Consider the following 140,569-nt stretch of genomic DNA (forward strand, 5'->3'; position numbering starts at 1 on the left):
CTTCAAGGTCGAGGGAACAAAGAAAGGACAAGTAAATTCTCTTGTCTGTTCCCTTTCTTCATCAGCATCCACAGACCAGGCTGGAGCGGCTGAGTCTGGGAGGAATAAAGATTTGCACAGAAGAAACAAATACTGCAGAAAGGTGGGGGTTGCCTCCCAAGGTTCTGGGGGGCTGCAGCAGGGCCACCTCCATTGCTGTGCCAAGATCCAGGACTTGCCCTGCTGGATGGAGATGCATCTGAGGAATGATTTAGAGTCCTTGAACTACTACTGTCTGGGGACTTGCTTCTCATCTTTACCCACTAACATAACACAGCAGAAAATGATGTGCTGTCATCCAAAGAACACATATGAAGCTGGGGGTGGTGGCCCACACCTGTGATCCCAGCTGCTCAGGAGGCTGAGAGAGGAGGACCACAAGTTCCAGGCCGGCCTGGGAAATTGAGCAAGATCCAGTCTCAAAATAAAATTAAAAAATAAAAAAGGGCAGGTGTGGCAGTTTATAGTCTCTGTGCTCAGCTATTTGGGAGCCTGAGGCAGGAGGACTGCAAGTTTGAGGCCAGCCTCAGCAATTGATTGAGACTTCTTGTCAAAATAAAAAATAAAAAGGGCTGGAGATGTAGGACAGTGGTAGAGCACCTCCCTAGCATGCATGAAGCCCTGTGTATGCCAAGAAAAAAAAAAAAAACAGCAAACAAACACCACCCCAAACTGAACAGAAACGACAGGCTGTGGAGCCCTGGATTCTCAGTTGAAGACTTTTGTCCCTTCCACCCATTACATCCCGGGGCAGCCCAGTCACCCATTGTGGCTCTGCATTCACCTGCTCACCATTTTCTAAGGAATCTTGATTTGGGACCGTCCAGTTACAAGGTGACCCAACCCTGTTTTATTCTCTTTTTATATATTTATTTCCTTAGGTAAGAATTTAAACAATACGCCCTCCCCCAAGAAATCCATGTTCTTGTTGAAAAACTAGGCAATTAGAATACTTGGAAATTGTACCTGGGCATAGTGATCCCACCACCTAGAAATTACCATTCATTTATTTATAATTTGCTTAAAAAAACTATCTATCTATATCTATATCTATATCTATATCTATATCTATATCTATATCTATATATATATATATATATATATATATATATTTTTTTTTTTTTTTTTTTGTACCAGGGATCCAGGGATTGAACACAGGGACACTCAACCACTGAGCATTCCCCAGCCCTAGGGTCTCACTGATTAGCTTAGCTACCTCACTGTTGCTGAGGCTGACTTTGAACTCATGATCCTCCTGCCCCAGCCTCCTGAAAAGCTGGGATTACAGGTGTGTGCCACCATGCTCAGCCTACAACTTTCTTTTCCACATGTATGACACTCAGGGTGGGTGAGACCTAGGACCTTGCACAGGCTAGGCAAGTGCTGTACACTGACTCTATCCACACTCCTCTTTTTTTATTATTTTTATTATTTATTTACTGTGGTTCTGGGGATTGAACCCAGGGGTACTCTACCACTGAGTTATATTCCCAGTTCTTTTTATCTTTTATTTGGAGACATAATCTTGCTAAATTGCTGAGGCTGGCCTTGAATTTATGATCCTCCTGCTTCATGAGTAGCTGGGATTATGCTGCACCTGGCTTCTGCTGTTTCTTTTCTTTCTTTCTTTCTTTTTTTTTGCTACGGGGGATTGAACCCAGAGGCACTTGATCATCTGACCTACATCCCCAGCCCATTTTTATATTTTATGTAGAGACAGGGTCTCGCTAAGTTGCTGAGGCTGGTGTTGAACTAACCATCCTTCTGTTCCAGTCTGCTGAGTTGTTGGGATTACAAGCATGTGCCACCCTGCTTCTTCTGCTGTTTTGAAAACAAATACAAATAAAACATAGAATAAGGATTTGGAATAGGGCTGGGGTTGTATCTCAATGGCAGAGCGCTTGCCCTGCACACATGAGGCTCTGGGTTCAATCCTCAGCACCATATAAAAATAAAGACATTGTGACAATCTACAATTGGAAAAAAAAATTTGGAATAAAAATGAACCAAAGTAACTTACAGCTAAAAATTCAAGCCATTTTAGTGTAGTGTTTGTCCTTGGACAAGCAAGTGTACAGTCAGAGGAACAGCTGGGCATGAACCCTGACGTAGCTGCTAGGGAAGGAATGGGTGTGAAATACGTGGTATATATAAATAAAGTGCCTTCCCTGTGTCCCTGCTTCTGGCTTGAGATTTACTTATTTATTTAATTTGGTATTTTGAACTCAGGGGTGAGTCACATTCCCACTGAGTCACATTCCCAGCCCTTTTTATTTTTTTATTTTGAGACAGGGTCTCACTAGTTTGCTGAGGCTGATCTCAAACTTGCAATCCTCTTGTATCAGCCTCCTTAGTAACTGGGATCATTGGTGTGCGCCACTGCACCTGGCAGTGTATCAGTGTTCATGTAGTGGGGTATACTTCAGTGGTAGAGCATGTACTGAACACTGGGTTCAATCTCTGACATCAGAAACTTTAACTAAAAACACAAAAATAAATATTCTGCTGGGCAAGATAGCACCTGCCTGTAATCCCAGCTGTTCAGGAGGCTGAGGCAGAAGGATTGCAGGTTCAAGGCCAACCCTAGGCAATATGGAGAAACTCTATCTCAAAATAAAAAGTAAAAAGTGCTGGGGACATAGCTCAGTTGGTAGAGAGCCCATGGGTTCAATCCTCAGACTGGAAAACAAACAAACAACAAGAACAACAACAAATATTATTAGTTTTTTTTTTTTTCAGGCATTGCTACAATCAAAGGTGTTTAGAATCTAAGGTCAAGTTTACACTGTGAGCTTGGAACTAGAAAATTTGACAAACGCACATCCATAAACCATTAATCCAAGAATCCTGTCTGAGGCTTGGCTAAAGAAATTAAAAAAAAAATCAAAAATCAAAGTTGCCAAGAGTACATTCTATGAAGACTGACAGGCCTAGCTCCCATCCTAATCCCTGTCTATACCTTTGGAAGTTTCCTGTGACTTCTCTGAGGTTCCCTTTACTTGCTGGTTTATTGAGGGATTGGTGTTCGTCTCTGCAAAACACATAGCACGAAGCCTGGCTGAATCTCATGGTTTACCCAAGACTGTTCCACTTTTTGTTGTTTTTGGGTTTGGGTGGGAGATAGGACTCAGAGCCTGGTGCATGCTAGGCAAGCACTCTGTCACTGAGCCATATCCCAGTCCCCCAAATTGTCCCACTTCTAATATTGAATGTCCTGCATCTCAGTCAGACCCTCAGTCCCAACAAACCCAGATCAACTGAAAATCCTTCCTTCTAAAGTATTTCCTTTGGGGTCAATATTGAAGGAATTATGTTGGCATGACAATTATTATTATTATTTTTTGGTACTGGGATTTGAACCCAGAGGTGCTTAACCACTGAACTACATCCCCAGCCCTTTTAATTTTTCATTTTGAGACAGGGTCTTGCTAAGTTGCCTACAGCTTCTCTAAATTGCTGACAATCATCTTGACCTTATGATCCTCCTGTCTCAGCCTACAGAGTCACTGGGATTATGGACATGCACCACCGCACCCAGCTGTTGACATGATGATTATCAAGAATATACAAAGAGGGAGCATACAGGTACCAAGTGCATACCTGTAATCCCAGGGACTTGGGAGACTGAGGTAGGAGGATTGCAAGTTTGGGTCCAATCATGGCAATTTAGCAAGACCCTGTCTCAAAAACAAACAAACAAACAGGCAGACAAACAAATAAATAAGGGATGTAGCTCAGTGGTAGAGTGTTCCTTGGTTCAATCCCTAATACTGGGGGAACATTTTATATGGGGAACAGTGTGAAAACAACACCCCAAGATTGCTGAGGAAGATGTCTCAGCATGGTGCTTACATTTTAGGTGCTTGATTTCTTCAAGTTCACCTCCTTGCTGTCTCTGTCAGGTACCTATTAGGTACTCAATGAATGGCTGGATTCATGGTGGCTCGTGCTAGGAGGAGTGTCCTCAGTGTTAGGATTTTACCCTTGTAGTGTGATGACTTTTTTTTTTTTTTTTTTTTTTTTTTTGTACCAGGGATTGAACCCAGGGGCCTTTAACCACTGAGCCCCAGCCCCAGCCCTTTTTTATATTTAACTTAGAAGGTCTCACTAAGTTGCTTAGGGCCTTTCTAAATTGCTGACTGGCTTTGAATTTGAGATCCTCCTGCCTCAGTCTCCAGAGCTGCTGGGATTATAAGTGTGCGCCATTGCAACGGGCAGTAATGGCCTCTTGTACCTGCCAGACGGAGGTGAGGATTTGCTAGGAGGGGGCAGGGGTAGACATTCATGCAGAGCAGGAATTTTTAAAAGTCCACCGAAAAGCATGTAGAGCATGCAACCCTGGGTGAGATTCAGGGGGACCCCATGAAATATTTTCCCTTTAAATTTGCTTAAACATTTCAGTTGTGTGGAGATTGAACTCCACCCATTCTACTGCTGAGCTTCACTCCAGCGATGGGTAGAACACAGCAGAAGAGATGGGATGCCTCTTCTGAGACTCAGCTCTAGAAGAAGGTGGCTTCTTTCTAGCTCACAGCTCTCTCTGGCTCTTCCACGCTTGCCGTAATGACGTCAACTGGCCTATGAGGCAGCTCTATGTGGCAATGAGCTGAGGGAAGCTCCTGGCCAGTGGCCACTGGGATCTGAACCCTGTCAGTAATCATGTGAGTGAGCTTAGAAGTGGACGGTATGAGTCAGAGTTCTCAAGAGAAACAGAACTGAAAGAGATTTAACGTAAGCAATTGGCTCCTTTAAATATGGAGGCTGAGAAGAAGAAGGAAAGTGTGGTAGTATTCTAGATTCAATCCAAAGGCCTGAGAAGCAAAGGAGCTGCTGGTGTAAATCCCAGTCCCAGAGCAGACATGTCCTAATTCAAGCAGGTAGACAAGAAGCAAATGGGGTGAATTCTTTCTTCCTTTGCATTTTGTTCTGTTCAGGCCTCCAAAGGATTGGATGATGCCCCACCACATGGGGAGGACCATCCCCAAAGGAGTTGTAATTCACTTGGGTGCACCAATTCCCAAGCTAATCTCATCTAGAAACATCCTCACAGACGCATCAGAAATAATGTGCAATCTGGGTTCCCTGTGGCTCAAAATGACACATCAAATCACCTGGACCTTTCTCTAGTTAAGCTTTTAGCTGGGACCGCATCTAGATGGCAGCCCTGTATGAGATTCTGAAACAGAGGACCCAGGTAGGCTATGCTGATTTTCTGACTCATAAGCACTGTCAAAAGATAAATGCATGTTGTTTAAGAAAGGAAGATACTAGAGTAATAGATAACTAACACACCTAACTAATACAACTTACTTTACACATGCTTATGAGAAAAGTATACATAAGCATGCTGCTTGATGTATTTTTTTAAAAAAATATTTTTTAGTTGTCAATGGACTATTTCATTAATAAATTAATTAATTTATATGTGTTGCTGAAAATCGTACCCAGTGCCTCACACGTACTAGGCAAGTATTCTACCACTGAGCCATAACCTTAGACCCTGATGTACTTTTTTAAACTTTAGTTTTTTTTTTTTTTTTTTTTTTCTGTTCTTGGGACCAAACACAGGGCTTCCTGCATACTAGGTAAGCACTCTACCACTGAGCAACACTCCCCACCCCTTGATTTTTTATTTTATTTTTTATTTTTTTATATTGGGGATTGAACCCAAGTGTGTTTTTTTACCAATGAAGTACATCCTCAGTCCTTTTTATTTTTTATTTGTATTTTTTGAGATACTGGGGATTGATCCCAGGAATACTTTAACACTAAGCTGAGACATCAGTCTTTTTTAAATTTTTACTTTGAGGCAGGCTCTCACTAAATTGCCCAGGCTGGTCTTGAATTTGCAATCTTCTTGTCTCAATCTCTGGAGTTGCTGGGATTACAGGTGTGTGCCACTCTGCCTGGCTTCCTTGATGCATATTTAAAAGCTGGGCATACCTGTGTAACCAGTACTCAGACCAAGAAACAGAAATTATCAGAATCCAGCAAACTCCACTCATATTCCTGTTAGTCACTAACTACTCTGCTCCTACTTACCCCCTGCAGTGAATAACCCTATATCTTGATTTCTGATAGCATCAACTTGAAGACAGGTACATTTATGCAAGCCTGTAATCTCAGCTGCTCTGGAAGTTGGGGCAGGAGGATTGCAAGTTTGAGGCCAGCCTGAGTGAATCTGCAATAAAATAAAACCCAAAGGCCTAGGGATGAAATTGGTCAGTGGCAGAGTACTTGCCTAGTATGCACAAGGTCCTGGGTTCAACTCCCAGTACTATAAAAATACCCCAAGGGGCTGGGTATATACTCAGTTGATAGAATGCTTACCTCACATGCACAAAGTCCTGGGTTCAATCCCCAGCACCACAAACAAAACAAAACAAATACAAAACCCCAAGCCCAGCATCATTTGTTTTGCTTGTTTTTATGAGATCCCACCATATGTACAAAATAACTTTCAGGCTGTTTCTCATAGAGATCCCCTGATACATTGAGAACTATTGAGACATAGTGACAGAGTCAATGATTGACACATTTGTCAGTAGTCATCTATCTCCATCTCAGTCTTGGAGCAGAAGAACTGATTATAGAAGAGAAATATTGGTTACCTACATGGAAATAGACACAGAATTGGAGGAACAACTCATTTAGTCGCTATGGTTTGGCAGTTATGTCCTATTAGAAAATCCATTCCTTTTGTCCTGAATGAGTCTTTACTCCTCATGTTTTCTTCTCGCTATAATTGGACTTCCCACAAAATCCAGGCCCACAAAAATTACCACTAAGCCATATTTAAATATATTTATCCTTCTTCATACATCAACATCCTAGTGTTTCAGTTTTTGCTTAATGATAACAAGTTTGATTATTGGGGGGTCAATACCCTTCATGTACAATAAGACTAAGTTTCTATACCTTGTTGCTAACAGATATTGAGCTACTTTTACTATGATTGAGGGTATATGTTATGCCCTTTTTACTTTAATTAAAAAACAAACCCTATTGGTAAATAGTTATTATTAAGATACAAGTGAGATTAAATAATATGTACAAAATAGCTTATAAATGAGCAAATAGAGGCTAAGCAACTTGCCTAAGATCATTCTTTGTTCATATAGCGAGCCATAAGTCTGACTGGGGAGTCAGACACAGTTTGTTCACATCTACTCGAGTTTTTAGTCACTAAATTATAGTACCCTGCAGAGCTTGAAATCAAAGTCTGTGACAGAGAGGATCTGCTGAAGCAACCAGCTGGATTGCTTATCCCTGCCAATCATCCATCCAACCATCCATCCATCTAGTCAACCATCTGTCCAATCCTCCAACTATCCACCCGGCTCACTATCTAGCTAGCCACACATACCATGTGGATATCCATGACATAAACATCAAGGGTCTCCTATAAGCCAGTTCTATGCCAGAAGGACAGTGACTGCAGAAGTGACCAGGAGACAACAGCAAATGTAAAAACCAGGTTCCCCACTAGATCTGGAGTTCCCTGAGGGCAGAATTCCTTACTTTTATATACTTGACATATGATTTAGGCCTTGTTTTCCTTCCCAACCTCATCTCACCCACTCATCTTGGTGTTCATTCCTCTTCAACCACACTGGAACAAGTCAAGCTCTTTTGCCTCAGAACTTTAAGCAATTGCTGTTATTTTTGACCCCAATGTACACTTGGCAATGTCAATAGCTGGCACTTTCTTTTCCTTTGCATCTTAATGAAAATGTCCTGTCCTTAGAGAGACATTTTCTGCCCACCTTATCTGTCCTTTCTAGAGGAGACACTGTTTTGCCTCTCCCATCTGCTGTCACCTTACCCTGTGTATATCTCTTATAGTATTACTCGCAATCCATCATCATCTTGTTTCTTCATTTAAAATTTTTTTTAGTTGCAATTGGACACAATGCCTTTATTTTATTTATTTTTATGTGGTGCTGAGGATTGAACCCAGTGCCTTGCCAATGCTAGGCGGGCGCTCTACTGCTGAGCCACAACCCCAGCCCCTTGTTTATTCATTTTTTGGATTATTTCTTAGCTTTACTACTAGGAAAAATAAAAAGATTCAGAAAGGCAGTTACTAGATCTTTTGTAACCTTTATGGCATGCCTTCTACCTGCCTATCCCAGTAACTGATGCACAGTTGGCCTTCAATATTTATTTGCTGAATGAATAAATGAAAATGGATGAAGGATGGATGACCAGATATTCCCAGAATTAGAAGGCCTGAGGACTAGTGGAGAATAGATCTTGAAAGGTAGGGTGAGAACAGAGAGGGCCCTGAAAGTAAAGCAGAAGATGGTACACTTGAGGTCAACGTAGCAGGCCAACAGAGACTTGAGTTGCAGAATGAAAATGACAGTTTAGGAGGTGACTTACTATGTCACAATATAAATGTGAAATGTAAATTATTCACTTCAGTATCTTGCAATGAATTGCTATAAGAGGCAATAAGGTCCTAGGACCCAAGTTAGATTTTTTTTCTCCCTGTGGGAGATTACACAATTTGGAAACTCAGGGTCGCAGAATTTCACAGCCTATATGTATGGTTAACTCATTGTGGTGAACTCTAGACAGGGTGTCATGAAGGAAAGCATCTTGCCTGCAAGAGATAACAGACCCGGCCCCCTGCCCCCAACTTCCCTGGGAAAACAGGGCTTCACCCATGCTAGGCAAGTGCAAACTCCTTAACCTAAGACTCCGCTTCCTAATCCCTGCTACAGAATGAACACTAAGTACATTTATTTCCTTCTGTTAGATTCTGAAACTTTCCTGTTTGACATCTCCTACTGGATTTTTCCCAAGAGCCACCTGATGTGAAATAAATAGGACACATAACAATATTTGCTTATTGCCATTTTTGGGCTTTTTAATGCAAAACTGGAATTCTGACTGTGCAGTTTAGCAGGTGAGTGATCTTAGCAGCCTCTTTGTAGTTCAATTTTTAATAAAACAAGTGTAATAATAGTACCTGTAAGTATTAAATGAGAGGTATATTACAGTATACTAGTACCTAGTGCACGATACTCAAAAAATGTTAGCTGCAATTATTCTTTATAATTCCATTTTTATTTCCCTCAACATCGGAAACTTTTCTTCCCTCTGTCCTGTAAGCATACTCACTGCCTACAATCTCTGTTCTTCCATAGAAAAGGACTGACTGAGGCGCAGTCTGAGAGAAACACATTCAGATTCTTCCAGGCATAACAAATCAAGAGACTTAAAATGAAAGTAGAGAAGGAGGTGCATCAGGACACTGAAGAGAGACTTTTAATACCCAAATAGGCCCAAATAGGACAGGTCAGGAAAGAAAGAATGCTTGCCAGGGACCAGGTGTGTCCCATTTTTGGAGAGAATGAGCAATGTCTCAGGATTGCTTTCACTTTGTCTAGTGTGGAAGGTGTCTCTTCTCTTTCATTAGCATTTTCCTTCTTTGAAATTTCTAAATTCCTGGAAAGTGGAGATTCGTTCTTTGTTCCTAAAAAGTGAAGGAAAACACTCCTTGTGTGGAGAATCGAGCGACTGCCTTGAGGTTTTGGGGAATGTATTGTACATCATACTATAGCCATACTAGTAAAGTGATGACCAGAGTAGGGGCTCAAAAAGTGCTTGCAAAATAATTCTCAACTTTAGTTGTTCTTCCCAAAGACGCCTGTCGTACCCACACTCTGCCGCAAGCAGGTCCGCCCCTAGAAATAACATTTATTCTAAGGATCTCTGCGCAGAGATTCTTGGGAAGTGGTTCCCCCTCCCGTATTCTCCCGTTACTCCTCCCCTCCGTCATCTTCGAAAGAACAAGCGCACCACGTGATCTCGTCCTTTCTCCCACCTCCGAAGACCGGGACTGATAATGGGCAGGAGCGTAAGCCAATCATAAAGCTACATTTTCCCTTCAACCAATAGAAAGAGGAGATAAAGCACGGAGCTCGGCTTTTGTGATTTTCCCCGCCCCCTCTGAGACCACCCCGACTCCTCCTCTCAGATTCGACATTTGACAACTCATCTGGCCAATGAGAAGTTCTTATTCTGTGTGGGAGGGATGGACTGACTAGATGAAAGACGTCCTGGCCTGACCAATGGCATAGCACAAGTGCGGGAGGGGTGTAGGATGGAGCCAATGGCGCGGTGCCAATAGCGAGCATGAGGGAAAGGGCGGGACGAAACTGTTCGCGGGAGGGAGGGGAAGGCCTAGGGAACCAAGCAGCGGTGCCGCCGCCGCCGCAGCCGGAGTTGGAGGAGGGAGAAGCCAGGAAGAAAATGGCGGCCGTGGCTGCAGAGGCGGCAGCGACTGCTGCGTCCCCCGGGGAGGGGGGCGCCGGCGAGGCCGAGCCGGAGATGGAGCCCATCCCCGGCAGCGAGGCCGGCACTGATCCCCTCCCGGTCACGGCCACTGAAGCGTCTGTGCCGGACGGCGAGGCCGACGGGCAGCAGTCCGCTCCTCAGGCCGACGAGCCGCCGCTCCCGCCGCCGCCGCCGCCGCCAGGGGAGCTCGCCCGCAGCCCGGAGGCGGCGGGGCCGGAGCTGGAGGCTGAGGAGAAGCTACCCGTCCGGGTGGCGGAGCCGGCGGTTGCCGCGTCTCAAGAAGGGCCGGACCTTCCACCTTCTCCAGCGCCGCTTTGCGAGCAGCCCCCGGCTCCCGAGGAGCGCGAGGACACGCCGCTGCCCCAGCCCACAGCTCCGGCTCTGGTGCCGCCGGCGGGCGGGGACTCCGCGGTGTCGCAATTGATTCCCGGCTCGGAGGTGCGGGTCACTCTGGACCACATCATTGAGGACGCGCTCGTCGTGTCGTTCCGCCTCGGAGAGAAGCTCTTCTCCGGGGTCCTCATGGATCTGTCCAAAAGGTACCGCGCCCGTGCCCCGCTCGCTGCCGCCGGCTCGGTCCCGAGAGAGAGAGTGAGCCCCGGCGGCCCTTCTCCCAGGCTTTTGCCTCCTGTGCTCGGGGCCCCGCCGCCTGCACCGCCCTCCGGTTCTGAGCTGCGCGTGGCGCGCGCTCCGCGTGGGGCAGCGCGCGAGCCTGGGAGAGGGCGGTCCCTGCCCCAGGTGGGCGCCTGCGCGGGCAGGTGTGCCACGGGTCAGGGGGCGCGGGTGCAGATGGAGGGGGTCGTGGATCTCGCCTCCCACTCTCAGCTTCCTGAGACTTGGCCCTGGCTCACCTACCCAGGATCGGGTGGGTTAGTGCAAAATGCAGATGGAGTTTTGCAGGGAACAGGGTACTACAGGGCGGAGAAGATGCAGAGGAGCACTTGTCTGTCCTCAAATTAACCTTTAACTTTAGCAGGGTTGGAGAAAGGGGTGTGTGCAATGGGTTCTTAAAAGGTTACCTGTCACTCCTTACTGGGGAAAGAGCGTTTGTTAAGTTAAACCTTTTACTGTTATTCTTACTACTGTCAGCAGTTCCCCATAGGTAACTATTAAATAGGGAAGAATATTTTGCCAATTTTAACGATAGTTAAAAGAAATATCTAAAGAAGAGATAGGATATATATGTGTATATATGTATATGTATGTATATATGCACACACACATATCCTTTTTAACATAATTTCTAATACTGTAGATGCGATTTAAATTTATATCGCCACCCCACCCCCACCTGGGAGTTGCACTCAGGAGCACTTTGTCATTGAGCTATATCCTCAAGCCTTTTTATTTTTTGAGACAGGTTTTGCTAATTTGTCGAAGCTGGCCTGTAACTTGCTGTTCCTCTGTCTCAACCTCCCCAATATTGGGATTACAGGGGTGGGCCACCATGCCAGAAAATTTGTTTTAAGGACTAGAAGGTAGAGTTCATCTACAAATCTGTCTTAACCATTACATGTTCGTCCTTTTTAAAATTTTTGTACCGGGGATTGAACCCAAGGACACTTAACACTGAGCCACATCTCCAGCCCTTTTTCAAATTTTGAGACAGGGTCTCACTAAGTTGCTTAGAGCCTTGCTAAGTTGCTAAGGCTGACTTTGAGCCTGCCTTCCTTCTGCCTCAGCTTCCCAAGTGGCTGGGATTGCAGGCTTGCACCACTCCCCCAGGCCATCTTTTGATTTAAAATGTTTATGGGTACTGCTTTAAACAAGTAAAAGAGGTAACCTGTTTTAAGTTAGTTAACCTTTTTATTCTCTTCTTTTGCAGATATGAAGTGCAGAGACTCCCATTCACTGCTCTCCATTCTGTTTCCTGCAATAGCACACACTAATGGTGTCTCACCTGTTTGGAAATGACTTATTAGTATGTTTTACTTTTATTTTTTTTATTTTATTTTTTTTTAAATTAATTTATTTATTTTTTAGTTTTCGGCGGACACAACATCTTTGTTTGTATGTGGTGCTGAGGATCGAACCCGGGCCGCACGCATGCCAGGCGGGCGCACTACCGCTTGAGCCACATCCCCAGCCCTATGTTTTACTTTTAATTCCTTGCCCTCCCATCAAGTTTCAGAAATCCTTTTCCATATGGGGAAAAAAAAGAAACATTTAAAATTTATATTGAAGTATGATGTTCTGGGGAAAAGACAGGAGCAGTTACAGTTGCTCTGTATGTTGTTTAATCTTAACTTTTTTGTGGGGAGGTACCAAGGATTGAATTCAGGGGCACTTGACTGAGCCACATCCCCAGCCCTATTGTGTTTTATTTAGAGACAGGGTCTCACTGAGTTGCTTAGTGCCTTGCTTTTGCTGAGGCTGGCTTTGAATCTTCCTGCCTTCTTAGCTGCTGGGATTACAGGCATGCAGTACCATGCCTTGTTTAATTTTTTTTTTTTTTTTTTTTTTTTTTGACGGTGCTGGCAAATGAACCAGGGCTTCATGCATGCGAGGCAAGCACTCTACCACAGTTACACATCTAACCCTTTTTTTGGGGGAGAGGATGTGTAGTGAGGAGTGAACCTATGGGTGCTCTACTAACAAGCTATACACCCAGCCCTTTTTATTTTTAGTTTGAGACAAGATCTTGCTAAGTTGCCCAGGATGGCCTTGAACTTGCCATCCTTCTGCCTCAGCCTTCCAAGTAGCTTGGATTACAGGTGTGCACCACCCTGCTCTGCAATTAAAAAAAAAAAAAAAATTGGGGTTAGGACTTTTGCACTTCTGTTTTCCTAGTTAGAAAGCAGAATAAGACAAGTGTCCTTTCTACTGATGTATTTAATAGCGACAGAGACACTCTAGTGTGTATGCTATTGAATCAAACAGAAGAGGCCAGTGATTGTGAGAGAATCTGAATTTCAAATCTGCAAAAGAAAGGTGCAATAAGGTAAGTTGTTTTTAGAAATGGAATGGATAGTGCTTTCCTGTTTTTTGGTGCTCATTCTGTCAATGTTTTGATTTTTAAAAAATTTTCTTTGGTAGAAAATTGCAATTTTGAATTTGGTCTAGTTTGCTAACAGTGTTTCTTATAAACAGTGATTTCTTCTGTTGGAAGAGCTTTTTTTTTTTAATGAGACAGGGTCTTGCTACGTTGTCCAGGCTGGCCTCCAACTCTGGGGCTAAAGCAATTCTCCTGCTTCAGCTCCTTGAGTAGCAGAGACTATAGTAGCTGGTATTGCAGGTGACACATGCCACTGCATCTGTCCATCTGGCTTGAAAGAGCTATTTTATTTGTTAAAAAAGCCATTAAGGGGACCATCTCAATTTGTTTTTCAGTGTGGGATGGAACCTAGGCCCTTGCATGTATGATAAGCAAACTCTCTACCATTGAGCTCCACCTTCAACCCCATATCAACATTTTAATTCAAGAAAATATTTATTGAGCACTTCGGTATGTAATGTGATGTGGTACCCTCCTAGTTTTGAGTATAGTATGTGATACACAGTCCCTGCCTTCTAAAACCTACGTGGAGAGACCAGTCATGGAAATGGTGAGGAAATAAAACACAGTGACTTTACGGTTTAGCTATTCAAGGAATTATCCTAAGACTGATGATTGAGTAGTTTGAGTTCCTTTTTCATTATAACATGTGGCAACCCCCCAGCCCCCCGCCCGTGTTTTTGTTTTTTTCCCCAGTGCTGGGTATTGAACCAAGGGCTTTGCCACCTAGTGTGCTCTGCCCTGAGCCATGGCCTCAGCCCTGCACTTACCTTCATTGCCTGATTTCATATATAGTTCTGGTGTTAACTGATGGATCTAGAAAATTTTCTTTTCTTTTTTTTTTTTTTTTTTAAAGAGAGAGGTAGAGAGAGAGAGAGAATTTTAATATTTATTTTTTTAGTTATCGGCAGGCACAACATCTTTGTTTATATGTGGTGCTGAGGATCGAACCCGGGCCGCACGCATTCCAGGCGAGCGCGCTACCGCTTGAGCCACATCCCCAGCCCTAGAAAATTTTCTTTCTTTTTTTTTTTTAAATAAATTCTACCAAGGCCATGACTACACTATATTCATTAGTCACTTTTTTTTTTTTAAGAGAGAAAGGTTTTTTAAAAATATTTATTTTTTTTTTAGTTTTCAGCGGACACAACATCTTTGTATGTGGTGCTGAGGATCGAACCCGGGCCGCACGCATGCCTGGCATGCTACTGCTTGAGCCACATCCCCAGCCCTCATTAGTCACTTTTAAAAATAATTTGTATCCCATTTGAATTGGACATAGAATGATACCTCAGGTGAAAATAACAGGAGTTTCCTATTGAGAACCTATTTTACCAGGCATTGTACCACATGCTTTAGTTTTTATAGCTCTGGTAGTATTTTTCATTTATCTAGGAAGAAATTAAGGTTCATTTAATTTGGCCAGTTGCCTTGTAAGTAAAAAAAGGATTCAAACTTAATTCTAAAACCTCTTGTTTTTTTCTACTTTCATATTAAAGAGTCAGTTGGTCTAGCAACTTTTGTTTCAAGCACAAAGTAAAAAAATATGTATTTCTGAAATTCAGTGCTTAATTTTAGTGGCTGTGTGGGATAATGCAAAGAACATGGGTCTTGGAGCCAAGCAAATTTCTTTAATCAGTTAGTAGCCAGGCTTCTGCTCTGGACACTCCCTGTTTCCTTAGCTTGAATATTGGAGGACATAAAGCTCTGAAGCTTTGGTTCCTGTCTGTCTGAGATAATTGGGAAAGAATGAATGTTTGGGACATGTGCCTTTCTTCAGTCTGTAAAAAGTGTTACTGCTTTTGTTTTTATTTATTTATTTATTTTGGTGCTATTTATTAAGCCCAGGACTTCAAGCATGTTAAGTGTGCTTTCTACCATAGCACTGTACTTTCAGCCCCTCTCTATAGTTCTTCTGAGGCTAATTTGTTTGGCTTTGACCAGTTCACTTATATATAAACAAGCAGGCTTAAACTCCAGCTTATACCTATATTTATGTGCGGCATAATGACATTTTAGAAAGGACAGATGATATTCTTGAACCATATTTTTGATAGTAGCCCCATAAGATTATATTACTCAAGGAAGTTATAGCTGTCTTAGTTTTATAAGTATACACTGATATTCTCAGAACATATCCCCACCAGTAAGCAATATATGACTGCACATGTAAGGTGAATACCGTGAAGGGGCCTGCACCATCCTGGTTGAGTGTTATTTCTCCTTTCTTCTAGGTATCTTGTTTGGCTGTAAATGACATGGTCACACTAAATGAGGGTGTTTGAGTATCTGGTTAAAAACATATTTTGTTTAGTGAAATATTTATTTGAAACTGAATGCCGTTAGGTAAAACATGCGTTCTCTAGTTTACACTGGGCTTTTTGCATTTTCTTTTCCTCCTTTGCTACTGGGAATTGAAACCAGGGGCAGTTTTCCACTGAGTGACATCCCCAGCTCTCCACACTCCCTACCTTTTTTAAGAGTAAGGCTGGCTTTGAACTTTTGATCCTTCTGCCTCAGCCTCCCAAGTCCCCTCCCAAGCACCATCATGCCTGGCCTCCTTTTTTTTTTTTTCCTTTCTTTGTTTGCATTGCTAGGTATGGTACCCAGGTTCTGGTGTTTGCTCTAATACTGAGCTACATCTCTAGCTCTCTTAGTTTAAATTTCCTGCCTGTTGTTCAGCTTGTTAGCAATGTGTAATGAAAACAGTTAAATACTAGCTGGTGAGAATAATCAACACTATGAATTCAGTTTGGGTTTTCCTTTTCTTAATGTTATGCTTTTGTAATTTTGATATGTAATAAGTATTCCTTCAAGTTACTTAGTGATTATTAATTATTAATGGTTTAGACAATAAGAAATCAGTGATGAGGTGCTTTTTGTTGAACTCTTATTATTGGAAATGAACCTTCATACATGTATTGTTTAGCTTCAACATTCACTGCTTTTTAGTCAAAATTGTTACAGTTGCCTTCACTGAATTATTTTGAAGCAATTTCCAGGCAGAGCCATAAATATTTCAGTATAGATCTCTAAAAAGATAAATTAAAAAAGACCCCATTCTACCATTCACATTTAAAATAATACCAACAATTCCTTTATATCATTAAACTTCTAGTTAGTGTCAAAATGTCATAAACAGTCTCAAAATGAACATCTCAATTTTTTTTTTTTTTTAGTTGTAGGTGAACACAATACCTTTATTTTATGTGGTGCTGAGGATCAAACCAGTTCCTCATATGTGCTAGGAGAATGTTCTACCACTGAGTCACAACCCCAGCCCCAAGATTGTTTACATTTTGTTCAAATTAGGATCCCAGAAAGTCTTATAGAATTTTCTACATTTTGGATTTTTTGTTTCTTGATTGCATACCCTCAGATGCAAATATCAAATATTCCTTTTTTTTTTTTTTTGTACTAGGGATTGAACCCCCAGGGGTGCTTTACCATTGAGTTAACATCCCCAGCCCTTTTTTATTTATTTAATTTTTTATTTTGAGATGGGGTCTCACTTAGTTACTGTGCTGATCTTTAACTTGCAATCCTCCTGTCTCAACCTCCCAAGTTGCTGGGATTGCAAGTGTGGACCATCCCACCTGGCCTGGTGATGTAAACGTTCTTTTACCACAGTAGCAAACTGAAAGGGCAGCAATCTCAGTCCTCCCATCCCTTTTTTTGAAAGCCTCTGTTCCTTTGTTTTAGGGCAGTAGAAATGATTATGGATATCTTTTATCTGCCTGCAAACTTCTGACTTGTTGCTTAAACACAGCTCTAACTTTAGCAATTCCAAGCATAAAAATATTTAACCAGTCAAGATTATCTGCAAAAGGTAAAAACTTCAGTTCTGGCTTCTGAAAAGGTAGTTTCTCACCTGTTCAATCCATGTCTGAAGGGACATTATTTACTAAGATCAATAGCTTCTCTGTACACATTATTCTGCTTATTAGTCCCATCTTAAATAGTTAAAAAGCAAATTTGAACCCTGAAAAACCTTTCTGAAACTATTTTTTTTTTTTACCTGACATGAATTAAAGAATCATGAAGTACATATTTTGTGTTTAAAAATGCTTGTGCATTTTAATTCTTTGGCCCATGCATATTAAAGGTTATAGCTAGTTGTGTTTCAGAACTGATCATTTTACAAATAACCATATTGACTTTGTGTATGTGTGGGTACCATTTGCATTAAAAAGAACTGAGAAAACTTCAGATTTCACTGTCTAGGTTCTTAAAATTATTTGTAGAAAATTTACTTTTTAAAGGAAATATAAACCAAGACAATGATTTCTTTTCTTTGCAGAGACCATGAACGTATGGTGCAATAGCTCTACTTTTGGTGGGAAAAATATACAGCCATTCTGGTGAAGCAGTGAGTAGTGGTATCAGTAGCTTATACTAAAGTGTCCAGGTTGAGAATTTAGGTCCTCGAGTATATGCTTGAATGATTGTCTTGAGTTGTACATATTTAAAACACTTAAGTATTTTGTGTGTGATTATTCTACTTAAAATCTCAAGATGTCAATAAAGGGCTCCTACAATAAAATAGCAGAGTCAAGTGCCAGTCACTTTCTGATCTAGACAATCTAGGATGGTCCCCTGTGCTGTATCAAGAGAGTTCTTCCATTGCATGTTGCAGTAATCTGATTTTTTTTTTCTTTTGGAAGTGATTAGTCGTTGGGCATAAAAATCTAGTTTAAATCTAAGAGCAGAGATTTCTGGTATTAACAAAAAGTTTTATAAACATATTTATGTGCTAGTTAACTAAATATATCATATACAAACTATGCCAGTCATGTTTTATTGGATCTGATGTTTCTGATGAATTTAATTTTCTGCCTTTTACGTGTAAATAAGACCATACTTTGTACTGTTTTAAAGTAAAGCTCTTGATAACACTGCACGTGATCTTCCTAAGATCAACTTATCTTTGTGTGCTATTAAAAAATTCATATGTGCTTATGTTGACTGTTATGGCTAATTTCCTATTGATAAAAAATGAAAGATATTCTTAGTTATCTGTGCCTATGAAGTACATTATCATTTCTTGTTGGTCCTGTTCTCCCTAAATTCCCCAGTTAATTCAGACACACATTACCCGTAGAACAGAAGCTGGTTGGGCAGATCTTAGAAGAGCATGAGTAGAGGTTAAGTGAATTTTTGGGTAAATTTAGTATAAGATGATTTTGCCAAACACGTTTGGGCAGTTGTCCTCAAAACAAATGTGCATAGATTTCTGAGCTCCATTCTACCAGTTTGCTTTTTTTTTTTTTTTTTTTGATACCTAGTGCACTCACTCTCTGAGCTACATCCCCAGCCCTTTTTATTTTTTATTCTGAGAGGGTCTTGTTAAGTTGCCCAGGCTGACCTGGAACTTGTGATCCTCCTGCCTCACATACCTGAGTAGCTAGGATTATAGGTATATGCCACCACACTTGGTGAAAGATAAATTTCTTTTTTATTTTGTTAAATATTTTTTAAATTGTCGATGGACTTTTACTTTAGTTTATATGTGGTGCTGAGAATCAAACCCAGTGCCTCACACATGTTAGGCAAGTGCTCTATCCTACCACTGAGCCACAACCTCAACCCAAGATACATTTCTTAAACATGTTTTAAGGAGTTACTGGTTAATTTAGAATGGAACATAATCACAAGCCATGCAGTGCATGTGGAAATGTGCAGAGTGGTGGCAGATCCAGGTTCTTATTGTAGACCTGGTTATTAAACTTGCAAATTGTTTTTCAAATTTGGTTGTCCAATGAAAGTTTAAGTAGTCTATATTTTTATCTTTTTCCTTAAACTAATTTATAAAGTTGACTTACTATGACAGTATGTTTTAGCCTTTTAAAACTCATACTTTCTTTATACTCTTACCATCTAAGAAGTTTACCAAGCTTTACTTTTCATATTAAATAGTAGCTACTGTATATTTCTATGTTAGACTCATTTCTATGTTAGACTCTGTGCCAGGTACTTTGTATACATTGTTTCATTTAGCCCTGGAAATTTGAATCAGTAAATTTTTTTAATACCTATATTAATACTCATTTCACAGATAAAGACAGGTTCAGATTAAGTAACTTCCTACAACTGTAAAAGGCAGATATTGATAGGAGTATCCAGAATTCTATCCCCACCCCCCTTTTTTAGTGGTACTGGCATTGAACCAGGCACTCTACCACTGAACTATATCCCCATTACCTCTATATTTTATTTCTTGTTTTGAAACAGGTTCTTGTTAAGTTGCCCAGGCTGGCCTCAAATTTGAAATCCTTCTGCCTCAGACTCCCAACCCAGCCTCCTGAGTAGTTGGGGTTACAGGTGTGTCCCATTGTGCCTGGCCTCATGTCTGACAAGTTTATCTGCAATTCCATAATCCACAAAGCTTTGAAAACTAAACTTTTTGATACTTTTTTTTTTTTTTCTTTTGGTGCCAGGGATTGAACATAGAGGCATTTTGCCACTGAGCCATATCCCTAGCCCTTTTTATTTTTTATTTTGAGATAGGATCTTGCTAAATTGTTAATAGTCTCACTAAGCTGGCCTGAAATTTGTGATCTTCCTGCCTCAGCCTCCCAAGCTGCTGGGATTACAGGCACGTAGCCTGGCCTTGTTTTTACTTTTTTTGGTACCGAGGATTGATCTCAGGCACTTGACCACTGAGCCACATCCCAGCCCTATTTTGTATTTTATTTAGAGGCAGGGTCTCACTGAGTTGCTTTTGCTGAGGCTGACTTTGAATTCGAAGTCCTTCTGCCTCAGCCTCCCAAGCTGTTGGGATTACCTTGTCCAGCTTTTTTGTTACTTTTTGATGGCAAAACCTAACCTGACCTAAGATGATGTGAGGGTTTTTTTTTTTTTTTTTTTAACCCATTTAATCATGCCATTTAGTGTGAACGTGCTTTTATTTTATTTCACTGCTGAAACAGTAATATATTTATGGTGGTGCTTTATTATCTTAAAACATGGCATAGTCTGAGTTCTGAAGCTTGTTTGTCTCCACAGCATTCAGAAAGGAGCATGCAGACCTGTTAGTGCCTCTGCTTCCTTAGTGGAAAAGTGGAGGTGGAGGAGAGAGGCTAAATAACTTGATGAGATGAGAGGCAGTAGTAAAGAACCTGACTTTGGGCCTACTGCCGGAATTCATATCCCAGCTCTACTGTTCACCAGAGGTGTGATCTTGGGAAGATTGTTTACTCTCTCTGCTTTGGTTTTCTCGACTATAAAATGGGGGCAGAAAGCTGGGTATTGTGGGACACCCTGTAGTTCCAGCTATTCCGGAGGCTTAGGCAGGAGGGTTTCTTGAGCCCGGGAGTTTGGGGCCAGTGTGGGCAACATAGCAAGACCCCATCTCTTTTAAAAAAAGGAAAAGGGAAAAAAAAAAAAAAAAGCTGGGGCCTAACTCTGTAGTAGGACTCCTGCTTAGTGTGCATGAGTCTCTGAGTTTAATCCCTAGCACTACACACACACATAAAGTGAGGTTAAGTAGTAATACTTTAGAATGGTGCCTGACATATAGTAACTGCCATATTGTTAACATTGTTACTTTATAAAGTAGGTATTAAGTAGCAGAACTAGGGTGAATGACAAGTCACTTAATAAAGGTTGGCTTGAATGTCCATTCAGCCTAAACCCAGTGATACTGTGGCCTACAGAATAAATCCACATCTTTCAAATACTTTGAAAAGACTTGTAGAAGCTTTGGATAGTATTAGGGTAGCACAACTTTCCTCTTTCAATAAGGAAGGATGTCTCTCTGATATGCCAATGCAAACACACAATAAGGTGGGTAGGGAACAATAGGAGTTAGTTGGATTAGACAAAGAGAATGAAGGGAAGGAAGGGGTATGGGAATAGGAAAGAATAAATTGGATATCATTGTCTATGTCCATTATGAATATATGACCAGAGTAACTCCACATCATGTACAACCACAGAATGGGATCCTAATAAGTTATACTACATGTGTGTGTAGTAGGCAAGTAAACTCTACTATTATGTATATTTAAAAAAAAAGTAATAAATAAATTATTGTCACTATAAAAAAATAAGGAAAGATGACGTGTGTTTTATTAGGGATGAGATAACAGTGGACTTCACAATGGAGGGTGGAAGTGTTTCCCAATCTTTTCTTTCCACTGACACTTTGGGGCAGATGGTTTATGAGGAAATTATAGGCTTTGTCATGAAGAGAAGGTTACAGTCTCATTAGGGAAATTTAGTCCTTCTTATGTACTCTTTAAACTAATTGAAAAAGGCTCACCTTTGAGAAGGATCTATTTCAAAGTGAGGGAAAGCAAGATAGTTTTGAGCACTTTGAGCAGACTAGTGTAGATGAGTTTAAGGTTTTTAACAAAGTGAAATAGACGCTTATGGTCATATTACTATAGAATAGTCAGAAGCCTTCAGTGGCTTCATCTTGTTAAGGGACTAGTGATTTTATTTTTGGGTACTGGGTATTGAACCTAAGGGTGCTTTAACTATTATTGAGCTACATACCTGGCCCTTTATCTTATTTTTTTTTTTTGAGACAGAGTCTTGTCAAGTTGTTTAGGGCCCTACTGAATTGCTGAGGCTGGGCTGTAACTTGTGATCCTCCTGCCTCAGCCTCCTAAGTTGCTGAGATTACAGGCAGAACCCACTGTGCATGGCAAGAGACTAGTTATTATTCTCAATCAACCACACATCTAGCCCCCCTCCTAGAGACACATACTCTAACCAACATCCTCTCCCTCCAGGAGGATTCTCTTAATTGCTTTTTTATGCCTCTGAATCCTTAACCGTCTTAAAAAAAGGGTAAACAGACCACCATTTACCATTCCTTGTTTTCCTTTTTTTTTTGGTTGGGGGGGCATTTAACTCCGTGGGTGCTTAACCATTGAGCCATATCCCTAACTCTTTTATTGTTTTATTTTGATACAGGATCTCACTAAGTTTCTTAGGACTTCTCCAAGTTGCTGAGGCTGGCCTTGAATTTTTGATCCTCTTGGTTTAGCTTCCTTGCTGGGATTACACCCATGTGCCACTATTCCCAGGATGTCTTAATCTGCTTGGGCTCTTTTAGGTCCTTTTGCCTGTTAAATCCATTTTCTAATCATCAATGCAGAGTGATTTCTTTCCCTTTGGTTTGTAACTTAATTTGACAATGACTTACTGCCTCTGGTTTCACCTATTATAAAGCTCGATCCTAGGTCTAGTACTGTTTTATACTATCAGACCAATTCACATACTTTGTTAATTTATTTTGCAGTGCGGGGAATTCAACCTAAGGCCTCAAACATGCTAGGCAAGCTCTCTACCACTGAACTATAACTCCAGCCCCAGCATACCAGTTTTTTAGAATATATATGATTAGTGGTCCATGAGATGAATTTCTGGGCATTTACACTTAAGTAGATTTTTATAGATTTTCTTTGCTTAAAAGTTGGTGGAACTGGCTGGGTGTGGGATTCTTAAAGTACTGTTTTTTTATTTGTTTTGGATGGTGCTGAGGATTGAACTTAGGGCCTCACATATGCTATGAATATGTTCTTATCACCGAGCTACACACTTAAGCTCCTCTAATTAAATTAGGTCATTCTCACAAACATTTCAGTACCAATTTTGTATTTTACAATATAGCTGTCTCAAAATGGTTTCCAAAATCTTGGCAACTTGTTGCCTTAGAGTTATTTGCACATCCATAGTCATAGCATTATTTACGATAGCCAAAAGTAGAAGCAACTTGACTTCTAGATATTCATTAAGTATCTGTTTGACCTACACAAAAGATAAAATACTTAAAAAAATATTTTATAGTTGTTGACCTTTATTTTATTTATTTATATGTGGTGCTGAGAATTGAACCCAGTGCCTCACATGTGCTAGGCAAGCACTCTACCACTGAGCCACAACCCCAGCCCCAAGATAAAATACTTTTAATGGACTTAGGTTCAAGTCTACATATAACTGGCCTCTTATTTTTAATGGAGACCAAAGCTTTTAGGACCTGTTAGTAACCCTCTTCTTTCTGCCACATTGAGAAAATTGGATCATGAAGAACAGGCATAAAGAAACTATGAAATGGGAGTTCATATCCCACTTGAATCAAAGTGTGAAATATGATATATCAAGAACTATGTAATGTTTTGAACAACTAACAATAAAAATTAATTAAAAAAAAGTATGAAATGGTATAGTCATATATTTTCAAATCTATGAAATGCTGGTATATGTAGTTCACCATGTTTATTTCCTCATTTTCTCTAGAAATTAAAGGTTATTTGAGGTTAAAATTAAAATCAACACATAATAAAGTTTAATTTAAAATTAGATACAATAAAGAGACTTCACTATAGTAAAAAATTATTCTGTGAGTTACTGAAATTGGAAAACAATGTGGTATGGGACATACTTCACGTATGTCACCTAAGTGGATTAATATGAGCACAGTGGCCTCAGGGCTTGTCCATTTTTGTAGCATGTGACATGATTTCCCTTTTGAGGATGAAAATAGCACACTATATGTGTGTGTATACATATTCTTATGTATATATATGCATGATATATATATATATATGTATATACATATTTCACATTTTATCTCTTCATTTGCTAGTGGACACTTGGGTTGCTTCTACTTTTGGCTATTGTGAATAATGCTGCTATGACAATGGATATGTAAGTATTTCTTAGAGATGTTCCTTTCAATTGTTATAGATACATATAGCCAGAAATGGGACTGCTGGATTATATAGCAGTTATGTTTTTTATTTCTGAAAGAATAGGTGTGCATTTTGATAAGATTTTATATTGCATTTAGCTGAATATTAATTTCATTTTTTCGGGCTGGGGATGTGGCTCAAGTGGTAGCGCGCTCGCCTGGCATGTGTGCGGCCCTTGTTCGATCCTTAGCACCACATACAAACAAAGATGTTTTGTCTGCCGATAACTAAAAAATAAATATTAAAAGATTAAAAAAATTTTCATTTTTTCTGGATTAAGTTTTGACATAATTTGTCATCACAAAGACATGAAATATGAATCAAAGTAAGCTTACTTCATAGTTTTCCCTTTTTAATGATTTAACCTATTGCTAATTGTAAGGATAGGTAGTTTCTAAAAGCATCTGCTTGAAATCAATCTGCATATTATTTTTTAAGTGGTTAGCTGCATACAGTTTTTTCCTATAGCAGAAAGGATTTCATTTTGTCTCCTGCTAATCTTCTGGGAGGGAGGTCTCGTCTAGCCAGAGCACTAGGGCCTATCACAACTAACCCTCCTGAATTTTTTCCTGAGCCTTTAATTCCTTGGAATTTCTCTTTGCTTGCTTAAAGTTTGTAATACCTTTGCTTTTGTATTTCTTTATTTTTAGTGTGAAATATATTAAAAAGATCCCCTTTTACAGTTGCAGCTTGGCAAAAAGAATTGGAGGGAAGAAAATGAGAATCAGTTGTGCATTCTTAAACTGTTGTAAACAGGAAGGAAAAGAATATAATCCTAGGTCAGAGATGAGTTGATTGAGTTTGCTGTGAAGTTCATGCTGATGAACCCTGATCAGCATTAAAAAAACAAAAACAAACAAAAAAATCTTTCAAAATAAGAGGTAAGAATTATAAATATGTCTGACTAAAATGGGTAGTTTTTGGTAAACGTTTTAGTTATGTTTTAAGTACTCCTTTGAAAAGGGAATTTGGATAATGGTTATGAACTTACCCCAAGAAGCCACACACATATTTAAGTATAAGATTGATTGCTAGGGCTGGGGTTGTGGCTCAGTGGTAGCACGCTTGCCTAGCATGCGTGACGCACTGGGTTTGATTCTCAGCACCACATACAAATAAACAAAATAAAGATCCATCAACAACTCAAAAAAAAAAAAAAAAAAAGATTGATTTGGTAGTCCTAGAAATCTTGAGCAAATACAACTTATATAAAGCTTGTTAGTAGGAGAATAAAGACTGATTCTTTGGTCAAGGCTAAAATAATCACAAAATTCAGACATCTTAGATGGAATACAAATACTAGAAAATATTTTCATATTTCCTATAGTAGTCACATTTTTGGATTTGACCTAAATCCTATACATTTACATCTTCGGTTTTATCATTGCATTAGGCTGAGATTTTTTTTTTTTTTTGTATTGAGGATTGAATTCAGAGGCAGTTTACCACTGAGATCTATCTGAGTCCTTTTTATTTTTTATGTTAAGAGTCTCCCCAAGTTGCCCAGGCTGGCCTCTAACTTGTGATCTATTGCTACAGTTTCCCAGTTGCTGGGATTATAGGCGAATGCCACCCACCACACCTAAGAATCTTTATTAATATATATATATATATATTTAGCTAAGTATTGAACCCAGGGATGATTTACCACTGAGCTACATCTCTAGCCCTTGTTTATTTGTTGTTTTGAGACAGGGGGCCTCAGAATTTCGATCCTCCCAAGTTGCTGGAATTATAGACATGTGTCACTGTACCTGTCACAGCCGAGACTCAAGATGAGATTTAAGATTCATTTCCTTTTTTTTGGTACCTGGTATTAAATCTTTGGGGCACTTAACCAGTAAGCCCCATTCCTAGCCCTTTTTTATTTTTTGAGACAGGGCCTTGCTAAATTGCTTAAATTGCTCGCCTTGCTAATTTGCTAAGGCTGGCCTTGAATTTGCCAGCCTCCTGTTAGTGGTATTATAGGCCATGTGCCACTATGCCTAGCTCTGAAAATACTTTTTTTAAAATTTTTTTATAGTGATATCTCTTGCCCTCACACAGAGTAATTATTAAACCCCAGGATTCTCTTCCCTCAAAATTTTGGCACTCATCACTCTTAATTTATTTGGAAGGTACCTAGTTTTAAAAAAATTTTGTAGGGTGGAGTCTTACTTTGTTACTCAAGATGGTATTAACCTCTTGGGCTTGAGCAGTTCTCCCGCCTTAGTCTCCTGAAAAGCTGGGACTACAGCACAGACCACAGTGGTTGGTAGACCTTTGTACGCATTGGCAAGTGCACTTTCTCTGAGCTATGCCCCCAGTCCTTTTTTGCTTTTCTTTTTGTTTTACTGGGGATTGAAACCAGGGCCCACACCTGTAATCCCAATGATTTGGGAGGCTGAGATTGGAGGATTATAAATTCTAGAGTAGCCTCAGCAACTTTGTGAGACTCTGTCTCAAAATAAAAAGTAAAAATGGTTGGGGATGGGCATGCAGCTTAGTGGTAAAACAATCTCTGGTTAGATTCCAAGTAGCCAAAAACAAAATCAAAAAGAAAAACAAAACAACTTTATTTAAAAGCAATTACAGATTCAAAGAAGTTGTGAAGATAGGGTAGAGAGGTCTCTTGCATCTTCACCTAGTTTTCCCCACAAGTCATTTTAATATTTTTACAGTGCCTGGGATTAAACCCAGGGCCTTACTCACATTATGCAAGTGCTCTGTCACTGAGTGCATCCCAGCCCTTTTTAAAATTTTGGGACAAGGTCTTGCTAAGTTGCTAGGCTGCTCTTGAACTTTCGATCCTCCCTACTTCAGCCCTGCCCCACAGAAGCTGGGATTACCAGCTAGATTTTTTTTGGTATTGGTTCTGGGGATTCAGTGAACCCAGGAGCTTGTATGTGCTAAGTGCATGCCTTACCACTGATTTTTACCCCTGGCCCAGAATTTTGGGGTGGTACTTAAAAAAGTCTGAAAATGGGTAAGGGATAGAATAAGTCACTAAAACATTAGTGTGCTGCTCAATGGAGTAGGGAAGGAAAGTGACACAAATGGTGTCAGTTCTTAAGAAGTTCTTTTAGGAAAAGCTTAAGCAGGTTAAAGGTGGTAGCACACACCTAAAATCCCAGCTACTTGGTAGGCTGAAGCAGGAGGATCATAAGTTGAAGGCCAGCTTGAGCAATTTAGTGAGACCCTGTCTCAAAATAAAAGGGACTGAGGATGTAGTAGTTCAGTGGTGGAGCAATTGCCTATCATGTGTGAGGACCTGGGTTCATCCCCATACTGTAAAATTAAAAAAAAAATTAAAAAATAAAGGGCTAGGGAATGTAGCTCAGTGGTCAAGTGCCTCTGGGTTCAAACCCAGTACCACAGGGGAAAAAAAAGCCCAAGCAAGGGACACCATTCAGCCTTTCAGCTCTCCATTTGCTCAGTAAACATTGACATGGAAAACATTGACATGGGACGTAGATGTCTCTACCTTAGAAAGAGCTCTAAAGCAAGGTACTTGCTAAAAATTTAGATCTTGGGTTCATTGTAGGAGAGTCTTATGTTTTAGTTTAGGAGTCTCCATTTTCAAATATTCCAGGGTATTGTGATGAAGGTTTTCACTGACCTTGAGAAGTAAGTATTTAGAATTTTAAAGAAACAAGTATTGTTGCTAATTTATATTTGTAGGTTAGTGGCTTTTAAACTTTGTGTACAGTAGCCCACATTGAATCCAGGGCCTCATGCATGCTTGGCAAATATTCTATCACTGAGCTTCAGCCCCAGCCTTTTCCATTTCATTTTTATTTTTGAGACAAGTTGTTCAGGCTGGCCTCAAACTTTCTCTTGCCTCAGTCTCCAGAGTAGCTGGGATTATAGGCATGAGCCACTGTGCCCTCTGACTTTCAAACTTTGGAACATAGTGACATAGTGACATCTAGATTCTTACACACACACACACACACACACACACACACGAAAATATTCACTGCAGTTGTGGACATTTACTCTTGCTGTTCTTAAATGCTGGCTTTATTTTTATCATAGCATGACCCTGAATTGATATCACAGCCAATGTCTCAATCCTCAGTTTGATAATGCTGTTCTAGATAGTTAAGTGATGTCCGTGTAAGGTTGGTGGCACAATTACTCATGATTAGTGAGATGGAAAGATGATGTGTGATTCTACCTTTTCCCTTTGTTTTTTTTTTTTGGGGGGGGGAACCTTTTATTATTATTTAAAAATATTTTTCTGCTTTGCTAGTCATTCACTATCCTGAGTTAACCAGTTTGGGTCCTTTTTCTTTTTTTCATTTTAGTAGCCTCTAATTTCCATTCATCATTACATAATTAAGTGCGTCCTCTGTTATTAGAAACACTTTGAGGGCTAAGGGTGTAGCTCAGTGATACAATGCTTATGTGTGAACACCTGGGTTCGATCTCTAGCATGGCATACAAAACCAAACAGAAAACACTTCATGTTTGAGTAGTTTATATGCTTATGGGGGAAAGGCAAAGAGAAAACCAATCCAGGTGAGAACTATTAACGTTCTCATTGAATTCCACAGGATAAATAAATAAAGATTCCACAGCATTTTTTTTTTTGTACCTGGGATTTAACCTAGGGGTGCTTAACCACTGAGCTCTTTTTAATTTTTATTTTGAGACAGGCTCCCACTAAGTTGGTTAGAACTTGCTAAGTTGCTGAGGCTGACTTTGAATTTGTGATCTTCCTGCATCAGCCTCCTGGGTTGTTGGGATTATAGGTGTGCATCACCACGTTCAGCTCACGGCTTTCTTGATATAACCAGCTTTAAAGTAATTAGCTGGGGTCGTGCTCACATTGAGAGTATGTATATATTTCTTTATATATTTTTACTTATTTTTTTGTAGTGCTGGGGATCAGTCACAGGGCCTTGTGCATGCTAGGCAAGAGCTCTACCACTAAGCTTCACCTTCAGCCCCAACATGGGGAATATAAATTCAAGATATGAGGAGGGGGCTGAAAGCAGTGGCATATACTTGTAATCCTGCTGGAGAGACCAAGGCAGAAAGATCCGAATCTTGATGCCAGCCTGGGCAACATGAAACTGTGACTCACAATTAACTAACTAAATAAATTAATTTAAAATAGTAGTGGGGATAAATCTCAGTGGTATAGTGCCCTGGGTTTAATCCTCAGTATGAAGGGGTGGAGGGGCATATGAGGAGATTCCTAAACTCCACTGTTATAAAAATAATATAAAATTAATTTTGGCTAAGAAAAGTGGCTAATGTTTATTGACCTTGAATCCATTTTTTTTGGGGGGGAGGGTACTGGGAATTGAACCAAGAGGTACTAATACCACTGAGCTACATCCCCACTTTTTCTATCTTTTTAATTTTGAAATAGGGTCTTGCTAAGTTGTCCAGGCTGGCTTTGAACTTTCATTCTTCCTGCTTCGGCCTCCTGAATCCCTGGGATTACAGGTTTGCACAGCATACCTGTATCTATATTGTCATTAAAAAAAAAAATATGTAAGAACACCTATATGTAGAAAAGGTTAAATGCTCAATCAATGAGTCAGGAAGCAAGCAGTTATCAGATGCTATGCTAGATTAAAAAGCAATTTTCTACAAAGTCAAATACAGTTGAGGAGAGTGCCTTTCCATTTTGAACTAGCCCAGACCCACACTTGTAATACTGTAGGTGAAAAAAATGATTTTCTTTTCTTTCTTTCTTCCTTTTTTTTTTTTTTTTTTATGGTTTGTAAGTATTTGCTGTTAATTTGTTGGTTTGAGGTAGCCAAGACTCTTTTAAAGACTTTTAAGAAGAAAAATATTAAAATTGGATACCTGCTCTGTGTTGGCTGTTTAAATCCCTGCCCTAGTTGTGTTACTCAGTTTCATGAATTTGTTTTCAACAAAGGAATTCTGAACCTTTTTGGGAGTTTGAGAACATATTTTTAAGACTCTGAGTGCCAGACTTAAAAAAAAACCAAAAAAACAGACCTATATAACATTTGCATCTGATTGGAGGGATTCTGCCTCACTCACTACCTGAAGCCAGTCTAAGAACTGTTGCCTTATAGGACTGGCCTTAGAATCATATTGTTAGGTACTGTTTGATTCAGTCAGTGCTTAAAATCAACATGTTTATATATATGCTAAAATTTTTGGTAGTGTGATTTAAGTTTTATGAGAAGGCAACTGAGTATGGCCAGTTTAAAGGTCAGGTTCTTGATAATTGAGCCCAGGCAAATTAAACCACAGTTATTTCTAGGTCTACGTGAGAAGGAAATTTATTGATCCCAGTTTATTTGAAGCTGGTAATTGTGAAGATTTTGTATTCTGGACCACTGCTTTGAAAATTGAGTGTCTAGGGGTTGGGATTGTTGCTCTGTGTTAGAGCGCTTGGCTAGCATGTGTGAGGCTCTGGGTTTGATCCTTAGCACCTCATAAAAATGAATACATAAAGGTATTGTTCATCTACAGCTAAAAAAAAATAAAAATAAAGGGTCTGGATTAACTAGTATTAATACAAATGAAATAGACAAGAGTAGAAAAAAAGAATAAAGCAAATATATCATTGTGTATCACATAAGGTTCAGTATTTGCTGAAACTTTTACTTAAGTGTGTATATTTATGTATGTATACAATGTACATATGAATGCATGTGTAAATAATTTCTATATTGGGTTACAATCTGAAAATATCTGCTGATGGAGTAAGTATATGATTTTAAAAAAGCTTGAAAGCCACAAGTTGTGTACCTGTCTGCTTTGAAATTCCTTTAAGTATTTTGAGTTCTTGGTAGTTTTGTGTTTGGGAGGTTGGAATTGTAGGCTTAAAAGAGTTAGGAGATAAGAATAAAGGAGCAACTTTTTTGTTTTTTGACCCTTTAATGATTCACCAATAAATTTACCAATTCACCAATGATTCACCAATAGATTTTACTTTTTTAGTATTTTTGAATAGTTAAGAATGGATTTACTTTGTAAATCTTTTGAAAACTGTTAACCAGAGGAAGATATATATTTATGTTACAAAGTCCTATTTGTAAGTAGTTGAAGATGTTGTATGTAGTTCAGTGAATATAACACATGACATTGGATATCAGATTGTTTGATAGTACATCCTTTTTAATTCAACACTGGAAAGGTCCATTTTAAGTGAAGTCAGCTATTCTATTGTTGCTTAGGGCAATCATTTGGAGTATTTCTGTTTATACCTAAAATGTAGGACCAAAGAAATGGAGGTTTTTGCTGGGCGTGGGGGCGCATGCCTGTAATCCCAATGGCTTGGGAGGCTGAGTCAGGAGGATATCAGGTTCAAAACCAGCCTCAGCAAAAGTGAGGTGCTGAGCAACTCCGTGAGACCCTGTCTCTAAATAAAGTACAAAATAGGGCCGAGGATGTGGCTCAGTGGTCAGGTGCCCCTGAGTTTAATCCCCGGTACCCAAAAAAGCAGAAATGGAGGGTGGAAGGGGGTAGTCAGTAGATTTTTGTTTTGTTTTATTTAAATATGAAATAGTTATAAGGAATAGTCATAAATAAACATGAAAGCTGTTTACATTTAAGCATTGAATTGTAAATGTCAACTTACTGGATTCTTTCTTTCTTTCTTTCTTTTCTTTCAAAGGTTTGGGCCCCATGGGATCCCTGTGACAGTATTTCCTAAAAGGGAATATAAGGATAAACCGGAAGCCAGGCAGCTCCAAAGTAATACATTCCAAGAAGGGACAGAAGTCAAGGGTGAAGTGAATGGTGCTGTTCCCAACGATCCTTCTGTCCCACCTCCTGAGCTGAGTTTGGCTGAAAGCCTGTGGACTTCTAAACCACCACCTCTCTTCCATGAAGGAGCACCTTATCCTCCACCTTTGTTTATCAGGGACACATATAACCAATCAATACCTCAGCCTCCTCCTCGGAAAATTAAGCGACCCAAACGAAAAATGTACCGGGAAGAACCCACTTCAATAATGAATGCTATTAAACTACGACCTAGACAAGTCCTCTGCGATAAGTGTAAAAACAGTGTTGTTGCTGAAAAAAAGGAAATTAGAAAAGGTAGTAGTGCAAGTGACTCTTCTAAATATGAAGATAAAAAACGGAGAAATGAAAGTGTAGCTACTGTGAACAAAAAACTGAAAACTGACCATAAAGTGGATGGGAAAAACCAAAATGAAAGCCAGAGAAGAAATGCTGTGGTTAAGGTTTCAAATATTGCTCACAGCAGAGGCAGAGTAGTCAAAGTTTCTGCTCAGGCAAATACGTCAAAAGCTCAGTTAAGTACTAAAAAAGTGCTCCAGAGTAAGAACATGGATCATGCAAAAGCTCGGGAAGTATTGAAAATTGCCAAAGAAAAGGCACAAAAGAAGCAAAGTGAAACCTCTACTTCCAAAAATGCACATTCAAAAGTCCATTTTACTCGTCGATACCAGAATCCTAGCTCAGGTTCCCTTCCACCCCGGGTTCGTTTAAAACCACAGAGGTACAGGAATGAAGAAAATGACTCTTCTCTGAAGACGGGACTCGAGAAAATGCGGAGTGGCAAGATGGCACCCAAGCCCCAGTCTCGCTGCACCTCTACCCGCTCAGCAGGTGAGGCCCCTTCAGAAAATCAGAGTCCCTCAAAAGGCCCTGAAGAGGCCAGCAGTGGGGTTCAGGACACAAGTGAAGTGCCTGTACCTGGTGAGCAGGATGAACCACAGACACTGGGCAAAAAGGGCAGCAAAAGCAATATCTCTGTTTACATGACCCTAAATCACAAGAAATCTGACTCTTCCAGTGCTTCAGTGTGTAGCATTGATAGCACAGATGATTTGAAATCCTCCAACTCTGAGTGTAGCTCTTCTGAAAGCTTTGATTTTCCTCCAGGCAGTATGCATGTACCTTCCACCTCCTCCACTTCCTCCTCTTCAAAGGAAGAGAAAAAGCTCAGTAATTCCTTGAAAATGAAAATCTTTTCCAAAAACGTCTCTAAATGCGTCACACCAGATGGCAGGACCATATGTGTAGGGGACATTGTTTGGGCCAAGATATATGGCTTCCCTTGGTGGCCAGCCCGTATTCTTACTATAACTGTGAGCCGGAAAGATAACGGCCTTTTAGTCCGACAGGAGGCCCGTATTTCGTGGTTTGGGTCTCCAACAACATCTTTCCTTGCTCTTTCGCAACTCTCCCCCTTTTTAGAAAACTTCCAGTCACGCTTTAATAAGAAGAGAAAGGGCCTGTATCGCAAGGCTATCACAGAGGCGGCTAAGGCTGCCAAGCAGCTGACCCCTGAAGTGCGGGCTCTGTTGACACAGTTTGAAACGTGAACATGGACAGTAAGGTAGGCAAGAACCCTTGGAAGGCACCACAGATTTTCTAGTCTAGCTAGGAATAATTTCTACAAAATAGCTTGGCCAAATTGGAGAAAAATTGCACTCAGTTGGCTGACTTTTTATACTTACCTTATAGCCACTTTTAGACTGAGAAGCTTAAACTGAACATGCAATCAAATTTTGTCTTCAGGAAGTAAGATTTTAGCAGTATTTTCCAATTTTGAAATCTAAAAACATCCCAAGGCATAGAAGCCATAGCCTCAACTGAAACTGAATTTTTTCAGGGACTGTTAATTACTATTTGTACTATTGCTGTATATATATCTTCACATATATATAACATTGCCTGTCACTATGTGACATAGGTTTCGTATTTGGGATTTAGTAAGGGCTGGTGACCTGGGGGCACATTGTGAATATTTAATGACTACTTTTTTTTTTTTTTTAAACTAAAGAAAATTAGTCTTTCTATGCTCATAATGGTATAAAAGTTTGATATTTGGGTGTTTGACAAACTGAGATGCTTGCTTTGACAAACTGAATGTTTGCTATTCAGTGACATGCTGGGGAAATAGCCCAGTATTTGGGATTAAAACTGTCAAGACTGGACAGGTTTGAGTCATTGTTCTCCTTTGTGTAGTGGGGATATAACAGACTTTCAAGCTTCTGGTTTGGGAGCTTAGATAGGTTTGGTTTGGGATATGTAAATAGTTGATTGCTAAATTTGGTCAGATTTCTCCTGACTGGCTGTTCCTAAATTCTTAGGATATGTCCCAGTAAATTACACTTTGTGAATTAATTGTCAAATGTGTAATTGTTGCATTTTGGATGTACCTAATTTGATAATTAAAAAAAATTTCCATTTAAGGTATCTGTTTGCAGGTCAGAAAATGAGAAAATGTAATTGTGTAATGCTCTGAAATGTAAAAAAAAAAAAAATACATACAAGAAAACAAAACGAAAAAAAATCTGTAAATAAAATCGACTAAATCCAAATTATTTGTGTGTGTTTCTCAAAAAGCTTTGAAATATTTCAAGATGGTTTGCCCTATCAGGGAATACATTATCTGAGAATAGGTGAAATTCAGATAAGAGATCAATCAGCACACTCTTAATGTGAGGTTTTTTAGTCTGGAGGTCTGATGTGCTTCTAGATTTGATACTCCCCTCCCACCAAGTTCTCAAATGTATAGGTTTTAATATTTTCCTTTTTAGCCGTAATATTTTACTACATGCTTAGTTTCTAAGGAATTAGAACCAGTCTCATTTGGGGATTAGAACCAGTCTCTTTTCTGTTTGATCTTCTGCCTCAGGTGCCACTGCTTTTTGCTGGTAACTTACTTAGCTTGCTATTTTTCTAAATGTTCTATCTGTCCCTGAGATTTGATCTCTTATTTTGCAGTTTTGGCTTTGTACTGTTAGTGAAAAAATATATCTGATTGCCTGTGAAGGCAAGTTTATCCCAACATTTTAAAAGTTGCTTATAAGACTTGCGTATAAATTTTAAGTGTGATATGATTTCAATTCAACACTTTTGGAAACTTGAACCTTTGAAAGGGCAATTTTTCATGGTATTTCTAAATAATCCAGTTTTGAAATGTGTTTGTTACTATGAAATTAATAATGATTAATAGAGATTGGAGATCTATAGTCTCCTGTCAGCTTCCTTAAGGTCATGAACTTCTTTGATTAAGTACCAATTTCTGCAAAAGCAAATAGAATTTTAGTCAATGCTTTTTGATTCTAATAAACACACAATTAAAAAAAAAAAAGATTTCACTTTAAAAACATATTCTTTCCTGCAAACAGAAATAACTACTATAGATTTTTTTTTTATTATAACAGGTTGAAGGAAGTTCACAGTGTTGGAGAGGTTATAAAAATTATCTTTAAATATTTTCTGAGTATCTTTCAGATTATTGAACTTTTTCATTCAGGTATTTTTAAACGTTTGAATATAAAGACAAATTTAAACAAAAGTCACTTAAAATATGTTATCTTAAGGCTTTGTAATGAACTGGGTTTTATCAGAATAGTCATTTTGAAAGTGGATTGCTAATACAGTCAGGTACTTTGACAAATATGCTTTTGTGGCTTAAACCATATTTGGTTTGTTTCAGAAGCCATGGGGAAAAAGAAGAAAAAACTCATGATTGTAGAGTACAAAACTAACATTCACTTTTGTAGTTTATACTATTGAGGAAAAGGCTGAGGCATAATAACAAATGTACATGATCTAGTTATGTCAAATAATCCCTAGATTTAAATTTACAGTCTGGTGTGTTTCACTATACCTCTCAGTAGGGAAGGACAAGTTTTTAGAGAATTCCTGTAATCTTAAAATGCATATTCTAAACACTAATAATCCAATAGCTGATTATTAAAGTGTTGTATTCAAATAGAAATGTCTTAGATGAATCCAACCAGTATCTACTGCAGATGGAGGTAGAGTTGAATTGGATAATTATAGCCATTTTTGCATTTCTGTTAGAAGTGCTAAAGGTGCTTTTTTCATGGAGATAATCCAACTGGATATTTTTTCCCTTTGAACAGAAAAAAAGTAGGGTTACATCAAGTTTCTAGTGGTCTAAGAGAAGTGGCCGAAACAAAGGATAAGCAAAGGGAGAAACACAGTGAAATCAGATCTTTGAAAACTCAGAAATCATCAAAAATTGAAAACATCAGATTTTTCCCCCCTTTTTTTCCTGAAACTTATAGACCAGAAAGCTTCCTGGTCATTTTGAAGGGACATCTGCCCAACTCTCATTTACAGGTGTGGAACCAGAAATGTAAAAGATGGGGAAACTAGGATTCACTAGTCTGTATGTCCTTAAGTGACTTTGATGGAAACAATTTCTAAGTAGTAATTGTAGCTCAGTACTAAGTATATGAATAGACAGGAATTTAGAGCTGATACTTACTGTAGGCAAAGAACATGGGACCATATTAAAATCAACCATATTACATATCTTCATTTGTGGGTTTGGGCTTCTAAATTACAAACTATTAAATTGAATTTCAGCTGGGTGTCATGGTATGTGCTTATTATCCCAGCTACTTGGAAGGGTGAAGCAGGAGGATTGCAAGTTTTGAGGCCAGCCTAGGCACTTTAGTGACACCCTGTTGTGAAAAGGGCTAGAGATGCAGCCCATTGGTAGATCACTTATATAGCATGCGGAAAAAGGTTCTGGGTTCAGTCCCTAGTACTGCAAGAAAAAAGAAAGAGAAACTGAATTTCACCTCTATATAAAGAGGCTGTACCTTTCTGAAATTGATTATGTTGAACATACATATTTAAAAGATTGCAAGGTGGCCAGTTTGCCTTTTTACTGAATAACTGAATTGGGAATTGCAAATAAAAAATCTGTAATTTGGATTTAAAATTAGGTTTTTCTATTTTAAGTTGTGAATGTTCTATGGTTTGTGCTGCATTGGTTCCATTTGTTATTACTTTCAGCAGACTGGCAAATTTCTAGAAAAGTCAATACTATTTTAACTCAAGGATTTATGTCCAGTGATGGCCCCCAATAGGAAATTTGACTGAACGAAGCCCCATTTTCTAAGTTAGGGGAAATCAGGTTTTGCTTTGGGACTGTACTAATTATACCTGTTAAGACAATATCTATTAGAAATGCCTAATACAGGAACTCAGAATTAGGTGGGGCCATCCAACTGCCAGGAGAAGGTAAACAGCTAAGCTGTATTGATTCTACCTTGTTCTAAGTAATGAGGCTCTTCATATTCTGTTTTTGTGTACACTTAATTGTGTTCCTTCTTCAAGCTTGCATTGAATTGAAAAGTGGAAGCATTTGCAGTTTGCATTTCTGTTGTGTTATTCTGAATAAGAAATAGGAAGTTTAAAGTCATAGTGATATAGATGATTTATATTTTAGTTTTGTAAGGTATCTTTATATCATGGATAACTGACACTAAGATTGAAATGACTCTTTGTTTGATCTTCACTGAAGTAAAAAACAATATTTTATCATTTTACTTTTTGCAGTTAAAGGTATGGAACCCAGGTTCTCACCCTGAGCTATTCCCCCAGCCAAGACTTAACATTTATATAGATCCAAACAGATTTTCCTTGTTGGATCAAGTAGAAATAGTGTTTGGTTTTAATAAAGCATTGCAGTTTTTTGGTATTTAAAAAATTGTGCTTAAATAGGCATAATGTAAAATTTACCATTGAACTCAGGAGCACTCAACCACTGAGCCATCCCCAACCCTATTTTGTATTTTATTTACAGTCAGGGTCTCACTGAGTTGCTTCGTGTCTCCCTTTTTGCTGAGGCTGGCTTTGAACTCAGGATCCTCCTGCCTCAGCCTCCTGAGCGACTGGGATTACAGGCATACGCCACCATGCCTGACTCTAAATTTACCAACTTAAAATCAATTTTCATTGTATAGTTTTATGGTATGACACATATTCACATTGTTGTGCAACCATCACAACTATCCATCAGTAATTTTTTTTTTTTTTTTTTTTTGGTACTGGAAATTGAACCCTGGGGACTTTACAATGGAGCAATATCCTTAGCCCTTTTTATTTTTTTATTTTATGACAGGGTTTTCCTGTTCCCTAGGCTGCCCTTGAACTTAATGATCCTTCTGCTTCATCCTCCCAAGTAGCTGGGATCACACACCTGGCTTTTGATAGAATCTTTAAATTTGCAGTAATATGGTTCTAGAGGGTATTGGAAATTAAGTCATAGGACCCACCTGTTTTCTGGGGAGGTCATCGCTGTAATTGGATTAAGCTACTGGTAGTGCCAGCCTTCCAGGATTCATTCCTGGTCCACTTGTAGCCCTGTGCAAGGAAATGTTGCCCCAAGTGCTAATGGTGCCCCACTTTCAAAAACTACATCTTGGTAGAATTTCTAGGTGAATAAATGTGACTGCATCTACCTATCAGGAGTAGGTTTTAATTAAAACGGGCCCCTTCCAGTAATAAGGACAATTATTAGACAATTTTTATGAATGTGTAAATAAGTTACTAGTAATTAGATTACTAGTAAATTAGATTACTAGCCCATCATACTTTAGTCATATTTTCATTATTCATATACTGCTTTCTTTAATTTATTCACTTCCCCCTTTGTATGTGAGTGGTTAATAGAAAACAAATAATGCCTTGCCATACATAACGTTTAACTTTAATAAAGTTCTGTGATCATCTTTTGTACCACAATTTTATAGGAGATACTGAATTAATTTTTATATTGAAATCCAGCTTGGGATGGACTGAATCAAATTTTAGTGATTTTTTTTTTTTTTATCCCTAAAAAATCTAATTGCTGAACCTTGATTTTTTTCATATAGATTTCAGCATTATTCTGTGAGGAGGGGTAAAGAGGAGATATTGTAAACTCAAAAGTCAAAAACTGAATTTCTGAGTCAGTTTCATTTTTCAGTTGAAAAACATAGGTGGCTATAATGGATGTTGTCTGACTTAATGGGCCTTTTTTTTATTGAGTTCACCTTTTCTTTGTAAAACAATTTCATAAAGCTTTGATGTTGAAAACAGGCCATTCTTAAAACTTAGTTTAAACATGAATTAAATATTTTTCTTCAGATTCCCAATTATTTGGTGAGGTCTCTTAAATAAATTGAAAACAAATGTCATTTAAATATAGAACTTTCCTTATACCATAAGAATATGACAGTTGCCACTTTATGTTGCTTAGAAATCTGACTCTTAATCAGAAACCATGATTAAAACTCATGGTCATTCTGTACTGGTGTCGGTATCAAGAAACAAAAACAAGTACTCCTTAGCTGAAGTGTTAGGTTTTTATGATCACACACCACCTCCCTGCCTTTTTTGAAAATTAAAAACTTTGTCTTTATAATAATTCATAGCAAGTTTTAGCAAGAGTGTCTTTTCCTTTTTTTAAAAAAAACTACTTAAAATAGTTTTGTTACACTCAGTGCTTCCTGCTCAGTTCTTTCAGCCCAGAGATTCACTTAAAAGCTGTTGAAAACCCTAGGAGTATAGTTTTTCCCCACAGGTAAAATATATTAGAAGTTTTTGGTTGCCTGAGGAGAGTGTTTTTGTAGAAATATGGGAGTGTCATCTAGGTAATTGTAAAATATACAAGCGGGTCCTTATGAGTATACGACTTGCCAGTGATGCAGGTAAGCTGGAGCATTATCAGTTTTGTATCAGTAGCGTGTGGTAGCAGGCTTTTATTGAACAAAGAATCATCTCTTTCACTTTTTAGGCATGTGGTCGAAAGTACAAGCTTCTGAGCCTGATAGCCTAGATTCACAACTTGACAAGTCAGGCAAGTTACCTCAGTATCATCATCTGTGAAATGGCAGAATAATAGTAACTCTTCTTAAGGTAATGGTGAGAATTTAGATATTTAAAGCACTAGAAAAGTGCCTGGCACAAGACCTACATAAATACTTCTTATCATTAACACCATCTTTATGTAAATGGCAGAGAAATTTCATTCTGATGTTTTTTGATAACTATTTTTTGACATACATTCATTTTAAATGAAAAAATGTTATTTAGATTTCAATAATCAGTGTGATTATTCCAGTCATCATGGTATGATTATTCACAGATTTCTAGAAGTAGCATGAACTCACTGATTTTAACTGGCATTTGAGGAGGGTAGGTAGGTTGGAGGTCACGGGACACCATGATGAAAACTCCTATTTAACTCACATTAGCATATTTTTACTCTTCATGTAACATACTTCACTCACGTATGTAACTCCCATTTCCACTCTGTGGCAGGCACAGGGCGTGGCATGATTAGAAATGATCATCTACTTATGTATGGATAGGATATGTAGTAACAACTGATCACCACCTCCCATGGCCTGTACCTCCCAAATCCTTCCCCTGGCTCTGAGAAGACTGAGCTCCTTGCATGAAGCTCCTGTCAGAGCTTGACAATGACAAAGGTGTAAGAACCACAGAACTATACCTGTCAGATTTTAAGTAACTGTGGATTTGCACAGATGCTGTGTTCCCTTGGGACCTTGGCATTTTGTTATTTTAATGTTTTGGTGAGCAGTAAGCAGTGGATATTAATTTGAAAAAATTGCGTTGCTACTGGTTTGATTGAGTAGGAAGCTGTTTCCCTTCCCAGGAGGGATATACTTAATATTTCAAGGCCAAGATTTATGTCTCATGGCCTTATTTTCCAAGGATAGTCATTTTTATCCATGATTCATTTTTGAGATGCTGTTGATTACAAACCTATGATTTCTCCCAGTTTAGATTTTAGCAAGGAATTTTGCAGGGAGTGGCGCATCTAGGTGTGAGTCTTGGTGTGCTGGGAAGAACTATGTGCAGTTTGTTCAAAACTAGAAAAATATCTGGTTAGAAAAACAGCACTAAGGCTAGAAAACCAGAATGTCTTGTAAAATGAAGTACTATTTATGCATTTCCGGTTCTTCTGTGTTGCGTCCCGTTGTATTAAAATCTATATTGAGTGTTTAGTGAAATAATAGGTACATGTGTATAATCTTAATCGTTGAGTTTTCAATGCTGGACTTTGCACTGAGAGCATGACCTCTTCTGCTTCCTTCTTTCACTCCAAAAGGGGGACTAACTGTTGACACCCTGTTCTGATTTGTGCCTTTAGATCTCTGCTGCCTCCCAGGAATAGGGCCTTCGCAGCAGCTTTCTCTTAAAGGACCAAATGAGGAACTTCCAGGGAAATCGCGCCTTCCATGGGGGTATCCCTCCTTTCACTGCGTCACAGCCAGGCTCCCTGGCTCTTTCTAACGCAGATCCTGCATGGTGATGAATTTCTAAAGAGAACATGGAGACCCTGGAAGCATTGAAGGGAAACTCACATTAAATATTAGCACCAGACTCACAAGCCAGGCCCTGTGGAGGGGACTGGCATATTGGTATTTTATGTAGCATTCCAGGAGCTTGCCAAAGAGGAAACATACAGGAGAAGATGAGATAGATCATTCTTTGATGTATCTTAGCTCCCTGCTTTAGAATCAAAAAACAGATTCTTTAGGACGATTGTTGGAACCTAACAGAAGTTTTACTTAGGGACAGTTTCCAAAGAGAAGTCCTCTAGTGCATTCAGATTTCTTTTTCTTGCATGATTACTGGGTTGTAGTTATAGTATATTTAATTTTCCCTTGCAAAATAACCTCATTATTAAACCTCATTTAAAAATTGTTTTCATCTGGATTAAAACTCAGAGGTAATTATATTTAAACCTCAGATATATACAGGATTTTTCCTTTTCAATGTCAGAAAGCCCTTTTAAAAAAGTTTTTTTTTTTTTTTTTATCATATGTGACTGCTTCTGATTAGAATCTTAAAACTATCTAAATCAGTGACCCTCGAGTTGAGTACACTGAAGTGACAGGTGAATTGATTTTCATTTGTGCTCAAACTAGGGAAGAGGAGGTAAGCAAACAAGCAAATATGTTAAATGAAAGCTTAAAAGACCAGTCCTTCATCGGAATTAGGCTTAGTATTTGGAGTCTCTGTTGTGAAAGCCTGAGGTTTAACTCATCATAACTGCTATTTTCCAACCAGTTATCACCTCATGTTAGGTCCTGAATAGTATGCAAGGTGGTCATCCCTGTGGAAAGAAAAGGGGCTTAAGATGGTGGATGGTCTTCTGGAAACAGGTCTTCAGAGTTTGTGAATGATGTGAACGAGGGAGGATACTGCAGACCTTGTTGAAGATCAGAATTGCCCCAACCCTTGGCTAGGGTTAGCAGTTACTTTCTTGGGGTCAGGAACATTAAATGTGAGTCCCCTTTTGCTTCTAAGTTTTCTTGGAGGGCAGCATAGTTATGTGCCCCTGGCATTTTGCTGCTGCTTGGACTTGAGCTGGAGTGTGCCCCCTCCTGGCCGAGGCTAGTGTGTCTGCACGGCTCTCAAGTCTTGTAGTATCAAAGCTTCGCATTCTGTGAAGCCAGCAGTTTATCCAGAATACATTCATTATGAAAATTCAACTGAATTTTGATCTTATTTTTAAATTATTTTTTTTGTAAAATAGATGAAAAAGAACTCAAATGACTGCTCTATTTTTGTTAACTTGGTTTTTTCTACCATAGGTCTCAACAAATGGCAGCTATTACATCAGACAGTGACGAGTCCTGCTGCTCCCTTACAGTGTCTGACAGACCACTGTGGATTCAGACTGGGAGCATTGAAGTTAACAGTGAAACGGGCAGGTCTGTCTGTTTGAAGCCCTGCCACGAAGTGAAGTGGGCATCATGTCATCACTTAATCATTCCTGAAGTAGACTAGGCTAGATTTCAAAGAATTCATTAGTCCTTTTTCTTTAGTTTTCATTGACCTTGATAGCTGGATATACTTTATGTAGGTAATAGCTTTAATGAGTGAAAATAACTTTTAATTGATTCTACCTGCTGTGAGGAAGAAGCAGAGCTTCCTGTGAGTTTCCATAAATTGAGCACAGTTTCTTGTAGGATGGTAGCAGTTGGGAGTTTCTTTGAAGAATTATATCAAATAGCTGCAAATCCATGAAAATCAAGTCCTGGGTTTTCTTCATTTTTTTTTTTCCCTATTTCAATCTTTGTCACTTTTATATTCATTTCTTTAATTTCCTATGAGTGATTGCTTCTTCCTGTATACATAATTATGAATACGCACACACACACACACAATCTTGAATTCATCTCAGAACCGTTGTCATTTATGTAAGGTAAGAATTCCAGGGGTGGTAAAAGATAATACTGAAATGTAGTTATAATCTATTTCCATAAGCTTTTATTGATTCCTGGATGATGCCTGAATGGCTTATTTTGAACTCTTATTTGGTAGGAAAAGTTCAGGGATTTTTGTGTTGTTGCTGTGCTCCTTTTGAATTTATGATCTTTCATTACTTTCTTAATAAAAGTAAGAAGTATTTAGCCTTCCTTTTGGGATAGGGGCAGCGCTGTTAACCTGGTATTTTTGCAGTTACTGAAGAGCTAAATAGTTGCAAATGAGCTATAATTTGCAAGCTGTGTCAGAAGGGCATGTTTTAGATCAGAGACTGGTTGAATTTGGGACTCATCTGTAATGGTGGTAGCTACCTTACAGTGATCTCTTGAGGGAACAGTGGTTTCGGTTTTCTACCTCTCTCATAGGAATCCTTGGCTTTCCTGCTCTGATCTTAACTGAACTTGAGGAGGCCTCACGAAGATCAGTCAGGTTTTGAGACTCAAAAATAGAAGGAAATGGAATCATATGTGGCATTGACCCTTTTTTCTCTCAAAAAAGTTTTATGTGAGTCTAAATCTGTGAGGATTGTGATCATATTAGCTGGATCTCTTAACTTTTAGAAAGTAAACTTTTCTTAACGTGGAATTTTAAAACTTAATCATTCTTTTTCTTCACAAGCGAGGACTGCCTCCGCCTTTCATATTGATGTGTGCATTATTTATGGCTACAAGTCATTTTTCATTGTTTGTAAAGAAATGTGATAGGATGTCCTATGGAATTTATCTTATAGGCCTTGATCCACTAAGCAGATGAAGCACGACAACACTGGGAAGTTAACATAAAGTCAAGTGTTCTGTTAAGTAATACCACAGGAAAGTCGCCTACTTTATTTGGAAGTTAAACATTGAGAAGGATGGGGTGGTCTCATTTTTCCTTTTTTGCATTGTTTGTGTGTTATTATTTCAGCAAAATACCATATCTCTGGTTTAAAAATGCATTTGACAAAAAACAAACAAGTAAACAAAAAAAACTCATGTTTCTTTCCATGGATCGCTTCTTCTGGAGTTCAAACTTTCATTTGCACTTAAGCTCCCTCCCACGTTGAGAGAAGCTCCCATAGATTATAGAGGGTTTCAGTGGGATTCTTACTACTTTGTGATATTAGGAGGTTGGTAATGTTGGGCATTGGTCATGCTACTTGGCAGTAATTTTTATAAGCCTTGCTCTCTGTAAGCACACGCTTGAGTCCTGTTTTTTGTTGGAGCTGTGGTGAAGTATGGCTTTGTCAGTAATCAAGTTTGCTGGTGTAATAAGGGACACTGTGGTCTAACCAGTGTACCTCAGTTGTCTTCCAGTATCAAAATGGTACTCTTGATGCCTTCTGATGTGCTGTGTCTACCTCTGGGGAGGCATCCTCCACTCCCCTCTTATTTACTGTGTGCACATGTGCAAACAAGGTGATCTTCAGTTGATTTTTCAGTATCCTGGTTCTATTATATAAATTTTGCTTCCTAAGACTGTAGGCAGGCTCTCTTGTGCTAGAGAAGGCTGGTGTTTCCCAGTAGTCCATACCAGCTATGCTGACTTCTTATTACCTTGATATGTCAACATAAAGAACAAAGTTAAAATTGCCCTGTCAGTAGGCAAATATTCATGAACATGTATAAAAAAAAAACAAAAAAACTCAAGTGCAGAATGATTATGTGAAGATGGCAGCATTTAACTTGTGTTGGAATTTGGCCACATAAACTTCAGAAATAACAACAAATGCTTCTGCTGGTTTAGAATGGCAGTAAGTTTTTTCCTCAAAAAAAAAAAAAAAAAAATGGTCAAGTTTAACTGATTTAAAAGAAAAAGTCCCATAAATCTATATAGGGCTTAATTTAAACAAGGACTTCTTTATTTCTTATATAATTACCTGTGCTTAACTACATTTTCTTCCTTTTCTTTACTATATTTCAGCACAAAGACATTAGCAGGCTGCTGGTTTCATGGACCTGTACCACAATGACAGAGAACATCAGAGCATCAGGACTGAATGAAATTGGAGATTTTTAAAGCTGCACTAAGAAGTAAATGTTAAGGCAGTGGTTAAACCCAACAGTCTATAAAGGGGCACTTGCATTATAATAAACTGAAGACAAGGTATTAGGGAATATTTTCTAAAACTACTGCAATAAATTATGCATGAGATGAGGAGAAAGTGATGTGAATACACATAAGAACTCACTTGAATCTTACGTATGGAGAATCACTGACAATAACTTCCTTAGAATGTGAAGTTCTTATCAGTACAGTCTGGACAGGCCTAAAGGGCACGGGATGATGCAGAAATGCTGAATTATTTTTCATACCTAAACTTCGTGCTTGCTCCAAGGCTTATGTTAATCAGTTCAGATATGAGCAATGGTATTTCTAGAATGGTTCTTATGAAACAGCAATAGTCTCGTGCTAAGGCCAATGTCTCCTTCAGGGTGCCAGTGGAAACAAGAGGAATGGTTATCTAACATCCCGCTGGAGGGATGGCAAAGTGCCCCACTCCACAAACAAATTTGGATCATTTCTTTCTTTAATAAAGCAGGGCTGTATTATCTTGAATACATGTTTGCTTGTTAGAACATATTAAGGTGTATTTATTTGCCACTAGTATTTAACATTTTGTGCACATTTTCATAACTACATGTTTATCTTTTCATATTTTGACTCCAAGTGGATAGTCTAGTGTTGACCTTGGAGTGAAAATGTATACTCCAAGAGCTAGTTCTTAATTTACTGAGCTGGAAAAAGTTTTATTCTTGTCTCTGTCCTTGTTGATTTTATCTTGTTCAGAAGAGGTAACAACATCTGAATTTTGATGTGGACCTCTTTACAGAGAGCCCCTCCATCTACTTGCAAGAAATTCTCACAGGTGTCAGGTAGGACTTGGCCCTGGGGGATGAGTGCCCAGAAGAGATCCGTAAAGATAGCTTGAACTTTCTGTGCATGGAACACAAATTCTCAGTAGACCATAATTTCTTTCTTTGATAAGTACATATTATGAAAAACTTTTTTCTTTTTTAATGAATGGAGAAAACATGAGAAAATCAGATGGACCTGTTAGTACTACATTTTTAAGGCATTTTATATTTGATGGTGCCGTACTTTTAATAAAAAAAACTGAAGTTTTTTAGTGGCAATACTGATTTATTTTTTAAATCAGAAAGATTATTCCATATTGGTTACTTGTTAAAAAAAAAAAAAAAAAGAAAAAAAATGCCAAAAAAAAACCAAACAAAAACACCACAAATTCATTTGAAGCAACATAATAGATAGCTGAGCACTTGGCTCAGGTGTTCTAACTTTCCGTGATCTTACTGTATAGGTTTGAAATTACCTAATGACCACATGCTCAGGATTGATAAAATGTTCTAGATGAAAGTTTTAGAATATTTAATTTATCTGACTGATTGTTTTTTACAACTCAAGAAAACAGGCAGTCTTGAGCCTTGTGAGCTTAATACAAATCCTAATTACATTGCAAGTAATTAAAAGTGTTGACTGCATCCTACAGTTGTCTTTTTGGAAGATTCAGTATTATGAAGTCATTATATATCTTATCAAATTGGAAAAAGTCAGCTCAGGAACTATAGCAGCAGGAAATTCTAAAGATGACAGGTACTATCAGGTGCCCTACTCTAGATGGCCCAAGGGTGATGGCATGGGTCATCTTGGCCTTTCAGATACCTAACACCAGCAGTACCTTTTAGGCTCACTTCAAGAACCAGATGACTCCCAAGCCTTGGTGGGATTACATGTGGATTGTATAATGAGGATTTTAAACTAAGCTTTAGGATTCTTTGTGTAGAGTAATGGGAATGACCAAGAAGTAATAATATAAAGGCAAAATAAATGGGAGAGATCAAGTTTTAAGTATCTAAATATTTTTTCTCATAATAAATTCTCAAAGATGTTTTGTTACAAACTAGATTTTCATTTTTTAAAAAATGAAACTTGGTGGTATTTAAAATCTATAGACCATGTTGTGACATCACTTATATTGCTTTAGTTGCTTAATATTTAAGCTTTGCTTCATGCTACCTTTTGTCTGTATTTCAAATCTTCACAAGCCTATTTCATTTTGTAGACTTGAATGACAAAAATTGTTTCTCATCTTAAGTATGCTCAGAGTTAAATGTTGAAGAATGTTGTGTAACACTTATCCAATAAAGTCTTTGATTTTTTTAAAATTTAGTTATTTAAAAGCTTTTACTTTGTAGGGGTTAGTTTTTTTTTTTTAAAGAGTTAGTTTTACAGGATTATCATTTTTAACTATTGAAATTCAGTCATTCTTTGTACTTCAGGAAGCTGTTCAGCAATATTTCTTTTTTTGTTTCTTTTTTTTTTTTTGGTATTGGGGATTGAACCTAACAGTGCTTTACCAACTAAGCTACATTCCCAGCCCTTTTTATTTTGAGACAGGCCTCATTAAATTGCTGAGGGCCTTGCTTGCTAAGTTGCTGAGGCTGGTCTTGAACTTTTGATCCCCCTGCCTCTGCCTCCAAGCCACTGGGAGTACAGATAAGTGCCACAGTGCCCAGCATATAGGGTAGCAACATACTTAAGAACAGTCTGAGGCTTCTGATCACTAGGAGACTTCATGGAGTTCTTTATAACTAAGAATAAGGAAGGTGAAATAGTTTAGTTAGGACCCTGTGTACAATTTAACTGCTTTTCTGATGGAAATAACATATCCTTCTGAGTTGGATATAATTAAACAGCCACTGACAGGTTTGTCTGGTTTTGTTGTAACATTAAGGCATCCTAACCTCATGATAAATGGCTGCTTCTTTAAAAGCCCACCATATCCGACAGGAGGTCAAACATTTGATTTGAGAACCTGAAACACTTAGTTGTTAGGAAAAAAAGTAGCCTTTTCAAATCCACCAGACAAGTGAGATTTTTCAGGACTGACCCAGAATCTTAGGTCAGTATGTCCTGCCCACCCTTTTTCCATTTCTGTAAAACAATCCTTTATAAGGCTGTTATTCCAGAGTACACATGCAGTCTTTCCTCTCATTCTCCCATTTCAGTTTATCTAAAGGAGTATAAAAAGGAGGCCACTGGAATCTGCTCTGTTAATACCCTTTTTCTCAAGTTTCTCACTAACAAAAATGGAACTAGAGACAACAAGGGAAGTTAAGCCACATGCTTGCTTACCAGGGAAGGCCTACCTGAGACCATTCCTGAGTAGGTACATGTGTGTGGGGATAGATAACCTCCTACAAGGTACAGGGAACAAGCGAGGAAACATAGTACAACTTGAAATATTGATGTTGGTCTTTAGATAAAGAAGTGTAACTTCTGAGCCATACCTTGGAATCATGTATAGGTCACACAAGTTCCTTCCTGTCATGGCAAATATTTTAGATAAAAATAAGCTGTTTTCTTATTTTTATATCTAATATCTCATTTTTTCCTGTTTCATTTAGTGTTTATTAAGCATACTTTTGTTTAGTGATGAGTGTTCTGCCAAATCTCTGCTTATTCAGAATGACAGTTTATGGCCTTAACATTAATGACTCCTCCTTTGCTTTGGTGTTCAGAAGGTAATGAATTGGGTGGAAGAGATGATGATTCAGGAATACTGTGCCAGAGGAAGAACTGGCCAGGTCAGTGACTGGGTCATTAAGAGTTGAGAGTACTTCTAGGATTAGCCCATCCATTATTTTCTTGTGAGGCAAGTTTGTAAAAAACAATTTTCTGAGGTAAAGGAGGGACGGCAAATTTATGATATGAAAGGGTTCTTTTATCAGTGACTTTTCTTGTCGCAAAGTCACACGAACTCACTGGCCAGAATTGGGTGTGGAAGTTCAGTCTCACCAACCAAGCTCTTCAGTTCCTATTCAGCCAAGGCTCAAGATGCATCAGGGAATTTTGTAGTTATGTGAACTACGTTCAGTATTTTAACTGCTGCAGATCCTGAGAAGACAGCTCAAATTTTCTAAGTAAGGTACACTATAACATCAGTGTGAAGTGCCACAAGGAAAAAGGGTGGTGTGACAGTTATTACCCCAGAAAAAGCATGCTCAGGCCTTCAGTGAGACAGCAATGGCTGTGATCTTTCACTTGCTTGAATGTTAGACCTGCAGAAAACAAGGCAGGCAGAAAAGCTTTGCAGGAACTATTTTCTCTGCTACCAACTTCACCAATGGCAGAATCCACCTGAAGTGTCACACTGCCCTAGAAAACTGTCAGGCCTTTTCTCCTAATCAAGTGCATGAGGCAAAGCTGTAAATGGCATACTATTTTGGAGCAGTCAAACCACCCCTACAAAACAGCTTGATGTGCCACATCATGGCCTCCCCAAACCTCCCCTCTTCAGTGTTTAAATACTGCTTTCCTTTCCTCGCTCTGTTCCCTCACTTCTCACCCTGGGGGCTCCTTGAACAGTTTTGGGCTTAGAATTTCTGACTGACTGGAAGCTGCATGCTTGTGTGCTGGGGTGGCATGTGGCAGCTGCTGTGTGAACCAGATGGACGTCTGGTGGTCAGCAGTCTGGCACTCCACCCCACGCAGGACAGTAAGACTTTAGGATCTCTGGATCCAGCTCTTCACATTTGGAACCCAAAAGATATGTTCCCTTCACCTCCATCATACTGACAGGCCACTAAGCCCCAGTGCCTGGTGACAGTTCCCATTTTGTCAGGTCATACTCTAGTAAGAACTAGCACAGGGACTAATAGGAACGAAGACTAGCTGACACTGACTGAGTCACTGCCACAAATTAGTACTGTGGGCTGCCATGGCAGTGAGGCAGCAGGGCCTGCTGTCCCATAAGCAGGAAATGTGAGCTGCTTATTTCCCCTGGAGTGAAGGGGAAAAGAAAGGAAGCCTTGGTCTGGCGGGTGGAACTTTGTATGAGGAGCTTTACTCTCAGCTTGCAGATCTCAGGGGGGGTTGGAAAATAGAACATTTTATTTTTTAATTATAGAAAATCTAAATGAATTTTAAAAAAAAACCAAAATAAAAAACTAACCCACTGTGTTCCCATCCCTACCTTTGACAAGTACCAACTTGTGGTGAGGAAGATGGAATTTTTGTTGTGGCACTGGAGATTGAACCCAGGGGCACTATACCACTGAGCTACACCCCCAGCCCTTTTGTAAGCAGGGTCTTGTTAAATTGCCCAGGCTGGCCTCAAACTTGCTGTCCTGCCTGCCTTCTGAGTTGAAGATTGAAATTTTTGATGCTTTGAAATATAAAAACTGGGACATACTCACTAGTTTTCATACAATAGCTTTCTCTTTCTTTGCCCCTTAAATGGTTTTAAGCAGTCTTTCGGATGCACTAGCTTTGTTTAGCCCTGCCTCTTGGGCTGGCTGATCCCAAGTAATCAATTTTTCATTACCAGGAGCATTAACAGACTGGTGTGGGCTCAAGACAGCTCTATACTCTGCAGAAGGAAGTGATAGGAAATGCTCACCTCTTTTCCCTCTACACCTCGCAACTGTATAGTTCACTGAAGGCACAGATCTTCCAATCACTTCTGGTGGAATGTGCACAAACTTCCCTTTTCAAGGAAAGCCAAGTGATAGGATTCAGCTTGTCAGGCCACGTACAGAGGCTGAAAAGGACTGCAAACATTGGTCAAGTACAGATAGGAGTTAATACAAAAAGAGTTCAAGACCTTAAGAAATAAGGGAGGAGAGAGAGTAGGCAGGGAAGAGGGGAAGTGATCAGAGAGCAGAAGGAAGGGACATAGAGCCAGGGCTGGCAGTTGCCACTGGGCTGCAGACTCACAGGACGCATCTGAATTGGGACAGCTCCACTGAGCTTCAGCAGCTCCTTGGGCAGGCTTAGAAGAAAGCACTGTTAACAGGAAATGGAAAGGGCTTGTCACCAATCTGTGTGGATTCTCAGACTGCAGTCTGGTCTCGAGATTTTTTGGACTCTTCCCTTTATCTTCCTCAAGGAAATTAAAGTCACCATTGACCTGCACAGCTGCCTCAACAGCCCTCTTCTTTGGTCTCCTATCATGGTCTTCCCCTTTAACATTCCAAGTCCTAAGCTGGTTGCAGGGACAGGATTTGCAGGCCTGATTAGCTCTTAGGACCACACACCTGCAAAAATATATCTTTCAGTCAGGTTTACACTTAATACCTATTGCCAGCTCTCTATGCCACTGTCTATTGGGACAGTAAGATGCCTCTAAAACAACCATGTCTGGTCTTCCTTAAATCCCCTATGTTCTAGCTTGCAGCTGTGTGACATGCTGCTCACCGGTGGTCTTGGAGGCCAGTTCAGACTCAAGGAGCAGCAGAAACAACCACAGGCCAGACAACATTTCCTAAAGCAGTTCCCCTACCTTTATCAACACCAGATGTAGTAAGGACAGCTTTGCATTGTGCCTATTGACTATCTGAGCAATTCTGCAGGGACAGCATGTGAATCTCAGAATCTCAGATACAGGCCCAGTGGTGATATGGCTAAGGTCATTAGCCAAGGAGGCTCAGCCACTCCCCAGCCTCTGCATTGGACATGGTATAGAGTTCTTCACTTAAAACTACAGTTACCTGTTAAGTGAGAAGATGTGGCATTGTAGGGGGAGAGGGATAAGGAGCAAAAGGCTAAAAACAAATACAACTGATCAAGCCAGCTGTGCTTGTGAGAGAAGGGAAGCACATGTGGCATGTTACAGAAGAGACTGGAATTTTTGTTTGTTCTGGGGATGAACCTAGGGGCACTTTACCACTGAGGCTGGGCTTGAACTTGAGATCCTCCTGCCTCAGCTTTCTCAATTCTGGGATTACAGGTTATTTTTCAAAACAAACACTGAATAAAGCACAAGAATCTGAAGAACTCTGCATATTGATGGTTGTCACATTGAGACCATATCTTGTTCCAGTTCCAATAGACCAAGTTTCCAGTGGAATGTAGGTGCTGGTGCTAAGAGTATGGCCATTCCCTTCTAGGAACTGTATACTTAGCATGGCAGTAGACAGGGAAACAACAGATCATAGTATTTTATTTTATTTATTTTTTTTAAAGAGAGAGAGAATTTTTTAATATTTTATTTTTTAGTTTTCGGTGTACACAACATCTTTGTTTGTATGTGGTGCAGAGGATCGAACCCAGGCCACACGCATGCCAGGTGAGCGCGCTACTGTTCGAGCCACATCCCCAGCCCCAGATCATAGTATTTTAAAGAATGTTTTAGAGTCCTCAAAGCAATTCTAAAAGGAGATCCAAAGTTATTTTGATTTATTGCAATACTGTATGAATAAGAATATATACCATGCTACAGTGTGATGACCTTAGGAGTAAACTCTGGAGGCTGAGGGTACAGCTCTGCGATAGAGCATGTGGTTAGCACATGTGAGGCCCTGGGTTCAGTCCCCAGCACCAGAAAAAGTGAACTCTGCTCTACCTTTTTTGGTTGGGCATCACAGAATGTTAAAATCATGCATTTTAGCAGAATAGGCAAATATAGGCACCTTCTTCCCTATTGTTGCATTCTTTCACAACTTTTTTATGGTCAAGCATTTTCTTCTAGATTTCGGAAGCAGGTAGGTGCTGGACAAAAACCGCCTTGGTTTGAGCAAACTCACACCTATTGAGATCCCTTCCTTTTCTTTCCAGATGCACTGCCTGGCCCACTCCCTGGAAGCCTGCAAGGTTGGCTTGGCCTGGCACTCTGTTAAGACTTCAGTGTGGTGGTGGAGGGAGCTTGCCTAAGAGCAAGGCCTCCACACCCTGAGGCAATGGCAGGCCCTGGCATCTCCTAACTAAGCAAACTGTCCATTTCCTGCTCATTGGAGGTAGGGAAGGTCTTTCAGTAGTCTCCACCATCTAGTTCCAAAGTCCTAGTAATCACAAAGCAATTCTTAAAATGCAGTTCAAGGTTCCCGAGGCATTCCCGAGACCCTCTCAGGTGCCCATGGGGTCAAAACTATCTTTGTAATGTTGGTGGTTATGTGCTCTCTTCACTGTCAATCTGTCATGAGCATGAGGTAGACTTTTCCCACATGACATGTGATAGTGTGACACACTGAGCACAGAAGCAGAGAATCCTGCTGGCTGTCAGTCAAGACACAAGTGCAAGACTTCTCACTAAACCATGCTTCGGAAGATATTTTTAATATTTTTTATGTTAACACAAATTGTTATTTTTCAAGGAATTAACTAAATATCTTAAAATTACTTTAATTTGTAGTTGTAGAATTCAGAACACATTAAAATAGATAGAATTCACAAAATGGGAAGTACTGTTTAAATGTTTTCCCTTTCTTCTGCTGTCCTGGGAATTGAACCCAGGACCTAGTGCATGCTAGAAACTGAACTACCACCTTAGCCCTTCAATTTTTCAAGATTGTGAAGGAGTTTACATCCTCTCCCAGGGCTTCTGCAGCCAGCAGGACCCACCTGCACAGTCCTTGCTGCATACCACTTACAGAGTCCCCACATGAACCTACACGTACCACCTGTGCACTCAAATAAGAGTGTGAAAACTTTTCCCCAGCACCAACAGATGACTAGGAAAATCATCTCTCCTGCAAACCTTTGGTGTCACATGTCTGAAAGAATATGGTTTAGTTCTGGGATCTGCACACCACCATTCCTGAATGAAGCTATTTTAAATTGAAATTACAATGAAGGCTTGGTCAAAACCACTGATTTCATAATCATCTGCACAAACCTGAAGGGGCCCAAGACAACTCCTGAGGTGGAACTTCTGAATTCTAGTTCATAGGATGGTCATCTCTTCAAGATAAATCTTCAAGGCAGCAACTATAACTTTGGCAGATTTGTGGAATTTGGAATCAGCCATGCTGCCTGAAACCAACACTACTGCCCAAAGCCAGTGAACTTTAGCTGTTGAGAAGGGGACAAATTCACAACCCAGTCCAGACCACCAAAGAAAGCTTTTATTATTACAGAGGAAACCAGGGAATCCTGGAGACCCTGCACAGCAGCCAGGAGCTGTGTGATCAGGGAGGGGCAGCAGACTCCAGGGGAGGCTGTCAATCACATCCAGGCAGTCTCCCAGACCACAGGTCTGCTAGGCTAGTGGGTTTGTGTGGCTCAGGGAAGTCAGCCTTGCCAAGCAGACTTCCTCCTGGACAAAGGTCAGTCAGAACCAGGGACAACAGCTGCACAGACACCACCTTAAAATGAAATTAAATGAGGCTCATTGCATTAGAAGTACCTTCCACTCTGACCATGAAACAAGAGTGAAAAGGTGGCTCTAGGCTCTACTGGTAGCCTTTTGGACTAGCTTAGATTAAGATGCTTTTGAAAATTAAATATTGGCAGGGCCTTGCCCCTTGCGAACAGTAAGCAGCACACAATTTCCAAGTCAGGTTTTAAAGCTATTGTTATCTTTGTTATCTATTATTATTTGGATTCTGAACAAAATTGATGGAGTAGGAGCCAGTAGAGGAATCTTGTTTGATCTGGAAATTTTCTGTGGAGAGCCCAAAAGGTCGGAGAACCAAGTTCCCAAGATCTTTTAGTTTACCTGCAATGGAAAAGCAAAAACTCAAATAAATACAGGAGCCAAGAGAAGTGGGACGATACCAACAGACCTTGCCTTCCTGACTAAAATACATAGTACCTCTGTGCAGTTAAAGAAATGCCTGCTTTTAAATAATATGAAAACTTCTAGGCCAGTTCAACTCTGAAGGCTGTGGCGCCCATCTGAGTGAGGCAGTCTTGCTGGTTTTCTTCTGGGAGATCAGAGGTTCGTGTCACACTGGCCAGAACTACCCGAGGACTCAGGCTTCCAGGATGCATGCTGGGAAATCAGCTGCTGCTCCCAGTGCAGTGGGGTGAAGGCACCCCAAGCCTTGCCTGCTTGGTGGTGAGCCCAGAGGTTCCTCCACATGTGGCCTCTCCAAGCAGAAGCAGACAGTAAATTTAATTTAACTCAACAGATTTCTACTGAGCCTGCATTTGAACTCAAAACCCCCATTTTTCTAAGCACATTTTTAGCCTCTGCACAAGTACAGCATTTCTTGGGAAATGAGACCTTGTTCATCTGCCCAGTGCACCAGGGTCTTCTTCCCACCTGGGTAATCCTGGGTCATGAAACCAAAACCGAGACACGTGATTCTTATGCTGTCTTATGATATAAAAAAAGGACCATGAGAAAAAGAAGAAAGGGGGCTATGTAGTTTGTATATAAGGACATTCCAGAGATGGATAGGGACCTGTGGGGCAGTGGGAGGATTATTTAAAATTAGGAGTGTTCTTAGAAAGTCCTGGTTGGGATGGTGAATAAAAAAGTTGCAATTCTTCCTAAACTGTTGTAAATTTTTTTGCAGATCTGTTTTCAAAGGAGGTTAGAATAGGGGTAGATGAGGAGAGACGCCTCTAACCCTTAGAGGCACAGGCTCCTTGCCACTCTCCGGTTAGCAGCTTTTGTCACTCTTTGCGTACACCCCCCAACCCTTAGAGTAAAGCCCAGGAAAATAATTTAAAGACGCAGGACCTTTATTTTTATTCTCACCCACCGGCCCCCGCACTGGGGGCTGAACCTCATGTGCATACTAGGCAACACTCTACCACTGAGCTAAATCTCATTTCTGGTCTTTAAATCTGGAAAGTCTTCCTAGTAACTCATCACAGAAGCGAACTGAGTTCAGAGAAAGCTCCGCCTTTATTGTAGAAAACTTCTGGAACCTAGGAAGGCCATTTTCTAGCAGGTAGGCTTCCCAAACTTAATCCTGTGGCACACATGGGCTGCTGGTTTAAGAGAATCCTCAGCAAAAGCCTGGGGTGGCCTATAGACAGGAGCAGCACAGAGGCCAGGAGCACAGCCTCAGGTAACGGGCAAGGGATCACAACAAGCAGAGACAAACCTGGCATCCTGAGGGAAACCTGTTAGCAATGCAATTCCAGAATTTGCCAGTTTGGCTGGGCCTGGTGGTGCACATCGGTAATCCCAGTGGTTCAGGAGGCTGAGGCAGGAGGACTACAAGTTCAAAGCCAGCCTCAGCAACTTAGTGAGGTTCTAAGCAACTTAGCAAGAGGCTGGGGATGTGACTCTATGGTTAAGCACTACTGGATTCAATGCCTAGTTTAAAAAAAAAAAAAAAAAAGTCCCCCCAAAACCATTTAAAGAAATCCAGTAAACTGGGTGTGATGGCACACACTTTATTTCCAGCTACTCAGTAGGCAGAGGCAGGAGGATCAAAAATTTAAGGCCAGGCTGGGCAATGTGGTGAGACTCTGTCTGAAAGTGCTTGGGTACAGCACTTGCTTAACATGTGTGAGGCCCTGGGTTCAATTCCTAGTGCCACGAAAAACAAAAAACCCAACAACAGTAAAATATCCCCACTGCAACAGCAACCACCCTTGGCTCTGTGACATGGAGCAAATGACGTGAGAGTAAGTGTCAAGAGTTACATCAGACTTCCCAGGAGGGGAAGCTCCATTTTGGAGAAGCCTGTTCAAAGTCCACCTTGGACTGTCTGGACATGGGCCATTCCCTCGATGGAGGGACCACTGCAAGCTCATCTCCCATTCCAGAAAAACAATTTACATTATAAGCTGTGTATCTTTTTTGTCGTCTACTGTGTAAGGCACAAGTGCCTAAAGAATAAAAGTAATTCCTGGCTTCTGAGATGCCCAAAGTTTAGTGGGGAGAGACACAAAAAACTGAGGGGTGCCCAAAGGAGGCACTCACACAACCTGCTGCAAAGTGAAGAAGCCCTGCCAGGAGAGACCACGAGCCACCGGGCTCTGAAGGCTGGCAACCAAGTCCAGGATAAAGGCTTGCTGCTATGTCCACAGTGCAGTGTCCCCTGGAAGCAGTGGCTTGGCTCAGGCTGGTCTACACTAAAGAAGTGTTCCCTTTGAGTACACGGAGACTGTTCCTAGCTAAGAGTCCACGTGTTCAAACAGCAGGTGGAGGGAAAATCTTCTTTCCTAGTTCCTCATTTTGCCCGCTAGCTGAAGGGCCTGTCTGTACAAGGAATGTTTCAACTTTCAGTATGGTTGATTCTATAGCCATGAAAACATGCTTCTCCAAATGCAGGGGACACAGCAGCTACTCTAGAATCCATCAGCACCTCATGTTAAAGTTGTCTTCCCACAAGCTGCCCAGGCCTGGTAGGGACCAGGGACTCCTCCGATGGACACAATGCTGGCTCCCTGATGGCCTTGATGAAACTGAGGTGCAGACTCTGCCCTTCCCCCTCCACGGGGTCTGGGGGCTCTCCCAGCCTCCTCCCACTGCAGCCCCATCTCCCTCACAGGTGTGTCACCAACAAAGCTCCTGTCCTTCTGATTTTATCTTGACTTCTGTTTTTCGGAGGAGCCAGCCTAACACACAGCATTAGTCTTTCCCTTCTAGTCCAGTATGGCCGCCTCTTCACATCCCACAATTAGTCTCACCTACTCTCACTCCCAGAACAGAATGTGAAATGGGACATTCCGCTTGCTAAATGACACAAGGTATGCAAAGTGCCTGGCAGACACAGGAAGAGACACCTAAGAGACACAGGATGACACAGTCTCCTCAGAAGAGAAGACCTGAGTTTACCTGACTTGAATTAATCCATCCAATGACACCACGTGTGCGCGTGGCTCTGTGCTGCGTGTCGTGGGGAGGTAAAGATGCCTGAGATGGCCTGCGCAGCCCAGCTTGATGGGGAGAAGACACAGACACACACATAACGCAAGTTCGTCCGTGGTTCAGCTATTAAGTGCTAGGAGACTTGAGAAGAGGAAGATGCCTTCCAGCTTAGGCAGGGAAAGAGGGAGACAATGGAAGTCTTGTCCCATCTTTGTGTGAGAGTTTGATGGTAACCAGGCACCAAAGGGCAGGCGAAATGCAACCACCTGAGAGGGACGAACTGAGGGGCAGGCAGGAGGCCCATCCTGCCGGGCTCTCCTGCGCCAGGCCTGGTGGCCTGGGGTTCTCACACCCAAGGAGTCCAATGACAGCTTGAAAATGGAGTTTTCAAAGTTAATAATCCTATGGTGAAATGAAAAACGGGTCAGAAAGGGAGGGCCTGGGGTGGTTCTAGCCATCACAAAGTTAGGGCAGCATCATGGAAAAGAAGGCATTTATTTACAGACAAACATTTCTACCATGCTGGATGGAAAGATTCTGAAACCAGAGTGTGGCCAGTGGAACAAATGGACAGAGCAAAACTGTACAGCAGAATCAACAAAGTGCTGATGTCTGAAAAACTCACGGATGCCTTGATGAAAGAAGGGAAGCAGCAGCCGTGGAAGCCATGCTCACACCATCATGCACAAAATTTCCTGCCTGCTGTTCAGAAACAGGCTAAGTGCTCAGAGACAAGAGCAGTTGCCATGTACCCCCAATAGGATAGGATCATTTATGACAGCAGCCTGTCTGCATAATTCTCACTGGCTATCAAATTCTGTACCTCCCCTCTGGACAGCAATGAGTTAGGTGTCTTTGTTACAACTTGTAGCAATTCTGACACCTATACTCAGCCACAGTGTGTCAGCATGTGCCTATTAGGGTCAGACTCCAGCTCACGACAAAGTGAAGAGTCCATAACTTTTTGTGCTCACAAGATTGTTTAGGACCAGAGACCACTGCTTGCCACTGGTTCTGATCAGTACGAAATTTCTCTCCCTTCAAACACCATTATATGATAACTGATTAATTATGTGTCATTTCTTTTTGGAGATAAAACTGTGCAAGAGGCAGTATATCCTGAGGATATGCCATTTATTTTCATCTCCTTAAGACTACTGGGTTTGGGTATAATGGAATAGTTCCTGTGTAACTTTCTCCTTTTCTGAAGAACATACCTGCATATAAATGAATGCTCACACTGCACTTCCTTTGATAAGGCAGGAAACCATGGCATGCAGCTAACTCCTGCTTTCCTCGAGCCAAAGGCAAATCAGGAGAACACAGCACAAAGATAGAACTCCCACCCAATTCAAATTCTTTTATTAGCTTGGCTCTAGGGTATAAGTGGAGGCTGACATCAGCCTTACCAAGAACTGTCAAGGAAGCAGGAGCTTCTCTCTTGAGAAGAGAAACGCACAGCAACTAAGAAATGGAAAAAAAAAAAAACAAAAAAAAAAACAAAACAAAACAGAGCACTGAAAATCAACTGATTATTTCCTACTGGGGGAACAAGGACAGCAACTACAAGAAACTGGGAGAGATTCACGTGGCCACAGTGCAAAATACTTACAGTAGATACAGAGTCTGTAACGAAGAACACTAAGCAGAGTACCCTGAAGAGAAACGGGAAAGGGGAAAAAAAGCCCAGCCTTCCATCCCCACACTTACGGGTCTAGCAGCTTCAAGATAGACATAACAATTCAGTTTGCTTTGTGATCCTTAGGGAGCTGATTCTAGGACCTTCTACTACTTGAGGAAAGACATGTAAAGCACTAGGATACCCAGAAAAAGGTCTTGTATCCTTGCAATGATAATGAACAATTATTTTAATCTCCATATGTAGTTCTCAAGTGTGGCACTCATACAAGATGGTATTTTTCCCAGTGCTGGGGACTGAATTCAGGGACTCGCACATGCCGGGCAAGAGCTCAACTAAGGGGCTATATCCCTAGATCAAGAGGGTATTCTCAATTCAGTTTGTACATATGCTCTCATTAGGTTGCTAGTGGCCAGGACCAAACAACTGGACAAGTTCAGCAATCAGGACACCAGAAATATGATCCAAGAAGGTGGAAGGAGGTGATGGCATGAGTGGAAAACGTGGGCTGGATTATGAACTAGGCCCACGAGTGTGTCAGACTGGACAGGGCTTGGAAGCAGTAACATGTGTTAGTGAAAGGAAGGTGGGCTTACCAGCAATGCCCTCCCTGCCTTTGTGTCTTTGAGGGTGTAAATGAGTTTCATGTAGCTGCTCCAAGTGTTCAAGGTGGGGAGAGGTACCTGATAGCCCTTGGTTAAGGAAGGAGGGGCAGCATCATGAAATGGCTAAATACAAGCTGTCCATGCTATTGGGAAATATCCCAATGTCAGGCCCAGCATCAAAGGAAGCTTGGTATCCCCTGCACACTCAGCAAATGGCAATGACCTTCAGCGAGCTGGCTCTTTTCCTTCAATGGTAACTGGTCCAAACAGACACCAAAACTGACACCTGCCAAGCAGTGGCTTGCAGAGAAAGTTGTCTGAGTTCTTAAGTCTAGTGAATCAGAAGAGCACACTTTCTAAAATGTCTGCTTTCTATTTTTTCTCTTCTGCTGCTGCAGCACGAGGAAGGGAAGATAAAAAGCATTGACTGACCTGTTTCTGCTCAGGGGGTTGCTCTGAGCTGAGCTGGACCACCTCCTGACCTCAACACTGGTGTGGCCATGCCTTCATCCCTCAATGGAACTGCCTCTACACCATCCTCCCTTACCCTTCAACTTGAGTGTGCATCAGAACATGTGAAGGGTTGCCAAAACAGACTGCTGGGCCCCGTCCCTCATTTCTGATTTAACAGGTCTATGGTAGGCCCCAAATTGTGCTGATCATTATTATTTACATCTCCGATACTGGGGATTGGAACTAGTCCTCTACCACTGAGCCATACACTAGCCTTTTTTTCTTGAGACAGAGTCTTGCTAATTTACAGAAGCTGGCTTTAAAATTTTGATTTTTCTGCCATTACAGGTATGCCCTCTGCTCCTGACAAAACTGTGCATTTGGGGGGCGGGGTGTAGTAGATTGAATTCAGGGGCACTTGACCACTGAGCCACATCCCCAGCCCTATTTTGTATTTTATTTAGAGACAGGGCCTCACTGAGTTGCTTAGTGCCTCGTTTTTGCTGAGGTGGTGATCTCACGATCCTCTTGCCTTAACCTCCCGAGCTGCTGGAATTACAGGTGTACACCACCGCATCCGACAAAAACTGCATTTTTGACCACCTGAGTGATAATGATCTGGGTACATTTTGGGAACCAGCTCCAAAAGATAACCTGCTTTTATAGTTAGTGACTAGAATATTGATGAGAAGCCTGATTGAAAGACCGACCTATCCATCTCCAACTGCAACACCTATTTCTAGTGATTAGAGAGAAAATCACTTTAGCAGAGATTTCCTCTTACACTGTGTAAAAAGCTAAGCCCATGGAGCCTATGTGACTTTTTCGAGAAGGTAGACGACTTGATGACTCAGAATACAGGAAATCAAGAAGAACCACAAACATATACATATAGTACTTCACAATTCCACTTGCTTGACAGATTTCTAGGCTGGGTCGGCATACAGGACAAACAAACCTGCAATGTCAATGACAATGTCTCTGCCCCACACTCTTTTCTACTTGTGATCAAAGCTAACGACAGACCTATGTTAGCATCGTCATTTGGTCTCCAAGCAAACACCACTTACACTCCCAGTGTAACTGCCAACAAGGCTGCTGTCCCTGCGTGTGGAAGTGGCCCCGAGGCGCTCCCGCTGCGGGTCACCCAGGTATGTGTGAAGCACTCCCTAATGTTGAGTAGCAGTGCTAGGAGCTCGGCCTTCGTGTCCTACAGTTGAGCCTCAAGGACCGTGAAAGTGTCTGGTCACTCACTTACATTTTAATTTTATTTTTATTTATTTATTATTATTTTTTTTAGTTATAGATGGGCACAATACCTTTATGTGGTGCTGAGGATTGATCCCAGTGCTTCATGTGTGTGAGGTGAGTGCTCTACCACTGAGCTCCAGCCCCTCACTTACATTTTTAAGTGTTTACTATTTATATATATATGTGAGCAATTTTTTTAACATTGTAAAATTAAAACAAAAAAATGAAGACATAGATACTCATAAAGGCTCTGCCTGTCGTCCCAAGCCCTCTGCCTTCAAATCCTTTTGTTTTTCAAATTTACCTAATTGTAAATGCTACACAGGATCCCCCGCCTTATCTGCAGGGGATACTTTTAAGACCCTCAGTGGATGCCTGAAATCTCAGATTCCTACATGTATTTCTTGTACATATATACCTGCGATAGATAAAGTTTAATTTACAAATTATACATAGTAAGAAATTAACAGCATAAAACAATCCTAATAATACACTGTAATAAACGTTATATGAAAGTAGTCTCTATTTCTGAAATTATCAATTAATATTTTTAGACCAGGGAAACAAAAACTGAGGAAAGCAAAACCTTGAATAAGATAGGACTACTGCACATTTGGATCTAAACATTCATGCAAATAAAATGCCATCTTTCTATATTGTACTTTCACATAAGCTTTTCTTTCTCTCTTTTTTTTTAATTTTTATTTTTTGGTGCTGTGACTGAACCCAGGGGCACTTTATAACTGAGCCACTTCCCCAGGTCTTGCTAAATTGCCCAGCACAACTTTGAACTGGGGATCTTCCTGCCTTATCCTCCTTAGCAGCTGAGATTACATGTGTGCACCTATGGGCCCCGCCTTGCTCAGAATGTCTCAGAATGTCTAAGCAAGTGACATTAATTTGTGCTCAGACAGCCTAACCTCCAGGGATTTCACAGCACATGAATCAGTCATCTCTTCTATCACAAGGAGAAAGAACACCAAAAAGATTCTGTGGGTTGAAATTCCACAATGAAATAATTTCTCTCTTCCAGGTTATCTTTGGTGGGTTAACAAAGTGGAAGCAACACTTTATCCACAATCCTTACATTTACTAACAAGAGAGTCTAGTCATTCAAACTACTGATGTGTAACAACACATTATTTATCAACCAAGTTATGCTGCTTAAGTCTTCATTATAGAAGAAACGAGTACAGAATTAAATTTGAGCACCTATTTTATTTGCAGAACTGGGGATTGAACCCAGGGCTACACATGCTAGGCAAGCAGTTTATCACTGAAGAACACTCCTAACCCAATTAGAGTACTTCACAGAGGTAATGATACAAGAAAAAGCCAAAGTCATGAGGATAGGAAACTTTTGCTAATTAGAATTTATAGTGACAACGACAGATGGGAGTTTTGATTCCATCTGGGACTAACAATGGGCAGGAAGATTCAGTTTGTATAGTCCCTTTATGGTTTTGGATTGGCTCAGAAAAATGGACCTAAGGCATTTCTGTTTTGCTTAACAGAAATGTCTATTCCAAGTCCACTACTGTCATTTAAAAAGTCATCTTTCAGCCCAAGATTCAGTTCAGCTAAACACATTTTTTTCTGATTAAAATAGAGCATCATTGTTAAGTAGACTAGGCGAGAAAATATTCTTTTCCTCCTTTGAAAAAAGTACCTCTAAAATAATTTTTTATGCTCAAAGATGGTGTCAAGTTTAATAAAATATGTAAATTAGGTAAATAGCCTTTTTTGGAAAACCTGGGGATGGCTCCAGAAATACCCTGAATCTGAAGGAGCTTTCCTTGGAGTCTTGAATCTACCTGGCAGGGGCCAGAAGGCTCTGGGTGGACTAGGTTAAAAGCTTCCTCTAAATCAATTCTGCTGTTAGAGTGATCCTTTGGGAAATCTGTGCTCATTCTCTGGATATTGATGCCAAGTCATAAATGGCCAGGCTCAGTGTATTTTAAATTATTTTTCCTCTAGGCCCATGTGACTGCAATATATTAAAAGTAATTCATGAAAGAGATTTAGAACATATTTATATAAGAACATACAGCAGGTCTTGCACAGGAAAATATCAGATAGGTTTAACAAATGTAAGGTCTTGGTTTAGGAAGTACCAATCCTCTTAGTCAAGCCAGAGAGGTTCTCTGATTCCAACTGTAAATGCTTTGACAAATAAGGGAAGTAACTAAATAACGGGTCAAATGTGTGCATTCATCCGACTCTCAACACAACTCTTTTTTCCTTTACTATTTAGGCACAATTCCTGCCCTCTCATGTCTTCTCAAACATTAAAGCTGTCTTTTTTTTTTTTTTTGGCACTGCTGGGGATTGAACTCACGGCCTCACATATGCTAAGCAAGCCACTTCCCCAGCCCCTTCACTGCTGTTTTTAAAACAAAAATTCCCTTGATTCTGACATTATTGACTGTATTCCAATGAAGGGGTGATTACTCAATGAAGAAACTTAATTGTTTTTATAAAATTAATATGGGAAACAGAGGCTGGTGGTATTCCATGTTGGGAACTAGATTATGTTTGCATTCTTGAGGGAAGAAAATTTTTCAAGAAAAACAAAATGGAAATTTGGTTTCTGAAAATGCTGGTATCCTTTCTAAACCATGATGCTCTTTTTGGAGTCAAAAATGGCTAAGAAGTCAAGAGAGAGTAAGAGTAAGAAAGCAAACTCACCTAACATCTCTTCTTTTAGTCTTTCATTACGTTCTTCAATTTGCTTAGGTAATCTCTGAGGAAAAAAAAGAAACAAGAGTTGGTGAAAAATCCTTTGGCTTCAATGCAATTCCTATCAAAATCCCAATGACATTCCTTGCAGAAATAGAAAAAGCAATCATGAAATTCATCTGGAAAAATAAGAGACCCAGAATAGCTCAAGTAATTCTAAGCAGGAAGAGTGAAATTGGTGGTATTGAGATTCCAGATTTTAAACTATACTATAGAGCAATAGTAACAAAAACAGCATGGTACTGGCACCAAAACAGGCTGGTAGACCAATGGTACAAAATAGAGGACACAGAGACAAATCCACAAAATTACAACTATCTTATATTAGACAAAGGTGCTAAAACCATGCAATGGAGAAAGGATAGCATCTTCAACAAGTGGTGCTGGGAGAACTGGAAATACATATGCAACAAAATGAAATTGAATCCCTTTCTCTCACCATGCACAAAAGACAACTCAAAATGGATCAAGGAGCTAGGAATCAGACCAGAGACTCTGCGTCTAATAGAAGATAAAGTTGGCCCTAATCTTCATCACGTGGGGGCAGGCCCCAAATTTCTTAATAAGACACCTATCACACAAGAGTTAAAACCAAGAATCAACAAATGGGACGAATTCAAACTAAAAAGTTTTTTCTCAGCAAGAGAAATAATACGCGAGGAGAATAGGGAGCCTACATCCTGGGAACAAATTTTTACCCCTCAAACATCAGATAGAGCTCTAATCTCTATACAAAGAACTCAAAAAGTTAAACAACAACAACAAAAATAACCCAATCAACAAATGGGCCAAGGACTTAAACAGAAACTTCTCAGAAGAAGATATACAATCAATCAATACATGAAAAAATGCTCACCATCTCTGGCAATCAGAGAAATGCAAATTAAAACTACTCTAAGATACCCTCTCACTCCAATAAGAGCCATTATGAAGTCAAATAACAATAAGTGCTGGCGAGGATGTGGGGAAAAAGGTACACTCATACATTGCTGGTGGGACTGCAAATTGGTGCAGCCAATTTGGAAAGCAGTATGGAGATTCCTTGGAAAGCTGGGAATGGAACCACCACTTGACCCAGCTATTCCCCTTCTTGGACTATACCCAAAAGACCTAAAAAGAGCATACTACAGGGACACAGCCACATCAATGTTTATAGCAGCACAATTCACAATAGCTAGAGTGTGGAACCAACCTAGATGCCCTTCAATAGATGAATGGATTAAAAAAATGTGGCATTTATACACAATGGAATATCACTCAGTACTAAAAGATAACAAGATCATGGCATTTGCAGGCAAATGGATGGCATTGGAGCAGACTATGCTGAGTGAAGTTAGCCAATCCCTAAAAAACAAATGCCGAATGTCTTCTCTGATATAAGGGGGGTGACTCAAAATGGGATAGGGAAGAAGAGCATGAGAAGAAGACTACCACTAAATAGGGAAGAGAGGTGGGAGGGAAAAAGAGGGAGAAGGGGAGTTGCATGGAAGATGAAGGAGAAACTCATTATTATACAGAATACATATATGATGTTGTAATGAGAAAAAGAAAAAAAAGTGTGTCACATTAGATTGGATAGAGAGAAAGGATGGGAGAGGAGGGGAGGAGTAAGGAAATAGGAAGGGCAGCAGAATAGAATTGACAATTTGATTGATGTACGTTCATTCCATATATGTATTATATGTCAAAATTCATTCTGCTGCATTGCATGACTAAAAATAAATAAACAATTAATTAATTAAAAAAAAGAAAAATTCTTTGGCTTTATTTTGAATTTGGAAACACTTAAAATCCTAATATGAAAATGAGATCAGGTTAAATACATATATATGATCCTATTAAGTAAAGGAAAAAAAAAAAACAAAACCTAAATGTTTGTTTGTGTGTGAGCTATACACAGTTTTATCTGTTTCACTGTTATATTCCTTCTTATCAGAGTGCCTAGACCAAAGAAGGACTGCAATTACAATTTGGTGATTAAATATATATAGCAAATAACTTACTGAAACACATTAGATGTCTATGGTGGTATAGTCAGTGATGGGATTATGTTTGATTGCTATATCCTCTTTATCCAGTATTGGGGACTGCTTGATCATTCCCTAAACCCTTTTTATTTTGAGACAGAGTCTTGCTAAGTTGCCCAGCACAGCTTGAAACCTGTGATCCTCCTGCCTTAGTCTCCCAAATAGCTAGGATTATAGGTGTGTACTACACTTGGTTTGTAACTTTCAAATTTTATTTTTTTTCTGATTTGTATCTTCTAATTTGAAGTTCCTTTTTTATACAATCACAATCTAATTTCTTAAAAAAGGATTAGATCAATCTTAAATGTCCTTAAATCATCACTTAGCTCAGGGTTTCTCAATCCTGGCACTATTAATATTTTAGACTGAACAATTCTTCATTATGGAGGAACATTCTGATAATTGTGGGATGTTTAACAGCATCTAGGTCTCTTCCCACTAGATGCCTCCAAGTCATAAAATCAGAATGTCTCCAGAGTAGTCAAACATCCCCTGAAACCAAAACTGCCCTAGCTGAGGACCACTGATCTGGATTAGAATTTTTTTTTTTTTTTTGGGTGGAGGAAGTGGGACTGAACCCAGGGTACTTTACCACTAAGCCACATCCTTATCCCTTTATGTTTTTTATTTTGAGACAGAGTCTCCCTCCCTAAGTTGTTTAGGGCATTGCTAAGTTGCTGAAGTTGGCCTTGAATTTGAAATCCTCCTGCCACCCTGATCAGCTAGATTAGAATCTTTCATTGCCACATTTACTCCTGTAATTGGTCCCAAGTATTTTGCGGGCTATAACTCATTTACAAAAAATTCAGAATAAATTCTTTCCACATATAAAACTACTGTAAGACTTAAAACTAACTTGACAAATAAAAAGGCTACCAAGAACTTAGCTAAGATTTTAAGAATTTTTTTCCTTTTCATTTCACATTTAAATTAATCCTATCATCCATCATTCAGAGATTTATTAACAAGTCTGAGAATGTTAGATTAAAATTAGTTCCAAACTGCTTATGTATCCAAACCAGTCTATCTCCTGACAGCCACCTTTACACAAATATTTGTTATTATAGAAATAATTCACCTCAAATTTTAAAAAATGAAAAATCACCTAACAGATCAATGCAGGGTTATTAGTGAACATTTCTCAGGTTTGCTCTGTGGAAGAAAGTGGGAAATACTGTGCAGCAAGGGTTCAAATGCCCTTGAGGGAGAGGGGCAAAGAGAAAATATAAATAGGAAGAGAGGCAGTTCACAGCAAGAGGGAGGTGGGAGGCCAGCAGGGGAACTGGAAAGCTCCAGGGGAGCATCGATGTGTGGGAGTTCAGGAGTCCAGATACCCACATCTTCCAATTTTTAAGGAGTCAGACCTAGATTTTTATATAGTAAAATCTGTCCAAGTTTACATGTTGGCAAGTGGCTTCAATTGAAAAAGTTTTGTGGGTTGTTTTGGGGGCTGGGATTGTAGCTCAGTGATAGAGAGCTTGCCTAGCATGCGTGAGGCACTGGGTTTGATACTCAGCACCACATAAAAATAAATAAATAAAATAAAGATACTGCATCCATCTACAACTAAAAAAAATTAAACAAACAAAACACCTCCCCTCCCCCGTCCACTATCTTCAATTTCTACTACACAGTGTTGACTCAGGATTCATCCAAATGGTTCTCTGAAAAGCCTGGCACTGATGATCCTGTTTAATTTCTTAAAGTCAGTGTTTCTCAAACTTATTTGAACATCCATTATTTCTTCAGTAATGACACAAACATCTAACTCTGTTGCACATACTCTGAAATTTAAGGATTAGATGCAGAAGGATGGTCAGTGCCAAGGACAGAAATAACAGCCATTTCAAGAAAGATTAGGAGGTTTATTTAGGATATATTCACCTGGAAATGTCCTGGGCATATGATGACAGAACAGAAACTTAGTAACTGAATTAAGAAAAGTATAGGTAGGAAACCAGAAGTGTATCACCTCCAATACTAAGAATCACTTTGGCCTACTCTGTATAAATACAGTGGACAAGAAGAGTTCCCTGGTGCAACAATGAAATGCATTTCTTGTCAACCCTAGAAATTAAAGGTTTACATGTGCCACTGTTATAATGGAGATTAAATGGCACAGGGTCACAGTGGGTAAATGGCCATCACTTGACAGATCTATGTCTCATATATTTTAATAAGCAGAGAAATGGAATTTAGTCATGTCAGAAAGGATTAAGACTCGATGAGTGCCAAACAAAAGGACTAGAAGAAAAAGCATATTTAAAAATTTAGGTTTTACCATACAAGCTTCTCTTGCTTGATGTATTGATGGATCTTTTTCCAATATAGATTTATAGTCTTCCAGGGCTTCATCTAGCTTGTCTGTCTTCTCATACAACTCCGCTCTCCTCAAAATTGCCCTGATGTAGCTGGGGTTCAGTTTAATTGCTATAAAACAAGACAAAACAAAAAACTTAATTGTTATCACAAAGAAAAAAGGGCCTGGATATATGTGGCTACATGAAATTCATTTACCAGGCATCCTCTAAGGAATTAAAGTCATTTGTTAAAGTCCATACATACCTAAGGTTTGTAAATTTGTTCTATAAAGGACAAAATCGTAAAAATTTTAGGTTTTGTGGACCAGACAATTGTAGTTGAAACTACTTAACTGTGCTAGTGTAACACAAAAGTATAGGCAATACATAAACAGATAAAGGTGGCTGTGTTCCAATAAAACTTTACTTACAGAAACTGAAATCTGAGTTTCACATATGAAATAATATTTTTTTATTTAATTAGCAATTATTTTAAAATGTAGAAATCTTTCTTAACTTGTGGGCTGTACAGATTGAACTAGCTTATGGCTTTAGTTTGCCAAACCTAGGTCTATAATCCAAGTCCTGTTATGTGCCTACGTCTTCCACACAGCCCAGAAGAGGCCAGAACACAGAGCTTAAGTACACAGTGTCAGATGAGTACAAGAGATCCAAAGGGGAGCTGAAGGAAAGCAGTCTGGTGGCAGACTATCCTTTTATTTTTTCTAGGCCTTGACTATTAAATCCTCACTGTTCTTTCATACTACTTCTCCAGTACCTTTGGGTCATGAGTGCACAATCTTGTCTTCTATGCAGGAACAACTGTCCTAATAACCCTTTGCTGTTTTGGTTCAAGTACACTGCATTTCTCCTATTCCCTTCTGAGTTGTTTCTTCTTTCAGAAAGGAATGTCTTATCTCTAAAACTTTTCCTCTTCATAAAATGTGGACTTCATTTTCATTCATTTGTGCTTTTAGGAAATATTTATACAGTACCTGAATCTTTGTGTCTTAGTAAAACTTGGGCTACCACAGTAAACAAGACAAAGGCCTTGTTCTTATGAGGCTTTATGCTGTCCTTGTACAGCAAGAGCAGGCCGTCACACACGGGAATGACTTCATGCAGTCACAGTGCTATCATGAAGGAAAAACAAGGTAACAGAGACACAAGTGAAGAGGTAACTTCAGAGAGTGGTCAGAGAATGCGAAGAGGGACTTTCTGAGGAAGGCCAACTATTTGAAAGAAGAGGAGGAATGTACCATAGAGGGAGTAACATGAATAAAATTCCTTAAACAAGAATAATACTGGCATGTCAGTGAACAGTGTGGAGGCTGGAGGAGAGATAAGGGTGAACATACAGGCCAGGTCCATACCTTGGAGGGCTTCTGGGCCAGGGAAGAGTTTGGACTTTTTTCTCTAGGTGTGATAAGAAGTCACTAGAAGGGTTTCTAATAAGTGTAAGCCATAATCTAATTAATATATATATATATTTATATATATATTTTATATCTTTTAAATTTTATTTATTTATTTATTTATTTATTTTAAATTTCATTTTTTGGTGACACAAGGAATTGAACCCAGGGAGCACTTTACCAATGAGCCACGCCTCCAGCCCCCCCCCCCCTTTTTTTTAAAGAGAGAGTGAGAGAGGGAGAGAAAGAGAGAATTTTTTTTTTAATATTTTTTTTTAGTTATCGGCGGACACAACATCTTTGTTTGTATGTGGGGCTGAGGATCGAACCCAGGCCGCACGCATGCCAGGCGAGCGTGCTACTGCTTGAGCCACATCCCCAGCCCATCCAGCCCTTTTTAATTAATTTATTTTTGAGACAGTGTCTCAGTACATTGCCTTGCCTGGTCTCAAACTTGTGATCCCATTGCCTCAGCCTCCTGAGTGGCCTGAATTTCAGGTGTGCACCCCCATGCCTAGGCTGATATACATTTTTTTTCAAGGACTGCTTCAGCTGTAGACTGGGGGACAGGGGTGAAAGCAGTGTAACTAGATGGGAGGCTACTATAGTGACCCAGATGAGACACGTTGTTGGCTTGGTCTAAGGCGGAACAGTGGAGCTTGAAAGAGGTGGCCAGATTAAGTATATGCTTTTGAATTTCAGCCCATAGGACCCATGGAATGGAATGAAAGAGAACATTCAGGGATGACTCCACAAAAGTTTCAGTTTAAGTAAATAAATGTATGGCAATGTCATTTATTAGAATAGAAAACAACTAACTGAAAATCTTGAAGAGTAAGGGTGAATGGGCATCTTCAATCTGAAATGCCTACCAGACATCCAGGAAGAAACAATAGCTTTGCAATGGGATAAAGGTCTCCAGATCACAGAGTTAAAGGTGTAAACTTTAGCATACAGAGAGTAGGTATTCATTAGTTTCATAGTTTTAATTTATTAATTCTGCTTTTACCTTAGACATTCCTTTTGGTTCCCTTAATTCTTTTTTGCTCTAATTTCTTGAGTTGAATAATTTATATATTTTAACCATTTTAATTTTATTTTTAAGTTGATGAAATTACATACATTTAGATGTGCATGATGTTTTGAAGTACGTATACATTATGGAATGGAATCATTGAGTTAATTTACACAGACCATTTAAAGCTTCAGAATTAGATAAGTTCAAATAGGGAAAAAATATATGCAGAAAAAGCTAAATAAGGCTTCCAAAATGTTGAGGTAACAGAGAAGGCAGCACACAGAGAAGAGTAAGAATGAAGAACCAAAGAAACAGGAGAAAAAAAAAAACAGGAAGGTATGAAAAATGGTACTAAATGCTTCTGGGATGGAGTAATACTGGAGAGGATAGAGAAGTGATTACTGGAGTGAGCGAGATGCAACTGTTGCTGACTTTCACAGGAGCCATGCCTTCAGGGGCATGGACAAAGAAGAAGCCCTGTGGAAGTGAGAGGAGGGAAGAACAAACAGGAGGAGACGTGGAGCCAGGGAGTACAGATGGTTCTTTTAATGAGGAAGATCAGAGAAATATACAGAAGCTAGAGAGAAAGATGGGATCAGCAAAAGGTTTTCAGGAAGAACCCAAATCTCTTAACATTTCAACTCTACAGGCTGTCCTGCCAGCCTCCTCTTAGTCTGGTACACTATACCCTTTTATAATATTTCTAGTCACGATTATCATACTATCCACAGGAAAAACACTCCAGTGGTCCTCTACTCCACCTTTCATAGAATGGAATTCCTCAATTTACACATTAGGTCAGATACCTCAACCTATGCAACTGGTAGACCGCTTCCGATTATGTATGTGCAATGAAGAGAAGGAATTTTTCCTATTGCTACTATATCTCTAAAACTAGTATCAGTATAATGTGATTTTCCTTGTTAATTTATACAGAGAATAACCTTAAACCTCATTTATGCCAACACTGAAAACTTTAGGGTGACTAGCACTAGAACTGTTCCTTATGTAGTACAGAGCTCTAAAACGACCTCAGAAATAAGCTATTAATGGGCTGGGGATGTGGCTCAAGCAGTAGCGCACTCGCCTGGCATACGCAGGGCGCTGGGTTCAATCCTCAGCACCACATAAAAATAAAATAAAGATGTTGTGTCTACTGAAACTACAAAATAAATATTAAAAAAAAGAAATAAGCTGTTAAATTCTTACCAGGTGTATGAATGAGAGCAAGGGTGTATATGTGTTGGAGGTGTGGAAGGGACTTGAACCCAGCTACCATTAACCCACTTTGCCTATGAATGCATTCATAATGGCTGTCTAGGCACAGGGATAAGAATGTACATAGATCTGAAAGGAAATCTGGAAAACACTTTCCTCCCTTTTCCAAAATGTTGAGGTTAACAGAGAAGGGGGCCTACACAGAGGAATATAGCTGGAAATTAACTGTTTTCTATGGTATACCTGCTGGTCAAGCTTACAAAGGCTTTTATTTATTTATTTATTTTGGACTACCTGGTTTCAGAGAAAGGAGCTCTGAAGATCAACAGCTTGCTCCTAAGCTTTTCAAATTCAAACACCTCATACAGAGGAAATAGATTAAACACCTTTTTTCCCCAACAAAATAGTATATTCAGAGTTAGTTCCAGTTCAAGACAGTAATAGATCAGAAGTAGCTTGTAGATTTTACTGTAGTAATAATTTCATTTAGATACTACAAAACAATTGAAAAGTTAAGAAGTGAATAGAGATTGCTTAATTAAAAACAAACAAACAAAAAACAGACAAGGGAATTCATGCTTTGTGTGGAAGGGGAACCAGATAACATAAAAGCTTCTTTCCAACCGTAATTCTCTCAGAAAATATTTTTTTAAAAAATTAGTAGAAAAGCTGAAAAATATACTATTTGGAAAAATAAAAAAACCAACCAACCAAACCCCATACACACAAACAAAACACCCCCCAAAATAGCAGTGATCCTATATCTAAGGTTTCTTTATAAAAGCTGGTGGGAAATAAAGACCTTAATGGAACTCAGATATACAGCAAAGGCTTGATTCATTTTATAGACTCTAAAAGAACAATTGGCAAATTCTCCTGATCTGTGATCCCTGTGGGGTTTTTAAGGACCCCACACATACTAGATAAGTGCTCTAAGATTGAGTTCCATCCACAGCCCTGGAGAAGTCAGTTTGGAAGGATGATTATATCAAAAGTCACTGCCTGCTACAATCAGAAAACGCCCCCCATGGGGGTGCACACCTATAATCCCAGTGGCTCAGGAAGTTGAGACAGATTTCAAGTTCAAGGCTAGCTTCAACAACTTACTGAGGCTCTAAGCAACTTAGTGAGACCCATCTCAGTTCTCAAACTAAAAAATAAAAAGGACTGGGGCTGGGGGCTGGGGGCTGGGGTTGTGGCTCAGAGGTAGAGTGCTTGTTTAGCAGTGCAAGGCCCTGGGTTCGATCCTCAGCACCAAATAAAAATAAATAAAATAAAGGTATTGTGTCCAACTACAACTTTAAAAAAAAAAAAAAAAAAAGGACTGGGGATGTAGCTCAATGGTTAATCCTTGGTATTGGGGTTGAAGTGGGTAGAGGGGAGAAAGCACCCTCACCGTGCTTTGCGTTCCCTCCACAAACACACAGATCCAAATGCCCTAATAACAGCTAAGACCTTCAGTTTGAACTTCTAAGGAAAACAATTCAGAGATCACACAAAGTAAATTGTTTCACAAATAAGTTCCATTGCCAAGGTAGCTTTTAATTTTTCATCATATAGTTTCTAACACAGAAGAAATGGACTAAATTATCTACTTGAAAGTGTGCTTACTCTATGATGACTACTATTATATAGCACCTCTGAAAATATAAACTATAAAGTTGCTTCTTTACAAGCCCCAGCAGCAGAGTACATAGGTACAAGTGTACAACTGCCCCAAAGCCCCTGTATTTGTGGGTCTAGCTGAGGTAACTAACACTCTTGTGTACTAGTAGGTAGTAAGATAAAAGATGTACCTTTGCTGCAGTCATTGATGGCCATGTCCTTCTTGTCCTAAAAGGAAACACAACATTAATATGCATTACTATATATAGTTTTATCTTAATGGTTCAAAGTCCTTTGGTATGATCCGATCATAATAACTGCTATAGAGAAACGGAATGTTTTTCAAAGCAATCACGTGAAAACAGCTATGCCATGTTCATTGGGATTACAGGGGTCTGCCACTGTGCCCAGGTTCCAGCTGTGTTTAAAAACTGTTAGATGCAGGGTTTTGACACATGGCAGTATATGTTAATGAACACTGTTTTAAACTTTAAATAATTTTTTTTGGCTGGGGATGTAGTTCTGTAGTAGAGCACTTCCCTAATATTTGTGAGGCCCTGATTTAATCCCCAATACTGCACCACCCCCCAAAAAAGTCTTATTTTTTGTTTTCTTAATACAAATTGTTGGTTTGTATATTCTGTAAAATGTCTTCTCCCATGCCACATAAGCCACATTAAACACTTCAAAAGTACTTCACCTTGGAGATGGAATTCATCTATATACATGCGCAGGCTTAAAAAACAAACAACTTTCTACAGGTCTAAGCATTTAAGTGTACTCTCTTCCCTACCCCGAGGCCTTTCAAAACAAAATACCAAAAAACCTGGTTAATCAAATTGACTTTGGTGGAGACACTAGAAAATTTCAGGCCATATCAAAGAGAAAGTGACAGTAAATACCTGATCTAAAGGAAGAAACAAACAAAAAGCCACTTTACCCAATTCTGAGCCAACTTCATGAGTTGTATAAAGTATGTTAAATAGCCTATCCAATCCACTGTGGATATAAGTAGCCACAGTTAAACAGGCAGAATTAAAAAAAAAAATTTTCACCATTTTCAACCTAGCCATACTAATTATGTTGACTAAATAGGAAAACTAGACAAAATCAGCAATAAATCTCATTATTTGTACCAACACAATATAAAACAAATATATTTTCACTCTCATTTATTCCACACTCACCCTATTATACCAGGTTCTCAATTCTTTTGAAATAAAAAAAATTTATGAAACTTTCTCTGACACATACTTTGGATTTTTTAAAAATATTTTTTAGTTATAGATGGACACAATATCTTTATTTTGTTTATTTATTTTTATGTGGTGCAGAGGATGGAACTCAGTGCCTCACATGTACGAGGCAGGCGCTCTGCCACTGAGCCACAACCCTAGCCCCATACTTTGGATTTAAGGGTAACTTTCATCCCAACTGTTGGACACTTCTTCCAGTGTCCATTATTTGAATAGAAAAATCAGTCTTGGGAATAAGCATCTTTATATCTAGAGGTTTAACCAGTGTTCCCCTGTGCCTTTAAATCTTTATCTAGAATTCTAGAGGCCTAAAATAAGTAGCCGTAGCTATTCTGGGAAATGCACTACTTGGCTCCTGGCTTCATTAACCTGCCCTAGTTTACTGGAAACTTTGTCAGCCTTTCTTCCATGAAAGTATTCACTCAGCTACTTTAATATGGAATGTTAATGGTAGTGTGACTCAAGTTCTCCCAAAATATTTTTCTATCTTCCCTGTGCCCTTTACATAAGGGAAATACATGGGCAGGAAAAGAGAAATAGCAACTTTAAGCCCTTATGTTTTTTTTTTTTTTTTTTAGATAAACTGCCTTTCAAAATACTGCAAGACCATGTGCTTCTTAAAAAGAAAAGGTCAAAGATCCATACCTGTTTCATCCTTGCAGCAGCTCTATTTGAAAACAGAATTGATCTGTCTTTCTGGAAGCAGGATGGGCACATCTGAAGGGCTCGACTATAAGAACTTTCAGCTTCTATATAATCTGAGAATAATAAGAGAGGTCATTATGACTTTATTCATGATACTATTGCATTCTGTAGGACCTCAAAATGCATAGCTTTCCATTTATAAGAAAAAAGTTTTAAATAAAAAGATAGTCTCAGTCTATTAAGTTTTGGGCAGTAAATTTTATTCCCGCTTTCTTCTCTCTGTAAAGAAACAGTGTTTCTTTGTGCCAATCTCACAAGGCATGAGCTTGGTGAACTGACAGCTGAACATGCTGTCAGTGAAGAGCACTCAATGCTCAAGAGTAGTAGCATACCTTAGATGTTCACTTTCATTAGGTTCAGCAATTTAGAAAGGAATGTTCAAAGGGGTTAAGGAACTGGACAGATCAAAGAGATTAAAGTCTGGGATCCATGATTTGAGATGAAAAAAAATTTTACAGGTAGGGTACAGCTCAGTGGTAGAATGCTTGTCTGGCATGTGCAAGGGCCTGAGTTTCATCCCCAGCCCAGCACCACACCCCTAACCCTCCACAAACAAAAGTATATAATTTTTTCAAGAAAGCTATTGTGCTTTCATGAAGATAATTTGGCTAAAACTATATGCAAGAAATGTTGGGGTTTTTTTTGTTTGTTTGTTTGTTTTTTTGATAGTGGGGATTGAACCTGGAGTGCTTAATCACTGAGCCACTTCCCCAGACTTCTTTTTTTTTTTTTTTTTATTTTGAGACACAGTCTCTCTAAGTTGCTTAGGGCCTTGCTAAGTTGCTGAGGCTGGCTTTAAACTTGCTATCCTCCTGAGTTTCTGCTCTATTACACTCTGCTGCATAATATGTTTGGAGAGATTTTTTTTTTTTTTTTTTTTTGCAGTGCTGGGGACCCAACTCAGCCTTGCACATGCGAGATAAGCACTCTCCTACTGAGCTACATCCTCAGCCAGTGAAGAGACATTTTATAAAGACCCAAAACTGTAAAAAAAAAATTATTTAACTTTAAAAGATAAATTTTAATTAAATGTATATGTTCATTGTTACATGCAGAATTATGGTAAAGATACTAAGAACAAGTTGTCTATTCATTCCTGTCCCAGGTTTGAAATATTTAATACTAACATACAACCCAGTACACGCCTGTAATTGTGGCTACTTGGCAAGGTGAGGCAGGAGGATCACGGATTTGAGGCCAGTCTCTATAAGGTAGCAAGATCCTGTCTCAAAATAAAATAAAAAGGGCTGGGGATATAGCTCAGTGGTAGAGAACTTGTCTGGTATGCACTAGGGCCTCTTTTCAAGCCCCAGGACTGCTCCCCCATCAAAAGAAACCACACAAAAAGCTATGTTTTCAAAATTAGAACCATTACTTCTATTAGGAAAAAAAAAAAAAAAAAAAAGTCATGACTGCTAAAACCAAGATATAAGAAAATAATTAAACCTAAAAATAACTAGGGGAAAATTATGTATACTTTGACATGGCACAGAAAGTTATTATAAGATTGAATTCACCAAATTATCAGAATGAACCCTAACTTTATTCCTAAGCAAATGGAGAAAATGCATAAGGACATGAAGAACCTCTCTCTACTTAAGGCATCTATTAAGGTTTGAATATAGTTTGTTCCTTAACAGTTTCATGTGTTGGGAGCTCAGTTTTCAATGTGGTGAAGTTGGGGACCTTTAAGAGGCAGGGTTTACTGCAAGGTCCTCAGATCACTGGAGGCACTGCCCTGGGAGGGGAATACTGGTCATCTGGATAGTGTGCTCAAGACAGCCAATTGTTATAACAGTCTGAGATTTTCCTCAGTCTCTCTCTGGCTTCCTTTTGAGATGTAATTCTTTCCTCTGGCATGTGTTCCTACCATTTGCAATAGGGCCTTTAACTAGGCAGGCAATACATTTGTTGGGCTTTGTGGTGAGTGAGAATTGGGGACTATGATTTTACACAATGCATTAAGGTAGTGAGGTAGTGTTCTCTAAAGCAGTAGCTGAGCTTCACCCTTGACTTTAGAATTAATAGATTATATTAGACTACAGAAAAGAAAAACTGCTCATGCCAAAAGATACACAGTAACTGATCACTGCCAAATGAGAATGACTTGGAGCTGGTTAAAAAAAAAAAAAAAAAAAAAAATCTAGGTGCTGGGAAATAACACCACATCGTGAGTAACTAAGACTTGCTAGTTGTTTCCAAATGTTCTTTGGTTTATCTTCATGAACTCTGAAATAGGATGAGTCAAGATGGCCAGACATCAGTGTTAGAACAGTTATCTTACCTCCTTTCTTAAACTGCTCATTTCCCTCCTCCTTTAGTCTAGTGCTCTCCTCTCTCCTTTTCTGGAAAAGATCATAGAATTACACAATTTCTTACAATATTATAATGAATAAAAAGGGTTTCTATATATACAAGTATATTTAATGGGTAGCAAGTTGACTTTTGAGAACTGGGTTAGTTTTACCCAAATCCCAAACACTGACAAGAGAAAAACACATGACTAATCATCAACTGCATTTTCATGTTTGAAATAAAAGGTAGGTGTTGTTGGCCTGTCCTTTGTTTTCTATGCTTCTGTCTTTTGCATGGAATGGCAGTTCAAGTATCACCTAATTTTTATTCACTCAAAAACGAAACTAAACAACCTGCACCCTGATTTGCATACTAGTATAAATTCAAATTCTGGCTCTATACTTAAATTGCACAACCAGTTTCAGAATCTTTCTGAGCTTTAGTTTCTTCATTTAAAACAATAAAACTTTAATAGTGTTGACTTAATGTTTAGTGGGTTTAAGTGATTATGTATGGAAAGCTTCCAACACAGTGGCAATAAGTATAAATTACTATTTTTCTGTAAAATAAGCAATTTATTACTTATTTAGCAAGAATTGTAGGTTATGTCATGAAGGAAACAGAGTATTCTGAAAGAATACATTACAGAGGACAAGTCATACCCACAGGGTTGGGCATTATGCTGTTAGCAGCTGATACAGGAAAATTTAAAGAAACCCAGATAAGTAACTCTCTCTTTTCTTAGTTTGTTTTAACAACTCAGAAACTCATACAGACAGCCAACCATACATCAAACATAAAGCAGAGCCAATGTCACCCTGTGGAGCAAAGTAACACATCTGGGCTGGTATGTACTTCTTCCAGGATCACCTTAATGTGGCTGGCACAAGCCAAACTGGCAGAAGCACCTGTAGGCCTGCTGCCCACCTTGGACAATGGTTTTTCTTTTTCTATATATATATATATTAGTTGTAAGTGAACACAATACCTTTATTTTATTTTTATGCAGTGCCGAGAACCAAACCTAGTGCCTCATGCATGCTAGGCAAGCACTCTACCACTAAGCCACAACCCCAGCCCCTTTTCTTTCATTTTAAAGAGAAAGTCCCCTAAAATCTCTTCCTTCATTCCTAAAGCTTCTGATTAAATAAAAACTCCAAAGGGAAGAAATATAGTTAGCAGGCTACTTAACACCCAGAAGCCTAAAACCTAAATAATGATACTCAAGATTAGAAACCAAATGAAAAATATTTCTTCTCTGGAGACCTTGTTAATGCTTTTGTGTGTGTGTGTTTTGGAATTGGAGATTAAGCCCAGGGGCACATTACCACTGAGCTACATTGCTCACCCTGTTTTATGTTGAGACAGGGTATTGCTAAATTGCTGAGACTGGCCTTGACCTTGTGATTCTCCTGCCTCAGTCTCCCGAGTCACAGGAATATACACCTATGTCACCATGCCTGGTTTGTTAATAGATTATTGATGAGACCAGGCTGCTTCTCAAATTTCTCATTATAACCTGGGTAAAACAGAAGACTTCATAAATCTAGTAAAGAAACTAAAACGTAGGTATAACTGAATCTACTTCTTTTGTTATCTACCATATGTCTCACACAGCAAATATAATAATAATCTATTTTAAGATATATCTAAAGGGCTATTCTAAGGGAATATAGAAAAAATAAAATGGTGGTAGTAGTGATAAAAAATACAACAGTATGGCCATATTTATCTAGTACTATCCATAAGAGAGGTACCTGGACTAAAATGTTCTCTATTGCATTGTAGGGGTTTTGCATGCACGTAAAAGATAATTTTAAACAAAAAATTTAGAGGCAATTTTACTGGAAAGTTATCTGGGGCTCACAGAACCAATGGGAAGCTTAAAGAATAGGCTTAAGAAGGCAGGGAGAACTGAAGGAAGCTCTGCTCAGACAAGAAAAAGAAAGCATGTCCTTTTGTGAGTCTGGACAGGTCAGTGTTGTCATAGTAGCAAATAAATTATGACTATTCCCTTTACTTTGCCTCATTTGATCCAGATTCAAGATTTCAGTCAGAAGCATCCAATAAACCTCACTCAGGTACATGGCTTGGCTGTCCGAAGATGGAGCAACTGCCCTGGGCTACTGCTACCCGACAAGATTACACAGAAGTATTCCTCCAAATTGGAAGTAGGGGGTTGAATGCTGAAGAACCAAGAAAATCCCATAAGAAATGAATTAAAAGTTATTTTAAAGCAGAAATTATTTAGAGAAGGGCAATTCACCAAGTTACTATAGCTTAATGTACATTGTACTTTCAATTTCCTATGCTTTAATTCTAATCTCAAACTCTTCTCTGTTCTACTATGTTCTTCAAAGCTATGTTCTTATTGAGTCAGGAGGATATTGACAACCTAAACAGACCAATATCAATTGAGGAAATAGAAGGAACCATCAAAAGACTACCAACTAAGAAAAGCCCAGGACCGGATGGGTATATAGCAGAGTTTTACAAAACCTTTAAAGAGGAACTAATACCAATACTTTTCAAGCTATTTCAGGAAATAGAAAAAGAGGGAGAACTTCCAAATTCATTCTCCGAGGCCAACATCACCCTGATTCCTAAACCAGACAAAGACACTTCAAAGAAAGAAAACTACAGACCAATATCTCTAATGAACCTAGATGCAAAAATCCTCAATAAAATTCTGGCGAACTGGATACAAAAACATATAAAAAAAATTGTGCACCATGATCAGGTAGGATTTATCCCTGGGATGCAAGGCTGGTTCAATATACGGAAATCAATAAATGTTATTCACCACATCAATAGGCTTAAAAATAAGAACCATATGATCATCTCGATAGATGCGGAAAAAGCATTCGACAAAGTACAGCATCCCTTTATGTTCAAATCTCTAGAAAAACTAGGGATAACAGGAACATACCTCAATATTGTAAAAGCAATCTATGCTAAGCCTCAGGCTAGCATCATTCTGAATGGAGAAAAACTGAAGGCATTCCCTCTAAAATCTGGAACAAGACAGGGATGCCCTCTCTCACCACTTCTGTTCAACATAGTTCTCGAATCACTGGCCAGAGCAATTAGACAGACGAAAGAAATTAAAGGCATAAAAATAGGAAAAGAACTCAAATTATCACTATTTGTAGATGACATGATTCTATGCCTAGCAGACCCAAAAGGGTCTACAAAGAAACTATTAGAGCTAATAAATGAATTCAGCAAAGTGGCAGGATATAAAATCAACACGCATAAATCAAAGGCATTCCTGTGTATCAGCGACAAATCCTCTGAAATGGAAATGAGGACAACCACTCCATTCACAATATCCTCAAGAAAAATAAAATACTTGGGAATCAACCTAACAAAAGAGGCGAAAGACTTATACAATGAAAACTACAGAACCCTAAAGAGAGAAATAGAAGAAGATCGTAGAAGATGGAAAAATATACCCTGTTCATGGATAGGTAGAACTAACATCATCAAAATGGCGATATTACCAAAAGTTCTCTATAGGTTTAATGCAATGCCAATCAAAATCCCAACGGCATTTCTTGTAGAAATAAAGCAATCATGAAATTCATATGGAAAAATAAAAGACCCAGAATAGCAAAAACAATGCTAAGCAGGAAGTGTGAATCAGGCGGTATAGCTATACCAGACTTCAAACTATACTACAGAGCAATAGTAACAAAAACAGCATGGTACTGGTACCAAAACAGGTGGGTGGACCAATGGTACAGAACAGAGGACACAGAAACCAATCCACAAAATTACAACTATCTTATATTTGATAAAGGGGCTAAAAGCATGCAATGGAGGAAGGATAGCATCTTCAACAAATAGTGTTGGGAAAACTGGAAATCCATATGCAACAAAATGAAACTGAATCCCTTTCTCTCGCCATGCACAAAAGTTAACTCAAAGTGGATCAAGGAACTTGATATCAAATCAGAGACATGGCGTCTGATAGAAGAAAAAGTTGGCTATGATCTACATACTGTGGGGTCGGGCTCCAAATTCCTCAATAGGACACCCATAGCACAAGAGTTAATAACTAGAATCAACAAATGGGACTTACTCAAACTAAAAAGTTTTTTCTCAGCAAAAGAAACAATAAGAGAGGTAAATAGGGAGCCTACGTCCTGGGAACAAATCTTTACTCCTCACACTTCAGACAAAGCCCTAATATCCAGAATATACAAAGAACTTAAAAAATAAGACAATAAGATTACAAATAACCCAATCAACAAATGGGCCAAGGACCTGAACAGACATTTCTCAGAGGAGGACATACAATCAATCAACAAGTACATGAAAAAATGCTCACCATCTCTAGCAGTCAGAGAAATGCAAATCAAAACCACCCTAAGATACCATCTCACTCCAGTAAGATTGGCAGCCATTAGGAAGTCAAACAACAACAAGTGCTGGCGAGGATGTGGGGAAAAGGGTTCACTTGTATGTTGCTGGTGGGACTGCAAATTGGTGCGGCCGATTTGGAAAGCAGTATGGAGATTTCTTGGGAAGCTCGGAATGGAACCACCATTTGACCCAGCTATTCCCCTACTCGGTCTATTCCCTAAAGACCTAAAAAGAGCACACTATAGGGACACTGCTACATCCATGTTCATAGCAGCACAATTCACAATAGCAAGACTGTGGAACCAACCTAGATGCCCTTCAATAGACGAATGGATAAAAAAAATGTGGCATTTATATACAATGGAGTATTACTCTACATTAAAAAATGACAAAATCATAGAATTTGGAGGGAAATGGATGGCATTAGAGCAGATTATGCTAAGTGAAGCCAGCCAATCCCTTAAAAACAAATGCCAAATGTCTTCTTTGATATAAGGAGAGTAACTAAGAACAGAGTAGGGACGAAGAGCATGAGAAGAAGATTAACATTAAACAGGGATGAGAGGTGGGAGGGAAAGGGAGAGAGAAGGGAAATTGCATGGAAATGGAAGGAGACCCTCAGGGGTATACAAAATTACATACAAGAGGAAGCGAGGGGAAAGGGGGAAAAATATAAGGGGGAGAAATGAATTACAGTAGAGAGGGTAGAGAGAGAAGAGGGGAGGGGAGGGGGGGAGGGGGGATAGTAGAGGATAGGAAAGGCAGCAGAATACAACAGACACTAGTATGGCAATATGTAAATCAAGGATGTGCAACTGATGTGATTCCGCAATCTGTATACGGGGTAAAAATGGGAGTTCATATCCCACTTGAATCAAAGTGTGAAATATGATATATCAAGAACTATGTAATGTTTTGAACAACCAACAATAAAAATTAAAAAAAAAAAAAAAAAAAAAAAAAAGCTATGTTCTTCAAAGCTCATCAAGATCCTCTCTCTCAATAAAAAAGGGCTAGGGAAGTAGCTCAGTGGTAGAGTAGTTGCCTAGCATATGTGAGCCGCTGGGTTGTCCCCAGCACCACACAAACACAGAGAGACAGACCAATTATTTGGTAAATTTATAACATTAGGTTTTCAATTGACAAAGATGAAATGAAGGTACGCCCAGAAAGGGCCGGCCTGAGCAAAGCTCACATTTCCTTATAATTTTAGGAGAACTAAAAGTTGGAAGACCAAAGAGAAGGGTTTTAGAACATAATTTTGAGGTCAATTATTCTAAGGAAGGCATCTTATTGTTTTGGCTGATAAACCACAACCCAAAGGCCTAGTAAGCAGTACACAAAGGAAAAGAGTTTCTGCTTCCCCCTCCACAGACTGTGTAAACTGAGGATTAATGCAATTATCAATAACATGCTGAGTATCTCCTTGGAAACAGCTAAAAATAGCACTTTGGGGGAGAAGGAACTATCTCCCAGCTGTGCCAAGAGACTGATTTGATCCCAATACAAAGACCGAGGTTTACTCTGCTGCCTGAACACACATTCTCCAACGGATAGCACGTACATTGTGTAATGTTACTGAAATCCAATGACAGATTTTATAATGTACACAGGTCTTAGCAGGCTAAGTGCCAGAATCTTCACTCACATGTTAGCTGGTAGTGCTGATATTCTGCAGCCCTAGGAGGTACAAATCTTTCTAGATTCTGTTCAATGAACAGAAGCTTCTAATGTGGTTAGGAGCCGTCTCACATGCCTCCATAATGCCTTTTAACGTGCTTCAGAGAGGCCTCATGGGAAACATCTGCTCTTGAATTATATTTCCATAGAAATGGGAACCAAAGAAAATGTACAAGGCTCTTTACTCAGTATTCCTCCCCTTCCCTGAAAACTTGGTGGGAAACAGTGACATTATTCTATGTTGTAATATCATCACAAGAACTGCCAAGGAAAACTAGACACATTCAGTGTACTCAATGAAGGAAGTTTATTTCAACAGTTCAAACTACAAACTTTCCACCTTGGTAGTAGAAATTCAGCACAATCTACACCACTAGATACTTAACCACTTATAATCTGCTGTCACATACTTATAGCTCATTTGCTTTTTCAAGACAATTCTGAGAGGTAAACACTGAGATCCTTTTATAATGAGAAAAATAAAGATTCAAAAATCTCTTGTTCTTCATACATCAAACTTCTATTTTCTCCTTCCACATCTCCAAACCAAATTTGACTAGTTTTCATAGTCTAGCAGAAATCATATCTGCTCCTCAGGGTTACTTTCCCCACATGATCTTTCTTTAAATGAAGAATGCACATATGATCTCTGAATCTGGAATTTAATTCTGCTTAATAGGTTATTTAAAATGCTTTCCCCCCAAAAAGTCTCAAATGTTAATTTGAATGCATAAATTATTTCATAAAGTATAGGATGTTGTACAGGACTTTGATGGGGGTGAAGGAGGCTTTTGTGATGGCCCTCTTTCTGCCCCACCCATTTCCTATGGGCCCTTTTAGATAACACTCCAAGTACTCAATCCCCCATGGTTTCCTGTCCAAGCTTCTCCCAATCCACTTCTAGGCCCTCCATGGGCCTTTTACCTGCTATGTCTCACTAAAAGTGAATTTTGCTGCAGGTGGATGTACTATTCCAGGTGTCATGTTCTCTTACAACATCTGCCTTAGAGTAGGAATTGGCCATCACTCCAAGGAATCCTGGATTCTTTTAGTGTGAAATGGTATTTAGAAACTGAGAGGTGGGTACAAGGGTGCTGTTACTAGCACTTACTGTTACTACTTTTAGGCCTTAACAGTAAAGAAACCTGGCGGGTGTGTATATGTGTGTGTGTGGGGATGGTAATAGAGCTACACACACACACACACACACAAATTTTACTAGTACAACATCCTATACTTTATGAAAATACACACACACACATTTTATTTTTTTAAAGTTGTAGATGGACACAATACCTTTATTCTATTTATTTTTTATGTGGTGTTAAGGATTAAACCCAGTGCCTCACACATGCTAGGCAAGCACTCTACTACTGAGCCACTTCCCCAGCCCCGAAAACACATCTTAAAAAAAGAAAAAGAAGAAGAAAAAAAAAACAAAAATAAAAACCATGACTCCAAGGAATATATATATATATAAAAGTGAAATCCAATAATAAAGGATTTTTCTTCATCTTCCCCAACAGCGAAAATTCTGTTCTCCAGACTAACAATACACACGCTCTCCAACTTATAAAGAGGTTGTGTTTGGATAAATCCATTGTAAACTGAAAATACCCTAATTGAAAATGCATTTAATACACCTAACCTACCAGATATAACAGTGTAGCAGCACCATGTTCTGTACTGTTGGTTTACTCCTGTAATGGTGGTGCTCACTGGGAGCTGCAGTTGGCTGCCACTGTCCAGCATCAAACTGCATATTTCTAGCCCGGGAAAAGGTCAAAATTTAAAATTTGAACTACTATATGGTTTCTACTGAATGTATATCACTTTTACATCATTGTAAACTACAAAAACAGTAGCTGGAACATAAGTTGGAGACTGTACATTTACTCATCTGCTCTGTCCTAAATTACTATACAAATCCCAGTACCAACAATAAACCTACAATGAAGAGTGCAAGCTTTCTCTACATTTTTCTACTACTAAGGTTGCATGGTCAAAAGGGTATACTATGTCCCCTTACTGAGTTTGTTATCGTTGTGCTAATTTGTTTTGACTGATTTTGTATGTGCGGGGGGGTACTAGGGTTTGAATCCAGGGACTTGCACATGCCAGGTAAGTGCTCTAACAGCTAAGCTACAACCTCAGCCCTGGAATTGATCTTTTTTCTTTTTTTTTTTTTTAATATTTATTTTTTTAGTTGGTAGTTGGACACAATATCTTTAATTAGTTAACTTATTTTTATGTGGTGCTGAGGATCAAACTCAGGCCCTTGCCCATGCTAGGCGAGCACTCTACTGCTAAGCCACAACCCCAGGCCCCTGGAATTGATCTTAAGGCTTCATTTTTTCCTCATCCTTTCTAATTTTTTGAATATGTAAAATATTTACAAATTTCAAAATTCAATGTGAGGGGAACTTCAGATGTGCTAAACTGAGGAGTTTGCCAAATCCTCTTCCCTAAAAGTAACTAAAAAGGTGGCCAAAAAAAAAAAAAAAAAAAAATCAACCATTTCAGTCCCCTAGATATTGACAAAAGGCTTATAGCAAAGTAATAGTTACTCATGAAAAACTAGTAATTTCCAGGAAAGAACTGTGGAAATTTGTGGTATACTTGCCTCATCATTCAACATGGTATCTCTAACAGAGTAAGGTTGGCTATAAATAACTATCAATTTCCCTGCTGGAGGAAGATGACTTGATCCAGAGCAGGAGAAATAATCCATTTCCGATGGTGATGTCTGTCTTAAAGAGCAACCTGAGTGGCAAGCAAATGGGGAGCTTTACACTTTTATTAGTGTGAGGTTGCAGTCCTGGCTGAAGCAAGCAATGGATCCCCAGGCCCTAGCTAGCAATTTAAGAGGGAGATACAGAAGAGATATTCAAGAGGCACTTGACAGGTTCTCTAAATACACCTGATTGACTGGAGATGGAGTGTGTATTTGGGAAGACTAGAGAGTGTCAATGCTACTCACATATTCTTAGGAGCCTGTGTATGTACAATAAAATGACACAAGAGGGTCCAGCTAGGACAGCCAAGTAGAAGCTAGGGCACACTTGAAGACTGCCTGAACCTTGAGTGAGCTTCTGATTCCATACACAGATTTGCTAACAGTGGGTGGAAGCCTTATTGGTTTAGGGCGTTGAACATGATCTCTGCCAGAAATTGGCTGACCACTGGAACAACCCCAAGGAAGTCAGACGTAAAATCAAACTAACAAAAACAAAAACAAAATCCAACTGAGCAAAGTCTTCAGTGGGGCCACATAGCAGGGGAAATTATTAAACAAATAAACAAAACAGCAATAAAAATAACTGGGGGCAAGAGAAGAAAGTCAATCCAGACTTGCTGTAATATTACCTAAAATGTTTCGTTGCAACAAAGAATTATAAAAGATGCCAAGAGACAGGAAAGCTTACACCCAAATTAGAAAATGGGGATATAGTTCAGTGGTAGAGAGTTTACCTAATGTGTGTGTGTGTGTGTGTGACCACGGGTTTGATTCCCACTACTGAGGGGAGGAAAAAAAGCCAAACCAACTTATTCCTCAGGGGCAGCCAGAGTAGCTCTGTCTGTGGCCAGAATGCATGCTTATCATGCACAATGCCCCAGGTTTCACTCTCAGTACTAACCAACACAAAAAAGGACTTAGTACCCTCAGATGTTAGATATAGCAAAGACTTGAAGATAGCTGTAAATGAAAATATTTAAAGGATTAAAGAAAACTGTTTAAAGACTTACAGTCCTAAAGACTTAGTTAACATAATAATGATTAATAAAGAAATAAATTATTATCTTTAATTTTAATTTTTATGGTGCTGGGGATCAAACCCAAGGCCTCGCACATGCTAAGCATGCACTCTACTATTGAGCTTTGGCTCCAGGGTGGCAATTATTTAAAAAGAAAAAGAAAACAAAAAGTTAAAAAAAAATTCAATAACTGAAATGGAAAATTCACAGAGGGACTCAATAGAGATCTGGACTTGTAAATGGAAGAATAAGTAAATCTGAATTTAGATCAATAGAAATTTTATAAGCTGAAGAACAGAAAAAAAAGATCGAGGAAAAATGAACAGAGCCCTCACAATATGTGATGGAAGTCCTGAAGGACAGAAACTCTGAAATACTTAAAGAAATAAAGGCTGAAAAATTCAAAATTCTAATGAAACACTCTAAAGATCCAAGAAGCTTAGTAAACCCCAAGGAGGATAAAGAGCCAAATCTAGAAACACCAGAGCCGAACTACTGAAAGGTAAGAGAAAACATGAAAGCAGCAAGAAAAAAATGGTATAAAGAAACAATGAAATTGCTAATTTCTAATTTACCATCTGAAACAACAGTGGCTAAGGCAGTGCAACAACATATTTTAAATGGTAAAAGAAAAAAATTACCAAACCCGAATTGTATTTTAGCAAAACTATACCTCAAAATGAAGGCAAAAATAAATGTATTCACATGTAAATCAATTTTGAAACAATTACTGCTACCAAGCCTGCCTCCCAAGGCATACTAAATGATGTCCTTCAGGCTGAATGGAAATGACACCACATGGTAACTCAAAACCACAGGAAGAGTACCAGAAATAGTTAAGGTTTTTCTTTTCTCTTAATTGTTTAAAAGACAAAAGATATATGCAAATAGTAATTGGGTTCATAACATACATTACTATAATGCATATAACAATGGTAGTATAAGGCAGGGAGAAGGAAATGAAGCTATAATAAAGCAAAGTTTCTATATTTTACTGTAATCAGGTAGCATTAAACTAAATTACACTGTAAAAAGATACACTGGGGGGATACTAGGGATTGAAAAGAGGGTGCTATACCATCCCCAGCCCCTTTTATTTTCTGACACCGTCTCACTAAATTGCTGAGATTGGCCTTGAACTTGTGATCCTCCTGCCTCAGCCTCCAGAGTTGCTGGCTTTACAGGCCTGCAACACTTTGTTCTGCTGTAAGATACACATCATAATTACTACTGTAAGATACATATTATAATTGCTACCCTTGCAAAAATAATTAAGAAGTAAACAAAGTTAGGGCTGGGGGTTGTAGCTATGTGGTGAAGCACTTGCCTCCCATGTGAAAGAACTTAGGTTCAATCCATGGCACAAAAACAAAAACAGATCAAGGCCCTAAGCCTAAAATCTGTAAATAGATCTGTAAGAAATACACTTTAATATAGGCTTTTGGCACCTTTGTTAGGATTAGATGACTGTATCTGTATAGATTTGTCTCTATCTTCTATTCCATTAGTCTTCATGTCTGCTTTTATGCCAATATCATGCATTTTTGTTACTATTGCTCTGTAGTAAAATTTGAGATTTGGTATTGAAATTTCATCTCACCTAAGAGTAGCAAGTAAAAGAAATGTAAGTAACAATAAATGCCAGGAAGGTATGGGAGAAAGAAATACTTAAATGTTGTTGGTTAGACTACAATGCAAATTACTACAACCACTATGGAAATTGGCATGGAGATTCTATAAAAGACTAGAAATGGAACCATCCTACGATCCAGCTATTTTACTTACATGTATAAATAAAACACAGTGAATCCCACTTTTATGTATAATGTACCAATTAAAAAACAGAAAGGAGACCAGCAGAGTAAAAACAGGTGGTTTGGGGAGGGAAGGCAGAAAAAAAGGGGAAGTACTGGGGAATTAAATAGTTATTTATGTGCATGTGTGAATGTCACAATGAACCCCAACATTATGTACAATTTCAATATACTATTAAAAAACAAAAATAAATACACTTCAGACTTAAAAATAAATATATTGAAAGCAAAAGGATGGAAAAAAATATATTCCTTAAAAGTAGAGACAAAAAGAAAAAAAAGACATTTCATAAAGGTAAAAAGTCAAATCAGGAAAATATGAGTTAAAAATGTAAGCCAGGCATGGTAATGCATGCCTATAATCCCAGTGGCTTGTTAGGCTGAGGCAGGAGAATCACAAGTTCAAAGCTAGCCTCAGCAACTCAGTAAGGCCCTAAGCAACTTAGTGAGACACTATCTCAAAATAAAATATATAAAAAAAAATTAAAAAGGGCTGTGCATCTGGCTCAGTGGTCAAGCGCCCCTCGGTTCAATTCCTGATATCATAAATGTATACATATAGTCATAAAATATATAAAGGAAAAACTAACAATTTAAAGAAGAAACAGACAATTCAACATTAATTGCTGGAGATTTCATACCCTATGCATAGCGTAACATATTGTTTGAAAATGTACAACCACATAAATAATATTCAGATTAAATGAGAAAGAAAACAGTGCCAGGATATCAGAAGCTTCCCTCATGCCCCTTTTACATCATCCTGTCCCAGCAGCCCTGCCAACCACAGAATTTTTTCTCATAAATTAACTTGAAGGATAGTGACTGAGGTTGTCACACTTCTTAAAAAACTGCAGAATTCACATACACTTGCAACCTTGAGGGAAACATGCATTTAACGATGACTTTTAAGATTTTAGAAGTCCCAAATCCTACTGTATTTTATGGCCCATGCTCACATTTAATTTTGATTTAATACCGATAGTTAACATTTTTGTGTGTAGTCACTTTATACTTACAACTTTTTAGACAGGAACTATTATCATCCTGCTTAACACCAAGTTAAATGGTGGAGCTAGGACAGACCTAACATTTTAAAGTTCTTGTTCTTAAGCATAAGACCATAACTGTCTTTCACAGGTGTGGAAATTACAGAATTATTTGCAGGAAGTAGAAACTGAAGAACTGCTTGCAGAAATTGACATGGAACTTACATGTTTCATAGTCCTAAAGAAAAAGTCACTTCTAATCTTTCTATGAAGAATTAGGTTACTTCTCTCTTCTACTAAATTAGTAAAATGGATTCCCTTTTTACACTTTGCAGATGGAGCAATTCATTTTCAAAGTGTTTAAAATCTATTCTTTGTCTCACAAATTTAGGGATGTTCAGTATTTATTTAATGCTATATTCCAGGGAATGATTTTCTTAGGTCAGCCAAAGGGTAAGAGGATTTTATGTAATGTAGGAAGCCATACTTTCCTCCTTCCCTCACTGGAGAAAGAACCAGAGTTGGGGCTGGGTTCTATCACTGAGCTACATCCTCAGTTCTTTTGATTTTGAGACAGGGTCTGGCTAAGTTGCCCAAACTGGCCTCAAATTCACAACTCTCCTGCCTCAGGCCCCCAAATAGCTGGGATTACAGGTGTATAAGCCACCTAGCCTATTGCAAATAACATTTTTTTTTTCCTTTTTGGTATTCAGGGTTAAATCCAGAGGTACTTTCCTACTGAGCCACATCCCTACCCCTTTTTATTTTTTATTTCAAGACAGAATCTCACTGAGTTACTGAAGGCCTTGCTAAATTGCTAAGGCTGGCCTCGAGTGTGCGATCTTCCTGTCAGCCTCCCAAGATGTTGAGATTACAGATGTATGCCACCATCCAACTGCAAAAAACATTTTTTAAAATTTTTTATTTGTTTAAAAAACATCTTAACAGCATGTTTCTACACTTTTAAACTAAACAAATTCTTCGGTTATTTAAAAAGTCTATTACCACTCAAATCTCTGAATGGTGACATAATCTAAATGAAGTTCTTTGTTTTGATAAATGATGTCATTTTAAACTAAATTCTAAATGAAAGTCTAACAAACATTAGAAGGTAAACATTTGGAAAAGGATACAAATTTCATCTTAGCTGCTATTAAAATTTACCTACATCACTGAGGCAAAGATAGACTTTTAAAAATGGTGCTAAAACAATGGTAGCCATTTGGAAACAGATAAAATGAGACCAACAGGCCATAGCACATATAAGAATAAACTCCAAATGTATTGGAGATATAAATGTAAAAAGTGAAACCATAAAAGAAGAAATGGATGATTCCTCTTTAACTGCAGCATGACGGCTTTCTAACAAAATTCAGAGGAAACACAAGAAAAGATTAATAAATCTGACTACAGAAAAACTAAAACAATGTATTTTACTAACAAAGCAAAACGAGGCAATATATTCACTATAATTAAAGCCCAAGACAAATGACACTAAACAAGTATTTGTATATCAATACTTACGGCAGTATTAATCACAATGGACAAAAGGCAGAAGCAACTCAGTGTCCATGGATAAACAAAAAATGGAATATTAATCAACCTTAAAAAGTAATGAACCTTATACTGCTATAACACAAACAAACCTTGAAAATATCACACTTAGTGCAACAGGACAGACACAAAAGGTCAGTGGATGATTCCACTTAAATGAGGAACTTAGAGCAGTCAAAGTCATAGAAATAACATAGGAAAGTGGTTACAGGAAGGGTGTACAGAAAGGGTGCAATTGGGAGTTATTGTTTAATTGACATGGGATTTCGCTTCAGAAAAATGAAACAGTTCTGGAGCTGGAGAGTGGTGATGGTTATATGATGATGAGAATATACTTAACACACACTTAAAAAAATGCTTTACCTCACTATAATTAAAAAACACAAATTAATACTAATATAATTTCTTTATCAGAATGGCAAAAATTAAAGATGTGACAAGGACTGGGGCTGTAGCTCAGTGGTAGAGCAGTCGTCTAGCAAGTGTAAGGTACTGGGTTCGATCCTCAGCACCACATAAAAATAAATAAATAAAATAAATGTAATGTGTCCATCTACAACTAAAAATTAAAAAAAAAAAAAAGGTATGACTACACATACCATTGGAGAGGCTGTGAAGCTGAGGGGAAGCAGGTTGCCTCACACACTACTAGTAGGGATATAAACTGGCATAACCCTTCTGGATGGGGATGTGACACTTCCTAAAAAAAAAAAAAAATCACACATACATTTATCTTTTGACCCCGTGATCTCATTTCTTTAGGGATCTGCCCTAATGATATATCTCCAACAATATGAAACTATATATGCAAGGTTATTTGCTGCAGCAATCTTTATAATTGTAAAATACTATAAATAATCTAAATTCTCATGCACAGGAGTGGTGGAATTCCTGATGCTATGGCCATAGAATAAAATATTATTCAACTGGAAAAAAGAATGCAGATTTCTATGAACTGATATGATCGTTTCTAGAATATATTCCTAAGTAAAAAAATGTGAAATACAATATCTAAAATATGCTAACCTTTAAATATAAAAGGAAATATAAGAAAATATACATGTATTTGCCCTTTTGCAAAGAAGAATTAAAGGAATGAGATCAAAAATTAACAAGACTGTTACCTAAAGGAAGTGAATGAAAAGGGGTGGGGAATAGGCATAAGCCAGCAGTGATGAAGGACAGAAGCTTCTTTGAGGATATTTTTTTGTAAACTCTGATTAGAAGAATCACAGTTGTTTCATATACTCAAAAATTAATAATTAAATCTGTAAGGGTACTAAAATAGAACACAAACAGTAACAAATAAATCTAACTATATTATACTGATGTGCGTGTGGACGTGTGGACTGCAGACGTGCGCTACCCTGCCTAGCAATGTTAAATTTGCACAACATTACCTTATATAACAGCCAGCAGTACAGAGTACTTGCTATATGTCACACATTGTGTTAAAAGCTCTATATGGATTAATTCATTAAAACATTAGAAGCAACATGAAGTTTAGTTAATAGGAAACACACACACACACACACACACACACACAGATGGAGAGATAGAGATAGAGATAGAGATAGAGAGAGAGAGAGAGAGAGAACGAGAGAAACCCAAGGTAGAGAACTTCAACTTCAACTGATTTTAAATCTTGGTGTAACCTGGCAAAAATCTGAGAGAGTACTTTCCTACCTGCTTCTCAAGGAACAACCACTCCCCAACAGGGACTCTCCATAATGCAGTATTGGCTCGATGGGATTTTAATTTAGGTCAGTATTCACAAGATTAACTTGTATTAGGGAGACCTGGAGCTTACAAATATACAAGCCATTTATCATTATTACATAAAAAGTTGCATTAAATGCATTTAAAATAATTTCTGAATTAAGTAATCCCATAGTGAGCACATGTTTAACAGACAAATGGAGGGCCTCATATCACCATGTATGAGGTGGTAGGCCTCATACCACTAAGTTCATTTCTGTACTATACATTTATTGGTAGCTCTCTGCTTCCCCCTGCAGCTTTCTAAAGTAATTGCTACAAAATAAAACAAGCACCTACCCAGAGATCAATCACATCTGGGTAAAAGGAAGAGTAAAAAAAGTTACATACTTGCTCAAGTGCTGGAAAGTGGAAGCAAATGCAAAGAACTTTCTGCTAGTCCCATCCAGGTGAAATGACAGAGCCACTATGTGGAATGCAAGCACTGAAAGGGCTTAGGGGCACTGGTGCTACAAATTATTCTGAAAGGAATTCTTTACCATAAAAAAAGCAAGAGCTATCATTTTTGTTTTCTTCAAAAGTGGACATTATGTGCTTTACACGTAGAGATCCATTTGTCTTTCCACAAGTCAATTTTACAGGTCCTCTAGGGAGTCACAAGGAGGATCTTTGACTCTAAGCTATGGATAGAACCTTACACTCATTAAGTCTTATCCTTCTGGGAAAGCAAAACAAAACAAAAAACAAATGACTGCTCTATGAGGAATTAATCTTGGAAATATTTCTGTTTCTTCACACACAATATTGTATTTTCCAAAACTTAGTTTAATAGAAATAAATTACTTACTTCAGTACTCCTTAAATTCTGCCCAACAAATCATTTTTAGAACACGAGAGGGTAAAAGGAAAACCAATTTGGAAAGCCATTCTTCTGATGTTGAGTGCAATCAATGTGCTGGTTAAGTAGCTCAGTCATCTGGCTCTATGTGGCTCTCTGCTTTCTGAAGAACTTGGACACAGTCCTCCCAATATCAAAATTACCTGGGATACTTGCTAACAAAGCATATGTCTGGCTGCTACCTCAGAGGTCTGCAGTGTCAAACACTTCTCAGGGCTTTGCAGAGTTTTAAGTTTCCTGTGATTCTTCAGCACCATAAACTTTGAGAACCACTGACCTACACAAAGTAATCTTTTTTTGTGTTTGTTTTAATTAGTTACACATGACAGTACAATGATCTTGACATACCATACATTTGAATCAGATGGGATATAATCTTTCTTAGTAAACAAAGCAAATACTGACTGCCACTCAACATATTTATTTATTTTTGCACAGTGCAGGGATTGAACCTAGGGGTGCTCCACCACTGAGCTATATCCCCAGCCCTTTTTATTCTTCACTGTGGGTTAGGGTCTCACTAAGTTGTTCGTAATCCTCCTGCTCCTAAGTTGCTGACATTACAGATAAGCTTCACTTCAAACTTTCTACCAGCAAATGATGTAAATATATCCTATTAACTTCCAAATAGTTTAGAACAAGCACCTCTTGTATTTTAAATTCAGGTCCAAAATCTAAAGTTTCTTATAGTTCTTAAGTTCTAGATCTTTGTAGTTGATGTTGTTTTGGAGTGGTACTAGATATTGAACCCAGAGGTTTTCTACCACTGAACAACATCCCCATTCCTTTTTAATTCTATATTTTGAGACAGGGCTTCAAACTGTTGATCCTCCTCCCTCAGTTTCCCGAGGGGCTGGGATTACAGATGTGTACCACCACACCTGGCTAAATTTTAGGATTTGATTTAATCACTTGCTGAGGGCACTTATCAAACCCAATAGTGGTTATTTTAAGAAATTAATTAAAATAAAAACTTTAGTTCAAAAGGAAGCCCATTGGAAATGAAAGAGAAGGGAAACATCAAAATCATAAAGGGCTTGCTCATGAAGTTATTACCAGGAATATGGAGGCCACTGTGGAAAAAGTAACTGGAAAATATTCTGGAAGCAAGAGTATTCACTGAAGACATGTCCCACAGTTCCAACAACATTGGTAAGATTATGAAAATGATATAATAAGGTGATAAAAACATGGGTATCAAATGATTAAGTAAAGCTGTGCATGCCTATAATCCCCTTTGCTTGAGAGGCTGATGTTGGGAGGAACTTAGTTTGAAGCCTAGCCTTGCAAGACCCTGCCTTTAAAAAAAAAAAAAAAAGGATTAAGTAATGTGGAATCTAAGAAAAATGAGTGGAATGGGAGAAAAGACTGAAATGTAATGGTTCTGAGTTAAAGACAAAGAATAATCCTTTAAATAAATTTCTGAGTCTAATGAAAATGTTTTAAGATCCCAGATATGCATTGAGTGCACAACCAACCAACAGATTCTTTGATCCCTTACTTAAATAGATCAAAAGTATGTACATATGTGTAAATGAATACCAGATACAAACAAATCCATTAAAATAACTAAAGATACATTTTGGCTTGAAAATAAAACCTTTGGGTGAAGATAGTTTAGTTCAGTGGTAGAGCACTTGCCTAGCATGTGCACAGCCCTGGGTTTGATTCCCCAGCACTGCAAAATACAAAAAGCTTTTTGTGTTTACAGGGAAAAATCAAGTCTCCTAACTCCAATGTCCCTTCATTTTCCAACTTAATAAAGGCCACAGCAACCCTACAGTTACTGAAGCCAAGGAACCATCCATATTTTTCACTTCATTCAACTGAATCCCATAATATGTCAACTCTACATCCAAAATACATGCTGAAATTATTAACTTCTTTTCAGATCCACAGTTCAAGCTACTATCATCTTGGCCTGGGGTACTGCATTAGGCCTAATTGGTTCCAAATGCTCACTCATAACCTTCTTCAATCCCTCCATTCTCTGAAGAAGAACCACAATGTTCTTAAGTTGGGCACGCTGGTGGGGGCCTGTAGTCCCAGCTACTTGAGCAGCTGCCTTTTCTCTGGCTTTAAAATCACCCACGTTTCCTACTGCCCTTGGAATAAACTTCATATTTCTTACCATCACGTAAGCATGAAGTGCTCCACAGTCAGACCCTTGCTTACTTCATTACCCCACTCTCTTCCTTAAATCCCTATAATCTAGCCATTGGTCCTTTCTTTCCTTGAACATGCCAAGAGCACACCTAGCTGGTTGCTACTTTACAGCCTTTATACTAACTGCTACATTTGTCTGGAAGATCCCTCAGATTATCACACACTTGACTCCCTGCCACCCCCCAAGTCTCTCTGAAATGCCACCTTCCCAGAGGATAACCTGACCAGTCAATGTAAAGCAGTCTTAATCCATTCAAGCTGCTATAACAAAATACCACAGACTAGGTAATTGATAAATAATAGAAGTTTATTTTTTCACAGTTTTAAAGGCTGTGAATTCCAAGATCCAGGCACAAGAAGATGTCTTCTTGACAAGTTCTCACATGGATAAAGGGATGAACCACAATACCCTCACATGGCAAAAGGAGACAGGAAAGGTCAAATGAGTTCCTTGACTCCTTTCTATAAGGATACTAATCCCATTTATGTATGCAGCCCTCATGACCTAATCATGATCTAACAGGCCCATTTCTTTTTTTCTTTTCCTTTTTTGAGGTACTGGGAATTGAACTCAGGGGTGTTATACCACTGAGTTACATCTTCAGCCCTTTTTATCATTTTTATTTTGAGGCAGGGTCTTGCTAATCACTCAGGCTGGCCTAGAACTTGTGATCCTCCTGCTTGAGTCTCCCAAGTAGCTGGGATTACAGACATGCCCACCACATGTAGCTGAGGCCCCAAAACTCAATATTAGGATCAAGAATCAACAGAATTTTGGAAGGGCAGAAACATTCAGACCACAGTCCCATCCTTTCAATTCCCACCCCTGTATCACTCCATCTTAACCTCACTCCCGGCTTTGGTAATTCCCAGCTGGAATAAACCTAAGAAAGAACTGAAACTACTGCATCCCTAGGACCTAAAACAATGCCTGGCATGTGGAAGAAGTGCAAGTCTTTCTTGAATAAATGAGTGAAATAAAAATCTCTAACTTATAAGGCCAATTATCAGTCCTCACAGGGAAGAAAATGATAGTATTTATTCAATAGCCATTTAATGAAGGCTCCAATGACAGTTGTCCCCAAACTTCATGTGAATTACCCAGGAAATTTATACAAGAAGCCTAAGAAACTATATTATGACAAATACCCCATAAAAGATGATTTTCTTTGATCAATACCACAACACTGCAGTATGCTACAGGCCTTTCTTAATACCATAAGCATCTGTTATGGTCTGAATGCGTCCCTCCAAAAGTCATGTTGAAACCTAATCCCCACTGCAGTGATATTCAGAGGTGGGGCCATTGAGAAGTGATAAGTAATAGTTCTACCTTCATGAGTGGGATTGGTGCCCTTAAAAGAGATGCCTTGTCCCTTTTGTCATGGGAAAACAAAGAAGGCACCATCTATGAGAAACAGATCTCACCAGACACAGAATCTGCTGCATCTTGAACTTGGACCTCCCAGCCGCCAACTGTGTGCAGTAAATTTCTATGGTTTATAAAGTAGTTGGTCTGAAGACTTTGTTATGGCAGTCCAAACAGACTAAGACAGCATCTTTATGTCATATTATAATTATTATAGCAATAGTTTTCATCTGCTGCTTAATCTGTTCTTCACCTCAGCCAATCCTTTCACTATCACTACTTTGCTTTGTATACTTAGTACATTTAAAAATGTTAGCTAAAATCCCATTTCGGTGGCAGTCATGCCTACATTTAGGTTTTCACAAACAATTAAGATTTGCTGCAGTACTGTGTACACTGTTCTCTCTTAATAAAAAATTTTGCCTGTTTCTTTTTTTTTTTTTAAACCAAATCTTAACTGTCTTCCTCTTCCATTACTCTTTGATTTATAAATTCTGCTGAGAAGTCACACTCTACTGAAGCAGAAATTATCTTCTTAACCACAGGACAAGTTAGCTTGATTAACAGACCATGTTTACTGATACTTGACTATGCCCAAAGAGAAACTTTGTATGACGAGTATCACTTATCAAAAATGTTTTAATCACTTTCTCAGATTTTGGAATATTTGCATAGACTTTACTGGTTGAACATCCCTAATCTGAAAATGCAGAATTTTTTGAGCATTGACATGACACTCAGTTTCAGATTTAAGTCTGACTCTCAGGGTGCATGCCTATAATCCTATCGTTTGAGGTCTTGCGGCTGAGGCATGAGGATTGCCAAGTTTGAGGCCGGACCCTGCCTCAAAAATAAAAAATTTAAAAAATGAGCTTAGGATATAGCTCATGGTAAAATACTCCAGGTTCAATCCTCAGTACTGCAAATAAATACATAAATTAATTAAATAACCTAAAGTAAATAAAAAGGGCTAGGGATGTAACTCAGTGGTAGAGCCTCCTTAGGTTAGCACCCCCACCAAAAAAAAAAAAAAAAAAAAAGAAAAAAGAAAAAAAGAAAGCTTCAGAGTGTGGATTTTCAGATCAAGGATATACAACTTGCAGAGAGAGAGAGAGAGAGAGAGAGAGAGAGAAAGAGTGTGTGTGTGTGTGTGTGTGTGTGTGTGTGTGTTTGTGTATTCCATACAGGGCAGCATTTATTTCTTAAAGGACCAAAGAGGTTATTTCACGTGGTTTTGGTAGAACATACACTTTGGTTGTAAAGAATCAATTATTATATCTTTATATTCTCAAAATAAAATAGCATTTTTGTTGTTAATAATTATATATGTAATTTATACTTACTGTAAAAAAGCAAATATTACAAAATTACGTTAAATACAAGTGAAAATTTGCTAATCATCAAATCCCTCAAAACTACTTCCTCCTTATAGTTTAGTGTATATCCTTTAATACTTTCATATATAAACATATTTTCATATAGGTTTTTAACTTAGGATGCATCAGCACTGTGTATGACCTGCTCAATTCATTTAGCATTACAAGTATCCTTCCATGTCAATACCTATTATTTAGTTTTCTCCCTCCATCACCTTTTTTTCCAGTTCAAAGATCAAACCCAGTGCCTCAGGCACAATAGGCAAATGCACTACTGTAAGCTACATCTCCTATTCCTTATCTTTTTTAACAACCGAATTCTATAAACATGAAAAAAAAATTTTAAATGATACTCTGGGAAAAACAGTTTTTCTCCTACTATATATTCTCGATACTTCTGACGCCAAATGTGAGGATTCTTCCACACCAAGCAGTTTTCTAGCAGACCACAAGGGGGTGTCCTATAATGTCTATAATTTAATTCAGAGTCCACAGGCTAAAAACGTGGTTTACTAGACTGTCTTAGTTCAGACACCAAACAGAAGTCTTAAGTTGTATCCTGTGCTTCTAATGACCAGTTCATTCTACCCACCTCCTAGTGTTTGATTATTTACTAAGATGGTTCACAAAACTCAGAAACACTTTACTTCCATTTACCAGTTTTTTATAAAAAAATATTATAAAGGATACATATGAACAGTCAGGTGCATATGGTATGTCTGAAATGCATATGGTAAAGTCTGGGAGGAGAGGGGCTGAACGTCTATGTCCTCTGTAAGCACCACCTTCGTAGTACCTATGGGGTCAGCAACCTGGACGCTTATCAAACCTCATTCAAGAATTTTTATACAGCTTAATCTCTAGCACCTGCCTCTTCTCTTTTCTGGAGTTTGGTTGGTGGGGCTAAAAAGGTCCATTCCTCTAATCCCTCTGTCTTTTGGGTGACTAACCCCATCTTGAGCCAATCATCTAGATGTTCATCCTAAATTACCTAATTAGCATAAAATCATGTGTTATCAAAAGGCACTCATCATAAACAACCATTAGGAAATTCCAAGGGTTTTAGGGGTCAGTGATGGGAACCAGAGACAAAGACCAAATACAACTACAAATACCCTCTATTCAACATTTTCTAGCTTTCCAAGTTATATATGATGCTGCAATACATCTGTCTAGAAGAGAATCAGGGGTTTAAAGGTGTGCTGTCCAAAATGGTATATATGAGCCACATGACTATGTAAATAAATGTAAAATAAAGTTAAATTTAATGTCTCATCTGAATCAGTGACACTGTAAGTGATAAGCAGTCAGATGTAGCCAGTGGCTACCATATTGGAGAGTATAGTTATAAAACACTGCTATCATTTCATAACGTTCTATTGAAAGCCCTGGTCTAAAAAAGTGTTCATATTAATAAATAAATAAATATATGTACTTTTTCGGTACTAGGAATTGAACTTGATTGCTTTTAACCACTGAGCTACATCCCCAGCCCTTTTAATTTTGACAGAGGGTCTCACTAGGTTGCCTCGGCTGGCATTGAACTTATGATCCTCTTGCCTCAGAACCACTGTACCTATGTTTATATTAAAAATTTGATATCTGTATCTCATAGAATTTATGTTGCAACTTAAATTCCCAATATTAGTACATGAATTTGTGTAATCTTCTCAACATCAGATCAATGTTTGATGTGAGAGATGAGACACAGTGTTTTAATTTGCATTCTTAAATTATTAGTGAGGCTGAAAGTCCACATTTTTTTGGCCATTTGTGTTTCATTTGCTGTTGCTGTTGAACTACATGAGCTCTGTAAAATCAAGTGTAATATACTCCTATTCCAATGGGAGTAAAAAAATGTAAAAACCAAACCGTATATGAAATGAAGATATTTCTTCATCTGTTTTGCTGATTGATGATGACATTTCACAGAGATATTTATCAAGCTAGTATAAAAATAGCGCATGGAGTATACCACAATTAGTTAAAGGCAGACTTCTGTTTCATAGGTTGTTTCCTTAGAGTTAATGGATTAAATTTCTAAAAATAACAGGACTCTCACTGCAGTATATTATTGCTAAGATCTTCTTACAAATAGGTTATAAAAGCATTTAAGTTTATATAAAAAATGTAAAACATAAAATGTTCAAGTTAAAAAATGAATACATACATACATATTTCACACACCCAAATGAAAATATAGAATAGGAAAAAAAATCACCTATGGGATAAAAATCAGAACAATGGTTCCCGAGTTGGTAGGAGAGGATTGACTAAAAAGTATACATAGGGAGCTTCAGATACGATGGAACTATTCTACATCTTGACAGAGCTATGAACTACAGAAGTGTACACATCTGTCAAAATTCATTAAATTTTACATATCAGAATTAATATACTTTCCCACTCCATTTAAATTAAATGCTAATTTTTATTAAGAGAAAAGCAGTTACAACTACTATGGAAATCAGCATGGAGGTTCTTCAAAAGCCTAGGAATGAAACCACCATATGACCCAGCTATACTACTCCTTGGTATTCATCCTAAAGAATTATTAAAGTCACAATACTATAATGATACAAACATATCCATGTTTATAGCAGTACAATAGCCAAACTATGGAACCAGCCTAGGTGTCCATCAACGGATGAATGGATAAAGAAAATGTGTTATAAATACACAATGGAGGGGCTGGGGATGTGGCTCAAGCGGTAATACGCTCGCCTGGCATGCATGCGGCCCGGGTTCAATCCTCAGCACCACATACAAACAAAGATGTTGTGTTCGCCGATAACTAAAAAATAAATATTAAAAAAAATTCTCTCAAAAAAAAAATACACAATGGAGTTGTAGTCAGTCAAAAAGAAAATGAAATTTTGCAGGAAAATGTCATTTGCAGAAAATGGATGGAACTTGAGAGCATTAGGGTAAGCAAAATAAATCAAATTTAGAAGGTCAAGGGTCACATTTTCTCGCATATGGAAGCTAGAGAGGAAAAAGGAAAAAGAGAGATGGGGAGGGTCTGGAACAAGACAGGGATGCCCTCTCTAACCACTTCTATTCAATATAGTTCTCGAAACACTGGCCAGAGCAATTAGACAGACATAAGAAATTAAAGGCATAAAAATAGGAAAAGAAGAACTTAAATTATCACTATTTGCGGATGATATGATCCTATACCTAGAAGACACAAAAGGGTCTACAAAGAAACTACTAGAGCTAATAAATGAATTCAGCAAAGTGGCTGGATATAAAATCAACACGCATAAATCAAAGGCATTCCTGTATATCAGCGACAAATCTTCTGAACTGGAAATGAGGACATCTACCCCATTCACAATATCCTCAAAAAAAATAAAATACTTGGGAATCAACCTAACAAAAGAGGTGAAAGATTTATACAATGAAAACTACAGAACCCTAAAGAGAGAAATAGAAGAAGATCTTAGAAGATGGAAAAATATACCCTGTTCATGGATAGGCAGAACTAACATCATCAAAATGGCAATATTACCAAAAGTTCTCTATAGGTTCAATGCAATGCCAATCAAAATCCCAACGGCATTTCTTGTAGAAATAGATAAAGCAATCATGAAATTCATATGGAAAAATAAAAGACCCAGAATAGCAAAAGCAATTCTAAGCAGGAAGTGTGAATCAGGAGGTGTAGCGATACCAGATTTCAAACTGTACTACAAAGCAATAGTAACAAAAACAGCATGGTACTGGTACCAAAACAGGCGGGTGGACCAATGGTATAGAATAGAGGACACAGAAACCAATCCACAAAATTACAACTATCTTATATTCGAGAGATGGGGAGGGGACTCATGAAAATTGAAGGGTGATCCATCAAGTAAAGGAACTGGCGGGGAGGGAAGAGGGAAAGGAAAGAGAAAATACTAGAGAATGATACTGGCCAAATTATATTGCTATATATTGTGGGCATGTATGAATACGTGACAAAAAGATCCCATCATTATGTACAAATACAAGGTACCAATTTAAAAAAGTAGGGGGGAAAAAGCAACAAAAAAGAGGAAACAAAGTGAAAAGTTGTATACTATTTAAAATATTAAAGTTTATAAATAATTTATAAACAATTATCTTAAAAATATGTATAAAGCTCGGTTTGGGGGTCTATGGCTGTGGCTCAACAGTAGTGCACTTGCCTGGCAAGTGTGAGGCACTGGGTTCAATTCTCAGCACCACATATAAATAAATAAAATAAAGGTCTATCAACAACTTAAAAAAAAAAAAAACTACAAAACTAGTAAAACTTTCCATTTGGAAGAATTCATTAAAAAAAAAAAAAAAAAAAAAAGCTGGGTGTGGTGGCTTACACCTGCAATCCCAAATAAGAAGGCTAAGACAGGAGGATCACAAGTTAAAAGCTAGCCTCAGCAACTTAGCAAAACCCTGTCTCAAAACAAAAATAAAAAGGGCTGGAAATGGTAGTGCAGTAGTAAAGAGCCCCTGTGTTAAATCTCTAGTACCAGTAAACAAACAGACAAATAAATAAAATTGTAGAACCTTAAGAGTATGAGATGATGGGAGCCAAATCACTCAACTGTCAAATCTAGATGGCACTAGAAAATTCACTATAATGCCAGGGCAACACATATTAAAGTATCAAAATAGCATTGCTAACTTCAGAAGAAAAAAAAAAAAATCAATGCTTCTACAAAGCCTATATCAATGCTTTCTGGAAAATCTACTTTCTGGGAAAGCATTTCTCTAACGCTGGGCTTAATTTTATTTTCTGAGACATATTTGTTGAGGTAGTTGTTGAACTTGGTTCATTTTTGCCTTATAAGCTTCCTCTTTTGGTTGTACACATTTGCTCAAAAGCTAACACTTTCACATTAAAACCAACTGATTTGATAATGGAAAGTGTCTAAGGAAAGAAACAGAGAAGAATGCTTCTCCCCATCCGGTGCTGCCCACCAACCCCCTATGTTACAATGCACCCATTTCCAACCTATCAATTTACTTGAACCTGTTCAGTCAGCGAGCTCTGGAGCAGCATAAACTACAATCTCATTCAAGTTCTTTGTAGACATGCTCAGATATTACGGTAACTTTTCAGACAAGTTTGCCTGTGAGATCAGAGAGGAGGATATGTGGAGGACACCAAGACTTTTGTTCCCAAAAGATCAAGTTTACTCAGTAAAGAATATGGCCCAGGGAAGGAAAGAAGCAGAACCATGTACATTTAGCTAATGTATCTACTTTAAAGGAAGATCATTATTTTTGTTATTAAATTTATATTATACTTTGGAATTTGAATCAAACAGATCTGGGTTTGAGAATCAGTTCTGCCACTTATTAAGTGTATGATCCTGGGGAAGTTATTTTACCACTGTAATTTTTGTTTCCTGTTGGGGAATAGTAATATTTCAAAGGTATGTGGTACAGATTAAATTAAAACACAAGTGGCCAGGCATGGGAATGCAAACCTGTAATCCAAGGGACTGAGAAAGCTGAGGTAGGAGGATCACAAGTTTGAGGTCAGCCTCAGGAACTTAGCTGCCTCAAAATAAAAAAAAATAAAAAGGAGTAGGGATAGAGCTCAGTGGTAAAGCAGCCCTGGGCCCAATCCCCAGTACCAAAAACAAACAAACAAACAAACAAACAAAAAAACCCTGAGAAACATTTTCAGTACAATGGCTGGCACACTGAAGGTGTTCAACAAATGATAGCTACTACCATAACAATGCTGTTCCCTGAGATCCAGTCACTGTCCTCTAGAATCAAAATACAACCAAGATTTTCAGGCAGTCGTATTTTGCTAGAGAGGAGGAGAATGATCAACATAAGGATATCATAAACAAAAAATATTCACTACAGTAACGTCAGCAGCCAACCTTAGAAAAGAGCATAAAAAAGCTAAAATATGTGCCTACACGGTAGAAAAAATACTGGAAAACAGAATCCTGAAGTAAGAAATAAGGAACTGCAAGTTTGCAGGGGGGGAAAAAAAAGGAATTTTCTTTGCTAAGTAGACACACACGATGCATCTTTATTATGCTACTGATTTATTTCATATCTATTACTACTGAAGTAATAAGGACACAAAAGGGCAAGTCCTTTACACACACGGAGTGGTCTATTTTACAGTAACAACCACATTTACTCTTTTTATTCTGGTACTGGGATTGAATCCAGGGATACTCTACCGCTGAGCTATATCCTCAGACCTTTAATTTATTTTGAGACAGAGTTTTGCTATGTTGCTGAGGCTGGCCTTGGACTTGCTATCCTCCTGCTTCAGACTCCCAAGTTGCTAGGATTAAAGGTTGTTACTATCATGCCCAGCTACATTTACTCATTTTTAAAAAGCAGTTTGAGCCGAGTGTGTACAATCAACAAATATTTACCTGTTTCTCTTCATCTGGCATGTTTTTTTCCAGTTCTATTAGGTATTCTTCATCTAGTTCAGAGGAATTCACACCATCATCAGCTTTGCTCTCAGCCTTATCCATTCCTGGTTCCTCCTCCTCAAATGAGGCACTGCAGTCATGAAAATACTCCTCTTCTCCCTGGTCATCCTGGGGATGGGCCTTGTCATCCTTCGGCAGCTTGCTCTGGGAATGCTCATCTTTGGGATCAGGAACTGCAGGGCTCGCACTCTCTGCTTCTTGGGGATCTGTAATCTTCAAACCATTGAACAGATCCTCTGGAACCTTACAGTTCTCTGACTTCTCCTCCATGCTGAATTCAGAGAGGGAGGGAGGCTGAAACTCTGGGAAAGAAAATGCTTCTGTTATGTAATGATGTTTATATTCTAAAATATAATAATTCTGCCTTTCACACTTAAACAAACCTTTGCAACAAACCCCCAAACACATCCTAACTTCCTTTCATTAGTCCTTTCACATTATTCAAAAGTAGATTATGGTGGCCTACCTGTAATCCCACCAACTTGGGAGGCTGAGGCAGGTGGATGGAAAGTTCAAGACCAGCCTCAGCAATTTAGTGAGACCCTCTGCAACTGAGCAAGACCTTATCTCAAAAAAAAAAAAAAAAAAAAAATAGAAAGAACTGGGGCTAGAGCTCAGTGGTAACTCTCCCCGCTTCAAAAAAGTCAACATGAACTTAAATAATGCCAAATATTATTTTAACTGAATTACTTTTCCTTGTCAAATTTGGTATCAGAATTACTTATAAGCACCACGAGACCAAACTCCCCACTCCCACCCTGGCAACACCCCTGCAAGTTGGGAATCCAACCCTAAGGCCTCACTGCTAATGAGGACATGCTCAGCTCCTAACAAGGGATAGATATTAAGGTGACTCTCCCACGTTCCCCGCTGGCATTTTGCAGGCGTAGTTAAAAAAAAAAAAAAAAAAAAAAGAAGTAGCTATAACACTGGCAAGAAAAATAAAGGCCCAGGGCCTGGCTTGCTACCACTGAACTACATTCCCATCCCTTTTTATTGAGACAGGGTTTCATTAAGTTGCTGAGGCTAGCCTAGAACTTACGATCTTCTGCCTCAGCATCCCAAGTGTAAGGCCTTCATTTTTATTCAGCGAATGAGAAAGACACGAATAAGAAACCACGGTCTGTCTTTGCCAACAACACTACCAGAATCCCAAGAATAAGCGTCTGGTGGAGCTAAAATGGAATCCGTGCCCAAACCACGATCAGTAACCAAAATGCACGTGATAAGCACACCTAGCTAATAGTAGGAAGCGAGACTAGGAGCAGCGGGTCCTTAAGAGGATCCTCGTAGGCATCAAAATCAGGCTCTTAGAGGGGTAGTTCTCAACCCTCGCTGCGTAATGACACTCGGAATGGTTTAGAAGTCTTTTCTCCAGACCCTGCTTAGATTCTGATTTCTTGGTATGGAGTCGCGCCGGGGTGTCTGAGTTAAAAAATGTTAAAAGTATACTAGGTGCAGGCACTGAAGAACCACTGCTCTAGAAGCTGAGTCAGACCGTCAGGAGTCCCGCCCTCTGGTCGCAGCAAAATCACGCTAATGACCCTTGTGTCGCGACAGAGTCCGAATTCACCCCAGCTCGTTCCACGAAAACTTAATTAAAACACCAAGATAAGTAATAGGGAGATTTCGCCTCCAGAGCGAAGTCCTGTTTCTCCCCGCTCCCAGGTCAAGCAGAAGAACATTGCAGGGTTATGAAAGTGCCACCCTGCCCTGCCCAGCCCAGCAGATTATCCCCTAGCCCCGTTCCTCACCGTCACGCCGCCAGACCCACCGGCTACTCACAGCCTCACAGATCCTCCGCACTCTACCTAGCCAGTCTCCGAGACCTTCTACTTCCGTTCAGTCAGGTGCACTTCCGTCGGCGCCGACCAATGGCGTCGCCGTTGGCAAGGTATTCTGGGAAATGTAGTGGCAGCTTCTTGGGGGAAAGGTGTGAAGTCACTGCGTGACTTCATTGTACGGACCAAAGTATGAAAGGCGGCTGCCATCTTGGGTTACGGCAAAACTCCAAGTTATTCTTAGCAGGAAACAGAAAAAAATTTTAAAAAGAAAAAAATCTGACCAGGCGTGGTGGCTAACGCTTGTACTTATAACGGCTTGGGAGGCTGAAGCAGTTCAAAGCCAGCCTCAGCAAAAAGCGAGGCGCTAAGCAACTCAGTGAGACCCTGTCTCTAAATAAAATACAAAACAAAGCTGGGGGTGTGGCTCAGTGGTACAGTGCTCCTGAGTTCAATCCCCGGTACCTGCCTCCACCCAAGAAAAAAAATCTGTCCCCCATTCAAACCAGCCTCAGCAATTTAGAAAGGCCCTATGCAACTTGGGAGACCTTGTCTCAAAACAGATTTTTTTTTTTTTTAAAAAAAGGGGGGCTGGGGATTCTATCCCTAGTACTAAAAAAAAAAAAAAAAAAAAAAAAAAAGTCCTTGTTTATTTTACTCTTTCAATGTATAGAAGAAACTGGAACCAAATCTTATGGGAAGTTTTCTCTCCGATGCCTTTCAAAGGGTCCATTGAGAGGTAACAGTTTTCATGATGATGCTAGGTTGTAATTTTCGTTTTCACATTAATTTTCTTTTGAATGTACAGTGTAGCTTTCCAGAGGCTGTGTGTCATGTAATAGTACAACAGATCAAATGCAAAGGAGACATGAGATTCTAGTTGTCCTCTATTAGCCAAAGATTTCTCAAAATTTAAAACAATGCCACTCTTCTCACTGGATTTTTTTTTAAAGTCATTATTTAAAAATATAAACATTACCTATAGAATATTATTTATGTTAGCATATAATGGGTGTATTCTTACCATAAATGAATAAATAAATAAATATTTAAATTTTTCAAATATAATTTTAATATGGTAAATGTTAATAGGTATAACCTGCCTGGTGAGGTGATGCATGCCTGTAATTCTAGGGACTCGGGAGTCTGAGGCCAGAGGATGGCGAGTTTACAGCCAGCCCCAGCAAAAGCCAGGTGCCAAGCAACTCAGTATCTTAAAGAAAACACAAGAAAGTGCTGAGGATGTGGTTCAGTGGTCAAGTGCGCCTGGATTTGATCCCCAGTATCACCTACCTGCCCCCCCTCAAAAAAAAAAAAAAAAGCAGAAGAAGATACCCAAGAAAGGTCAAAAAAAAAAAAAAAAAAAAGAAAGTCTTTCATGTCTACTATTATGGGTGGACATGTTTTAAGTACTTTTTGTCATCCTGGTATACTTAAAATTTCATCGTATGTAGGTCCCCCCCCCCCCCGCTTGGAATTCATTAATTGTTTCCTTTGGACATTTGGAAAGATCTTTAATAAAATTGATTTTACTTTTGAAAAAAAATACTATTGCTTTTAATTTTTCCCAGTTCCGATCTTCGAATTGAGATTTGAGATAGGAGACACAATCAAGAGTTAACATCCTACAAATTTAAATTTCTAATTTTCTGTTTTACCTTAGATTAGCATGACCAATAGAAAATAACACAAGCCACATATGTAATTTAAAAACTTCTAATAGCAGCATTAAAAATAAGTAAAAGAAGTGAAATTAATTTAATAACATTATTAAATAAAATTAGTAACATTTTATTTAAACACGTGTAAATAATATAAAATTATTATTATTATCATTATTTTTTAGTATTAGGGATTCAACCCAGGGCTGCTTTACCACTGAGCTATAGTCTTTCTTATGTTCTATTTTAAGACAGTGTCTCTCTAAATTGCTGAGGCTGGCCTTGAACTTGCAATCCTCTTGCTTCAGTCACACAAGTAGCTGGGATTACAGGCATATGTCACCTTGCCTGGGATTATTACAAAAATTATTAACAAGTTATTTTATGTTTTTTATTTATACTAAGTCCTTGAGATAATGTATTTTATTGTTATAGTATATCTCAATTTGAACATAAAATTTTCATAAAAATACTTGAGTTTGTATTTGTGTTTAATGAAATTTGCAGTTAAAAAAGTAGATTCATGGAAACAAAATTTTTTCAACTATACTTCCCAATAGCTTAAACTTTAGATTTTAAATTTAATGAATAAAAATTACATAAAATGAGAAACTCAACACCTTGGTTGAATTAAGTAAATTTCGAGTGTGCAGTTGTCCCAAATGGCTATTGGCTGCTCCTGACTCATTCATGAGAGGTTTAGACTTTCCAGAACAATAAATATTCATAGACAATTTGTGTGTGTATGGGGGGCAGTACTGGAGACTGGACCCAGGAGTTTTTTTTTAACTCTATTTTATTTTGACACAAGTTCTTGATAAATTGCCAAGGTTGGCCAAGAACTTATGATCCTCTTTATAATGCCTCCTGGGTGGCTGGAATTATAGGCATGCACCACCATGATTGGCTCATAGAGAACCTACATGTGGCAGGGGCTGTGCTCATTATTTTACATTAAAATTTTTTTCTTTTGGTTGAACAGCATGACTTTATTTTATTTGTCAATTTTTATGTGGTGCTGAGGATCAAAGAGGTGCAAGGCAAGTGCTCTGCTACTTAGCTATACCCCCTACCCTATTTTACATTTTTAATTGTAGGTAATCCTTAAAATAAATTTAGTCTCCTTATTTATTTATGAATGTATCTATTTAGTACTGGGAATTGAACCTAGGGGTGCTTTACCACTGAGCTATAGCCATAGTTGTTTCTCTTTCTTTTTAAATTTTGAGACAGGGTTTAAGTTGCTGAAGGCCTTGCTAAATAGCTGAGGCTGGCCTTGAATTTGTGAACCTCCTGCCTCAGTGTTGAGGGCCACAGCCAAGTCGGGATGACGCATGGCATTTTTGCCAGAAGTAGTGGTTGAGAGGTGACGCCAGCGAGCCATTAAGATGATGAATTTTGAGTTCTCACGGAGTTCCCATTGAGTTCCGGTTGAGCTCTCACGGGGATTCCTGAAGAGTTCCCATTGGTTGGGGAAGTGTTGGAGGAGGGATTTCCAGTTGGTGGTTCCTGGAGGAGCCGCGTGGCTTTCGGGAGAGTTCCCAGGAAGCGTGTGTGGAGTGTGCTGTGGAGTTCAGAAATAAAGTTTGTTCCTGCTTGAGTGGCTTGTGATTTGTGTCCAGCCAGACTGCAGCACCAGAGCCTCCTGAGTTGCTGAGATTACAGGGGCACACCACTGCACCTGGCATGATTCATGTTTTTGAAGTTTGGTTATGGTGTGGTGAATGGATTATTAAAAAAAAAAAAAAAAAAACCAAGGGTGAGGGCTGGGGCTGTAGCTCAGTGGTAGAGCACTTGGCTAGCATGTGTGAGGCACTGGGTTGGATTCTCAGCACCACATAAAAATAAATAAATAAAATAAAGTCATTATGTCCATCTACAACTAAAAATTTTTTAAAAAATTAAAATTAAAAAAAAAAAAGAAAAGGGTGAAAGTAAAGAAGCTAAAACTGGGCACGGTGGTTCATGTCTGAGAGCCCAGCTACTCAGGAGGCTTAACAGGAAAAGGCCCAGGTCAAGGCCAGCCTGAGCAATTTATGGAGACTATGTCTCAAATAAAAATAAAAAGGGCTGGGGCTGTAGCTCAGCAGTAAAGTATCTTTGTATCACAATTTCCAGTATCACAAAAAGGAAAATAAACCCTTGAATCATGTATAATTCTTAATCTTTTTTTTTTTTTTTTTTTTTTTTTGTGGTGCTGGGGATTGAACCTAGGACCTTGTGCATATGGGGCAAGCACCTTACCAACTGAGCTATATCTCCAGCCCATAATTCTTAATCATTTTTATTGACACCCCACCCCCATGAAAATGAAACCTGGAATTCCTTACTAGGTCCATAGGGCCCATGTATCTGGTCCCACCTCATTCTCTGACATCAACAGGTACCACTTTCTCATTTTTACACTGTGCTGCTCTCTGATCCTAAAACACAACAATTCTTTTCCCATCTCCAAGCCTTTGTGCTCAATGTTCCCTCTGTGGGATGCCATTAACAACCCTCCACTGCTTGCTCATTCTCATTCTTCAGGCCTTCCCTCAAGGCCACTGCAGGAGCTGACTCTATTATATTACCTCCTGTATTGCCTTCCTGTTATTTATCACCATCTGGAAAAGTCTTGACTAACTAACTACTTGATTATTATAACTCCCTCTACCAGACTAGCATTTCACAAGGATAGAGAGATCTTATTCGTCTTATTTGCTGTGAAATCTCTCAATTTCTTTATTTTTACATGCCTGGCATAATCTAGGCATTTACATATTTGTTTTATAAATGGATGAGACAAATGAGAAGACTGAGGCTCAGGAAGGTTAAAAACTTTCTCCAAGGGTCAAACAGCTAGAACAGAGCAGGGAATGAAAGCCTGATCTACCCACAGAGTGTATATTCTAAAGGATGAAGAGGCTGGTCAGATATATTATTTCAGAGAGAAGTGGCTTTGAAGATGTTTTATATCTATAAAATGTAAATATGGATGTATATCAGGCAGGAAAACCCTGCAGTTTTTAGCATCAGGAAAATGACTCAGCTTGGTTAATCAGGTCTTTATTGCTCCTGATGGATGGATGAAGGTACCATATGTAATGGAGACCGACAGTCTTGCAGGAAGTCATCCAGAAGGAGGCCAAAACAAGCATCCTGCTCCCACTTGCCCAATTGCCTGATCCCCTTTTGCCTTCAACCTTTTGCATTTGGCCAAGAGAGGATTCAGTGCCTCAGTCACAAATGGGATGCCTTCCCCCGGACACATCCACCAGACCAAACAATTTATTCTAAGTTATATTTCCAACCCTCTCTTCATTATATTAAACACTGATGCTCATTTCAAAGCACAAAGCATTGTGCTCATGATGTACAAACCACTGCAAGTCCAGGCAGGAGGCCAATTTGTGCCCAGTGGGTGACAAGGTCAGGAGTCTGAAGAAGGGGACATTTTCTAAGCACCAACTGGATGCCAAGCACAGCGATGAATACTTGCAATTGTCCTTGTCCTTGCTGAATCCTCCCAGCTCCCCTCCAAGGGGGAGGAAACAATTTCAGCCCAGAAAGGAGACTCGGCATCCTCTGTTTAGGTCAGAGCAGAGGTAGTGGACATCTGGGGAGGTGAGCCGTCTACAGATTTCTCAGCAGGAAGCTGAGTCTAGGATTGAGATTTCAGATTGCTTATATACTCAGCCTTACGTTTTTTTTTTTTTTTTAAGTTTTTTTAAAACTTAATTTTATTAGTTCGCTTTTTTTTTTTTTTTTTAATGTGGTCCTGAGGATTGAACCCAGTGCCTCACATGTGCTAGGCAAGCGCTCTACCACTGAGTTACAACCCCAGCTCTCAGGATGCCTGTGATTATCTCTGTCCCCAACTCCCATTATTCTATTTTATGGAACTCTGACATGGATCATGGCTTTATTTTTTTTTAAGTTGTAGATGGGTACAATATCTTTTTTATTTTGTTTATTTATGTAGTGCTGAGGATCAATCAAACCCAGTGCCCCACACATGTGAGACAAGCGCTCTATCACTGAGCCACAACCCCCACTCATGAATCATGGCACTTTTAAGTATTTTCAATTATTTCTTTCCTCCTCCTCCTCCTCCTTTTCCTCCTCCTCCTCCTCCTCTTTTGGTGCTGGGGATGAAACCCAGGCCTTGCGCATGCTAGGCAAGCGCTCTAACACCAAGCTGCACCCCCTGCTCTCTTTTACTAATTTCTTGTATGACTTTTCTGGTAAAGAGAAAGTATAACAAAGTTTTAGAGGAAGTGTTGGAAAACTTTTTGTGAAGGGCCAGAAACAGACTGTTGTAGGCTTTGTGGGCCCTGTGGTTTCTGATGCAGCTGCTCATCTGCTGTTGGTTATGAGAAAGTAGCCTAGGTATCACAATAATAAATGAGAACAACTGTGTGCCAATAAAACTTTATATACAAAACACAGGCACCAGGCTGGACTTGGGCTGTGGGCTATCGTTTGTTGACCCCTATTTTAGAGCACAATTATGGCATCAGACTGGCCAAGATTGTGTCCCAGATCAACCCTGACTAGTCCTATTACCTTGACAAGTTCTTTAGCTTCAATGTTTTAGATCCTATAGCTATGTACAGAGACTATAACTGTTTTTTCCTCCTAGGGCTACACAGAACCTGTCTTAAAAATTGTAATCTTTGCAACCTTATCTTCCACCATGCGACCAGCGCACTGGTTTCATTAAAGAGGTTCTTGGCATAAAAGTTAGCTAGCGAGATCAAATAAACACACAGACTCAGTTACCTTTTCTATGACCAGGTCCGAGACGGCTCTCCCTCTGAACTCACACCTCGAATCACCCGGTAGGGCAGCAGGGATTACTCAGGACTAGCAGGAGAAAGAGAGAGAGAGAGAGAGAGAGAGAGAGAGAGAGAGAGAGAGAGAGAACGCCAGGGAGTGGCCTTTTATTGGGGAACAAGAAATTCAGGGGAGAATTCCATCCAATGAAGGTTGAGGGGGACAGCATTCCAAGGTCAGGGTCAATGATTGGCCCCAGGGTCAGTGGTCAAGTCACACCCCCACACGGACAGGCTCTCGCACCAGGAGAGGGTTGGGAAAGCTCCAACGCAGTTTAGCCAGAGCGTCTCAGACCCAAACTGGGAGTTGCCCAGTCACGTGTGAGAATGGCTCCCCACACTTATCCTTTACATGTCTTGAGGTAGAGGCCACATCATCTGTCTTCTTGGTGCCTGGCACAGTGCCTTGGAAAAAGCAGGCAGTCAGGGCTGGGTGTGGTGGCACAATTGTAATATTATCTACTAAAGAGGCTGAGGCAGGACAGTGTATTAAACCCAGGAGTTTGAGGCCAGCCTGGGTAACACAGCAAGACCCTGTCTCCAAAAAAAGTAAGTAGTCAAGAAACATTGTCAACAAATCAGTACATAGATGCATCATTTCTTTTTAGCCCCCAAATAAGAAAACCAGGGTTTGTTTTACGTTGTTTAAAAAAAAAAAAGGATATACAGGGTTTTCTTTTAGCTGGATTATTTATATGACTCAGAATTCAACTGTGTTAGATAGCTGTCACTATCCTTAGATAATCAACTTGTGTTAGATAGCTGTCAATTAATGTAACAAAATTCCTTAGATAATCAACTTAAAAAAAAGAAAAGTTTATTTTGGCTTATAGTGAAGGAGGTTTCAGTCCATGGTTGGTTGGTCTCATGGCTTTTGGACCTATGGCGAGGCAGCACTTTATGACAGGATTGCATGATGGAGAAAGCTGCTCACCTTTCGGTATTTGGGAAACAAAGAGACAAGAAGGGCCTGAGATTCAATATCCCCTTCAAGGGCACCCCCCATGACCCAACTTCCTCCCACTAGGCCCAACCTCTTAAAGATTCTAACATCTCCTAATAGCACCATGTGCTCTGGACCAAGCCTATGATAGATGAGCCTCTGGGGACATTTTAGACCCAACATCAACATTGACATTGCATCAACATCAGACTAAAAATTTTTTGAAGCCAGAAAAAAGGGTAGCTTTCATTGTGCAAACCAAACATATCATTGGGGAAGCTGATCAAAACACCACCTTCTTTAAGAACCATCTGTTTGACTTCACAGTACCCTGTGTCTTTGAGTACAAGACCATGAAAGTACTCAATAGCACTTCTAAGATGATTTGAGGCCATGCCTCAAATTGAGCATATAAAATATTTGTGGAGCTTTCCTTTGTATTTTAAAACATTATTTACGTCCATTTTAGCAGACTTCATGGATGAGTGAATATTTAATAAGTAGTTACAGATATTTTAAAGGCACAGATTTGGAAGGAGACAATCCAACTTTTTCAATTTTACTGTCCTATGTGCAATTATCCCTATGTTTAGAGATCGTAGACAAAACGACCATGATTAATCTGTGATTTTTCTTTTTCTTTTTTTAAACCATGGTATATTCATCAAGTTTTTCAAAGAAGCTAAGATCTTTGAAGCTCTGGGACCTACTGATAAAATCTCTGTCTACCTCCTCGTATTCTTTAGTATTTCAATCTAAGTGCACTGCTATAGTTTGGATTTCAATCATTCCCCAAAGGTCCATCTGTAGAGGTTTGCTCCCCAGTACGGTGCTATTGGGAGGTGGTAGAGCCTTTTAGAGGTGGAACCTAGTGTACTGGGGTCTCCAGGTCGGGGGGGGGTGTTCCTTGTAGGGGATAGTGGGACCTTAACCCCTCCCTCTTTCTTTCACCTCCTGTCTATGAGGTAAGTGGTTATTTCACAGTGCACTCCTCATCTTGTGCTGCCCTGCCACAGGCCCAAAAGAAATGGCCATGTGATCAAAGACTGAGACCCTCTAAAGCTATGATCAAAAAATAAACCTTTCCTCTGTATAAGTTGATTATCTCAGGTATTCTTTATAGCAATGGAAAACTGACTAGCACGTGTACTTGCAGTACATTTTACCCTTTATTCATTCATTCATTCATTCTTTTTTTTTTTTTTTGTGGTGCTGAGGGTTGAACCCAGGGCCTTGTGCACTCGAGGCAAACACTCAAGCAACTGAGCTATGTCCCCAGCCCTCCATTTTGCCCTTTACTATTGAATTTTACACTAGTTTGATTCCAATGTGGCACTAGAAAACATATGGTTGGAGCAGGACCACTTATGTGGAAATGATAGAAAATCCTCAGCATCTCTGGGAAACACATCTAGAGTCGAATCAGTTAATAAGACTCAGTCTTGCCTTAGTACTGCTGGGGCTGACCCTGTGTAATGAATATGCATCGGCTCTGCACCTGCATATGTTTACATGTGGATGACTTTGGTTCCCCTTTCAGCCCCGTGCCAGAAAAAGCAAGTATTATTGCCATAGTACCTAGGAAAAGACTGAGGAACTCAAGAGCTGAAGGGACTTGTTCCAGATGATAGCTAGTGGGCGAGTTTCATTAATATCGAGAGGGACAAAGAGACATCAATCCAAGAATTCTTCCTCTCATTTGCTCCATGGACTCCTTTGGTGGAATGCTGCACCCCTCTCAGAAAAATGCTTTTAAATGCATTCAACACAATACATAGGGTTATGAAGGAGATAAGTTATGTTGAGGTACAATTACTGAAATCTTAACAAAATTTGGAACATACACATTTTTTACTAATACATTAAATATAACCTTGTCCAATGACTGCAATACTCTTGAAGTTGTGATACAGGTAAATGATGTCTGATTCAACTGCAATATGCTGTAAAATGCCTATGATTCTTTTGCTGAAGAAGTCACAGGCTCTGCTAAAATTACGGTGGTCTGCTCCCTACAGTCAGAGTACAAAGAAATGCTAAATTTCAATTACAGGTGATTGAAAATAAGCAAAATGTTTTCCTATCCAAATTCATGACTGTCCTTCCTGAATTTTATCCGAGATCACTAAGGGTCTGGAGAACACAAGGACACTTTATGGAGTCCAGTCCCTTGTAAAACAGATGGGAAGATGAGGGCTAGAGAGGAATGGGATGGGCTTAGACCCCTCAGCTATGTAATAGTGGGATTGAGCTAGAATCCAGGAGCTGGCAATACCTTCCCTGCAGGGATAGATGAAGAATGAATATGATCCTACGTGTAGATGCAGTGACGCAGTAGCCATGACAGAAAACAGGACCACGTGACATGGCAGAAGCAAAGAGATGAGAGGTGCTAGAGTCTCCAGGGAAGGGGCAACCCCAGCTGAAAGTGCCTTCTGCCCGGACCCTTTCCTCTTCTTCCTGGAGGAGGGACATCATGGCCACATTCTGAAGAAAGTACAGGCAAATACTAGAAGGGACATAGGCCCCTGCTGACGAGGTGGACTAACCATTGCCATGGTTTGAATGTGGTGAAAACTGTTTCCAAACTCATACGTTAATAGCATTTGGGGAATGAGGCCTTGGGGAGGTAATTAGGATTAGATGAAGTCATGAAGCCAGGTAGGGGGTGGGGGGGGGGGACCTATGATGGCATTAAATGAACGAGCACACTGAACTAGCACTCTTGCCTGGTCCTGCCATGTGATGCCCTCTGCCATGTTATATGCAGCATGAAGGCCTCACCAGATGTTGAACAGGTGCTGCTGTCAGTTCTTAGGCTTCTCCGCCTCCAGAGCCATAAGCCAAGTAAACTTCTATTCATAAATTACCCAATCTCAGGTATTTTTATTGTAGTAGCACAAAACAAACCAACACAGTCTATCCTGGACTGCCCGCCTTTAGAATTCCCATGTGTGAGAGAGAAAAACTCTCCTCATGGTGACTTGTGTTCTGTTCTGTGCAGCCAAACTCACTCCCTGACAGTCAGCTCTTCCTAGCTGGGTGACCTCCCCTCTCTGAGCCGTGGGTTCCTCATCTGTAAGAGCTCTGTTAAAGATTTTCTTGTGAAGATTGGAGGATACTGAAGACTTTTACTTCTTGGCACAGTAAAAGGCAGGTGTTATTATTTATTACTATTTTGCTGAATCGTAGTTCAGTGCTTTCCCTACCATATCGACTATAGCTTGAAACGCTACAGACAGACTCATAGTACGATCAGGCCCTCCCCAAGCTCAGCCCCTCTCACTTCAGCTCTGGCTTGCAGTCCTCAGATTCAGCCTTGACAAAGTGCTTGTCATGTCCCACAGAAAGGAACAGTTTATGAAATGCTGACAGAGGCCAAACACCTAATAATTAGTGGCTAGCAACCACAGACATGGAGGCAATTAGGAGGTTTGTAAAAATTCAGGGGACTAACGCAACTCCTCATTTATTCCTCAGATTTCTTGCGTAAGCTCCAAAGACATTATTTCTGTCAGGAGTGCAGACTTTACAGGAAGAATGTGGGATAAGAAGTGACAAAGAGGCTGTGGGGGGCTGTGAGGAACCTTCGAACACCAAACCCCTTCCTGTTCCAGTGGCCACTCTGCTGGGCCTTCTACCATCAGAGCAGGATTCATATAGGTCATGTAGGGCATCCAGAAGGCCATAGGCCTTAGTAGGGGGTCAAAGGAGGTACTGGTCAGCTTTTTTTTTTTTTTTTTTTTTTTTTTTTTTTTTTTAGAGAGAGAGAGAGAGAGAGAGAGAGAGAGAGAGAGAGAGAGGGAAAACCAATACAGGGCAGGGGTCCTAATGTCCCCTTCAAGGGTATGCCCCAGTAACCTAACTTCCTTCCACAAGGTCCCACCTACTAAAGGTTCCAGGAGCTGTGAACAGTCCTTTAGCATATGGGGGACACTTATCTAATCCAGAGTGAAGGGTAAAGATGGCATGAGTTTTCCAAAGACACACCTGGCCTACAGTCATGTTCAAGGCTGATGCTGTTTCTCTACCTGGTCCTTTTCTTTCCTCGACACCACATCCTTTAGCACTGATGGTTTTGGGACCATGTTAGGATACTAATGTTGCCAAAGGAGGCTTTCGTGGACAGGGGCCCTAGAAAAGTGGCACACAGCTCTCTATACTCAAGCCTGCTTGGGTCCCTGGTGATAATTTGACATCCCTTTAATTAAAATCCTTTTATCATCCTCCTTTTTTATTAAAATAATACCATTTTTAAAATTCAAGAACAGAATTATCTTGGAGCCCTAGTACCATATCAACAGGCATGGAACCAGTTAACAGGAACGGACTTGACGGGAAGGAGACCAATAGACTTTTCCACTAATTGAGGCCAGGGATGTCTTATCTTACAGATCCTCTGTCGACCTGCACCTCACCCCAGGTATCTTAATCCAACTGTCGACATTAAGATTGGGGGGCTCTCAAGGACATCGGGTACATTTGGAAGACACTTGGAACATCCTCAAATTTTTATTTTCTTATCTGAGGCTTTTCCAAGGGCTAAAGCTCCGTGGATTGCTTTTGTCATTTCAGCCCTTAGATCTTTAGACCTCAGATTTGGAAATGGACTTCTCAGTAATCAGGGCTTCTGGAATATGATGAGAAGAAACCTGAGTACTTCAGGTCATCTCTTTTGGGGAGGATAACTAGGACCAGCAGTATGAGCAGAACTCATGAAGGCTAATTTCAAGACACTTCCTTCATCCTGGAAGATGAGGTAAGATTTGGGAGGCTGTGGAATTGACTGGGCATGCTCATTCCTGTCTGTCCCTTTCCCTCTCAGGCCTTCTGTGATGGAGGCACATCTGAGTCCCCAGTTACTCTCAGGGTCAGTACAAAAGGTCTTGGACCAGAAGCTTTTCCTGTCTCCTCAGTTTTAATATCCAAACTGCAGGCCTCCCTGACTATGCCTGTTGCTCCACTACAGTAACAAAGTGTCAGGGCTGGGGGTGGATGGGGACAGGACAATCTGAGCCTTAGCCAAAACTCTGCCCACAGTCTATAATTTCTAAAGAGTTGATGGCTGAATCTCCTTCCAGTTCTCCAAAAGTAACATCATATACTATTTCCCAAACATCAGTAATTAGTGTATCCACATCATGCTGGTTGCCATTTCTGCAGTCTTCTATTATTTCAATTTTAAAATAATCTCATCACTTTTTCACTCAATAAAATTTTAAGAGGAAAATTTTATGTCATCTGCACCGTTGAAATACTGGTGCCACTCGCTCTAAAGCGACGTTTTTCAGCAAAAGTAAATAAAAAGGAAACAGAACCATTTTTAAATTTGAACTCGGAGACCTTGAACTCTGAGGTCACCTGTCTAAGTTTTTAAGGCTGAGATTGGGTTATCTATTTATTTAAAAGAAAAAGAAAGAAAGCTAGAAGGAGAGAAAAGCAAGAGTTGGAGGGGTGTTTAGGTATCTATGAGCTGCAGGCTGCGGGTCCTTAGGCCCTCCTGGTTCTTCTTCTTTTCTCACTTGTAGTTCTCAAGAACAGCCTCAGAGTGTGCTGGTAACACAGCATCCCGAGATAAGGAGGAACTGGCTAGAACATCCTGGACTCTGTTCCAGTCCTTCCTAGAAACAGGATGTTCTTCAACAATGTAGCCCAGTTTGTCATGTGCCCCCTGCCCCCAGGTATAGCACTCAGGGTAGGCTGCTTTGGAAGGATCTCTCTGCTGCGTGCAAGTGGAGCATGCAGTTGGGTCTCCGGCCCTGGCAGTTTCCTGGACCGGAGCTCCTTGTGAATCCTAGACTTCTGTGTCCTTTGTTGCCTACCTGTAAGTAGCAAATCCACTTTCTGTAACTCGGTGCATATGTGAGTGTTCTGTTGGAGCAAGGAATCAGTATAGGGTGACCCTGCATGAATGTGGGAAGTGGGGTGCTCTTATAGCTTGGTTATGAGGTATCCCCTGAAAACTCATGTGTGAGACAATGCAAAAATGATCAGAGTTGAAACGATTAGATTAAAAGAGATGTAAACTAATAAGTACTAGTCCAGTGATAAGGACTGTGTGGTACTGGAAGCAGGTAGGGTGTGGCTGGAGGAAGTGGGTCACTGGGGGTATGTCTTTGGGGTTTATATTTTGTCCCTGGGGAGCAGAGCTCTCTCTCTCTCTCTCTCTCTCTCTCTCTCTCTCTCTCTCTCTCGTTCCCAAGGCCATGTCCTGAACTGTTTTCCTCTGCCATGGTATCCTGCCTCACCTTGGGCCCAAATGGAGCCAGCCATCTATAGATTGAGACCTCTGAAATAATGAGCCCCAAATAAATTTTTCTTCCTCTATAATTGTTCCTGTCAAGTCTTCTGGTCATAGCAATAAAAAAAAAACTGACTAAAACAGGTTCTGAGGGGGAAGTGAGGACAGATTAACTTGAAAATTGTGTATAATAGTAAAATACACGACATCATATTTGTCATTAGTTATATCTAGCACATTTATGATATTGTGCAATCATCACCATTTTCAAATTCCAGAACATTCCATCACCTCCAGAGGAAACCCTGTACTTTTAAACAGTCACTTTCCATTTCTCCCTAGCTTTGGCAACCACGAATCTTTCTGTCTCTATGAATTTGCTCTGGACATGTCATATAAATGAGATCTTTCACAGTTTATGTTTGCCTTTGTTCAAGATTCAACTATGTTGTGGCATGTATCAGTATTTTATTATGCTTTATGGCTAAACAATATTCCATTTAAGGATGTACTGGATTTTGTTTAACTGTTTGTAGACTGACAGTCATTTTGAGTTGTTTCTACCTTTTAGGTCTTGGGAACACTGTGACTATGAACCTTTGCATGCCAATTATTATTATCCAAGTCGTAACAGGCCCCTAGTTTCCACATTCATGCCCCTGTACTGATTCCTAGATTGGACAGAACACTCTCATATGCATTGAGTTATAGGAAGTAGGTTTATTACTTACAGATAGGCAATAAAGGACACAGAAGTCCAGGATTCACACGGAGCTCAGGCTCAGGAAACTGTCAGGGCAGGAGACCCAATTATTGTTTGAGTACATGTTTTCAGTTCTTTTCAGTATATACCTAGGACTGGGATTGTTGGGTCCAATGGTTATTATGAGTTTATATTATCAAGGAACTGACAAAATTTTCCACAGTGGCTGCACCATTTTACATACCCACTAGCAGTGCATAAGGGTTTCAATTTCTTTGTATCATCGCCACACTTGATTTTATTTTTAAAAATTATAACTATTCCCATGAGGAGGACAAACTAACTTCTAACTCCTCTGATCTGCTCTCCACCTAGAAAACAGATGGATGTTCCTAAATTGTCCATATGTTCACATTTCCCATCTTTTTAACCCCTAGTTTTTAGGATAAAGACAAAAATACATCTATCTGCTTTTGCTGTGTATACAGGGCAGAAAGTGAGTAAGGGCTCAGAAGTTGTTTCCACCTAGAATTGTCATCTCCCTTTTCTGTTGAGTCCTCCCAATGAAAAACCATTACAATTTCTCCCTTCTCTGTTTCTTAGCTCAAAAATTTAGCTCTCTGTGTTTCTTAGCCTCAAATACAGGATTATCTCCTGATGTGTGTGTGTGTGTGTGTGTGTGTGTGTGTGTGTGTCTGCTGGGGATTAAACCCAGGGCCTAAGTGTGCAGGCTAAGCACACTCTGTACCAATGAGTTACATCTCTAGCCCCCGGATTTGCATTCTTTTTAAATTAAAAAGTTATTTATAGGGAAATAATAAAGCAGAACCATAAAATAATAATAATTATAATAATGTTATACTTTATCAAAATTAAATATGCCTACATTTTTAAAACACTATTAAGGAAATAAAAAAACCTAGGCAAAACTGGGAGAAAATATTTTCAGAACACATATGTGTTAAAAGAATTGCACTTAATATAAAAAGCTCTTATAGCTAAATAAGAAAGTAGAAATATCCAATAAAAATGAGCAAAAGACTTGCCAGATATGGGAGAATGTGACTGTAATCCAAGTAACTCAAGAGGCTGAGGCAGGAGGATTGCAAGTTTGAGGCCATCCTCAGCAACTCAGAGAAGGCCTGAACAACTTAGCAAGACCCTGTCTCAAAATAAAAAAAATAAAAAGGACTAGGAATGTAGTTCAGTGGTTAAGTGCCCCTGGGTTCAATACCCAATATCAAAATAAACAAACAAGCAAAAATACTTAAACAGGTACATCACCAAAAATGTACAGAGGACAAATAAGCACATAAAAAGTCGTTTAACATTATTAGTCACCTGAAAAATACAAATTCAAGCCTCAGGAGGGCACCACCAGCCCATTAGAATGATTAAAATTAAAACAGATTAAAGCACCAGGGGTTGGTGAGGGTGCCAAGTGACTAGAAATCTCATGCCTTGGTAGGAATGCAAAATGATATGGCAACATTGGAAAACTGGCAGTTTTGTAAAAGTTGAACATAGACTAACCATACAACCCAGCAGTCCTATTCCCAGGTATTAACTGAAGAGACCTTTATGCAAATGACTATAGCAGCTTGCAACCAATGCCTGCAACCAGCTGAATTAGTAAACAAATTGTAGTATATCCACACAATGGAATACCACTCATCAGCAAAAAGAAATGAATTACTAATATACACAACCACATAGATGAATCTCAAAAATATTATGTTAGATGGAAGAAGGCAGACACAGAGGCTTCATACTTACGAGTTCACTTATAAGATATTCGTGAGAGGTAAAACTATACAAAGGATCAGTGGTTGACAGGCTCAGGGTGAGGGGGGGCGTTTGATGGCCTAGGGGCATGAGAGAAATTCTGGGAGTGAAGAACATGTTCTATATCTAGACTATAATATTGTTTACGTGGCTGGATACACTTGTCAAAACTTAAAGCAAACACTTAAAAAATGTGAATTATATTTTACATAGATTTTGTGCTGACATAACTGACTCGAAAACTTATTTGAAACTCAACAATAACAAAAAACAAATAATTTGATTGAAAGATGGAGAAAGAAGCTGAGTGTGGTGGCGCATGCCTGTAATTCCAGCAGCTTGGGAGGCTGAGGCAGGAGAATCACAAGTTCAAATCTAGCCTCAGCAAATTAGTGAGGCCCTATCTCAAAAAAAAAAAAAAAAAAAAAAAAAAGAAAGAAAGAAATATATATGTACATGTGTATATATAATGAGCTGAGCTGGGGATATGGCTCAGTAGTTAAATGTACCAGGGTTCAATCCCTGGTACAAACAAACAAATAAAGAAATCAATAGCAAAATCACAAGTACAATGAGATATCACCTCTTACCCATTAGAATGGTTTCTACTAAAAACAACAGAAAATGACTGGTGTTGTCAGCACGTGGAGAAATGGAGAGCTGCACTCTTGGCTGGAACGTGAGATGGTGCAGCTAAAGTAGGATGACGAGGCTGGACACGGAGGATTTGTCAGGAAGCAGGTTTATTAGCTGCAGCAATGGGCTGGTGGGGTGGGGCCACAATCAATTGCTTTTGCTGAAATCAATCAGTCCCTCTGAACCGCTGCAGCTAATAAACCTGCCAATTCCTCAGTGTCCAGCCTGGTCTGTCCTACTTCATTTTGGTAATCCAAATGAGACCAAGGAGGTAAAGACAGCTTTTCTGCCTCTCTTGTCTCTGGGGTGTGGCTTCCCCTTAGCATGCACAGGTGACTCTTTGCCTGAAGGACGAAGGACTCACCCAGTGCCCTGGAGCACCATGGAACCCACAAGGAGCAGGCACGAGGACTAGGGAACTTTGAGCACTGCCCAACTGAACAGGTAGGATCTGGATCCATTAGTGGTAGCCCCCCGACTTCCCCATAGAGGCCTGAGCAGGTGGAAGAGAGGCTTGATCAGCCTCTGTGGGTCCTGAGTACCCTCAAAAGGGGTTGGAGTGGGAAAGAACCTAGGGAGTTCCCCAGTAGTCTCTGTTCTGGTCAGCGAGCAGAGGGGAGACTTTGATTCCCTTTTTTGGCTTGGAACCTGTGGAATTTGGGTGGTGTAGAGATTTTATTCTGACCATGTTGGTGTGAAAGTGTGTCCCCATCCATGATTCTGTGGTGCCTCATACAGTCAATGGCAGATTTCACCATCCAGGCAGAAGTTCCAGGTCTGGGGTTGATACTGACCTGCAAAACTAAGAGGACCCTAAGTCCTGGCAAGGGGAACAGCCGGAGACAGCAGAAGTGAGTCTTATCCTAAGTCTGTGACACCGCTGCAGGATAGGAACATGGGAGGCACACAAAGTAAACTGAGTTCCTTGAACCTCTTGGAATGTATGTTGAAAAATTTTAAGAAGGGTTTTAGGGGAGATTATGGGGTGAAACTCATTCCACAAAGGTTGCGTACTCTCTGTGAATTAGAATGGCCCACCCTAGGTGTGGGCTGGCCACCAGAAGGATCTTTAGATGAGAGAGTCATTGCTGAGGTCCTTTTAATAGTTGTTGGAACCCCTGGACACTCAGGCCAGTTCCCTTATATTGATTGTGGCAAGAGATAGTACAGAAACAGCCCCCTTGGTTGAGAGCCTGTCTAGATGGACAGTCCAAGCTGCTGTTAGATTGGAGCATAGCAGCCTCTAAGACCCAGCAGAAGGCCACTAAAAAGAGAAAACCCGACAAAGAAGACAGAAAAGGACCAGTTTTGCCCAGTGAGCCAGAAGAGAACTGACCACTTTACGTGGCGCTCTACCCAACCTTACGGAGACTGCCCCTCAGACCCCTCGTCCCCAGAGGCAACACATGATGGCCCTTCAACACCAGCCAGTCCTTCCTCCATGATGTCCTCAGAGCCAGAGGTTTCCCCAGAACAAAAAACTCCTCTTCCACCCCTCGAGACCAAGATGAAAACCTGTCCTAAGACCAGAGCCACAACCTAGATGAGAGCTCTCCAGATGCCCCTATGAGAGGCTAGAGGGCCTGCCTATATTGACCAGGAAATAAATGTTTGAGGGGGACAATGCATTTATATGTATCAGGCTTTCGTCTCCACTGATCTTTTAAATTGCAAAAATCCTATTCCCCCTACATGGAGAAGCCCCAGCCATGATTGATTTAATGCAATCCATTATGCAGACTCACCAGCCTACCTGGGTGGATTGCCGCCAGCTCCTTCTAATTCTATTCAATACAAAGGAGCACAGACAAATGACCTTAATAACTTTAAAATGTCTAGAGGAACATGCTCCAGATGCACAAGGCAACATCCAAGCCTATGCCCAGGCCCAGGTCCCTGACACTGACCCAGGGTGGGACCCCAACAAAGAGCAAGACCTCCAGAAAATAAAGAGATATCAAATAGCCCTCATAAGAGGCCTAAAGAAGGAGGAAGGAAACCCTAAACATGAACAGGATATCAGAAGGGCTCTGCTTCTGTGAATGACTGTGTGAGGCTTTGTGATTCTTCACTCCCTTTGATCCTGAGGCACCAGCCAGCCAGGGGATGATCAATGCAGCTTTTGTGGGACAGCCCCAGAGTGACATTTGCAGAAAACTACAAAAACTAGGGGGCTTTGCTGGGAAGAGTTCCAGTGAGCTGATTGAAGTGGCCACCAGTGGTTCATCAGTCAAGACCGAGAGGCCAAGCAAGAAGCAGATCAGAAGATGAAGAAGATGAATTTCCTTGCAGCTGCCCTTACTGCAAGCCTAGGAGTCACCCAAAGTGGGGGTTCCACCAGAGCAGAGCCAAAGCAAATATCAAAATTGGGGCCAAATGCAAGGCCAGAGGAGGATCTGGTTGGAAGAACCACTTCACCCCAGGAATAAACTGAGACCAAACCAGTGCACCTACTGCCATCTAGAGGGCCATTGGAAAGGTGAATGTCCCCAACTGAAGGAGGACAATTAGGCTGCTGCAACTCCTTCCCAGGATAAGAGAGGTGAAGTCATTCAAGGGCCCTACCAGCCCTACAAATGGGTCCCCCATGAAACTCAATACCACAAATACCTATCTGATGCCCCTGAGAAATTCTGTGGGACTGGCAGCCATGGAAAATTATGATGAGGACTGGGACCAACTGGGCTCCATTCCTTTGGGCCCCCCGGAGTCTATGGTCTGAATGTTTATAGGGAGCCAACCTATGGACTTTATGGTGGACACTGGAGCTCACCATTAGGTGGTGACTCAACCTGTGGGCCTACTTTCAAAGAAACGGACCACAATGGTAGAGGCCACAAGCAACAAAGCTCGTCATCCTTTTCTGTTGCCCCAGCATTGCAATTTAGCAGGCCACGAAGTGACCCATGAGTTCCTGTACATGCCAGATTGCCCAGTGCCATTGATGGGTCGGAACCTGCTGGGAAAACTCTGGGCCCAGATAACTTTTGATGCAAGAGGCCAGGCAGCCTTATCAGTGGGAAAATCTGAAGCAAGAATTTTAACCCTCATAATTCCCTGGAAAGAGGAGTGGCATCTCTTCAGCCTAGTAGAGGCACCACAAACAGGGACCAGAGCTCTTTTTCCAAGTACCAGAAGTTCAAGCAAAGGACAACCACCTGGCCTAGCTCAAAATATCCCCACAGCGATGCTGGAGTTAAAACTGGGAGCCATACTGGTACACCTGACACAATATCATAGTCCTCATAAGGCACAACTTGGAATTTAAAAACATTCGGACAGACTTTTGCAACATGGGATTCTTAGGCCTTGCCAATCACTATGGAATACCTCTTTTGCCTGTCCAGAAACCAGGAACTGGTCCAAGATTTACGTGCAGTGAATTAAGCCACAGTCACCTTGCATCTTGTGGTCCCCGACCCATATACTTTCCCAAGTCTGCTCCCGGTGGAGGCAGCACATGTCACATGCCTGGATGTGAAATAAGCCTTCTTTTGCATTCAACTGGCACCACACAGTCAGCCACTCTTTTGCCTTCCGATGGGAAGATTCTAATTGGAATAAAGGCCAATTGCCTTAACTAGGCTACCACAGGGTTTAAAAAAACTCACCAACCATCTCTGGGATAGCACTGGCTGTGGCAGGCCATCCGTGGGCTGTGTGTGTGTGAACTATGAGCGGACACATGTGCGGACTGGACTGACGTTGCCTCTCTGTTTGGGCTGGTGACATATGTGTCCTTTTTGCTCATTCTGCCTGTGATCCCCACACAGCACTGAGATGGGTGTGGCCTTCCAAGATGTCAGTCAATCTGCAGATCACAAGACATCATGAAGCTAGACTCAACCCCCTGAAAACTCAGCCCTCTCATTGGGGTGGAACTTTCTTGAGTATTTTCCCCTCACTAAAAAGGGGCTCTAGAATGTTCTCCTCCTCTTTTTTCTGCCTCCCTTGTGGGAGCCGGAGCAGAGGAGCCCTCATGGAAGAAACCCAAGACAAAGGTATTTTCTCTGTCTCCGTGTGGGTTATTTCGTGCCAACCTAAATTCACCTGGAATGGCCCTGAATGATTTAGTCACATGTTGGGGCAGTTGGACTTAAAAGCCTTTCCTGAAAAACAATGTGGGTGCACATTGCTCTAATATGATCTGTTGCTGGCCAGAGCAAACAGAGAGGACTGCTTCTCACTCTCCTGTGTAAGGCTGGTTACAAAGTTTCAAAGAAGAAAACCCAGATCTGTCAAGAAAAAGTCAAGTACCTTGGTTTCTATCTGACTCAGGGACAACATCCATTGGGCTCTGAGAGGAAACTGGTGATCTGCTCCATTCAAGTCCCTTCAAACCACCGTCAGATTAAAGAGTTTTTTGAGGGGGCTGCTGGATTCTGCCATATATGGATCCCCAACTTTTCAGTTATGGCAAAACCCCTCTGTGAAGCCACACGGGGGGAGAACAGGATTCTCTAACACAGCAAAAAGCCTTTGAGGACATTAAGCAAGCACTCACCAGTGCACCTGGACTCGGACTCCCTGACCTCACGAAGCCTTTCTTTCTCTATGTCCATGAGTGTTCTGGAATAGCTGTAGGAGTCTTAACTCAAATGCTGGCACATGGCACCTTCCAGTGGCCTACCAGTCCAAACAGCTGGACTCTGTAGCCCAGGGCTGGCCACCTTGTTTACGGGCCCTTGTAGCCATGGCCCTTCTGGTATTGGAAGCTGATAAACTGGCCAAGAGACAAGAATTGGTTGTCAGGGTTCCTCAATGAATTTTGACATTGTTAGGCCACAAAAGCCAGTACTGGTTGAGTCATGAGAGGATGGTCAGATACCAGGTCATGTTATGTGAAAATCCACATATCCATGTTGAAGTCATCCGGACTTTAAACCCAACAACTTTGCTGCCCATTGGACCTGGTTGACCTGATCACACTGTGTTGAGGTCACGGACAAAGTGTTCTCCAGCAGATTAGACCTGACAGACCAGCCCCTCAGGGACCCTGATGCAGAGTACTCCACAGATGGAAGCAGTTTCATAAAAGATGGGGTTCTTTTTGCTGGATATGCAGTGGTCACTCTGGACTCCATTGTTGAGGCAGAACCTCTGTCCCAGGGAACTTCAGCACAAAAGGCTGAAGTTTTTTCTTTTCTTTTCTTTTTTTTTTTTTTTTTTTTGGTGGGGGGGGGGGTGGTGCTCTGACCCGAGCACTTCAGTTGGCAGCAGGAATATGTGTCAATATATACACAGACTCAAAATATGCTTTGCCACCCTTCATGTTCATGGAGACTTATATAAAGAAAAAGGAGCTAATTAACTCAGGAAGAAAAGACATAAAATCTGGACAGTAAAATATTAATCTTTTAGATGCAGCATGGGCTCCCAGGAAAGTCGTGGTTATACACTGCCAAGGCCACCAAAGAGGAAACACTGTGGTCACTCAGGGCAACCGGAGAGCTGACAGAGAGGCCGGATTAGCTGCAGGCAGGAAACAGGAAGGAAATTCAGTCCCAGACTTAAATGCTGTCCTTCTGCCTGACCCTCCAACAGCATGGGGGCCAAAATATTCCCAACATGGAAGTAATTGGTTTAAGAGTAAGAAAGGAAGGCATCTCCTGAAAGGATGGTAGAGATTTTCTGATGGCCCCTGCTTTTACCAGACGGTTCCACGGGGGAACCTATATTGGACTGAGGACTGTTCTGAGTCGGCATTTCTATGTCCCCTAGATCACAAGCATCTCCTGGGCGATCAGTGAACAACGTGAGGTTTGTGCCTACAACCGTTCTCGCCAAGGGAAAAGGTCTCCACCAGGAATCCAAACTATAGGAGAAGCACCCTTTGAGGACTTGGACGTAGACTTCACTGAACTACCATGCTCACGGGGCTTTAAATATCTTTTGGTTTCTGTATGCTCTTACTCTGGCTGGGTAGAAGATTTTCCAACCTGCACTGAAAAGTCTAGGGAGGGAGCCAGGATGCTCCTCTGAGAAATGATCTGATATCCCAATAACTATTGACTCAGATAATGAATGGGCCAGCTTCTGTGGCAGAGGTGATAGAATTATTGGCCAAGAGTTTAAATATCAGATGGGAAATTACATACTGACGATAGGCCATGGGGTTCTGGTAAAGTCGAAAGGATGAACAGGACTTTAAAGGCTCAGTGTAAGCTGTGTCAGGAGACTCATTACATTGGGGTGAACTTCCCCCTATTACACTGTTGAGGATTAGATCCACTCCCACTAGGAAGACTGGATTCTCTGCTTATGGGATAATGTATGGAAGGCCTCCCCCACTCATCATGGGAATACAGGGAGACTTAAGAGAAATAGGAGAATTAACCCTGAGATGACAACGTCAGGCCTTAGGGAAGACTTTGGAGGTTTTCAACCAATGGTTAGAGAAAGATTGCCAGTAAGTTTGACCACAGATGCACACTCCTTCAAGCCTGGAGATTCAGTCTGGGTCAAAGAATGGAATATTCAGCCCTGAAACCTGTTTTGAAGGGTCCTCTCACTGTTATTTTATCCACCCCAACTGCAGCAGCAATTTCAGAGATACGTCCCTGGGTTCACTACACCAGACTCAAGCCTGCAGCTGTGGACTGGGAGTGCTCTCCAGACCCTGCTACGCCCATGAAGCTGACCATCCAAATAAGGAAGCACTGGAGAAGCTTGAGGATCAGAAGGACAACAGCCTTGCTCTAGTCACTCCCGAAGCTTACTAGCCTCTAGCCTGTGCATGTCTGAAGCTTGAGGAGACTACAGCCCTGCTTCAGCCACTCAGGGGCTGGCTGATCAACGCACAGCACGCACGGTGGAAGATAGACTTACCACCAGGATACATGGACTCTTTCAGCCTCTAAGATAGTTCTTATACTGTAATGCATTGATGCCTCTTACTTCTAGCTGTATATATAATTCTCTGTTTCTTTTTTGCTATTGTTTTGATAACAGTAATCCCTACTGACTGGGCTCTTGGTAACAAAACTTCATTTATATATATATTTTTTTTATCTTGCTTGCATAGGTTTTCTAGGTTCATTTAGTATTATTAATTTGGCTTTGTTAACTTACACTGTTTAACCTATGCTAATCAAAATGTTGGTCTACCATTTAGTTTGGTTTCCTTTGATGATCTTAGGGGGCTCTGCCCTACTCCTGCCCCAACAGTGGAGATCATGATTATATCTATTATAATCAAGAGGTGATAGAAAACATACATTTAGGACCTGTCCCACCAGAGAGATGCTCTAGGTGGATGACTGTCTCTGGAAAGGACAAAGAGTCTACATGGCTTGGATTGAATCCCAATATAAGGGGGGATATAGCTTGCCAGGGAATTTCACTCTTACCAGTGGAATTTGGTATTGCTGGCCACTGGACTTTCAGCCTCTGACATGGGAAAATTTTATAAAAAGTGATCCAAAACCAACTGCCCCAAGACCTACTATAAACCCTTGCCCTGATGCTAAAGTTTATGAGAGGTTGAGTTCAAATCTCAACCTTCCTTCCTTGGGGGGAAAAAAAAAAAAATCTCTTTCTGGACCTAGCAGAGAGAATTGCTAAAAACCTTGGAGTTCAAAACTATTGGGTCTGTGGAGGGGCGCTCATGAGCGAAGAATGACCCTGGACTTGAACTTGTCTAGATGCTTATTCCCTACTAATGTGAAATAAGACCCACATGGAACTAAAAATTGAAAGGCCCCCAAGGCTGGGTCCTCACCTCAAAAGTATTTGGTAAAGAAGGTCTTGGCAGATTTGGACCCCACAACACCCAATGGGTAGGTGAAACCCCAAGTAATAGAATATTGTTTGGGAACACTCTCTGGTGGCCAGAGAAACCTACGTGGTTTTGGGCAGATAACCCAGGCTGGCAGGGGATTTATGATTTTATATGCAGAAAGCCCTCTAAGAAAAAAAAAATTTTTTTAACCGTACCAGTTACCAAGAGATCTCCTTGTATGAGGATCTAGGGCCAAGGAAAGAGAGGTCCATTGGGAAAGGACTTGATCTAGCAGGTCACCAATTTTGGGGTGAAGATGACTGGCCACCCCAGAGGATTATTGCCACTTATGGTCCCACTACCTGGGGCACGAGATGGCAGTTGGGGATATAGAAGTCTTATTTACATGCCAAACAGAATTATTGACTTACAAGTTGTACTAGAAATTATTATTAATCAGACTACCACAGCCTTTGACCTCCTAGCCACACAGCAGACCCAGAGGCAAGCAGCTATATCTATCAAAACCACTTGGCATTAGATTACCTACTGGCTGAGAAGGGAAGAATATGTGGAAAGTTCAACAGCTCAAGACTGTTGCGTCCAAATAGATGACTATGGACAAGCGTTAAAAGTCAGCCAAAAACATAAGAAAATCTGCACATGGGCCAGTTCAAAGCTAGAAGGGTATTAAAGCTTGGGATCCAAACTCCCTATTTGGAGGATGGTGTTTAACTCTTGGTGGATGTAAAAGCTTAAATGGTATAGTGGGTATTCTGCTGTTAACCTGTTGATTGCTCCCATGTTTGGCTCCACTGTGTATGAAAACCCTTAGATCTACTATAGAAGCAGTTGTTGAAAGAAAGACAACAACTAAGCTTTTGGCATTATATAATGCTTTAAGCCAACAAGATGGTTAATGATGCTCTTTAATTTAAAAGATTACATTTTGGGAAGCATCCTTAAAGGGAAGAATTGCTGTGGCACACCCTCTTCCAAAGAAAATCACAATTAAGCTTCTCCAGAGACTCTCTGCATAATTGTTCTTAGGCCCTCAGCAAGGATCTTTGCAAAAGAGTTTTCAGGCAGGGGGTCTGTTTGCAGAAGCAGAGTACTTAAGGGAGACTAACTCAAGATCTTCACAGAGGTGTTTGCATTTCAAAAGACAGTAGTTAGATCCTAGGGAAAGGCCTTTACAATCCAATAGATAGAGTAAATGGTGAATTAGGTCCTTGGAAACCAACTTTGGGGAGGAGAACTCTTCCTTTCCCAGGCACTGATTTTCACAGAGAGCGTCCTTGGGGTTATTTTTGTAAAATCTGGCCTGAGTTTATTGCCCAGAACAGTAGGAAAAAAAGCCCTACTTTTATGCGGACTTCTGCAGATTGTGAGCCTCTGAGCCCCTCCCTCTACACACTGGCTATAAAGTTCTAAAACTTTCTGAACTTGGGGTTCAGAGGGATTGATTGTTTGTGGTGAAAGCCCCCTACCCGCTGGACTGTTGCAGCTAATAAACCTGCTTCCTGCTAATTCCCTGAAGTCCAGCCTGTCTCTCCTACTTCACAGCCTCTAGGGAAACTGCTGTGGAGGATCCTCCAAAACTTAAAATAGAATTACCACATGATCCAGCAATTTCATTTCTAGGTGTGTATCAGAAAGAATTGACAGCAGGATCTCAAAGAGAGATTTAAATACCCATGCTTATAGCAGAATTATTCATAGTAGCCAAAAAAGTGGAAGTAACCCAACTGTCTACCAACAGAAGAATGGGGAAATAAAATGTGATATATATACACACAATGGAATATTATTCAGCCTTAAAAAAGCTTTTTTTAAAACCATCTTCAGGATTCCACCTCTTGGGTTCCCTTCTTCCTCCAGGAGAAGTCTTTTTTGTTGTTCTTTAATAAAGCTTCTACTTTCCACTCTAAAAAAATAAAAACCGGGCTGGGGATGTGGCTCAAGCGGTAGCATGCTCGCCTGGAATGCGTGCGGCCCAGGTTTGATCCTCAGCACCACATACAAACAAAGATGTTGTGCCCGCTGAAAACTAAAAAATAAATATTAAAAATTCTCTCTCTCTCTCTACCTCTCTCTCTCTTTAAAAAAATAAAAACCATTTTCACAGAGGCATTTGCATTTCAAAGAACAGTAGTTAGATCCTTGGGAAAATCCTTTACAATCCAATAGATAAGAGTCAACATTGAATTAGGTCCTTGGAAACCAGCTGGGGGGGGGGGGCGTAGACAGGGGAACTCTCCTTTTCCCAGGCACTGGGATGGGTATAAAGGCAAATTTTTATGTTAGGAGTATCTTATCACAATTAAAAACATATTTGAGTAACCTGGAAAATATGATCTGAGGAAAAAAAGCCAAGATTGAGAAAATGTATGGAATCAAAATAGAAAGCTTTCTCTGCCCCTCCCTTTCCTGGAGTGTCATTCTTGATACTGCTGGGAATTATATATACAAATATGCAGCTTTAAAATATATGATACGTATGGCTAGGTAATCTGCCTTTTCAATAGGGTCCGCCACCTTTGGGAGATTTTCCCATGTCAGTATGTATGGAGTGACGTCATTTAAAAAAACCATTGCATAGTATTTCAAAACATCCATGGCATAATTTAAGCATTTTTCTATTGATTGACAGTTACATCATTTCTGATCTCCCTTGCTACAGACAATACTGCAATAAACATTCTTTCACTTCCTTATGTTCTTTTAGGAGCGCTTATTTAAATATTTTAAAAAGATTTCCTCTTGACCTTCCAGGACCCAGGCTACCCTGCCCGTGCTTTTCCTTGCACTCAGTGGCCGGCCAGCTAGGCTGGGCTCTTACACTCTCTCCTTTCCTTGCCCTCTGCTTTGTCTTTCTAATCCCTTCCACGTGAGGTGAGCTGCCTTGTTTCTACCTCCTCAGCTGACGGCTGCTGTCTCCCCTCTGCCTGGAGCCCCCAATTAGTCAAGCCTTGTCTCATAGATTACAAAACATGTTCCATTTCTTAATCTGGAGCTATTTGGATATTCCCACCAAAATATCCCTAATGGCAGGGAAGAGTGAATGTATAATCTGGAATATCTGGGAAGCACATTGCAAATGGTTACAGGGAGAGGGAAATTTCTTTGAAGTCTCTTGTTTGATCTAGAAATTCTTGTATTAAAAAAAAAAAGATGTTTTCAATCCTGTCTTGTTTGGTCAAGCTTGGGTTCCAGGCGATGTTCCAGGTTTGACCTATGGCTTGCAGAGTGTCCCTGGTATCCCAGGTAGACAAATACAATTTGAGTTTTATGTTCCCAACTGGACCTGAAACTCAGGAAAGGGATTCAGAGGGGGACTTGCCTTTCTGGCTCAGGGGAGTTGGGTAAATGCAATGCCTTAGTGGTGGCTGCATTTTCTGTCGCTGAGTTGTCCAGCAGAGGGGAAGGGCCAGCCATACAGAGAATCAAAGCCCTGTATGGCACTATGTATGTGTGGGGCTCAGGCCACGTTGATACCTGCTAAAATGTACATTAGTTTCTTAAAGATGTTCTAACAAATCACTACCAACTTCTCGGCCTAAAGCAACACACGCTTGTGTGCCAGAAGCCTGCGATCTGTTTCAATGGGCTAAAGTCGGGATGGCCCCAGCTGTCTTTGGAGCCTTTAGTGGGGAGTTTCTTTGCCCCTGCAGGGAACCCGAGGCTGCTTTCATCCTTTAGCTCTCCACCTTTCCTCACCTTCAAAGCCAGCAGCTTGGCATCTTCAAAAGTCTCTTTTTGTCCTTCTTGATTCTGTTTTCATCCTGCCATTTCACTCCTTTTGTTCCCTTTTTATAAGGACACTTGTGATATCATACCTGCTGGGACAATCCAGGATAATCTCCCCATCTCAAGATGTTGAACTTGATCAAGTCTGCGAAGCCTCTATTGTCTTACAAGGTAACACCCACAGGTTCTGGGGAATAGAATGTGGACTAATGGGCGGGGGTGTGGGTTTCTTCAGCCCATCACACACTGCAAAGCCCGAGAAGTGACAGCTCGGCTTGGTTGCTACTTACCAGCAATGACTTACACATTGCTGGGCACATGGTTCAGAGGCCCTAACTGTCATTCATGAAATTTGCACCTTTTTTTTCCTAGAAAAATCCCATATAACATTTTAAAGGAGTCCCAGATTCCTTGAAGTCAACACACAGACTCCTGGTTAAGCATCCTTACTGTAAAAAATTCCAGAATGTTCAGCTGCCGCTGAAATTCCAGCAAGGGACCAGGGAAAACCCGGCTGAGTCGCCCAGGTTGAATTGCAAAGCAACTTCAATTCTTTACATTCTCGTCGCTTAGTCGCTTTGGACAGCAGGTGGCGCCCGCGTCCGCCTCAGCGCCAAGCCGGTCGGATTCGCAGCACCTGCTTTTGGGAAAGTGTGGTGGAGCGCTCTCGGTCACTGCAGTGTCTACAGAACTGTTTCTCAGTCTCTGCACGTACGGAAAAAGGATGCCCTGTTCAGGGGGCGAGAAGCAACTCAGGAGGCTTCGCCTTCTTTGCGGTACGCAGCTGGAGACGCCGCGGCGCCTGGTGCTGAGCCCGCAGCAGAAACCCGCGCCCCTGGGCGCGCCCTGCGGCCTCGCCGGGGGCCCGGGAGCAGGGCTCTGGGCAATAGCAGAAAACTCAAAAACCCGAAGGAAATATTTATGAGTTTCCAAAGAGGGAAGATGAAATCTTTCCGATGACTTCCAAGCTATGAAAGCAATTGCGGTTTGGTTTCTGGAAACAGCTCCCCAGGGCCATCTCTTTAGTCCTCAGGCGAGTCTGTGGCTCTTTCCTGGCCCTGGGTACGGGTGTGGATGTCCATCGACTGGGCCAGAGGAGAGGCTGAATTTCTCTGAAGCCATTTTAGGCTCTCTGAAGCTTTTAAGGCAGAGGTTAGGTAAAAGTTAAAACCTGGAGACAGCATATGGGTTTGGGGAGAGAAGAGCACCCTTCCAATTTAGTGTTTTGGCAAAGTCAGTCCCAGAAGACAGTAGGTGTTGTAAGCCACCCAGGGATGGGGGATAGAAAGGGGGTCGTGAAAACTACTCCTTTCCCATTGGAATATGTGTTGGAGTACAATGCTTCTCAAAGTCTGGTTCATGGACCAATTGCAACATTTCCTAAAAATTCAGATTACTGGGTCTTCCATCTGCTAAAACAGATGGAAGGGGCTGAGGGTGGTGACAACCTCAATATTTCTAATAAGTTCCCTGAATGATCCTCCTATTCTCTGGGTTTGAGAACCACAGCCCCAGCTCTCAGTACCCCAAAGTGGCAGTTTAGATAAAGTTCCTTCTATGCAGCTGCTTGGGAGGCTGAGGCAGGAGGATTGCAAGGTCAAAGTCAGCCTCAGCAACTTAGTGAGACTCTAAGCAACTTAGACCCTATCTCTAAATAAAAAATAAAAAGTGCTGGGGATGTGGCTCCGTGGTTGACCGCCCCTGAGTTCAATCCCTGACAAAAAGAAAAAAGTTCGTTCCCAATTGACTCTGGTCCTAGCAGCCAGGGGTGCAAATTAGGCCACCTAAACTGACTTATCAGTATTTCCTGTCTAGTAGTCCTCATCTGTTAAACCTCAGGTTCTCTTTAAAAGTCTTCCCCAATTGTTCTGTGAGCCCCTGCGGGTTCCTTTTCTCCCACTACCTCCCTAATAACTGCTTCCTGCCAGTTTCATTAGAAGTAACCATAAGAGTGGCTTCTGCCGCTCTTGTTCCTGGTGCATCTGTGAGCTCTCTCCTTCCTTCAGGGTTAGCCCCAGCCCTCCCAAAGCCTCAGAGACTCAAGGGCTAGATGGAATTATCTTCCCTTTGGGTCTCACTGTGTTCAAGTCCTGCTTTGTTCCAAGCAGAATCCTCCTGTTTCCAATGCAGGATTAGACTTTGTCACTAAGGCCCAAAAGCAGCACTGTATCTACTTCAGTGATTCAAAGTTCTTTGAGGAGGGAGCCTTTCCCAAGGCTGTACCCAGTACTTTCTGTGACCCACCAGTTAGCTGGAAACATCTCTCAAAACCGAAAACCAAAAACAATCACAAAAAGCCCTAGGACTCTTGATTTTTCTTGTCTCCTCCAAGTAGATCATGCTGAGCTATTGCCAATATCATTGACTATTGGCCGATCCTTTCTTATATTTCCAGCCCTTCTGTGCCCACATTGGCTCATATATTCCTCACAGTGATTGTGTGAAGAAGATTCTACTATTGTGCCAGTTTTATTAATGAGGAAACCGAGGCCCAGGGAGGCTAGAACTCTTTTCTGGGAGCACACAGCTGGTGAGTAGCAGAACAGGAGTTTGAACTGAGCTCTGTCTGGCCCCCAAGTCCCATTCCTTAGTGACCAGGCTGTCCTGCTACTTTCCCCTGATATCTTCTGGACATTGGAATCTATCAGTCACATAACAATCTAGTAAGAGGGGAAAAAATTCAGGGTTGGGGCCAGGCAGTGTAGAGTCTTGTTCAAGCCCTTCACTTGCTTGGTGACCTGGGAAAGAAACTTTCTACAGCCTCAGAGATTCTTGTACCTGCCCAGCCTATCATAAAAAAAATGGTGATGAGGCAGCACCATGGACATGGAACTGCATGGTTAAGTCCTCTGGACACCTACGCTGTTACCTCTCACTTTCTCGAGATCCTCCTTGTTCAGATCTTCATTTCTGGCCTGTCATCATGGCCTTGGACAAGCACCCCCCGCCCCAACTCCAGCCTGGAGTTCCTTCTCCTGTCACTCACTTCTGCTGCCCAGCAATCCCTGTGAAACACAATTTGGTTGTCTTCCCTTTTCTATTTGCAGATCTTAGGCAGCTCCATGAACATTGGTGTGGCTCCTAGGGAGGCCCTGACCTCCTCTGCCTTCCTTCCCCAGCCCCATTTCCCCCTGTTTCCTCTGCTTCTGTCTCTTGCCCACGTCTGCTCTGCCAAATCCTTCAGACCCTGCTGGGATGCCATCTCCTCCACAAGTCTTTTCTGATTCTGTGCAGATGGATACGAAACCTTGAATTCCCAAAGCCCTACTCCAATGGCACTTAGTAATAGCAATAGCTGTTCACTGACCAATTACCATGTGCCCAGCACTATGCTACATATGTCACATGCCCTACCATAACTGATCTTCCTAACAACCCTCTAAGACAGGTATAACTACTCCTACTTCAGAGAGCAGGAAACTGACCCTCAGTTAGTCACTTGCCCCAAAAGACTCAATTAGTAAATGGAAAAATCATGACTCTCACCCAGTTCTGACTCTGTGGTTCTAATGCTTAACCCGTGTTACATAAACTTTTTTTCTACTTTGTGCACAGTTTTTAAAAAGATGTTTTTTTGAGTGACAGTCCTATCTCTCCTTTCAGACTGAAACTGTCATGAGAGCAAAGACTAGCTTTTATTCTCTTTTGAGACAGTGGGATCACAAAGGAGATCAAGGTGATTGAAGATAGTTGTTGAATGAATGAAAGAACAAATGAGTGAGTGAGGCACTATACATGTGTCAGTGGCTGCTGGGTTTCAGGCGGCATTTGATGGGGTGACAGCTGCAGGTAACACTATAGGAGAGGGCAGTCCCTAGGTTTCAGCACTGTTCTTTGGTCGCTGGCGGATTTGGATGCCTCTCTTGAAGACGCAGTCTGAATGAGGCCATCAGCAGGGCCAATGCGGTTTGTCTTTGCTAATCCCAATGAGGTTTTCTTCCTCAGAGGATTGTGCATTGAGGAGAGAATAGGAACTCGAGACCTGCAGAGTTTCAAGGTTGTGTCTGGCCCAGGACAGACAGTAGCCTGGAGAGGGGCAGGGACTTAGAGGTCAAACCAGGACCAGAGGCTTGGCCTCACACTCCTACCTTTGCCAAGGGACAAGGGAGAGAGCACTGATTTGGAAACACCAGCGTGGTTCAGCAGCAAAGGCCCAGATGAAATTCTTCAGATGTCTTTCCTCCTCATCAGAACTGTCCCCTACCTCCACTAAGTTAGAGGGAAGACCCCCTGCATGTGTTCCTATAGCACTCTGTGTAATAGCTGTTTCTACACTCATGGCAGGAAACTACATGTGCATTCATTTGAAAATATTTATTGA

The 140,569-nt window shown here is 40.0% G+C and overlaps 2 protein-coding genes across 8 annotated transcripts; one reads left to right on the forward strand and one right to left on the reverse strand.

Annotated features, from left to right (window-relative positions):
- Positions 1-10,296: 10,296 nt before the first annotated feature.
- On the forward strand, positions 10,297-45,594 carry Pwwp2a (PWWP domain containing 2A). Of its 5 annotated transcripts, XM_076856378.2 has the most exons (4): positions 10,297-10,886; positions 31,637-32,598; positions 42,381-42,500; positions 44,959-45,594. In XM_076856378.2, the coding sequence occupies exons 1-4, from the start codon at positions 10,303-10,305 to the stop codon at positions 44,970-44,972; spliced, it is 1,680 nt and encodes a 559-aa protein (XP_076712493.1). In that variant the 5' UTR covers positions 10,297-10,302; the 3' UTR covers positions 44,973-45,594. The 5 variants fall into 5 exon arrangements, with proteins under 5 accessions (XP_076712493.1, XP_076712494.1, XP_076712491.1 ...); XM_076856379.2 differs by lacking the exon at positions 42,381-42,500; XM_076856376.2 differs by lacking the exon at positions 44,959-45,594 and having other exon boundaries at positions 31,637-33,331; positions 42,381-42,416.
- Positions 45,595-53,878: 8,284 nt separating this feature from the next.
- On the reverse strand, positions 53,879-108,062 carry Ttc1 (tetratricopeptide repeat domain 1). 3 transcript variants are annotated; one of them, XM_076856382.1, is made up of 8 exons: positions 107,986-108,062; positions 106,149-106,513; positions 78,069-78,129; positions 75,725-75,837; positions 74,015-74,051; positions 68,549-68,697; positions 64,190-64,244; positions 53,879-54,493 (listed from the first exon to the last, which is right to left on the reverse strand). In XM_076856382.1, exons 2-8 carry the CDS (start codon positions 106,479-106,481, stop codon positions 54,360-54,362), a joined length of 882 nt encoding a protein of 293 aa, XP_076712497.1. In that variant the 5' UTR covers positions 106,482-106,513; positions 107,986-108,062; the 3' UTR covers positions 53,879-54,359. The 3 variants fall into 3 exon arrangements, with proteins under 3 accessions (XP_076712497.1, XP_076712496.1, XP_076712495.1); XM_076856381.1 differs by having other exon boundaries at positions 107,997-108,052; XM_076856380.1 differs by having other exon boundaries at positions 107,966-108,041.
- Positions 108,063-140,569: the final 32,507 nt, after the last annotated feature.

This window comes from Callospermophilus lateralis, chromosome 5, assembly GCF_048772815.1.
Source record: "Callospermophilus lateralis isolate mCalLat2 chromosome 5, mCalLat2.hap1, whole genome shotgun sequence".
NCBI lineage: Eukaryota > Metazoa > Chordata > Mammalia > Rodentia > Sciuridae > Callospermophilus > Callospermophilus lateralis.

Bases quoted from the DNA above. Each gene is read 5' to 3' on its own strand.
- Pwwp2a (XM_076856376.2), top strand. From the start codon at position 10,303: ATGGCGGCCGTGGCTGCAGAGGCGGCAGCGACTGCTGCGTCCCCCGGG. The intron at 10,887-31,636 runs GTACCGCGCCCG...TTTCTTTCAAAG, and splicing joins CTCATGGATCTGTCCAAAAG to GTTTGGGCCCCATGGGATCC.
- Ttc1 (XM_076856382.1), bottom strand. From the start codon at position 106,481: ATGGAGGAGAAGTCAGAGAACTGTAAGGTTCCAGAGGATCTGTTCAAT. The intron at 74,052-75,724 runs GTATGGATCTTT...GTTTCCTTTTAG, and splicing joins CTGCTGCAAGGATGAAACAG to GACAAGAAGGACATGGCCAT. The intron at 68,698-74,014 runs GTACATCTTTTA...CTTGTTTTATAG, and splicing joins CATCAATGACTGCAGCAAAG to CAATTAAACTGAACCCCAGC.